Source organism: Sarcophilus harrisii, chromosome 5 (genome assembly GCF_902635505.1).
Source record: "Sarcophilus harrisii chromosome 5, mSarHar1.11, whole genome shotgun sequence".
NCBI classification, from domain to species: Eukaryota; Metazoa; Chordata; class Mammalia; order Dasyuromorphia; family Dasyuridae; genus Sarcophilus; species Sarcophilus harrisii.
Genome location: NC_045430.1, coordinates 249,557,683 through 249,701,861, shown reverse-complemented (window position 1 = coordinate 249,701,861; position 144,179 = coordinate 249,557,683). Strand labels below are relative to the sequence as shown.

The 144,179-nt window shown below is 37.3% G+C and overlaps 2 protein-coding genes across 2 annotated transcripts; one reads left to right on the top strand and one right to left on the bottom strand.

Moving 5' to 3' along the window:
* Positions 1–26,537: 26,537 nt before the first annotated feature.
* On the bottom strand, positions 26,538–100,517 carry LOC100916836 (C-C chemokine receptor type 3). Its single transcript, XM_003771991.4, has 6 exons — positions 100,307–100,517; positions 55,966–56,179; positions 49,067–49,099; positions 46,548–46,686; positions 45,942–45,999; positions 26,538–28,429 (listed from the first exon to the last, which is right to left on the bottom strand). The coding sequence occupies exon 6, from the start codon at positions 28,424–28,426 to the stop codon at positions 27,362–27,364; it is 1,065 nt and encodes a 354-aa protein (XP_003772039.1). The 5' UTR covers positions 28,427–28,429; positions 45,942–45,999; positions 46,548–46,686; positions 49,067–49,099; positions 55,966–56,179; positions 100,307–100,517; the 3' UTR covers positions 26,538–27,361.
* On the top strand, positions 92,005–96,688 carry LOC100918228 (C-C chemokine receptor type 1-like). The gene is made up of 2 exons (XM_031940086.1): positions 92,005–92,451; positions 95,309–96,688. The coding sequence occupies exon 2, from the start codon at positions 95,320–95,322 to the stop codon at positions 96,385–96,387; it is 1,068 nt and encodes a 355-aa protein (XP_031795946.1). The 5' UTR covers positions 92,005–92,451; positions 95,309–95,319; the 3' UTR covers positions 96,388–96,688.
* Positions 100,518–144,179: the final 43,662 nt, after the last annotated feature.

The following is a 144,179-nucleotide window of genomic DNA, read 5'->3' as shown; positions in this document are numbered from 1 at the left end:
ATAATAGGTCACTTTCCTTTACATACTATAGTTTATAAGCTAAAAGAAAGTAGTTCACTTAAGCCTGTGTCATTCTTGGTCCTCAAAGCTTCTGAATCACTGAATTTCAAGGGTAGGAGACATTTCAACAGCCTTCTGATCTCACTCATACCCGAAGAAGAATACTCTCTATAATATCTCTTAATAAGGTGGGGTGAAGGTAGGAATAAGCATTTATATAGCACCTACTATGTACCAGGTATTGTGCTGAGCACTTTACATATATTATCTCATTGTCTCTTTTTGAAGACTTCTAATGAGGAGGAACATATTGCCTCAAGAGGCAAACCTCTACTTTTAAATAGTTTTAAATGTTCAGGGAGATGAGCCAGAAAACTTCCAAGTGAGGGGGTCTCTATTTCTAGAGCCATAGATTGTTTTTATATACTTATAATTCTAAGTGTGATAGGAACCTATACAGGCCAGGCCAGTTTTATCATTTAAGTTATTGAAACTGTTATTCCAACATAATTAGCTCAGGGGATTAAAGTTATGGCCTGTATGGTTTCTTGATGCAAAAGCCATGGCCAGAGTCATCGCTTAGTTTAGAAGGAAGGCAGAAAATAGGGAAAAAAACTTTGTAAGAAACTCTCAGATTAAGATTTCATTTTTCAACTTATAAAAAGTTCTATTAAATTTATAAGAATACAAGTCATACTCACAATTGATAAATGATCAAAAATAAATCAGAATTACATATAGTCATATGAAAAATACTCTGAGTATTGATTGGAGAAATGCAAATTAAAAGAACCTTGAGATATCATCAAACACTTATTAGATTGGCTAAACGATAGATGCTCTTCAATTTTGGAATGGTCAAACAAGTTGTGGTATATGATTGTCATGAAATATTATTGTGAAAAATGATGAGCTGGTTGACTTTAGAAAAACATAGAAAGATTTGAGCTTATGAGAGAAAATGCAGTCTACCTCCAAAGAAAGAACTGACAAATAGAAATATGTATAGTATAATGTTACATATATGTGCATATATGCGTGTGTATAGGAATATGGATATATGTGGTGCGTATATATGTTTGTGGTTTTTTCTAGGACAGGGTATCAAAAAGGGGAAAAAGTGCACAGAGAGAGCAAAAAATACTTAGAAGGAAGCACAGAAAAACCAGGTAGCTTTGAAAACAGTGTTTAGTACTTATTATACAGGTTCAAAAAAAAATAAAGTTTGAAATAGAAATTTATTGTTTTACATTAAATCCTCTTATGTTTTACTATGTATGTGGAATTTTTTCCCATTGTATTTAATTTTAAAGTGAATTAAAAAAATAAAGTAACACCCTGTCTTCCTGTGGGCTTAAGGAAGGTAGATCACAAGTTGGTGTGAATGACTGACATGACACCTCAGGTGTCACATAGGATACCACCAAATGCATACACAGCCTTTACACCGTCCTATATATCAATCCTGTGAGTTAGGGGCTACTGGTATTTCAAATTCCCTTTTTACAGATGAATAAAATGAGTTTCTGGTCATATTGCTCATAAGTATTAGAAGATTCGAATGAAGGTCTTCATTCCCAGTACACCATTCAGCTCCTTGCTGATTCTTCAAATTCCTTGAAGGCTTTTATTGGGCTTAATATGTTCATTGTAATTCATACAGTCCAAAGCATAGTCCTGGGCACTTAGATAATCCAAAAATACTTATTAATCAATTGAGTCATAGCATTTAGAAAATGTACTTTGAGATCATGTAGATCCACCTCCTCATTTTATAGATGAGGAACTGAAGAGATGTGTGATGATTCCTCCTCCAAGGTCCCCCAGAGAAAAAATGGCAGAGGGGTAAGATTCAGAGACAACTCTCTTTTCTCGAAATCTGATGCTTTCTCCATTGCATCATGCAGGATGGCACCATATCTAAGACCTATTTTCCATGTTGATAAGGGTGAGGCAAGAAACTGAAACAAGAAAAACCACACAATGGGACTGTTTTGTACCCCACACCCAGACCTTGGCTTTGACCAAAATGGTAAGTATACTGTAACAGAGCCAGGACTCTAGGTCAGAAATGAAACAGAAGGGCTCTAAAAGGAGAGAAAGAAAAGCAGAGGGGAGGAGGAATCCTTCAGGCTGCCTTCTAGAGCCTGAGCAGCTTCTGGGCAGTTTCAGTTCCTATGCCTCTTTTGCCCCTAATGAACTGAAACTACCAGTCTGTGTTTTTGGTAATTCCCTCATCGGAGGGTTTCTATGGTTGATTCAGTATAGTTTTTGAAATTCAACTCATTCTAATAACCAGTTCCCATTTTAGCCTGATAATAACATTAGCTATGGGATTTTGGCAAACTGCATTGCCTAACTGGTCCTAAATTCTCTCTGTCTCTATCCCTCTACCTTTCTCTTTTTTTATTTACCTTTCTCTTTCCTTCTTTCTTTTTCTCTCTTTTTTCTTTTCTCTTCCTTCCTTCCCTCCTTCCTTTTTTCTTTGCTTGTTTCTTTGTTTCCTTCTTTTCTTCCTTTCTTTTTCCTTTCCTTCTTTTTCATTTCCTTCCTTCTTTCCTTCCTTCCTTCCTTTCTTCTTTCCTTCCTTCCTTCCTTTCTTCTTTCCTTCCTTCCTTCCTTCCTTTCTTCTTTCCTTCCTTCTTTCCTTCCTTCCTTCCTTCCTTCCTTCCTTCCTTCCTTCCTTCCTTCCTTTCTTCCTTCTTTCCTGTCATTAACTGGATGCGTATTCTAGGCTGGAAGTACAGAGGCTACTCACAAGCCTTATCACCTATAATGCCCCTTCCAGGGCCAATGAGATGTCAAAACTTCTGAAGATTACAAAGTCTGTGTATCCAGCTGCTGTTGATTCTAATTTTTGGACACTGAAGGCTAGAGAGTATGTGCACTCTCAGCTGTACTTATTTCAGTTCTTAGTGACTCTGAAGAGAGATGGTCTTCTATACCAGAAATCTTCATGGTACACACACACACACACACATACACACACACAACACATCTCTACCCAGCATGTGGTTCATAATATTCCCAGTGCAATCCAAACTTGATCGAAATATTATTTTATTTTTAATGTAATTTTTGATAATTTTATTTTTGTTTTATTATAAATATAATAATTATTAAATTAATGTTAAATATTTCCTAATTACATAAAATTATAAAAAATGAAGTTTCTACCTGATTTTAATGTGCAAGACAAACCACTTTACCCTGTTTGCCTCAGTTTCCTCTTCTGTAAAATGAGCTGGAGAAGGAAATAGCAATCCCCTTCACTATCTTTGCCAAGAAAACCCCAAATGGGGTCTCACAGAGAACAACTGAACAATGGGCAAACATTTTGTTGTTGTTGTTGAGGCAATTGGGGTTAAGTGACTTGCCCAGGGTAACACAGCTAGGTAGTGTTAAGTGTCTGAGGTCAGATTTGAATTCAAGTTCTCTTTACTTCAGGGCTGGTGCTCTATCCACTGCACCATGTAGCTGCTTCAACAACAAACATTTTTTAAAAGAAAGATATCAATATGTGATTTCTAAGTTAGCATTGTCCAGCATTCTGAGATGAGCCATCAGATTAACATGCAATTGGGAAATACTTAAGAAAATATATAAAATATAATAGAACACAGATAAGATGAATGTGTGGCTTTCTAAGTCATTGTATTGCCCACAAAGATCCTGATATATGGTTTAGTGGTCCCTGTTTCTATTTGCATTTAAGACCACTGTTTTACATAGAAACCAGTGTGGTCATGCTGAGTTGGGCCATATCTTGCCTGACCAAGTAAGGAACTGAGCCTTGGCAGATTATCAGTCATAAGTAGCCAAAGGCAGAAGACACAGCTATAGAAAGTAGGGAGGACCCAAGGTAAGGACTATCAGTGGACCAAGGACTGGCCAGAGACTGCTGAAATCCAATAGCATGGAAGTAGCAGGTAGGTCATAATGATGTCTGAGTTTGGGATTTACTTTCTCAGTGGGAACTTAGCCCGTGGAATCTGTCAATTCCCTAATTAACTACTTTTTCCCCAAGAGCTCAAGGAAGAACACAAAATGGGGAAATAAGATAAAACATTTTCTGCGATCTACAATTTAAAGCCTATTCCTTTTATATGCTTCTTAGACTTTCTATGTTATTTTCACACTTCTGGTCCTTATATCAGGAAGATATGTCTTCCTGATTTCAAATCTGGCCTCGGACACTTACCAGTCACGTGACACTTGAGTAAGTCACTTAACCTTGTTTACCTCAATTTCTCATCTGTAAAATGAGCTGGAGAAGGAAAATGGCAAAGCATTCCAGTATCTTTGCCAAGAAAAACCCAAATGGAGACGTGAAGAGTAGGACATGATTGAAAACTGTTGAATAACAACAAATATTGCTACAGACATTATTTAAACCATAGCTTTTCTTTGAGTTTTGTCCAAGCCTATGAGTGTGAGGCTTGAGAGTGAGAAAGGAGAATTTAACTCTAATAAAAACTAAAGGCATTTTTCTTAATCTTTGACTGAGCTGGAAGCTAGGACCTAAGAAAGAGAGAGTATTTGCTATTTTAAATACTTTTTCAGACTGTATATACATAAATATAAGTGCATGGATCCATTTCTTTGAAACTCTTTGTCTTTTCAGAATCTGGCAAGAAAAGGCAACCAAGCCAAAGAAAAGCCCCCATTTCAAGGAATTTGGTTCTGCTCTTGCTTGAGGATACTGAGGAAGAGGCCTTTATTGCTATTTTAGCATGAAGGTATACAGGATACAGACTGTAGAAGGAAAAGGAATGGAATAAACATTTATATTAACCATCTACTATTTGTGAGTCAGGGTTTTTCCCCAAAAAACACAATATTTATTTAACATTTTTAGATATTCTTTTCTTCTTGTGAGCCAATGGGTTTTTTAAAAATATTTTAATTATTGTTAAATATTTCCTAATTACATAAATTTTTTTAAAATTTTGAGTATTATGCAAAGGAAGTGCCATACCTAAAACTATATTATTAAGCAGCAGTAATCAAAACTATCTGGTAATAGCTAAGAAATAGAGTAGTGGATCAGTGGAATAGATTGGGTACATAAGACACAAAAGTCAATGACTATAGTAATCTAATATTTGATAAACTCAAAGATTACAGCTTCTGGGATAAGAATTTCCTGTTTGACAAAAACTGCTGGGAAAACTGGAAATTAGTATGGCAGAAACTAGGCATTGACCAACATCTAACATCCAATACTAAGATAATTGGTTCAATAATGGTTCAAATTGGATTCACGATTTAGATATAAAGGGTGATACTATAAGCAAGTTAGGAGAGTAAGAGAAAGTCTTTCAGATCTGTGAAGAAGGGAAGAATTTATGGCCAAAGAAGAACTAGAGAATATCATAAAATGCAAAATGGATAATTTTGATTACATTAAATTAAAAAATTTTGTAGAAACAAAACCAATGTAGCTAAGATTAGGAAGGAAGAAAAAAACTGGGAAATATTTTTTATGGCCAGTGTTTTTAATAAAGGCCTCATTTCAAAAATATTTAGAGAACTGACTCAAATTTATAAAAATGCAAGTAATTTCCTGATTGTTAAATGGTCAAGACATATGAGCAGACAATTTTCAAATAAAGAAATTAAAAACTTCTATAGTCATATGGAAAAAATGCTCTAAATCACTATTGATTAGAGAAATGCAAATTAAGACAACTCTGAGGTTCTACTTCACACCTCTAAGATTGGCTAAGATGATGGGAAAAGATAATGATAAATGTTGGAGGGGATGTGGAGCAATGTGGAACTATGCCCCAAAGTCTATAAAACTGTTCATACCCTTTGATCCAGTAGTCTGGGTCTATATATGCCAAAGAGATCATAAAAGAGGGAAAAGGACCCACATGAGCAAAAAATGCAAGATTATGTCGTGATCAACTGTGATGGACTTCACTCTTTTTAAAAATGCAGTGATTCAAGGCAATTCCAGTAGATTTGAGATGAAAAATGTCATTCACATCCAGAGAGAGAACTATAAAGACTGACTGTGGAGTGAAGCAGAGTATTTTTTTCTTTTTTGTTTGCTTGCTTTCTTTTTCTAGTCATTTTTCCCTTTTGGTCTGATGTTTCTTGTTCAATGTGACAAATATGGAAAAATGTTTAAAAGGACTGCACACCTGTAACCTATATCAGATTGCTTGCTGTCTTGAGGAGGTGGAAGGAAAGGGAAGGGAAGGAGAAAAATTTAGAACAAAAAGCCTTACAAAAATCAATGCTAAAAACTATCTTTACATGTATTTGGGGGGAAAAATACTATTGAAAAACATTTTTAAATATCAAATTCTCACCCTCCCTCTCTCCCCTCTACCCTCTTTGAGAAAGTAATTTGATCAATTATATGGTCACGTTAAAACATATTTTCATTTTAGTCATGTTGTAAAAGAAAACACAGACAACCCCCTTTCCCAAGAAAATAAAGTTGATTTTTCTTACGTATGTTTGTTCTCCACTCAAAGTACATCTGTTCTTTCTCTGGAGATGGATCATGTCAATGCTTTGGAATTGTCAGGAATGAATGTTTTGATCAGAATAGCTGTCTTTCCCAGTTGATCATTGTTACAATATTGCCATTATTGTTCTTCTGGTTCTGCTCATTTCTTTCTCCATCAGTTCATATGAGTCTTCCTAGGTTTTTTCTGAAACCACCTCTATTGTCATTTATTATAGCACAATAATATTCCAATACAATCATATGTAATTTGTTCAACCATCCTCCAAATGATAAGCATCCCCTTGAGTTCCAATTCTTTGCCACCACAAAAAGAACTGCTATGAATATTTTTGTACAAATAGGTTCTTTTCCCTTTTGGAAGACAGATGTAACAGTTGTATTGCTGAGGAAAAGGGTATGACTAATTTTATAGCCCTTTGGACATAGTTCCAAATTGTTGAATGGTTGGACCAATTCACAACTGTAACAGCAATGCATGATGTCCTTGGTTTTCCACACCTATTTTGGCATTCATTATTTCCTTTCTCTGTCATTTTAGTCAATCTGATTGCTGTGAGGTGGTACTTCAGAGTTATTTTCATTTGTAATTCTCTAATCAATAATTTTTCATGTGATTTTTCTTCTTTAAAACTGTCTGTTCTTACCCTTTGACTACTTATTAACTGGAAAATGCTTTTTAAAAAGAGGAATTTGGTTCAGTTCTTTATATATTTGAGAAACAAGAGTTTCAGGCACTATTGAATCCTCACAACCCTATGAGGTAGGTGCCATTATTATGCCCATTGTACAAAAGAGACACACAAAGGTTGAATCAAAAGGTTTTACGAAAGGTCCAGGATCATACATCTAGAGTGCATCTGAGATTGGATTTAAATTCAGATCTTTGTGAATATAGGTTTATCACTTAATAATGATAATAACAATAATAGCTAATACATAATTTTTCCTGTGCATTAGGTACTATGCTAAGTACTTATAATGTTCTCATTTGTTCCTCACAATAACCCCTGGAGGTAGATACTATTATTCCATTTTACATATGAAGAAACTGAGGCAGGCAGGTTAACTGAGGCTGGCTTTGAATTCCTAGAGTCTTCATGACTTCAAACTCATCATTCTGGGCATTGCAGCATCACCTCGCTGCCTAGCTAGAGCTCTGGCCAATTAACAAATTGTGGGGGTTCTATTATGTTCTTAGTTGAACAAAGATCCTTTTACATAGCAAGAAGCCCCTGGTTCTTGTGAGCCCTTTCCAACATATGTCTCAGCACTGAGGATATATTACAAATCTATGAAATGGATCATCATGCAATTGCCTAGTGCTATAACAAATATTAACATAACCACCCTGACTTGATTCTGCCAACTCTTCATGATTCCTTTTTGTATCCTGAATGACTGCATAAAGGAACCAATAGAGATATATCAAAATGACTGTTATTACTGCCATTTGGGGGGGGGGTCCAGATCTGTGACATAGAAAGATATACTTCATCAAATTTGCTCAACTCCAGGACTCCTTGCTTTTTCGTCTACCCAAAACACAACTTTGCAACACAACAACAACCAAGGAATCTCATATTTTAAAGTTATTGCTATTTATTATTTGATTAATAATAACAATGTTATCATGTTTGATTTCATAAACTTTCTTACTTATACCCCAGAATCCCTGACAACCACCCAAAGTTTGCATGGCAGGTATTTATTTTTGTAAGTAAAAATTAGTCTAAATTATTTTTGTGTGGAAAAAAATTGTGTGATCACTTGAGACAGGAGGAAACTATGAAGTATTTGTTACTTGTGAAAAAATGAGTAACTCATTTAGTCTTCCTGTGCCTCAGTTTCCTCATCTGTAAAAATGTAAAAAAATCAGGCTGTACTAATGTATTTTTAGATCCCTTTCAGTGCCAGCTTGAAGATCCAATGAGCCTATGCCTGATCCCCAAATGGGTTATAAATCCCTTGGTCAGCTCTTGAAAACATTTACCATTAGCCTTCTTTACAGAAAAGGATCAAGATCACCAATAACCCTACATCATATTGGGGTGTGGTGATTTTTTTTCTTTTAAAAGGTGGGAGGAAACATCAGGTACTTTCTTTTTCTTTCTTTCTTTTTCACAAATATTCTTTTGAAAACAACTTTAATCTCATTGTTGATCTAACATTATGCAAAAAATGATCCTTTTCAACTGATAATGAACACTGAAATGATACAGCTCTCATTTCCTTATCTCATCAAGGTGTGACCTTCAGATTCTAAGAGCTCAGCATCTTGAGTCCTGTTTGAAAAAAAAATTAAGAGGGGGAGGAAAGTGTTTCCTGATATAATCTTGGTGACTTTAACTTAGGACCCCATGCTTTTCACTCAGGAGAAGAAATACAATTCTTAAGCAGCCTGGGCTTTGCTTGATGCCTAAAAGCTGATTCATGTGTGCATTGACTTGCTCTGTCATTACCTTTGAATCTAACCTATAATCCAGTGTAGTTATAGAAGTAAATAGAGGTTGGACCTGGAACAGAGAATTTAGCTATATATTCATCTCAGATTATTAGCTTTGTGACCATGCCTATTCAGAACCCAAGTTTCTTATTTATAAAATGGAGAGCATAATTTTCTGGAGTTACCTCACAGGACTAATATGAGGGAAATTCTTGAAAAACCCTCAAGAGTTACATAAATGTGAATATTTTATTTTATTTGAGAGGCAATATAATGCCTTGGATGAAGGAATAGAAGTTTGAATAGACTTATTTAAGTTTGGTTATATAAAGAACAATAATATGGATAAAGACTAAAAAGATAGATTAAGGCATAAAAAGCCCTTGAATGATCAACACAAGAGTTTGAATTTTACTTGGCAGATGACAGAGAGTCACTGAAGATTTTTGAACATAATGAGTTATGGCCAGAGAAACTAGGCATTGATCAATATCTAACACCCTATAACAAGATAAGGTAGAAATGAATTCATAATTTAGACAGAAAAAGTGATACCAGAAGAAAATCAGGAGAACAAGGGATAGTCTACCTCTCAGATCTATGGAGAAGGGCCAAAGAACAAATAGATAACATTATGACATGCAAAATGGGTAATTTTGATTATATTAAATTAAAAAGGTTTTATACAAACAAAACTGATGTAACCAGAATTAGAATTAGAAGGGAAGCAGAAAACTGGGGAGGGGGGAGGGAATTCTATCTCTGCTGAGTCTGTATCCCAAAGAGATCATAAAAGTGGGAAGGACCCACATGTGCAAAAATGTTTGTGGCAGCCCTTTTTGTAGTGACAAGGAACTGGAAACTTAGTGGATGCCCATCAATTGGAGAATGGCTGAATAAGTTATGGTATATGAATGTTATGGGATATTATTGTTCTATAAGAAACAATCAACAGAATAATTTCAAAAAAAACCTGGAGAGACTTACATGAACTGATGCTAAGTGAAGGGAATAGAGCTAAAAGAACATTGTACACAGCAACAGCAAGATTATATGATGATCATTTCTGATGGATGTGGCTCTTTTCAGCAATTAAATGATTTAGGCCAATTCTAATAGATTTGTGATGGAAAGAGCCACTTGCTTCCAGAAAGAATTATGGGGACTGAATGTGGATCACAACATAGTATTTTCACCTTTTTTGTTGTTGTTTGCTTGCTTTTTTTTCTTTCTCATTTTTTCCCTTTTTGATCTGATTTTTCTTGTGCATCATGATAATTGTGGAAATAAGTATAAAAGAATTGAACATATTTAACATATATTGGATTATTTGCTGTCCAGGGGGAGAGGGATGAGGGGAAGGAAGGGATAAAAATTTTGAAACACAAGGTTTTGCCATGGTTAATGTTGAAAATTATCTTTGCATGTATTTTGAAAATTAAAAAAAACTATTATGAAGAGAGTTATGAACATGTCTATGCATTAGAGAAATGCTTTGGAAATGGTGGAAAAATTGGAAAGGATTGATTATTTTTTGTTCTTGAAGAGGACCAAAATGACATCACTATGTTAGAGTCAAGTTGCAGAATGTCCAACTATGGCTGATCGCACCAATGTGAGTTTGGAATGTTCTGCCACAGATTGGACACAAATAGCCCCTAAGAACATTTGGGGTGGCTTCTTTAACTTTGCACAGTTTGCATTTCTTAATCATCTAGATAGAGAGCAATGAGGTCTTGAGTTAGCATGGTGGTTAGTGGGAAAGGAGATGTGAGAGAAGCAAAGGATATAGGGATAGGATTTGGTAAGTGACTAGATATGAGTTATAAGGGAGGAAGGAGGACCCTTAGTCAATTCTCAGGTTATGAACATGGAACATCAGACGATGGTGTACTATAGACAAATATGGAAATGAAAAGGCAGAGAAGTTTTTCTAGGAAAGAGAATGAACTCTGCTTTGGATATTTTTTAGTTAGAAGAATCAGTGGGGGCATTCTGGCAGAGATGTATTACCTATGTAGTTAAAAGTGTGGGTCTGGAAATTAGAAGAGGCCAGTCTTATAGTTTTGAGGTTTATCTGCCCACAAATGGTTTTTAAAATCATAAGATAGAATGAGATTGGCTTAATGAGCACAGATGAAAAAGAGAAAAGAGTCAAGGCTTGTTCTTGGGACTTACTCACTTTCAGATGTGGTGAAGGGAATGAGGACACAGAAAAATGAAATCGAGGAATGGTAAGAGAGGGAGGAGGAGAATCAATAGGACAGACTTTCTTGAAAGATAACCAACAGCCCATTCTCCAATTGAAAAATGGTCAAATGATATGAACAGACAATTCTCAGATGAAGAAATTGAAACTATTTCTAGTCATATGAAAAGATGCTCCAAGTCATTATTAATCAGAGAAATGCAAATTAAGACAACTCTAAGATACCACTACACACCTGTCAGATTGGCTAAGATGACAGGAAAAAATAATGATGATTGTTGGAGGGGATGTGGGAAAACTGGGACATTGATGCATTGTTGGTGGACTTGTGAACAAATCCAACCATTCTGGAGAGTAGTTTGGAACTATGGTCAAAAAGTTATCAAACTGTACATACCTTTTGATCCAGCAGTGCTACCACTGGGCTTATATCCCAAAGAGATCATAAAGAAGGGAAAGGGACCTGTATGTGCACGAATGTTTGTGGCAGCCCTCTTTGTAGTGGCTAGAAACTAGAAACTGAGTGGATGCCCATCAGTTGGAGAATGGCTGAATAAATTGTGGTATATGAATGTTATGGAATATTATTGTTCTGTAAGAAATGACCAACAGGATGATTTCAGAAAGGCCTGGAGAGACTTACACGAACTGATGCTGAGTGAAATGAGCAGGACCAGGAGATCATTATATACTTCAACAACAATACTATATGATGACCAGTTCTGATGGACCTGGCCATCCTCAGCAACGAGATCAACCAAATCATTTCCAATGGAGCAGTAATGAACTGAACCAGCTACACCCAGAGAAAGAACTCTGGGTGATGACTAAAAACAATTACATTGAATTCCCAATCCCTATATTTATGACCACCTGCATTTTTGATTTCCTTCACATGCTAACTGTACAATATTTCAGAGTCTGATTCTTTTTGTACAGCAAAATAACGGTTTGGTCATGTATACTTATTGTGTATCTAATTTATATTTTAATATATTTAACATCTACTGGTCATCCTGCCATCTGGGGTAGGGGGTGGAGGGTAAGAGGGGAAAAATTGGAACAAGAGGTTTGGCAATTGTTAATGCTGTAAAGTTACCCATGTATATATCCTGTAAATAAAAGGCTATTAAATAAATTTTTAAAAAAAGAAAAAAAAAAGATAACCAACAGGAAAATAGCCAATACAAAGGAGTAGTTGAGAGTGTCCAAAACTGTAGATCAGAGAATGAGCTCTTTAAAAAATGATATTCGATTTTCTGATTAGCAGATGGCTTTCTAAGGAGTAACTAATATGCCTTTGAATACTACCAATTTCTCAGAGAGTTATGTTGCTTATCAATGATTTCTGAGACCCCCTGGATGTCATAGTACAGGTACCATCTCTTCCTGCTTACAAAGTCAGAAAATAGCATCATCTTTCATGTCTCCTGGTAATTAGAGCAAGCCTGAGGACAAGGGAAAGAAAATCCTCTCTAGGGAAGAAAGATAGGACCTGAATTTTGCTCCAAGTCAGTATAAACCAAAAAGTCCATCTGTATCAGAGATGGGGTTTCTTGGAACCAGAATATCCTGGAAGCAGGTCATTCATTTCAGGAGCTGAAATTCAAACCAAGATGGTAGAACAGGATAAAGGAAGTGAGATATGAGAAGTGGGAAGAAGTGGACAATTTGGATGATGCTACATGTCTTTCCAAAGCTTTGGCATCTGAGGCCAGTTGCATCTGTTCCCCACCCCCAGCCCTTCAGTGTGGGACACGGGCCAGATCTACCACAATCCTTCATGACTCAGATGTGCCAGTAAAACTTCTGGCTTGGATATTTAAATGTGAAATGTCACAATAGGGATTGCATAAGTCTGGTGCAATCAACCTCCTCTTCTTTGACATTTCTATCTCCCCTCTTGATGTGAGGACCCACTCTTAGGGTGTAAGGGGTCGCGTTTCCCTACTATCTTGAGCTGAGTATGTTCTGTTTTTCTCAGGTCAAGAGTGGCAGGCTCAGACTTTTTAGGACAGTTCCTCCATGTCACCTGTTGTCAAGGACAGAACCCTAAATACAGGAGGCCAAGTGACTGGCTGCTTTCTTGAAAGTGTGGTCCTTTCTATCGCTTAACTGATAGAGAGAAATCCTCACCCTTTTATATATTTCCTGAAAATCAGGTGACTTTTTTTAAACAGATAGTGCATATAAAACCAAGTAATAAAAACCACATCCACAAAACCCTTTTGTTTATGTAAAATTTTGCTTTAATTTATATACAATATATTATGCATTAAATTATAAATTACATATATACAATATGAAATAATTAAACTGTTTTTTTTATTTATTCTCATGGTTAATTGCTTGTTCCATAATGACATGAATTCCTTTAGTGAAAAGTTAAGGGTGAAGAGAAGGGGGATAAATGTTTATATAGAGCCCACTATGTGCTAGGCACTATGCTAATCACTTTACAATAACCTCACAATAACTTTTCGAAATAGGTACAGTTATTATCCCCATTTTACAGTTAAGGAAACTTAAGGTATAAGTTAAGTGACAAGACCGAGATCACACAGTAAATATCTGAGGCATGTTTTTAATGTAGTTTCCTCATTACAGGAAAAGTTGCAATTCATTGTTGTTGAATTAACACACCATAGTAGGAGTTGCCTATTATTATTGTAACCCTTGTGGCCAAGGTTCCCTCCTGATACAAAAGCATTGGATATATTTGGTATATCGGGAGAGAGATTTTGCTTTTTTAGATGGCTCCCCTCACAGAGGGGAGAATTTCAAGATCAGGAACCCTACAGGGAGGAATTTCCAAGCCGCACAAACCTTTTGCAAACCTACAGCCTCACAAAACTCAAAACATAGATTTGTTTCACAAGTGAGCAAGATCCAAAGATACAAAGAGAGTAACGTTAATCACTTGTAAGTAAATGTCTCTTCTGCCCCGTGCACCAGGATAGTGTCAAAGTATACCTTGGGGTTCTTGTTCAATCATAACTGATTCTCCATGATTCCATTTGGAGTTTTCTTGGCAATGATGCTGGAATGGTTTGCATTTTCTTCTCCAACTCATTTGAGGAAACTGAGACAAACAGGGTTAAGTGACTTGCCTAGGATCACACAGCTAGTAAGTGTCTGAGGCTGGATTTGAACTGTTGTTTCTTGACTCCAGGGCCTACTATGCCACCTAGTTGCCCCGGGTTCTAGGAGGAAATAATTGGGAATTGCTCTTCCATAAGGATTTTCCCCTTTGCTACCTTCTGCTGCTTTATTCAGTTTCCCCCAGTTCTCAGTAGATTGTGGTCATTCATTATAAGACATTCTCCCTTCCAGTTGTCTATTGCTCTGCATTTCCTCCAGTGTGCTCTTCAGCTTACAGTAGAGGACACATGTTCCCTTTCCTAGGGGACCAGCTCTATATCCACAAAGTCATATGAAAAGAACACTGTGGAGACAAATGTAAGTAGGACTCAAAAAAAATTAAAACAAGAACTCCTCCAGATCCAAGTACCTATTTTTTTCTCTATTAATCTTTTGTATGACAGTTCCCACAATCCCAAATTTCATACCATTTTCCACCTTATAAGTAGATTCCTTTCCTAAATTCCATGCATGCTCATGGTGACTTATTATGATTTGTATCTTATTTACTCTGGCACCTAGGGATCATGGCTCTTGTTTGCACTAAAAAGTTTAGAAGCTCAGGAAGAACAATCTGTTCTCTTCCTAAGCATTTTTCCATCTCTTCCACTTACCTCTGGGCTGCTCTGAAGTTATTCAAATTGCAGGAGGCTATTTCCTAAACTAGCAAGAAGAGAGAACAGGAAGGAGATGCACATTATCCTTGATACTCTCCATGTCTTAGAGAGAGAAAGACTTATAATCTCTGCTGCCCAATTACTGATACAGTAAAGATTAAACTAATTTTCATTATTTAGAGAGATAAATCTTAAAACTCTACTTTTATTGTATAATAATTGTTCTAAAACCTTTAGCTTAACAAATGAAATTCAAACTGGAGACCACAGATTGTATGTGATGCTTCTTTGCTGTTTTCACAGAGTCTTGCTCATCAGTCATTTCCTCTAAAGATGTGTTGATAGATGGGTTGATTGGAGAAATTATTCACTAATATTTTGAAATGTCTCTAAAGGGATTATGTGTCAGGGCAGAAGATCAGTGTTGGTATGGGCAAGGGATCTCTGAGGAATGAGTTAAGATGCAGAGAGGTGAAAGACAAGAGGTAAATCTCAATGTGTTCATTAATGGCACAATATGATGGCAAAAATGTTGGCCTTAGAGTCAGAAAGACCTGAGTTCAAATATAGGCTCTGACATATGCTGGTTATGTGAACCTGGTCTAGTTATTTACCTTTTAAGACTACAAATTACAGAAAAGGAACTTGTCTGCATTGGTAGAGAGAGTTCCTTATTCAGAGCTTCCTAAACCAATGAAATGACAGGTACAATGAAAAAAACTGAGCTAAATAGAGCATGGGACGATGAAAGAGTGCTGGATTTGGATGGAATTAGGGACCTGAGCACAAATTATGTCATTGCTTCTTAGCACTTGTGTTGTCTTAAACAGGTCATTTTAAGCATATGTAGAGGGCCACAGATAGTGGGGGAATTCTGGGTGAGGTATAAGACCCTTCAGCCCAGAGGGAACCTGCTAACAATATCTGATTTGGCTCCCTCTCTCCCTTAAGGGCTCTCGGCCTTCCTGAGAAGTCGGGGGCAGGGGGGGAGGGGGGGAGAGGGGGACAGTGACAACCTGTGTTGATATTAAAGCAGAATAATACCAGGTGGCAAAGAGTCATTTACATACAATAGCAAGTTGTTTATGTGGTCCAACATGCTCAGTATATTCTTAGTCCATGTCCAGTGTTGTTTTGGTTACATAAGGGTATTAGGTATAAAAAAGGGGGACCTTGGAATAAACAGACTCCATATTTCCACCATCCTCAGGAGTTCTACCTTATCACTTTTCCACTAAGATAGTATGTTTTAATCACCCTGATGTGGGGGCTCTAGAAAGCATGGTACGTTTTGTCACCCCCCAACTTGGGAGTTCTAGAAAGCAGGACACAACAAGTATACAAAGTTAGCTTGTTATAATAATAGTACAATTCCTATGTCCATAATTCTTTTTATTTTTTGGCTCTGTAAATGCCAGTCATCACGTATTTATTTATTTTTCCTTTAAAAAACAATAGCTTTTTATTTTGAAAACATATGCATGGATAATTTTCATCATTCACCCTTGCAAAATATTGTATTCCCTCCCTCCCATCTTCCTCCCTCCTTTACATAGCAAGTAATCTAATATAGGTTAAACATGTGCAATTCTACTATACATATTTCCACATTTATCATGCTGTACAAGAAAAATCAGATCAAAAGAAAAATGAGAAAAAAAACCAACCAAGCCAAAAACACCAACAAAAGGTATTCAGTCCCCATAGTCCTCTCTCTGGGTGCAGATGGCTCTCTCCATCACAAATTGGAATTGGCCTGAATCACCTCATTGTTGAAAAGAGCCACGTCCATCACACAATCTTCTTGTTGCTGGGTACGATGAACTCTTGGTTTTACTCACTTTACTTAGTATCATCAATTCATTTAAATATCTCCAGGAATTTCTAGAATCATCCTGCTGATTATTTCTTATAGACCAATAATATTCCATAATATTCATATATCAGAACTTATTCAGCCATTCTCCAACTGATGGATTTCTATTCAGTTTCTAGTTCCTTGCTACTACAGAAAGGGCTGCTATAAACATTGTTGCACGTGTTGGTCCTTTTCCCTTTTTATGATCTTTTTGGACATGTCCATTAATTCTTGAAGGCTTGCAAAACACATTTTCACAACAACTCTGAGACGTGCAGCATAAATTTATTCTCTCTTTTTTAGAGATGAGAAAGCTGATCATCAGAGAGAGGAAGTGACTTGACAGTAAGTGTCAGAGGCAGGATTTGTTCTTCTGACTCTATGTCTGAGTGGCCTTTATCTTGGGCAATGCCTTATGTGATTGCTATAGCCTACTTCATGTTCCACAAGTCTAAAGGCTAAGCGATGAACCAAATGTTTAATTGGATCCTTTCATTGTTTGTTGTACAATGAAACAAACAGTGCAGTCCCCATCTTGGGAAAATCCCTTCCTAAGTAGAAAAAGTACTTTTATGAAGTGAATTAGAATCATATCCTGAGGCATAGTCATTTGGGCTATAAGAATTCATATTTATAAGGAGCTTCGTGTAACACTCCTGCCTGGGCTTTTAAGGCATTTCTTTGAATTTTTAAGGACTAATTTGGGTTTTGTGTGCCTCTGGAGTGTCACAAAAGTTCTTCAAGCATTCAGTTTTCTTTATAATTCTAAAGTTGGCTGTGACTTGTATTATTTCTTATAATGAAAACTAAAAGAAAGAAAAAGCTTTATTATTGAGGATTGATAAATCCCAATTGTGATGATCTCTGTCCCCCTTCCACCAAACCCCTTTCTAGGAGGAAGCAGCAAATTAAAAAAAAAAAAAAAAAAGCATAAGCATTAGGTCTGGAGGAGTTTTTTCTGAGATCTAGACAATAGCCCACTTGAGTATCTCTGACAAAATTTCCCAAATGGCATCACAAAGAGTGGGACATGACTGAAATGACTCAACAACAACCCTTTCATTTAGTGCATAGAGCCAACTTGGGGTCTGACTTCTGGATCCCAGCAGAGGGAAAATTTCAAGGGTTCGTACATTTTTGTGATTGCTGCAAGATCCAGGTTTCCAGTGGGTAAGCAGAGTCCAATTGAAACATAACAAGAAAGAAAGAAAGAAACAGTCAAGTGGAAGCAGAAATCAATTCATTCTGAGTGGATAGAAAAGTGGAATGAGTTCATGGGCCTGAGGTCTCATGTTTATTTGTGTCCATTTAAATAGTTTTTTGTTTGTTTTTTAGTAAAAAAAAATGAGCATAAATTTGGAGGCTTAGTAATGCATGAAATATTTCCATAAAAATTAATAGTAATTACATGTTTGACTAATGATAATTAACCCTAGAAGGGTTTTCCCTCCAGGAATAAAACAGCTTTATAGAAAGACTGAAAAATACTTTATTCTTATATATTAATTAAGAATTTTCTTTGAAGTAGATCATAAATTCTTAGCTGGCTCATTAAAAAAAGCTCAATAATTATTTTTCTTTTTGAAACTTTTTCAGGAAGTTAAATTTGGCTTTACATGTCTTCTTGACTTATCCCATAGACACCCACCTCTTAAGAGAGTTGTTTCAAGAAATATCTTCTTCCAGGTCATTGTGGGACAGCATCTGCCCTGATCAAACTTCCCACCCAGAGCTAGCAGTTGTTTCTCAGAAACTACCTAATAGAGGCCTTCTATCCAAATAACAGCTACAGCTTTGAAGGCCACTAATTCTGAATTCATGAGGACAACCTTGTATAGACTGGCCAATTAGGGCTCCTCAAATCTTCAAGGTCAGATCAGAGAAAGCAAGAATTTGCTAAGTGGAAAAGAAGTGAGACTTATTTTTTCTATATAAGCAAGGGCAACCTAATCTCAAAAAAAAAAAAAAAATGCTGTTGAAAGTCCTCTTCAGCCCTTATCATTTGCCTTACATAGATTAGATGAAGATTCCTTCCTGGAAGCTGTTTTCTATTAGTAACTTTCTCCCTCCTCTTGGGACCCAAATGGCTACACCATGTCCTTCAAGAAACAACTCGCTGAATGGATGGATAAGTGAATTAAATGAAGGAAAAAACTTCTTATGTGCCTTATGTGTGCTTAACACTTGCTATGCAATGGAGATGCAAATGGAAAAGTGAGATAGCCCTGTTCTCAAGGAGCTCACATCCTAATTGCACAGGGAACTCACTTAGAAGAGTTCAGCTGTAAGACTGATGGAAAGACCAAAGGATCCTTAGGGCTGAGCTACAGTGTAAACAGTTAGTTCTGGTGTCCCAAGGGTCCAGATTAAATAGTGTCAAATTCAATTAGAAATGTATATATGCTCCTGCATATTGAATTAGAAAACCTCAAATTAACATTATCCATATTGTATTATGTTGCATTTTCATTTAATTTGTTAAATATGTGCCAATTATATTTTAATCTGACTCAGGTGGCACTCGTAAGTGTTGTGGCTACATGTAGACTGACTGGGGGTACAATAGTTCATACCACTTTTCCTGAAGGGGTAGTTCCAGCGCAGATGGTAAGATCCGGTGATCTGCTATCTTACGGGAACAATTGTAGATCAGTGACTTGCTGTTCATCAATGTGGTATAAACAACAATGCCCAACCCAAAATTATAAAAGGATATAGATAAAGGGACCCAGGCCCATAACTATTGGGTAAGGGGAAATGGATCCAAGGTTCATAATAGAGCAAGTACTCTAGATTCCCTGCCCAAGGGGAAGGATAAGAATTGGGAAAAGGAAAGAAAAAGGTGATAATCATAAGTTTGGAGGTTGGTGAGGGAAATTTAAGGATAGGGAAGGTGGAGTAATTGTAAAGGTTCCCATGACAATCTTCTCTGAAGATCCTTGTTCCTGATGGGATCTGAGCAGGAAGAAAGAGGTAGAATTCCTATGTCTTTCAAGGTCTGCTCCATGCTCCCAATACCCAGGAGAGTATAGAGAGAGGAGTGAGGGGAAGGTATCAGATTCTAAAGTTATCCTCTCAAATACAAGGCAACAGAGAAGTAAAAGTCAGGTAATCCTGCCTTAGTAGGCACTTATTAAATGATTTCATGGGTTTTTTCCCCTCAGTAGTCTTTTGTTTTTCCAAATATATAAAAAGACAGTTTCCAATATTCATTTTTGTAACTTTGGGTTCCAAATTTTTCTTCCTCCACCCCTTACCTTCCCCCTCTCTAAGACAGTAAGCAATCTGATATATTAAATATGGACAATCCTTTTAAATATATTCCCTATTTGTCATGTTGTATAAGAAAAGACCAAAAGGGAAAAAAAACTATGAGAAAGAGAAAGCAAAAACAAATAAATAAACAAACAAAACAGTGAAAATACTATGCTTCAATTCACATCCAGTCTTTATAGTTCTCTCTCTGGATATGTATAGTATTTTCTATGCCAAGTCTATTGGAATTATATTAAACCATTACATTGTTGAGAAGAGCCAAGTTCATCACAAAAGATCATCACATAATTTTGCCATTGCTGTCTACAATGTTCTCTTGGTTCTATTCACTTCACTCAGCATCAGTTCAGGTCAGTCTCTCCAGACCTTTCTTGAATCATCCTGCTGATCATTTCTTATGGAGCAATAATATTCCATAACATCTATATACCAAAACTTATTCAGCTATTCCCCAACTGATGGGCATCCATTCAGTTTTCAGTTTCTTGCCACTACAAAAGAAAAACTACTACCAATATTTTTGCACACGTGGGTCTTTTTATCTCTTTTATAGTTTTTGAAAATACAGACCCAGTAGTGACACTGCTGTATCAAAGCAGGGGATGTACAGTTTGATAACCATTTGGCCATAGTTCCAAATTGCTCTCCAGAATGAATGGATCAGTTCAAACTCCACCAGCAATAAATTAGCATCCCAGTTTTCCCACATGCCCTTTAACATTTATCATTTCCTATCATCTTAGCCCATCTGAGAGATGTGAAATAGTACCTTGTAGTTGTTTTAACTTGTATTTCTCTGATCGATAGTGATTTAGAGCACTTTTTCAGATGAGCATAAACTTTCACAGATGTAAAAGATGGTGGTTTCCTTTCCAGACTATGTAGGGAACAAATAGTAAATACCCATTTTCATAGCAGAGGTCTAGGGGAGAATGTGATGATTTGTTTTCTTTTCAACAAAATAAAGAATTTTTAAATGTTATATTTTTATTATTAACAGGCTATAAATCGCAGATAACTTAGCTCCTGGGTAGTATAGAAACAACCTAAAATGTCCCTAGTAATGTGAGGGTAAATTTTCTTTTCACAGATGACATGGATTTGAAGTCTCCTAGACATGATTCATCTATTTAAGTCATTCTTTGTTACAGAAATAAATAATTGTATGATATAGCTGTATTTGCTTATAGATGACATGTACAGATTGTTCCCATTATATCTATAACTAAAATTATTCTCTCCTTTTCTCCCTATAACTTAATAATTTTTACAAAAATGAATAATCAAGTAGTAAAATTGTACATTAAATCTTTAGCATTTATCCATAGAATTAAATGAAAAAACAAACAAAAGTAAAATAAATAATTTTGTCTCGTATCTGGTTAAATGATGTATATCTTATCTTCCTTCTTCCTTAGTTCCCTCCCTCCTTTCTTTTCTTCCTTACTTCTTTTTTTTATTTTTTTTTTATTATAATAACTTTTTATTGACAGAACCCATGCCAGGGTAATTTTTTTACAACATTATCCCTTGCACTCACTTCTGTTCCGATTTTTCCTCCCACCCTCCACCCCCTCCCCTAGATGGCAAGCAGTCCTATATATGTTGAATATGTCCTAGTATATCCTAGATACAATATATGTGTGCAGAACCAAACAGTTTTCTTGTTGCACAGGGAGAATTGGATTCAGAAGGTAAAAATAACCCGGGAAGAAAAACAAAAATGCAAACAGTTTACATTCATTTCCCAGTGTTTTTCTTTGGGTGTAGCTGCTTCTGTCCATCATTGATCAATTGAAACTGAATTAGGTCTCTTTGTCAAAGAAATCCACTTCCATCAGAGTACATCTTCATACAGTATTGTTGTTGATGTATATAATGATCTCTTGGTTCTGCTCATTTCACTTAGCATCAGTTCATGTAAGTCTCTCCAAGCCTCTCTGTATTCATCCTGCTGGTCATTTCTTACAGAACAATAATATTCCATAACATTCATATACCACAATTTACCCAACCATTCTCCAATTGATGGGCATCCATTCATTTTCCAGTTTCTAGCCACTACAAACAGGGCTGCCACAAACATTTTGGCACATACAGGTCCCTTTCCCTTCTTTAGTATCTCCTTGGGGTATAAGCCCAGTAGTAGCACTGCTGGGTCAAAGGGTATGCACAGTTTGATAACTTTTTGGGCATAATTCCAGATTGCTCTCCAGAATGGTTGGATTCGTTCACAACTCCACCAACAATGTATCAGTGTCCCAGTTTTCCCGCATCCCCTCCAACAATCATCATTATTTTTTCCTGTCATCTTAGCCAATCTGACAGGTGTGTAGTGGTATCTCAGAGTTGTCTTAATTTGCATTTCTCTGATTAATAATGATTTGGAACACTCTTTCATATGAGTGGTAATAGTTTCAATTTCATCATCTGAAAATTGTCTGTTCATATCCTTTGACCATTTATCAATTGGAGAATGGCTTGGTTTCTTATAAATTAGAGTCAGTTCTCTATATATTTTGGAAATGAGGCCTTTATCAGAACCTTTAACTGTGAAGATGTTTTCCCAGTTTGTTGCTTCCCTTCTAATCTTGTTTGCATTAGTTTTGTTTGTACAGAAGCTTTTTAATTTGATGTAATCAAAATTTTCTATTTTGTGATCAATAATGGTCTCTAGTTCATCTTTGGTCACAAATTTCTTCCTCCTCCACAAGTCTGAGAGATAAACTATCCTATGTTCCTCCAATTTATTTACAATCTTGTTCTTTATGCCTAAATCACGGACCCTTTTTGATCTTATCTTGGTATACAGTGTTAAGTGTGGGTCCATTCCTAATTTCTGCCCTACTAATTTCCAGTTATCCCAGCAGTTTTTGTCAAATAATGAATTCTTATACCAAAAGTTAGGATCTTTGTCTTCCTTACTTCTTAATATAGTTTTATTTCTTTTGATTTTGTTTTGAAACACTTCACCAAATTATTTCCATATTTTCTTTGATATTTCATATTTATTTATTTTTATTTTTAATTTATGGTCTAACACAAGCTTTTTCATAGAATAATATCATAAAAAAGATGATTGCATATAAAACTTCAAATTTATTATGTACAACTTGCTATTTTTTTCAAATATAGGATAAAGTTATCATGTAAATTTCTTTTTTTTTTCTTTCCTCTTCCTCCCCCCTCAGCTTAGAGATGACTAACATTGGACACAAATATGTTAATATATGTATAACTATATGTGTGCATGTATATATGTGTATATAGATATAAAGCCATTATATATACATTTATATTTTTCAATTCTTTCTGTCGATGCAGATAGTATATTTCTTCATATGTCCTTTGTAGTTAATTTGGGTGCTTATAATAGTCAAAATGACTTAAACACTCAAAGTTGTTCTTAAAACAATATTGTTGTTACTTTATACAACATTATCTTGGTTTTGAACATTTTGATCTTTATTTCATGCAAGTCTATTCATGTTTTTCTAAGATCATTGAGCTCATCATTTCTTTCTCTAAAATAAGTTTTTTTTTAAATTTTCAAAATATATGTAAAGATAGTTTTCAACATTCACCCTTGTAAAACCTTGAGTTTCAAATTTTTCTCCCTCCCTTCCAATAAAGAAGGAGAAAATACTATGTTGTGATCCACACTCAGTTCCCATAGTCTTCTCTCTGGATGCAGATGGCTCTCTCCATAACAAGTCTGTTGGAACTGGCCTGAATCACTTCATTGTTGAAAAGAACCAATCACATAATCAGATAATCTTTTTGTTGTTGTGTACAATGTTCTCTTGATTCTATTCACTTCACTTAGCATCAGTTCATGTAAGTCCCTGTAGCCCTTTTAAAAATCATCCTGCTGATCATTTCTTACAGAATAATAATATACCATTACATTCATATACCGTCATTTGTTCAGCCATTCCCCAATTGATAGGCATCCTTTCAATTTCCAGTTCTTTGTCATCACAAGATCTGCTATAAATATTTTAGAATGTATAGTTTCCTTTCTCCCCCCCCCCCCAAATCATCTTTGGAAATGGGTCTAGTAGTGATATTGCTGGGTCATATTTGTTTTTCACTGCATCATAATATCACATATTAATATATCATGATTTATCCAGATATTTTCAAGTTGTTAAGCATATATAGCTTGTTCCCGTTTTTCACTAGTAGAAATAAAACAATTATTGATATTTTTGTTAAGATAAGTTCCATTTTCTTTTTTATCATATCTTTTAGGGTAAAGGCCTACCAATTCAATTGTTAGGTCAAAATTTAGGATCAGTTTTATGCATCTCTTTGCAAATTATCATGCTCTCAAATTGTTTGTCCTGGTCTACATTCTCACCAATTATGTATCGGTGTTTATTTCTCCACAATCTCTCTTTTCAATCATTAATTTGACTATTTTTGCAATTGCAGTGGATTCAAGATGTTATATTTAGGTTGTTGTGTCTCTGAAATTAGCAAATTTGACCATGTTCTAAGACCATTTGTAGTTGTTATAACTTTCTTTCATGTCTTTTCACTATTGTTATGTTGAGAAATATTGTTTTAGATATTTCTCAATAAATTCTAGATGTCAGATTTTTATCTTATCTATTCAACTACTTTACTTAATATGTATTCTTACAAAATCCTTTTTTCTTTATTTAATCAAACCTGTTGATTTTAATCTCTATTTCTTCTTAGATCTCTTATTATTTTTAACATTGCCTCAATATTTCATATTAAAAATTGTTAATAATAGCTACTATTTATATAGCACTTTAAGATTTAAGATTTCCCTTATGACAGCCCTGTGAATTAATCATTATTAGAATCCTCAGTTTACAAAAGTGAAGAAACTGAGGCAGACAGTTTAAATGACTTGTACAGGATAACATAGTGAAGTATCTGAAGCTGGATTTAAACTCCAGTCTTGTTGTTTACAAACCCAATATTCTATCCATGATGTCATTTGGCTTATACTTTGGAAAGCTTAAGGAAGGAAGCATTTGGGTCATATGGATTGCTGTTGCTAGAGAGCCCCAAGAATCTCATGGAATATATACAAAACATTACCTACAGTTCACAAGTATCATAGATAAAAATGTAGTTTCTCCCCAGAGTTCATGAGAATGTTATTCCTTTGTCTTTCAGTATTTTAAAAATATATTTAAATCCAGAAAGAGTTAACTGTGCTGCTATATGGTCCAAATTCTGGATCTGAATCCATTTTTTTTTCTATATAGCTATCTCATTTCCAAGGAGGTTTTTTGTTTGTTTATTTGTTAAAGAGATTCTATTTTCTGATGTTTTGTACATAATAGTCTAAGTTCTTCAAATACAAAAGGACACCTTTTGGAAGCCTTTAAGAGGGCTGAAAATAGTGGAACTCCTGAAACTTTTGTTTCTCCAAGATTCTCTTAAGTTTCTCTCTAATATAGCTCTTGGACTATACCCTTCATTAGTACAAAGAAAGAGTCTTTCTCTTACTTGTGAACTCTAGGTATCTCTTCTAGAACATGACATGGGCAGAGATAATCTTAGAATTCACTGAAAGCTCAGAACTGTTGGAATGTATAGCTAGTTCAACAATTTTGACTTAATTGTCAGGTTAAGTCGATCTTGAAGCTGATTGGATTGATTTCCTTCCCCACTCCCAACCCCACTACAAATTACCTGTTTGGCCTTATGGATTTACAATCCAAGCTTGTTATTTTTCCTTTTTCTCTTTAATATAAACTAAGATGAGAAGACTTTCTTGACTTTCTCCTGGGACACACAAAATCCATGTATGACTTTTAGTTTCAAAGATGCCTGTGAATGATTCAGCCAGGGATATTGAGAATGGCAATAAATCTAACAATTTTTATCCATAGTTATTTAGTCCCCTTTTATAAATAGGTTCTTAGCTCAACTGAAACACAATCTGGCTTTAGCCCGTCCTATGTTGAGGTTAGAACTAAGCTGATAGGTTTTATGCTGAGACCACCAACTTGCTACTCATTTCCTGTAATTTCAATCAGAAGAATTCGCCTTGTCATTCAGAGTGTACGTAGAATGGGTGGCCTGTGGGGGGCCACAAACACTGTGGGGTTCTACAAAAACTAAAATAATGTCTGTGGCTTTTGGAAGCCATTTAGGGGGAAAGTCTTAGGACTACATTTGCCAGAAAGCTACACATGAGAATAGGTAGCAATGTCTGACAGCCTTCTGGGAAATATAGTTTTATGACTTTCCTGTTAAGGAGAGAGGCTTTCTCACTCTCCAAGGATTGTGGTATTCAAGTTCTCGAGTTGAATAATATGCATCAAATCCATTAACTATTAAGAAGGGTAATAACATCCAAATAGTTATGTTAGATAACTATATTGCTTCATGACAGGAAGGGCCAAATATTGAATATTCTTCAGAGGAAGAGAGATGCATATTTGAAATAAAATAATTGAGGACTCCACATACACAAGATTAATCTAATTAAAATTAACAAAAACACATTATGAAGATAGGAAAATTGAAAAAAAAATTTATTGAAAAAAATGATGCTGAAAAACAGGATTCTTTTTGCATGTTTACAAAGTTATAATTGACAATTGCTGAACAACAAACAAAATAAATTTTATGTCATTCTGTAAAGAATTGATTTAAAGTCTGCTTTCCACAAAGTAGGTAGACATCCATTGACTGAGGAATCACTGAAAAACTACAATATAGGAATATAATGGTATATTACCATGCATATAAAAGGACAGATGAGAAATTCAGAGAAACATTGGAAGATTTATGCAAATTAATACAAAGTAAAATAAGCAGAACCAAGGGTAAAGGATCCACAATTTCTACAATGATATAAATGAAGAAAAATCCCTAAAATGAAGTTGAACACTGAATAATTGAAAGTTGAAGAAGGACCTGTAGAACATATGTTGAAACCTACCTTTTCCTTTGTAACATAGGTGGAAGATTACTAGGACAGAATGCAATATATTCTTCCAGGTGTGGTAATTACCACCTGATTTGCTCACTTGTTTTATTTTGTTCCAAGGGGTAATGATTCTGGAGTAGAGAGACAATTTATAGGAAAATTATACAAAAAATAAAAGATATCAAAATAACTTTTCTTAAATTTTGTTTTCCAGGCTTAGGTTTTGATTAGTGGATTGGCACATTTCTTGTGTGAAAGTTCCATTTTCTGCTTATGTGTTTGACCTTATCCCAGAGCTAAGATTTTTTTGCCTGGAATGTGGAATTTTAGTCTGGACAGTCAAATGCCCAAAAAGGTATGGTCTCTACCATGTTTCTTTGGGGAAAAGGTTTATGTAATCTTGCCCTAAAATGCAGCAGAGAGCTCCTGCACTCCTGTGGATGGAGAAATCGAGCTGACTCGTTCCAGCTTCTCAGTAGGCAGGAAGGGGATATAGTTGCACAGATGGATCACGATGTGTCTGTGGAAGAAGTGACAGAGGTATTTCCGAAATCGTTCCCCAACGAAGGCATAAATCACGGGGTTGACACAACAATGAGTATAGGCAATCACTTCAGTTACTTGCATTGCCACATCCAGTTGTTTGCTTCTCTCACAGTCCCCCTTAAAAAAAGATGCTTGAAAAGCAGAGAGAAGAAGGGTAAGATTATAAGGGGTCCAGAAAAGAAAGAAGACAATCATGATGACAAAGATGAGCCTGACTGCCTTATACTTCTTGTCATTCCGACATCTGAGCAGTTTTTTAATGATTCCCGTGTAACAGATGATCATGATGGCCAATGGAATAGCAAGTCCCAAGATGTTCATTCTCAGAGCGTGGAAACGCTTCCATTTGTCTTCGTTGTTCTCAGGATAACGAGGGCTGCATATCTGATTGTCCATGTCCTTTTGGGACTCATAAAAGATAAACTCGGGAAAAGCTGCCAGTGCTGACAAGCCCCACGTGATAATGCTAGTGAAGATGCCAAAAGTGACTGTCCTGGCTTTCAGGGCAAATACGGCATAGACCACAGCTAGGTACCTGTCAATGGTCAACAGGACAATAAAGAAAATTTCACTGTATAAGCCCATATAATAAAAACCAGAGAGGAGCTTACACATAGTATGCCCAAAAACCCAGTCATTTTGCCTGGCATAGTGAATCCAGAAGGGAAGTGTGAGCAGGAAAAGCAGGTCTGAAATGGACAAGTTGAAGAGGTAGATGTTGGTCATACTCTTGAATCTCTTGTACTTAATAAGAATCAGCAACACCATGACATTACCCAGTAGGCCCACAATAAACACAAAGGAGTACAGAGGAGGCAGGAACTTGGCTCCTAGATTCTTAATGTTCATCTTTTCGCATGGAGACCCATAGTCATAGTCAAATGTGGTTGTTTCCTCCCTGGGCTCCATGAAAGTCGTTTCCATGTCCTGGGGAGAGAGACAGAGACAGAGGGAGACAGAAAAATAGAGACAGAAAGAGATAAAATAGAGACAAAGAGGGAGAAGGGAAGGAGAGAATCAAGGAGAGGGGAGAGGGGAGAGGGGAGAGAGGAAAGGGGAGAGGGAAGAGAGAAAGAGAGAGAGAGAGAGAGAGAGAGAGAGAGAGAGAGAGAGAGAGAGATTTTTCTTGTTTAAATGTGTGGTTGGATATAGAATGGTGTCAGAATTCCACTTTCCAATAGAAACACCAAGGGCAAATAGGCTTTATGCTTCTTAAAAGTAAAAATTCCTACAGATCACAAAGGAAGTTCAGAGGGAACTTCCCCTCTGTAAGGGGAGCAAAAGAACAGAAAATCAGAGCTGGAACTAGAATTATTAAAATTCAGTACTTGTGCACAAACTACAATGAGGAAAGAAACTGAGAATTTGAGGAAGTAAGAAGATGTAAGAATAAAAGTGGCCCTGGATGGGGGGAGAAGCAGAAAGGAGTGTGAATAGCCAAACATCAATCAGAACATAATGGTGATCTCATAATTAAGCTGGGGGAAGCCTGTAAACAGGTAGTAGCTTTAGGTTTGATTCCAAGAAAAACTTCCAAGCAATGAGAGCTATACCAAAGTCATATGAACTGCTTTGGACTGGGGTGGATTCCCAATTATTCTCATAATGAAATGTTATCACATTTCTGTGAGATATCACAAGGATTACTAGATCCCTTATTCTTTTTATTTTATTTTATTTTTTATTTTTATTTTTTTATATAGTAACTTTTTATTGACAGATAGATCCCTTATTCTTAAGGCAGAAATTGAGAACTAAACAAATTACTTGAGATCATCAGGAAGTTAATAGTAAAGTCTGTCTTCTGACTTTTGGTCCAGATGTTGATAACCAATATTTATAAAAATGGGCAAGGACATTAGAACTGATTTTCAAATAAATGGACAGAATACTGTAACTAATAACTGAACTATTGTTTTAACAACAATTATCATTCCTTTGTTAGAAATATTGAACTGGAAAACAGTCTAAATTTTTATTCTGGAGAAGTGAAGTGTTTTTTTTTTTTAATCAAACTTTTTACAGTGATATGGCAGTTAGGGGAGATGCTAAGTCCTTCTGGGGGGGGGCAATAATAGGAAAGTTTTGCAATCAATGACTAAGGCTGATGATGAAGTTAATATGAAAGATAAATAAAAATAGTGTAACCAGTAGTCTTTCAACTCTTCTCCCCATTGACCATTCCTCTCATCACTGGTAAACTTCTGGGGAAAGTTTTTTGCATCTAATACCCTGTCTTCACTGATCCCCTGACCTCATGCATTCTTAGTTCCACCCCTATCACTTTACTAAAATGACCATTTCAAAGATCACCACTGCTCAAATCCAATGGCCTTTTTCAGTCCTCATCCTCTAGTGAATTCTCTGTCGCATTTGAATCTGATTGACCACTCTGTCATATTGAATATTCTATTCTTTTGACTTTGGAGGTACCACATTCTGCTACTTCTCTTCCTTGTCTAATTAATCCTTCTATCTCTTGTTTTAGAGCTTCTTATTTTCTTAGCCCCTTAGGATGACCTTTCTTTTTAACTTGCTAAACTGAGTTTAATATTTTATCCCTATGTAAACTATCACATTTATTCAAGTTATAATATGCTTTTAGGACAGAAATTTTCAAATTTTGTGAGGAGTTTATTTTTCATTTCTCTAATCTTCCACTTCAGATACACTCCAGCATGGCCCCATCTTAAATCTCACATTTTCAGAGTTTCAATTTCCTAATCTGTAAAATGAGGGATCTGGATGTCATGTTCCTTAAGGTTACTTCTAACTCACCATCACAGCTAATATCTAGGATATTTCAAAGGATCCTGAATTTAAAATGTCATTTTCTTAAATATAATTATATATCCTTCCCCCTTTCTCAATGCTGTTTGTCAATCCTTCCCTATTCTTATCAGCACCCCATCTCATTCTCCACAGTCATTGTTACAAACCCTTTTCCCCCCTTCCAAAATCCCTCAACTACATGCCATTTCTCACATTCTCAGCTAATCACTTAGATTTACTTTACTGGAAAGAAAGTTCCTCTCTTTGGTTCAAAACTTCTCAACTAGATCATAAATTTATAGAAAGGGATCTTATATAACTATAAGTATAAATTTATGATTTTATATAACTATAACATCAGTTATGTCTGATTCTTTGTGACTCCATTGGGGGTTTTCTTGACAGAGATACTGGAGTGATTTTTGACTTCCTTCCCCAGTTTATTTTACAGATGAGGAAACTGAGGCAAATAGAGTTAAATGACTTAGATTTGTATTCATGAAGATGAATCTTCCTGACATCAGGTCCAGAGCTCTATACACTGTGGTGCCACCTAGCTGCCCCATCTGTCTTCCTCTTTTTATAGAAGAACAAAGGCAGAACCCAAAGTAAAATTATTTGTCTAAATAAAACAGGGGTCATGTGGCTGAGCTGGGATTTCCACCCAGATCCTTTTACTCCAAACTCAGTTCTGCTTCTGTTCTTCTCTTCTTGTTTGGTGCTACAACATTCAGTTGTTTCTCCTACTCCAAGACTTGGAGACTTGACACTAAGAATACACCACAGCAGCCAGAAGTGATAGTTCCAGTTTGTAAATATAATATAATATCCTGGAGTACAGTGACTCTGGATTCAGTAGGTCTGATTTCAGATCCTACCTGTCATGATTACTACAAATGAGACCTACGACAAATCAATTCAGCTACTTGGGCCTCTGTTTATTCATTTATTAAATCAGAATTTACTATGACTTCAGGGGTTCCTTCCAATTCTAGATATAGGATCCCATAATCCTCTCATTTTGGCTACATAAGAGTTGTCCTTTTTTTCCACCAAGGTTAAGCCCTTTATTTGTACCTATCATCTCATTCCATTTTACCATTTCCAGAATTTTGCCTCCATCATTCATCCCCTTCACTCTGATGTATCTGCAATTTCTATCTCCACAATTGGTTCATTTATATTTACCCACAAAGATATATAAACCTACTCAAACATAAATCCCAAAAAAACCCTTTTCCTGGATCCTCCTATTTCTAATGTTCATGCTGTCCCTTTCCTTTCCTCTGCTTCTGGGAAAAGTTATATACACCCAATGCCTTCCCTTCCTCAGCACTTCCTCTTGTCAGTCTCTTGTAAGCTAGTTTTCTTCTTTATTCTGCTCAACTGAAATTTCTCTTTCTGAAGTCATCAATTATTTCCTAATTGCCAAATCAGTGGCTTTTTTCCATTGCACATCCTTATCAACCTCTCTGAAGTATTTGACACCATCCACTCCACCCACTCTTGGCTTCAGAAATCTCACTTTCCTAGTTCTCCCTCTACTTTTCTACCTGTTATTCCTCTGTCTCTTTGTATCTTTTTATGCATGGAAGGTGGCCATTTCCCAAGAGTCTGTTCTTTGCATTCTCATTTTCTTTCTCTATACTCGCTCCTTTGTCAATATCATACACTCCCATGATTTCAACAATTGCTTTAGTTGAAAGATAACTTTTATCTGGGTATCCTACTGTTTTGTCAGTCATTGCACAAAATTTGTAACCAGCTTCATAATTTCTGAGTCATGAAAAGTAAGAACTCAAAGGGATCTGAGAGACCATTATATCTTATTCTCATACATTATAAATGAGGAAATTGACATTTTGCAAGTTTAAATAACTTGCCTAAAGTCTCTTAGCTGGAAAGTGTTAGAGTCAGGAATTTAAAGCAAGGAATTCCGTCTCCAAGTCCAGTGTCTTTTCAATTAGTGCAAAGCTCACTTCCCTTCATTATTACATGGCACGGATTATTCTAATCAAAAGCGAAGATGGGATATGGAACTTTTGAAGGTAACAAAGCTAAACTTCAATACTTATAGGGTGCATAATTTTGTTGCTGTAAGTCCTTCCTCCACTGACATGAATTGCAACTTGATAGACAATTTTTGAGAGTTTCTGTGGCAAATCCTGACTTCTGCTATTGTGCCTTCTTCATTCACAGTGACCTAAAAAACTTAGAGATTTCCTAGAACTAAAAGAAGGATATCCAACATCTTCTTAGATATAAACAGAGAGAAAAATGGGAAAAACTCACTGGATGAGATCTTATAAATGCAGTCTCTATTGAAGAATATTTGAGATGAGAAAAAATTTGAATTGGGATGTTTAAAACTATGGCCCAAGATTCTCTCCTAAAAACAAATGTTTCCTTCCTGGTTGGTTACTAAAAATGTGCCATGAGGCCTCTCTAAAAATCAACCTAACTACAAATGAAGTACAAAAACCAATGGGGAGATTACACTCTTCAGAACTTGAAACCACAAGTTGAAGTTTGATCTGATAAACTGCAGAGGAAGCCACACTCTAAAATTAAAAGAAAAGATATCAGAGGTATGAGTAGCCATTTGTCTTGACTCTTCCTCACAATCTTAGGAGAGGAATACAAGGGATTCATTCTGACTGCAGAAGAAAATAGACCTTTGACATCTTTCCAGAAGCTCTACTCCAACTGGGCTTCTAGCCTAGGCCTGGGGACTTGGCGGCTTTTCTGTGGTGATGATCCCTGCAGAGCGATTTTAGGCATCCAACGATGAACTAGGTTAAAAATACAGTAGCTTCGGAGAGTATGCCATGTGATTTGATATAAGATCACCTGTTCCCTGCCTTCAGAAGCCATTTAAAATCTTCTTAGCATTTTCAATGAGTATGACATTTGATACAGAGTTACCATAACCCCTGAATTTGTTTTTGGATTTGAAACCCAACTCGGGCTTATTACTTGTGTGACCTTGGGCAAATAACTTTACTGCCCCCGGTCCTCAGTGTCTTCAGCTGTTAAATTATAAATGAAAGTGTTGAACTTGGTGGTCTTTGAGTTCCCTTCTAATTCTTGATCTATATCCTTTTGAAATTAGGTGATCTGAAACAGGATTTTTAAAACTTTTTCCACTCACAACTCTTTTATCTGAGAAATTTTTACATGATCCAAGGTATATAAAATATGTATGCAAATCAATCATTTACTGATAATAAAATAATGAAAAAAATTTACTGATAATAAAAATGAAAATAATTTCATGACTCTCACATTGAGTCGCAACCCATATTTTAAGAAGGTGGGGTAGAATAAGCCTGAATAAGGGTCTATACAAAGTGCTTGCATATAGTTGGAAATAGGGGTAGAGAATGGTTTCTGTCATTGCTGAATATACCTTCAGAAGGATGTTTTGTTGTTGTTCAGTTGTGTATGAGTCTTTGTGACCCTATTTTGGGTTTTCTTGACAGAGATATTTTAGTGATTTTCTACTTACTTCTCCAGCTCATTTTACAGATGAGGAAATTGAGGCAATGTTAAGTGACTTGCCCAGGGTCATAAAGCTTGTAAGTGTCTGAGGCTGGATTTGAACTCAGATCTTCTGAACTTGGGGTCAGGGTCTCCATCCACTGAACCAACTAGCTGCCGTTATACATATAGTCATTTTACTCTGATGTAGTCAGTAGGTTTACAAGAGTTGAAACTGCCCTATTTCTTGAAGTATTAGAATACATTTCCATGCTATGTTTTCTTACCGAAGTATCTAATCAATTCGCAAAGTCTTCATTTTAAATATGACTAGACTGAAGTTTGCTTGCACAAATCATTGAAGTTTACAAAAGACCTTGAACCTCACTTGCTTGAACATTCTTATCTTTTAGGACAGGGTGGGGTTTGTTGTTGAGTTTTTTTGGTAAAGAGTATTTTGTTTTTTCTAATTACAAGTACAAATAGTTTTCAACATTGATTTTTATAAGATTTTGAGTTTCATATTTTTACTCCCTTCCATTTCTCTTTCTCAAGACTGCAAGCAACCTGATATTGGTTATACATGTGCAATCATGTAAATATATTTCCACATTAGTCATGTTGTGAAAGAAGAAACTGAACAAAAGAGAAAAGCTACACACACACACACACACAAAAGAAAAAGTGAAAATAATCTGCTTTGATCTGCATTCAGACTCCATAGTTCTTTCTCTGGATATGGACAGCCTTTTCCATCATGAGTCTTTTGGAATTGTCTTGAATCATTGTATTGCTGAGAAGAGCTCAGCAATCATAGTTGATCATTGCAGAATGCTGCTTTTAAGAACCGGGTTTTTTAAGCATTTTTAGTGTTATGGACTCTTCTGAGAGTCTGGCAAATCCTAAAAACACCTCAGAACATTGTTTTAAATGCATAAATAGAACATATAAGATTATAAAGCACATTAATTATATTGAAATAGTTATCAATTTTTTTTAAAAAATGAGTTCATGGATTCCGGTTAAGAACCCCTGTTATAGAGGTAGAATTGACAAGCCTTGGCTGCTGATTGGCTCTTGGTGTTGAGGCAGAGTTATGAGCAAAGAATTACATTAAAATTGTGAATCTGTAAAAGAATGGTGGTACTCTCACAAGATAATGGGAAGCTTGGGGCAGCTAGTTGGTACAAGTAGATAGAGCCCTGGAATCAAAAAGAACCTGAGTTCAAATCCTGCATCAGACACTTGCAGCTGTGTGACCTGGGTAAATCTAATTTCCTCCAATTGCCTTAAATATATGTCTGGAACTTTGAGGGAGGGAGTAATTTAATAAGTTCCATTTTGAGCTTCAAATGCCTATACATCATTAAAGTGGAAATATCTGGCAGATAATTGGAGATATAGAATGGTGCTGAAGAGAACTATTAGGGTTAAGTAATCCTGTACAGAATAATGATAATTAAACCTACAGGAGCTGATGATATTACTAAGTAAGAGTATAGGAAAGGAACAGAAGAGGACCTAAGTCACAGTCTTGATAGACACCTATACTTAGGGGAAGGACGTGGTTGATGATTCCCTACAGAATATCCTCCATAAAGAAGGAACAGTCAAATAGGTCAACTCATCTTCAGTTCAAATTCAGTCTCTGACTCTTACTACTTGTGTGACCTTGAGCAAGTCAATTAACCATTTGCCTCTTTTACTCTCCAGTGTCTAAAGATTGGGATTCTCTTGTGTTTCTTTAGAGCCTTTTTTTTTTTTTTGAAGTTTAGGTCCTTTTCCCTTTTGTTTAAAAAGAACATTTCATTCTCCCCAATAACCTGGAGAGTGGAGACATAATCCATGAGCTCTTTTGATGGCTCTTCTAGGGAGCAGCCGACCTGCATAGTTAGCACAGATAGAAGTCACTTGGTTCTAGCCAAAGCCAAATGTTGTACTTTCTATGTAGGCCACTGTGGATATCCCCCAGATCTCCATATTTGCTGTGAGATTCTCAGACCTTTTTTGGGGGGGCCGCTAGTAACTTCCCTTCTGTGGGAAACACTGTGGGTGGGATTTAATTCTGAAGGTGTCATTTTCCTTACCTCATGTTGTTTTCTGAGTTGTTCAGCACCTTGAGAGCCATGCCCAGCTTCCTTTCCCTAGATTTATCAACTTCCTTCTCTTCATGTTCTTCTTCTTTTGCTTCTGCTTTAGTCTTAAAACTTCTCTTTCATTTCAATTCCTTCTCCTCATTCATCTTTAATCCTTTCCTTCTCCTTGAGTTCCCCCAAATTTCTCCTCTTCAAAGCCCTTATCTGGGCTTCGAGTTTCTTCTTGAATCACTATCCTATCGTGTCTCCACAAAAGCAACTCCAGTCCTCAAAGCAGAATAGCAAAGAGAATTCAAAAACCCAAGAAGACTCAGCAGAGAGAATTAGAAGGAGAGAGAATGCCCAGAGATCTCCCTTGGATGAGCAGAGAGCTCAGTAGTTATCAGAAAGGACAACAGCTGACTGAGCTTGAGCCAGACATCATGGAATCATGGTATTCCACGTAAATTGGAATTAGACATCAATTTAATTCACTTCAACAACAACCATTACACAGCAGAGGCAGAGGGAGACGAAGGGTGTGGGAACAGCATGAGAGAAGTCTGGGAAGTTGGTTGTTGGGCTTTAAAAAGAACTAGTATCTAAACAAGTTCTTCAGCTGAGGCTATGGGCACTGATGCTCTGATTCCTGGAGGATTGGGTGAATTTAGCAGAATTTTAAACCCCTTGGGAAACTGCTTTGTTTTCCCTTTTTTGTTGTTGAAACCTGGCTATTTCTGCTACTCGTGACCACTGTGCTTGTAGGGTCAATGCAAAGATTTTCCTATGATTCCAATAGAACGCAAACTCCTTCAGGATAGACTTTGTCTAGTCGTATTTCTACATAGTAGACACTTAATAAGAAGGTACTTGTTGATTCTGGAGAAGACTGCTGAGCCAGCAAAATAGACAAAAATATCTCAGAAATGGGATTTAATCTATGATCTTGTGAATTTTCTCTCTGTTACATAAAATGCCATCTAGGATTTTAGCACTGAATTATTCATTGTGTAGTTAAGTCTCTATTATTATAAAATAATAATAATAATAATAACTGACATTCTTTTATATAATAATTTTAAGATCTCAAGGTACTTATACTCATTATTTCATTTGAACCTTATAACAGCCCTATAAGGTAGGTGGCACAATGAATAGAATTCCAGACCTGGAGTCAGGAAGATCTGAATTCAAATCCAGCCTTAGATACTTACTAATTGTATGACCCTGGGAAAATTACTTAACTTTGTTTACCTTAATTTCCTCATTTGTAAAATGGCAAACAACTCCAGTATTTTTGCCAAGAAGACTCCAAATGAGATCACAGAGTCGCACATAGCTGAAAGTGACCAAACATCAACAAGCATTATTTTCTCCATTTTACAGATAAGGAAACTGAGGTTCAGAGAGGCTGATTTGCCTAGGGTACCATTGCAGATAAATGCCAGAGACAGGATTTGAACTTGAGATTACCACTTTATCCTCTCCTCCGCGTTATCTCTTGGGGAAATCCATATAAGAATTATACCTCCAAAAATTCTGTTTTTCTCTTGAAATGGATAGCAGGGCTAACTGGCAAGAACATTAGGACCAGAGGACCCAGGGGACTTTTCCTAGAATCTGTCATTTACCACCTTTTTGACCTTGGACAAGTGGCCAGTTTTCCTATTTTTCTCATCTGTAAAATACGAGGGATGCCCTAAATGGGTTCTAAGAATCTTCCATCTGAAGGCAAGAAGTCTTTCCTGTTCCTCTTTAATATGTCTGCTCTCCCCTCCAAAGTGGTCTCTAGTTTATTCTGTATGTAGAGTATTTGTACATAGCCATTGGCACATTGTCTTCCCCATTAGATTGGGAGTTTCTTGAGGGAAGAAATTGGTTTTTACCTTTCTCTGTATCCCCAGAGCTTACCCCAAAACTACAAAGTAGTTCCATAGTAAATGTTGTTAACTTGAGTTGTCTTTAACTCTGAAAATCTATGATCTTGTGACTTCTGTGCTATCTTCTACATCTTCAACATTATTCTTGCAGATTTACACTTTATCAATGAATGATTATTTCAAATTACAACATGGCTTGAAGTTTGTGGCTTCCCATATATAAGAAGGTTCCCATATATAACCAGGTTAGGAAATGGGCAAAACATTCAAGTGGCACCTTGAGCTAATTTTCAACAATCTCTGTTTCACTCATCCTTTTCTCAAGGGTTCTTTAGGGGTTAAAATATTCATAAGCTGGGTTTTCCCTTTTGTTCTGACTCTTTTTTTCATAACATGACTAATGTGGAAATGTTTAATATGATTGTACATGTTTAACCTATATCAGTTGCTTGCTGATATTGGGGAAGAGGGGAAAGAAGGAAGGAGGGAGAAAAATTTGGAAATCAAAATCTTAACAAAGATGAATGTTGAAAACTATTTTTACATTTAGTTGGAAAAAAATAAAATAATATTAAGTGTAAGAACAAAAATAAATAAATATGTGAGGTTTTTTGTTTGTTTGTTTTTGCTGAGGCAATTGGGGTTAAGTGACTTGCCCAGGGTTACACAGCTAGGTGTTAAGTGTCTGAGGCCAGATTTGAACTCATATCCTCCTGACTTCAGGGCTGGTGCTCACTCCACTACACCACCTAGCTGCCCCTCGTAAGCTCTTTCTAGATGGCTAAAATGAGATCCTATTTATTGACTGTACTCCTAAGCATTGCATAAAGTATAGAGAAATATATTACATGTGATGAATTGTCTACTAAATGCATATGGTATGATTGTTGGTCAAGCCAATAGTATGTAATCATGACAATGATCAAGTTGAATAGAACATAGGCTGGAGACCTGAACGCCATTAACTTATGTGCTTTGGGCAGCTAACTGATGTTCTTTGATTCTGAGTTTCCTCTTATGTCCAACTAGGGGTTTAAGTTTAACGTGGTATAAATCTATGATCAATTCAATCCAACAAGCATTTATGAAGGACCAATACTTTACAAGGCTATTATGCAGCCCTGAATTTACAAAAACAAAAATAAATGAATTCGCCCTTAAAAGTCTAACAATTTAATGGAATTCTATCCATTTTAGGGAAGAAAAATGAATTTTCTTTTGTTAGTTAATAATCTAATTAAAATCATCTATGATCTTAGCTTCATAAAAGTAGCTATTAGTAAATTACATTTGATAATATATTTATTATACATATTTGAAGCCTCACCAATATATTTGATATTCTCACATTTTGTATTTCATAGCTGAGATAACAGATTCATAAATATATAGCTGGAAGGGATCAGAAATCCAACCTTTTCAAATTACAAAAATTACAGAAACTGAGGCTTAAAAGGGGGTAAGTGACTTGCTCAGTATCCCACAGCCTGTAAGGATCTGTGTCTGGTTTCAAATCCATGTCTTTAAGCCCTACACTCCACTCTGCATACTACATGACCTGTCAATTCACTGACATTATGATAAAGGCATATATTCTTACATAAGTCAATTAAAACTCATCTTTCTTTTAAAAAAAAAAAAAGGCATGAACATAAATGATCTCATTAGACCAATTCCTTTAGCACCGCCCCTCAGACCAGGCTAGATCACAGGGGCTGTTTGTACCTGTCTGGGCAAGCATTGCAGGTAGACTGGAACTTTAGAAGGAAGATATGTTTATCTTTCAAGACCAAAAACCTAGCCCATGGTACAGTTAGGAAAGTGATGCTAGACAAGAATAATCGGTGTTACTCAATGAGCTGTATAGGTAAAGGCAGACTCCATGTTTTAGGGAACTAAAGCAGTGAATCAGAAAGCTAGTACAGGGAGTCTGGGAGTTCGTATTAAAGCTAATTTTGACAGATGCAAAGACCTGAGCTATCATCTAATTAAATCAGAAAAAGTATGTTGGCCATACCTTTGACCTTTCCACTGGATGAGTAATAGTTGTGCTTCTCATGACCTTGACTGTTTTAACTTAATTCTGGTTAACCAAGAAAAAAGGATGGGGTTCAGTGAGTTGCCCCAGATTGCCCTTGTGCCGTTTTCACAGAGAACCTCAATCTCCCTTTGCTTCTACTTTGTACAGGGTAGATAGGGACTTCATGAGTGTTATAAGAAAGGAGATATGCCCTAGACTTTGTAATAGTCAAGAAGGCGAATGATAAATCTAGCCAAATGCACACCTCAAACTGAGGGATAACAAAAAAATTTAAATGACCCAAATCATATTGGTATGAACCTATGGGCAAAGACTCAAAAACAGTTAAACAGTGTTTATTAAGCTCTTACTGTGGTCCAGGCACTGTGCTAAACACTGGGGAGGAGTGAAAGGCAAAAGATAGTCCCCATCTCCAAGGAACTCACAATTTAATGGCAGAACCACAGATTCAAAAACGCTTTATGCACAAGATACATGAAGGGTAAACTGGAGATCATCTGAGAAAGTAGACACTAAGATTATGGAGGCCTGGGAAAGGCTCCTTTCAGAAGATGTGGTAACAAGTGTTCTTAATCTGGGGTCCATGACCTTGTTTTGATGGATGATAGATAGATAGATAAATAGATAAATGGACAGATGGATGTATGGAAGGATGAATGGATGGATGGATGGCTAGATGGATGGCTAGATAAATGATGTATAAATAAATAGATGGAAAGATACAGATAAATATAGATATATAGAAATATATATACTTCCATTTCATTATCATTGACTTTTTTTTGCAATCTTATATAGTTTATGCATTTAGAAACATTATACTATAAAGAGGCTTCAACCAGGATGCCAAGGGGATCATGAGACAAAAATAATAATAATAAAAATTTAAAATAAGAACTTCTACTCAAGAGAATAAGATTCTAAAAATGTTTGTTTGTTTATTTGTTTTTAAAGCTGCAATGACAAGTGATCCTGTTCTAGGAGAAAAGGGGAGAGGTAAGTGTTACTGATTCCTGCATCAGTGTCAGACAATTGTCATCCCCTGAGTTTTAGATTCCCTTGAACCTCTTTGTATTGCTATTTTTTCCATGCAGAAACTACTAGTGTATATGGTAAAAAGAGAACTAGATTTAGAGTTAGAGGACCTGGTTACAAAGTATGATTTTCCTATGTATGACCTATGTGGCCTTAAGAAAAAGTCACAATAGATTCTAGGCTTTAAGATGCTCTCAAATAAATTTGGGGCATAATCGGAAACATCAAGAAACTTGGATGCCTTCATGTTATTCTGCTTTCAAACACTATCAGACTGGAGGGGCAGTCTAGTGGTTGGTCAATGTTCCTGACAATTATCTCTTGATGAATAAATGGGGTGGGGGTCTGTGGCTAAATATTTAACAACAGCCTCACTGAAAAATGCATACATGACATACTTCTAAGTTTAATCTATGTTTAACTTTTTTCTCCATCACTTAAATCTAGACTATTGATAAAACAATAACTCACGTCCTGATTTGTAGTATTTTCTGAATGTAAATACTCACATGGAAAATTTAACAATCAGCTTTTAGGTATCTGTGGCAACTAGGTGGGACAGTAGAGAGGAAGCTGAGACTGGAGTCAGAAGCTTCAAATCTGGCCTCAGATACTTATTAGCTCTGTGTGACCTTGAGCAAGTCACTTGATCCCATTTGCCTCAGTTTTCTCATTTGTAAAATGAACTAGAAGGCAATGGCAAACCAGTCCAGTTTCTTTACCAAGAAAACCCCAGATAGGGTCCCAAACCCTCACACACAACTGAAATAATTGAACAACAATGAAACAAAGTTAGCTTCTCATGAACATATGCTTTTTGAGCACCTAAGAAGGCTTTCTAATCAAGTCTTCCAGATGGCGAAGTGTTCAGAAGGACAGCTCCTATGCTTCATGACAGAATCCAAATTCATAATAATTTTTGATATGAAGCAACAAAGAGCTGAATACAACAAAATGAAACATAAAGAGAATTAATATAAAATATTGCAATGGAATTTGAAAAGTCAAGTGTTCAAATAAAAGAGGGGGGAGACCCTCTCCCTTAATAGCAGTTCATCTGAAAAAGATCTGGGCTTTTGAAGGAATGCAGGCTGAAGATGAGTCAGCCTGCTGAAGATAAAGTCATATGGGGTTGTGTAAAACAGATTAAATGCTATTGCTAATACATGTACATACGATACATCCCAAATCTGATCATGTCGCCCCTTTACTCAGTAAACTCCAATGGCTTCCTTTTGCCTCCAGTATCAAAAGAAAATATTCTTCTTGGCATTCAAAGCCCTTTATAACCCAACCTTTTCTTACCTTTCCAGTTTTATTCCCTGATATATCCTCTTGGATATAATAACCATGGCCTCCTGTCTGTTACTCAAACAAAATTTTTCATCTCTTGGCTCCAGGCATTCTTTCTGGCTGATCCTTAAACCTGGAAAGTTCTTCCTTCTCCACTCCAGCTATTGACCTCCCTAGCTTCCTTTTAATCCACTTTCTAACAGGAAGCCTTTCCTAATCCCTCTTAATTCCAGTACTTTTCCTCTATTAATTATTTCCTATTTATCCGGTGTGTAGATGGCTTTGTATATATTTATTTGCACATTGCCTCACCCATAAGATTGTGAGCTCTTTGAAGGCAGGGATTGTCTTTTGCCTTTTAGCATATTATAGGTATTTAAAAATGTTTATTGAATGGCACATAACTTTATAGTTTGCAATGCTCTGTCTCATCCATGACCTCATTTGATTCTCAAAATAACCCAATAAATAAAGAAAGACAAGTTTTCTCATTCAGTGTGTAGATTGAGTAACTGAAATTCAGAGAGATTGTGTGATTTTTTGTTTTGACTTAAGATCTCAAGAATGACTAGCTTGTGGCAGAACTGGACCACAACATCAACAGAATAGTGAGGTGATTCTTTCCATAGACATACTTACATTATACTGGGTTTAACATATCTGGAGTATTAAGTTTACTTGTAGGTGCCCTCATTAGACTGTAACTTCCTTGAGGGTGAGGATTATCAGCATTTGGCAAATAGTGGGTAACTGATAAAGATTTACTCATTGATAATTGATTGATAGCCACATTTTAAGAGAGACATGGACAAACTGAGGCACGTTCAGAGAAGAACGATGAATGTTCTGAACTAGAGATGTTTAACCTGGAAAGGTCAAGACATAGCTGGGGGCTGGGGCCAAAAAGCTTATAACTTGAAAGTTTCAAGGGCCATGTGGTAGAGAAAATAAACATTACTATTTCTAGAGTGGGAATTATTAACCTTTATCAATCTAGTGAAATCTAGTGACCTCCTTCTCAGAAAAGCATTTTTAAATGCATTTAAAATACAGAGAATTACAAAGGAAACAAATTATATTGTAATATAGTTATTAACATATATTAAAAGATAAGTTTATGGAACTCAGTTTAAGAATGCCTTCTCCAGAAGCTAGAAGTATGACCAAGAAATATATCATTGGAAGGCAGATTGGGATTTAATGGAAAGAAAATCTTTCTAACATTCAGAGGTGACCAATAAATACTTGTAAAATAATGAATTCTGTCTCACTTTGGAGCAGAAGCTCAATGAATATCTGTCTTCAGAGTTTCCTGCATGGCATAAAAGGTTAAAATGGATGACCTTGAAAATCTCTTATATTGCTACAATTCTAATTGATGACAGCATTAGCATCTTTTTTTTTTTTTTTTTTTTTTTTTTTTTGCTAGTTGCCAGCATCAGTTAGCATTTGATCACTAGTGAATGAATCTGGGCAGTTTTTAGTAGCTTTCTATTGTTCTCAAGCATTAGATATTGAAATAAGAGACGTTACCCCATTTTCTTATATTTCATCCTACCCTGAGCAATAGCTTAGCACATGATACACTTTGAATTAGTCTGTTTCATGAACGTGCTAAAAAATTGTTGATATTTTAAACATTTATGACAGGAAGCTCAAAGATTGGATCTGGATCCAATTGCAAGTGTTGCCATTGAAACTGATTTTCAGTTCTTCAGTGGTATTAGAGTAAATGTTAGAGTATGATTTTTAGCAAGAAAGAAGTGATCGTGGTTGTTCTAGTAGCAATGACTTCTGGGATGAAATAAATGCATTGTGGCATGGTACACCCCAGGAGGGCTATTTGTGGACTTGTATTCATTCCATGTGAGCCAGAGGAGTAGAGATTTCAAGCTTGAAGGAGCACTGGTAGTCATCTATACTGGCCCCTGCATTTTACAGATGAGGTGACTTTACCCAAAGTCCCACAAATCTCAGGATTATTCAAGGGTCAGGATTCAAACTCAAGTCCTGTAATCTTTTCCTATTGAGTGAAGTAATGTTCCTGGATTTCCAAGTTAGTGGAATTGCAGATTTTCCTGGCAATTGTGCATGCTCTCTATCAGCTATGGTGTGTCGGGGGATGAGCATCATTGGGGTGGGGAATGTTAAATAGTGAATTCTAAATGAGATCTCTAAGAGCTCATTTTTCTGGCTCTTCAAAAAAGGACTTCCTCTATTGGTATCAAGACAGTTTAGTCACTAGATGCTAGGGTTAACTTCATAGTCAACACTGAGCTGTAAAATGGTTTAGACCTGTAAAATTAAAAAAAAAAAAAACCACTATCTATTTTCACCATCTGAAAGTTTATTTCAAAGAACTTCCCAACCTATTTCTAGATACCTCAGTTATAATCAAAACAACCAGTCATTTCAGACAACTCATTGGGAAAATCAATTAATTGAATTGGTTATCAAGGAATTGATTAAAAACTGTTGTTCAGATAAGGGATATTATCTTTAGATCCCTTCAGGGCACAGAAAACCAAAGTGATTCAGAGGATAATGTGTTGGAGGCTGAGTAAGGGAGATTTGAGTTCCAGTGGGGCTTCTAATGCTTACTAGTTGTGTCCCTTGGCAAATATTTACCTTTTTTTGGCCTCAGTATTCTAATTTGTAAAATGGGAATAAAGATAATACCTATCTCTTAGGTTATTGTGAGGATCAAATGAGGCAACTTTATGGAGATTGTCTTTACATGTATTTTGAAAATAGAAAGCTATTATTATGAGATAATGTTAAGTATTATATTGCTGTTAACTATTATTGGTGATGGTGGTATTATTGTTATCTTACTAGTTAGTTTTAATCAAAGGCAATTTCCCAAGTATGTGATTAAGAAAGAGGGGGTGAATAAGGTTATTTTTAGTCTGTAGCCAATGCTTCTATATAAAAAATTTTTAAATTTTTTAAAGTTTTAAAACTTTAAAAAATCTCTCTCTTGCTAATATAATTGTATTGTCTCTAGCATTTGTCCTTTTCCCCACTAAATGAAATAAACACAGGTCAAAGATCAGAAAAGTGGGGGGAAGGCTCTTCTAAGATATAGCTAGGTGGTACAGTGGATTGAGTGCTAGGTTTAAAAACAGAATGACTCATCTTCATGAATTCACCCTGGACAAGTCCCTTCACCCTGCTTGCCTTCATCTGTAAAATGAACTGGAGAAGGAAATGGCATTCCACTTCAATATCTTTGACAGATAGATCCCCGAATGAGGTCACAAAGTCAGACACAACTGAAAAAAAATGACTCAACAACAAATTCTAAGAACTAAAGATATACAGAAAGCTAAGTGAATTGCAAGGGAAGAGAACAAGTATTTATTAAATGTCTTCTATGTGCCAGGTACTGTGTTAAATGCATTACAAATATTGACTTCTCTGACAATTTGATGGAATATTGGAGGAATGAGCAAAAATAAAGGCAAAAATAAAGACATCAGAGATAGAAGGAAGAGTACTTCAAGCTACATATTACCCCTTCAGGGATTCCTGGGCACCAAAGCTTCTTTGTCATAATCCATGGATGGACATCTTCCTTCCACCACCACCACCTGAGACACCATTTCTGCTAATCCCTTCCATTTCCTACACTATGGATGTACAGAGACCTGGAAAGGATATATATCTCTGTGTGTGTGTGTGTGTGTGTGTGTGTGTGTGTATGTATACGTGTGTGTATATATGTATATGTATATGTATATGTATATGTATATATATATAGTTATATATATAGTTATATAGTCCCTTCCCACATAAATAGTCCCTGTTGACTCTGAACCTGTCTTAGCCCACAATAGGAAAAGAATGAGAAAAGCGGATACCTGACACTGCCGGAAAGTCCTTTAAGCGTCTCGTCCCAATGGACCTTGGACCTTGTACCTAGTCACCAATGAAGAGAAGATAACTTTTGATTCAGAGTAAAGTAGGAAACACTTAGCTTCCTGTTTTAAAGATGATTAGTTTAAGAAGCTTTTGCAAACTTTCAAGAGTACATGAAGTATGAGGAAGTCCTTTTCTGATATTTGAGGATAGTATTTTCTTGGTGGGGCAATCTGCCAGATGAAGCAGATAAGAGTTCACCCTTGTATGTTTTGCAGGACCCTATGATGTTTCTCTATCTTGTGTGGAAGGCACACAAGAGAAAATACCCTACTAAAAATTCTTATCCTAGTGTCTAAGAACTTTTTATTATTATTAATTTATTAACTGTAAAGTACTTCAATGGAATGGTTTCTTTTATAATGCTTTGTATTTTATTTTATACATCTAAAAACATGAGAAAGGATCCATAACTTCACCAAATTGCCTCAAAGAGGTTCACAATGCAAAAAAGAGGTTTAGAATCACTAGGGAATAGTCAAAGGTAGAGGACAGATGCTCCATTCTTAGCCTGAGAATCAGCTCCCAAATTCTGGGTTGCTGTTTACCTTCTAAGCATTAAGCATGTGCTTCAGGTCTTGAACTCTGATTTTATGCTTCCATTTCCTCTTGTTGCTGGGCTTCTGAGATAAGGCAGTAGCGTTTTCCTGCCTCCTGCTCCTGTTTTGTCACTCCTTCCTAGAAATGCTCAAAAAAAAAAATGCAAACCAACTCTTAGACAGAAGTCACTTAATTTAGTTTATGGGGCACAGTTATTGGCTCCCATGACAGATCTTGGGGTGGCCAGTGGGCCCCTCTGTGGGTCATAGACATTGCTCCTTTTTCTGCCCTCATATTCTGTTAATTAGTAATACCAATATTTCTTGACACTTTGACCCTTAGGGAAGTTCAAGATACAGGAATAAGAACACACTTTTCATGGTCTGTGTTAAATATAGGTCTAAGTTGGAGTCAACATTAGTCATTTAAGACTAGATTAGAGGTTTCTCGATGACTTATCAATGATCACTCTGTCAAGAGATCAGCTCTAGCTGACGCTACCCTTGTGAACATTGCGTACTCCGGTGATACAATTAGAGGGTGGGCGATTAAAGTAAAAAGGGTTGACTTAGTACATCATATGCTCATGTGATGTCAGTGTAGCTTATACCTTATCTCAGAAATCAGGAAGCTGAGGTTAATTCTGCTGACATGATTTATAATTATCTACCTGTAAATATATAACCCTTTACTGACATGAAAAGCCCAATTATTGTTTGGAAATCTAGTCCATATTTATCTGGCTTGTTTACCCCCATCCCAGGTAGGATCTGGGAATATCCTTATCTGGCAGATCTCCTAAGGGTAGTTATTAGTCTGGATTCTGATATGATACATTTGGCCTTATGTATATGGAAGCCAGAAACTTCATTGTATTACCCTCTGCCAAAGATGGCCATCACTTCCCCTTATAAGCACTCAGGTTCACAAGGCATGCAACAAGTTTATTCATACAACATAAAACCAGAAAGTTCTTGGAAATGAATCCACGGCAAGTCCACAATTTTTTTCCAATAGGTTATTGCTTCTCCCCAAGGACTTGTTAAATTCTTCTGACTTTCAGTACTGGGTGTGATCCCAAGAGAGGCAAAAAAAAAAAAGCCAGAGAATCCTTAGAGAAGCAAAAGCAAAAGATACAAGTGACCTTCCAGTTAACCTTGTAGGAACCTTCATCATCCTTCTTGTATATAGTATTATTCTGACTTGGAACTTAGTAAAAAGTAAGGATGAGATGTTCCCTTTGTGGCAGGTCTTTGTAGCTCCCCTCCCATACTTTTGAAGACTTTTCCTTTGGTCACTGCTTCCTGAGAGTCACTTTTTTCTGATCTCTTTTTCATACTAACTCTTTACCCTTCTTCATTGATTAGCCCCCTTTTCTGCCATTCTCACCTAAATCTGGTGGGTTTTATTAGTTCTTCTTTGTGCTTTTTGACTTTTGCTCTGCCTTTCATTGATGTTCTAGTCACCAAGGATCCATGTGATCATGTTCTCAGTCAACATCGCAGTCTACTTTCCTACCATAGCTATTGCTCCACTTTCTACTGAATGACATTTTCCTCCCAGGAGATCCTAAGGGTCATAGTTTCAGAGGTGTGATTGCTGTGCATCTAGAAAGTCATCAGGAGAAAATATTAATGAAGGGACTAACAGGTTTTCAAGTTACAAAATATACTTCTGCACTTTTTTGAACTTTATTACATATGGCAAGGTGATTATGAAAGTTACCTAAAATTTCCCCTTTACACTAAGAATGGGAACTTGACTTTCATTCTTTATGAAAAGACATATCTGATCATTCATAGAGGTTAATTGACTTACCCAGAATCACACAGCTGCCTTAGATTATAAAAGGAGAACATATTCTATATCACCTACTCTGTGCCAGCAATATACTGAACACTGAGGTTACAATAGAAGACCACAAATGTTTCTTGCCTTCAAAGACTTTATAATCTAAGGCAATTAAACCCAAGTCTTCCTGAATCAAAGTGCATTGCTTTATCCCACTGAACTACCTACTTGCCTTTTAATTATCTATTAATCAGTTCTTTTTCTAGTGAAGATAGACAATTTAAAAATTAGATTGTATGAGCAGAACCAGAAGATCATTATATAGTATATAGAACTCTGGGAGATGACTAAGAACCACTACATAGAATTCCCAATCCCTCTATTTTTGCCCGCCTGCATTTTTTATTTCCTTCACAGGCTAATAGTACACTATTTCAGAGTCTCATTCTTTTTGTATCACAAAATAACGGTTTGGACATGTATACATATATTGTATTTAACTTATACTTTAATGTATTTAACATGTATTGGTCATCCTGCCATCTAGGAGAGGGGGTGGGGGGAAGGAGGGGAAAAATTGGAACGAAAAGTTTGGCAATTGTCGATGCTGTAAAATTACCCATACATATAACTTGTAAATAAAAAAGCTATTTAAAAAATAATTATATTGTAAAGACCACTCCTTTGGAAGCCTGGGTTAGATTAAATGTCCACTGAAATCTCTTCTGACCCTTACCTTCTGTTCTTGTCTCAGTCTAAAGATGATTATCTGTAGTAGGGAAAACAGAAGCAAAATAAGTCAGTGATTTTTCAAGTCAGTCAATAAACATAAATGTTGTTAGACTAAGGGAAATCATTTCTAGGTTCAAGTTGCTATGCTGATTATTATCCTTTAATGTGGAAAGAGTCCCCCAAATTTTATATTCAACTTTCTTTCCACCAAAGTTTATTGGGATTGTCTTGAATGATTGAACCACTGAGAAAAACCAAGTCTTTCATAGTTGATCATTCCACAATCTTGTTATTACTGTGTACACTTTATTCCTGATTCTACTTATTTCACTCAGCGTCAGTTCATGTCAATCTTTCCAGGTCTTTCTAAAATCAGCTTGGTCATCTTTTTTTTTTTTAAACTGAGGCAATTGGGATTAAGTGACTTGTCCAGGGTCACACAGCTAGGAAGTGTTAAGTGTCTGAGATCAGATTTAAACTCAGATCCTCCTGGTTTCAGGACTGGTGCTCTATCCACTGTACCACCTAGATGCCCCTCATTTTTTAATAGAACAATAATATCCCATTACTTTTACATACCATAACTTATTCCCCAATTGATGGGCATCTACTAATTTTCCAATTCTTTGCACCACAAAAAGAGATATGATCACTTTTGCACATGTGAGTCCTTTTCATTTGGAAAATTGTTCAGCGCTCCTAGTGGTCCCCAAATGCTTCCAAACACACACAAAAAAACAAAGACTCTGTGTTTTTTTTTAAATAGAAATTCTTCCAGTGATTTCTCTGATAATGCTTATGATTCATAGTACACCACAATCTCTAAAGAATCTGGTTGTGGGGGACCCACCTAGTAATGGAGAGATGCATAGTGGGTGTAAGTGATTTGTAGCATTTGACTAAGAGTCAGGAGAAAAGATGCCATCCAGGAAATATTAAGATTGGAAAGGGAGAAGAGTTAATTGTATAATAGCCACTCATCACCCACAGATTAGTGAAAGATCCAGAGAAAGGCCTCCAACACCTACCTGAGTTTGATCTTTCTGATACAATTCATGGGAGGACTTTGACAAGAATTAGACCGGATGAGAAACCAGAAAGAAGAGGTCACAGAATCTTTAAAATGAGAAACGCTATATGCAAAGTACAGTTGTCCTTCTCTTTGAAAACAGCAAGTGCTTAATAAATGCTTGTGGATTGATTGAGTGCATGACAGGAGATAGGGCTAAAAAATAGATTGCTACCCTAATATAAAGAGTCTGAGATTCCAGGATGGGAAGTGTAAATGTAATTCAGCAGGCACTAGAGATCCACTGAAAGTTTGAGCGAGAAAATGAGCAGCAGTGAAGTATCATGAAATTCACATGGATAAAATAATTGTCATTAAGAAGGATTCTCCATCATACCATTGAATCTGAAACTCAAAGTTTGGGCATCATAGTTCCAATTCCTTCTCATTAATTCCTTTGTTTTCAAATGAAAAGTTGAAGTTTCAGGGAATAATAGCCAGTGAAAATATGATGAAGGGCCAGAGAGATGAGATGAATGTGGGAGGGCTTTGGCCCATTCTGTTGGGTCACAGAAAGTGAATGAGGAACAATGGGTGGGAATTGCAGAGAGGCTGATTTGGGCTTATATAAGAGAAAACTGCCAAACTCTTAGAATGGAGTGTTGGAGACTGGACATGTGGCCTGTGCCCAAAGTAGAGTGACTGTGGAAATGTCTGTTTGTGGACGTCACTCTTAAGGGACGGAGGGATCCTTCTATGTCACTCAAAAACAGTAATACAAGGAATCTCTTCTAATTACTTGACTAGAGGATCATTTTATAACAAACAAAGTAAGTCAGACAAGGACAAGTGTCAGGAAGTTGAGTATTCCCTGTGCCTGGAGGTCTCCTAGCAGAGCAAGATGACCACTTGATAGTCAAGTTGTAAAGGAGATTTTGTTCAGGAAGGCATTGGAATAATTGGTTTCTGCAGTCCCTTCTGTCTTGCCCAAGAACTCACACAACTAGAAGGAAAGCCAAGACTCACACCCAGCTCTCTGCTTCTTCATTCAGTGTGATCAATGAGCTACAGCAGAAGGGAGCCCCGGATGCCATTTAAGTCTAACCTCCTCAGTATCTAGCTGAGAAAACTGACTCCTTAATGATACAAAAGTAGCAGACCCAGCTCTGGACCCCAAGTCCTCTGAGTCCAACCAGAGCTTCTCTGCTTCGCCACAGTGGCTTCTGGGCATGAGCTGGGCAGGCTTTGCCTCATACCCTCAGCTCCAAGCTTCAGATCAAGGGAAAGCACTGGAAAAACACAGCAGTGCCCTTTAACACCCAAACATCCTACTTTCACCTTCAAAAAAATCCAAGAAATCTCTGAGCAAGAGAAGATGATAGACTGCCACAGTAGCATGTGAGAGAGAAGAGCTCTGGGAGAAAATGAAGGATTCAGAAATCAACGGACAATCCAATAATTTCTCAGAAAAAGAAAGAACAGATCAGACCAAGGACACGACTGTGGGAAAGGAAAGCTTGCTAGAATCAAGGACGGATGTGCAACACTCCCTCATTGCATCTTTTTCACCAAGATCATCATCAGGGGATGGGGAAGTCATTTAGCAAATGAAGCCATCTCTGCAGAGAGCATATGTATGGTCTGAATTGGGAAATCTTTAGTGAGCATCACCTCAAGGGGTGTTGGAGACTGGTCACCTGGTCTGTGCCCAAAGCAGAGTGGCTGTGGAAGTGTCTGTTTGTGGATATCACTCTTAAGGGATGGAGGGATCCTTGTGTGTCACTCAAAAATAGTAGTAATGAGGAATCTCTTCTAATTACTTGACTAGAGGATCATGTTGTAACAAAAGGAATAAGTCAGACATCTGTGAAGGTTGTAGGTCAATGACTTATAAAGATTCTAGGACAGAGGAAGATTGACTTTATGGCAGCATTTATTGTCACCTCTTCAATATATCTGTGATCTCATTGGTTAGGGAATTGGAATAAGGGAGATTTTCTTGCTCTGTAGAATTTTTCTTAAAATGAAAACGAGAATGAATCAAGCCTTACTCATTTTATTTCCTACATTTAGTAGCAAATGCCTCTCTAAACAAGCAATTTTGTGATAAGAAATAACATCCATTCTAGGAAAGAAAAAGGGATCAATCCACACCCAAAATGTATGTATTCACATGAGATTTATTAATTATCTTCTTTACAACTGTTCAAGGTCTTGAGGAGTCTGGAAGCTCTTGGTTTTGTGTTTTGAGTTGGGATTTCAGTAGTTGGCTGCTCAATTGTAATTTCAGATCAGCTTAGGACAGCAGTAGTAATGACTTAGACACAATATGTATTATGTATGTGTACATATATATATATATATATATACAGACACAAATGTATATATTTGAATATGAAAGTAATCATCTTTGATGTATGTCAGTGAGGTTTAACCAGTTTCTCTCACTTTCTAGGAAGTGATTACCTCATTCTGGAGTGTGCTAGAGTCAATTTCTAAGGAGAGCTAATTGATGTTTTCATTGTGAAATTTCTACCTTGGAAAACGACAAACTACAAATCACATATTGATTGATTTTAGTGAATGTCTGAAGTTAGGAAAGTTATGGAGAAAACGTTAGTAATGAAAATTAAACTTATAAGTGTGTCAAGCATACTTTTTCCCCGTCACCGAGTCAGTTGTTAAACACCCTGCTTTCATTGGTTGGTTTTCCAGAGTGGTCTTTTTATTGTATAAGTTAAAATATCATGTTAACTCTGAGATACCACTACACACCTATCAGACTGGCTAGAATGACAGGGAAAGATAATGCGGAATGTTGGAGAGGATGTGGGAAAACTGGGACACTGATACATTGTTGGTGGAACTGTGAATGGATCCAACCATTCTGGAGAACAATTTGGAACTATGCCCAAAAAGTTATCAAACTGTGCATACCCTTTGATCCAGCAGTGTTTCTACTGGGCTTATATCCCAAAGAGATACTCAAGAAGGGAAAGGGACCTGTATGTGCACGAATGTTTGTGGCAGGTCTTTTAGTGGTGGCCAGAAACTGGAAACTGAGTGGATGCCCATCAATTGGAGAATGGCTGAATAAATTGTGGTATATGAAATATTATGGAATATTATTGTTCGGTAACCAAATGACCAACAGAATGATTTCAGAAAGGCCTGGAGAGACTTATATGAACTGATGCTGAGTAAAATGAGCAGGACCAGGAGATCATTCTACACTTCAACAATAATACTATATGATGATCAATTCTGTTGGACCTGGCCATCCTCAACAATGAGATGAACCAAATCAGTTCCAATGGAGCAGTAATAAACTGAACCAGCTACACCCAGGGAAAGAACTCTGGGAGATGACTATAAACCATTACATAGAATTCCCAATTCCTCTATTTTTGTCTGCCTGCATTTTTCATTTCCTTCACAGGCTAATTGTACACTATTTCAAAGTCCGACTCCTTTTGTACAGCAAAATAACTGTTTGGACATGCATACATATATTGTATTTAACTTATACTTTAACATACTTAATATGTATTGGTCAGCCTGCCATAGTGGGGGGAGGGGAGGAGGGGAAGAAGGAGAAAAATTACAACAAAAGGTTTGGCAGTTGTCAATGCTGCAAAATTACCCATGCATATAACTTGTAAATGAAAAGCTATAATAAAAAAATATCACGTTAAACTTTGTTTACAGTACTCAAAAGATGTACACATCATTGGTGATAGCATTATGCAAGTCTGTTCCTGTTTCTGCTGAGATATGAGATCTATGTGTCTACATTTTCAGGTTGCAAGAGGTGAGCTTCCTATGTCCCACACTGAAGCACTTAGATGCCACTTAACATTTCTAAACCAAAATTCTTTAGGACCATAATTCTTTGCCATTACCATATTGATTTAGAGAGTCAAAAAATCTACTTGACTGGGTAAAAATGCTCAGAATAAATTGACAAAGTAATACATATATAAATTCTCCATAAATATAACCTAAAGACTTCAAGGATCTCTGAGCAACATGACGGTAGAGTGGAAACAATAATGGCTTAAGAGCCAAGAAACATGAATTCAGGGTCTGCCACTAATTCTATATGACCTTGATCTAGAACTGAAAGGTGACCCTATAGGTTCAATGACAAAGGTTCTATGCCAAGCCCAGTTTGGGATTTGGAGTAACAGAAACAAAGCCTTTAATATAACCACAGGGTTTATTACTAATATTAGCAAAAAAACAAGAGCAAAGGTGGTTTAATGGATAGAGAGGCAGCCCTGCAGTCAGAAAGACCTAAATTCAGGTCCTGCTTCTTACTACACTGACTGAGCAAATTACTAGATTTCCCAGTGCTTCAGTCTCTCTCTCTTTGTCTCTTTGTCTCTGTGTCTCTATATTTCTCTTTGTCTCTCTATCTCTGTCTCTGTCTCTCTGTTTCTGTCTCTCTGTCGGTTTCTTTCTTTCTTTCTTTCTTTCTCTCTTTCTCTTTCTTCCTTCCTTCCTTCCTTCCTTCCTTCCTTCCTTCCTTCCTTCCTTCCTTCCTTCCTTTCTTCCTCCTTCCTTCCTCCTTCCTTCCTCCTTCCCTCCCTCCCTTTCTTCCTTCCTCTCTTCCTTCCTTCCTCTCTTCCTTCCTTCCTTCCTTCCTTCCTTCCTTCCTTCCTTCCTTCCTTCCTTCCTTTCTTCCTTCCTCCTTCTTTCTTTCTTTCTTTCTTTCTTTCTTTCTTTCTTTCTTTCTTTCTTTCTTTCTTTCTTTCTTTTTTCTTTCTTTCTTTCTTTCTGTGTCTCTGTCTCTGTCTTGTGTCTCTCCTTATTCTCTTTCCCCCTGGAAACACAAAAAAGGGGCATTATATATACATATGCAAAAGTATTCTTTATTATTTAAAAAACCTGTGAAAAGTTTCATAAGAAAAAAATAATTTTCTATCTGTACCTGTTGGATAATATGACTCATTTAGGGGCTTTGCATTCACCTATGAATAGAATAAGATCGAGAAAGCTCCATGAGTCATGTTCCTGGTACCACTAAGGTCTGATTTAATCTCACACTATCAAACTTTTTAAAGTTGAGGGTTTTGTTGCAAGGCTATGTAGTTACTTCGTGGTGATTAATGAAGACCAATTTATCCTTCACTAAAAGTTACAATGGATTTCTCATCGGCAAGGGTCAGAATCACCCTGTTTCCTTCTCCTTTCTGACTTTTTACTTTCCATAGTTAAAAACAAAGCCAACCTAAGGCAAATTTGCTTTCAGTGCTATCCCCTGCTATCTGGAACTCCCCATTATAGAACTGCATCCAGATGAGGACATGCTAGGTGTCTGGGATCTCACAGTCTCTACCCCAACCTATGTTTCTGTTGTCTGTCTGTCTGTCTTTCTCTTGACTTTCTTTTATTCAAATGCCTATTTTTAAGAGTTGTTGGGTAACTGATTAATTAATGTAATGAATAGTGGAAATGAAAATATACTAAAAATTAAGTAGCAGAATAGTCCAATGGAAAGAGCATCAAATTCCAAGATTCTAATCCTGGGGCTCTTACTGCTGCTTGTGGAGCATTAGGCAAGTCCGTCACCTCTGTGGGCCCAGTTTCTTCATTTGTAAGATGAAGGGAGTAGAGTACATGATCTTCTAAAGATCCCTTCAAACTCTAAAAAAAGATGCTATGCTATACACACTACCGAAGCAGTAGTATGTATCAGCCTTCCTATCATCTGCCTTCCTTTGTATCTTAAATAGTTAATATGATTCTTGGAGCATAGTAAGTCTTTAATAAATGTTTGTTGACTGAATAACTGGTGCAATCATCAGTTAATCAACAAGTGTTATCCAAATGTAAGTTATCATACTGAGGAGAAAAGAAACAGCAGGCTGGCCTTTTATATTGTTATTTACCATGTCCTTTTGTTGGTAGTCTTGTCTCATTTCCCACTGTTCTTGTTTGTTCTTCACTTTTGAAAAGGACCACCGTCATCACAGAGTAGATTTAAGTGAGGTGGAGTTGCACAAAGTTGTCAATCTCACTTTCTCTTCCAAAGTCATCAAAGTCCAGTGACAGAACAAAAATCGGGTAACTGGCAATGACCAGGGATGAAACACTCTATAGCACCTGTTGGAACGATACCCAAGATAAGGTCATGCTAGATGTCTGGGATCTCACTACCTCTGTCCCCAACCCATGTCTCTGTGGTCTGTCTTTCTGTTTCTTGACTTCCTTTAAATCAACTGCCTATTTTGTTTAAATTAAAGCTTTTTATTTTCAAAACATATATATGGATATTTTTTCAACATCGGCCCTTTCAAAACCTTGTGTTAAAAATTTTCCCCTCCTTTCCCCCTACCTCCTCCCCCAAGATGGCAAATAATCCAATATATGTTAAACATGTTAAAACATATGTTTTATATACACATATTTGTACAATTATCTTGCTGCAAAAGAAAAATCAGATCAAAAAGGAAAACAAATGAGAAAGAAAAGAATGCAAGCAAACAACAACAAGAAGAGTGAGAATATTATGTTGTGATCCATACTCAGTTTTCATAATCCTCTCTCTGGGTGCAGATGGCTGTCTTCATCACAAGACCATTAGTACTGACCTTAGTCATCTCATTGTTGGAAAGAGTCAAATACATCAGAATTGATCATTATATCTTATAATACATATTATATTATGATGTATATATATTATTACTATATTGTAATTGTTTTGCTATTGCCATGTACACTGATCTCCTGGTCCTGCTCATTTCACTCAGCATCAGTTCCTGTAAGTCTCTCCAGGCTTCTCTGAAACCTGTTGATAATTTCTTCCTTATTATTATTTTGCTGAGGCAATTAGGGTCAAGTGACTTGCCGAGGGTCATACAGCTAGGAAGTGTTAAGTGTCTGAGGTCAGATTTGAACTCAGGTCCTCCTGACTTCAGGGTTAGTGCTCTAATCACTGCACCACCTAGCTGCCCCTCTTGATCATTTCTTACAGAACAATAATATTCCATAACATTCATATATCAGAACTTATTCGGCCATTCTCCAACTGATGGGCATCCACTTATCAACTGCCTATTTCTAAGAGTTATTGGGTAACTGATTAAACTGACTGATAAAATGAATATGAAAATATAATAAACAAAAAGTAGCAGTGTTGTCCATTGGAAAGAGCATTGGGCTGAAAGTTAAAGTCCAAGAACCTGGTGGCTGTTGGAACAAATTGTCATTTGCTGACTGCCAGGGGAAGTCTTCACATGTGTGAGGTGGATAGTTCACCAGTGGCTTTGAGGTCTGTTGGCTCCTCTCCACCTGGGGTAGCCCATCACTGAGACGGTTTTACTGGAGTGTGGCTGCTGCACATACTATAGCTGCTTGGAGTCACAGGTGAGAATTGGGTGGCAGGTGCACACTAAAGGTGGATGAGCAGCCCTCCTACCGGAGGTGCTAGTCCTCCTGAACACTCTATATGCCCCTGCTACTAGATAGCAATAATAATAACAACAGTAGTAGCAATTGTAAAATAGTAGCCAACGTTTATATTGTACCAAAAGCTTACGGATACATTTATATTGTACAAAGAGGCTCAATAAGGTTAAGTCACTTATTCATGGACACAGATAGTAAGCCCCTTAGGGGCAAAGAGTTTACTTTATTCCTTTTTTAATCCCTCCATAGCACTTAATACAGTGTCTTGCACAGATAAAGATCTGTCCTGTTCAGCAAATACTTGTTAAATGGATAAACCTGAGACGGAATGACATACAGCAGAATTTAAATGTGACGTGCCCCTTGGTAACAGGTAACCATGAAGGCGAGAGACTGGCTTCAGATCCCTTTAGATCCTCCATAAGAGTGTGAATCCAGCTATTTGGGAGAAAGCAAGGCTTAACAGCACACAGGTAACTCTTTGGCCAGAGATCCCAAAGGACACTGTAGGGGATTTTTTTCACTTCTCTTATCTTATTGGCGTGTAGTGGTGGGGTGGTGTAGTGGATAGGGAGCCATCCTTGAAGCCAGGAAGACCCGGTTAAATCACACTTATTAGCCATGTCAACCCAAGAAAGCCACTGAAGCTCTTGGTGTTTCTGGCCTCTTTTTAAGACTGCAAGTAGCAAAGAAGATGCCAGTCTAGGTTACTCGCTCATTCGGAAGTTCCCCAAGCCACTGAAATCACAGGTTCCCTATGTGTCCTCTCTTCCCAATATGCCTGGAAAAATGTATTCTCTCCACATGTCCTCTCTACATAAATACACACACACACACACACACACACACACACACAGGACACTTAGTCTGGTTCCTCTTTAGCAAATGAGTAAGTTCATAATGTTACAGAGAAAAAATGCTTCAAAAGGAAAAAATTGAAGAGAGTAACAACCAATCTCAATTTGTTGTTTTAATTAAGTCATTTTTCAGTCATGTCCAAGTGTTCGTGACCCCATTTGGGTTTTGTTTGTTGCTGCTGCTGTTGTTGTTGTTTTGTGACAAAGATACTGGAGTCGTTTGCTTTTCCTTCTCCAAATGATTTCACAGATGAGGAGACTAAGGCTAACAGGATTAAATGACTTGTCCAGGGTCACACAGCTAGTAAGTGTCTGGGGCCGGATTTGAACTCAGGAAAAGAATTCTTCCTAACTCCAGGGCCAGCAATCTGTGTACTATGGTGTACACCCAGACAGTCTGAAAGATGCACATACAGTCCAGCATCACTTATGGACCTAACTAGAAGTGGTCTTCTGGCAGCCTCTTGCACAAGTCCTCTCTCTGACACATTGCTCTCTATAGACCGAAGTTGGGATGGGTTAAGGAAGGCATGAGTAGACTACTCAATAGTAAATTTCTAGATTCTCTGATCTCCCACAGGGGAAAAGACCGCCACTGATTTTTTCTTCCATTTGGACACCATCTCCCCTTTTCCTTTGCCTCTTTTCCCGAACTTCAGTTGGGAACTCTCAGTTCTATTCTCTTTCAAGCTTATTTTAGGATAGGAAACTACTTCTACTCAACAGACATTCAAACAAGAGATGGAGAGAAAAGGAAGAAAGATCTTGCCTCTTGATATTTCCAAAAGGAGCTTAACATAGGGGCTAGCACATTGTAGGAACATAACAAATGCTATTTCCTCTCCCCCTTCCTGCCATGTGGCAGGTGTTGTTGACTACAGGAGAAGGAACGGAAGATGACATTTTTTTTTCCATCTCTGCAGCTAAGGAGTGATAATTACATTCCACATCAGGGAAACTATTGTCACCCTGATTTGAGACTGTGTGGAAGAGGCCATTCAGCTTCTATGGTGGCCTGCTGAGTAATGGCAATATACTTTAATTCTGAGTTCTGCCACTTCTTTGAGCCTTCACATTGACTCTTGACTTGGACACCCACCTAACAAGCAAAACAGGATTCTTAATTTTTTTTTTTTTTGGTTCTGGGTCCTACAGACTCCTTCTTAGAATAATGTCTTTAAATAAAGAAAATAAAATACATAGAATTACAAAGGAAACTAATTATATTGAAACACAGCTGTCAAAAATTGTAACCAAATTCATGAACCCCAGAGAAAGAGGAAGGTAGAGGGTGGGGGGAGAAGTGAGGAGAGAGAGAGAAGAAGAGAGACAAAGAGACAGACAGAGATAGAGAGACAAAAAGAGAGACAGGCAGACAGAGACAGAGAGAGAAACTGAGAGACTGAAAGAGAGCCAGAGAAAGAGTGAAAGAGAGACAGAGTGAGAGGGAGCATCATAACAGAAATAGTTTGTGACTCCATGGTGTGTGTGTGTGTGTGTGTGTGTGTGTGTGTGTTTAATAGTTCATATCCTAAAATATAGTAAAGAGTATAAATATCTTGTGAATATATATATACATATGTGTGTATTCATATATAACCATGAATATGTATTTTGAGTGTGTTTATACACACAATTAAGATACACCCTTATTCTTCCTACTACAACTTAAGACATGGACCATCACTGCTGACTTCCCTAGCACCTAGCATAGTATTTTTCATCCAATAGATGTTTCATAAACACTTACTGAATTCTGACCCACATGCACATGTGTAGCGTGCGTGTGTACCTCCAGTCAGACAAAAGATTTCAAAAACTAGTGACAGCCTTAATCACATTAAGCAACCAAGAGCAATAATAAGGAAATATCAAGAGCAATAACATAAGGCTTATTGACAGCATACAGAACAGCTACCCAGATGAGAGGGACACAAAGAAACACGTGTCTCTGATTCATTCTTCTCTCAGATCCCAGTCTCCTGCTTTGGGGAAGTGAAGTTGTGTGTATAAACTGCCCCCGTTAACCTGGTGCTGTCCAGTCTTAGGCTGATTCTGGATGACCCTGGGATTTCAGTGTCTGTGTAGTTTTTTTATACTGAGGTAGTTAAAGTGAACTGGAGTTCTGAAAATGAGCCCATCTTGGTCAAGAAGACCCCACATCTCTTTGAATATATCAGTCATTGGAAGTCTCACATAAGTTCCTAGCATTCTTTGGATGTCAGGAGTTGCATCTATGGATTCATCCATCATTCTAGCTGCTACATGTTCTCCTGTCTCCCTCTAGGGGTAGATGCAGCTGGGTCTAGCCAGTCCGTATCTCAGCTTTTGTATGCTTCTAGTAAGAAAAGAAGAGCTCACAAATAACTTTAGAAAGACTAGAAATTGGGGACTACAGAACAGTTCTACTTGGACCTTTGAAAGGGAGGGTTCTGCCCTGCCTGGTATAGTAAAACAGCATCACATTTGAAGTGAGAGGATCTGTGTGTGAACCCCAACTCTTTGGTGGATATCAGTTTATAACACATGACACTGAAACAATGGGCTGAAAAGGGGTTGTATCAAGTCTGACCAACAATTTAGTGATAGAAACAAAATGAACTTTGTACAATCAAATTCATTGATGTGGGGAAAATTTCAGAGTCAATTAAACCTACTGAGGTTATTCTGGGGTTGTTCAATTTGATGCACTTCAGGAAATCAGCTGATTAATCTTTATTACCCTCTTCCTTTCCCCCGTCTGAAGATGATCAGGTGAAGGTTTTTGACATTTTTTAAGTGATAGAAGGGATCAAAGCATATATACTTGGAGAATAGTAGCAAACAAAGCAAAACAAAAACAGGAGGGGCAATGGAAAAGGAATAAAAAATAGTGAGACTTAGAAGGGCCCAAAAAGAGAAGTGTGAGTTGAATACAAAAATATTTCAGCCAAAGACAAACATGTGGTTAGAGCTTCTGTTTGTATGTATATATGGGGTCAGACTCATCCTTGATGTTTGTCAAGGAGGATGAGTTCCTCAAATCTATAAAGAGGAACCAAGACTATCTGACACTAAGAAAGTCTTTGTGCCCTAAGTCCGTATGCCTGGGATGGAAAATCAGGCATCTCCCAATAGATTACTGATAGACTCGATGCAGATTGAGGCATGGGCATTTTTGTTTTGTGGTTAATGTGGGAATTTGTTTTGTCTGACTAAATGCATTTCTGGAGTTTGCTTTCATAATGCAAGTAGGAAAAGGTAGGAGAGAAAGAATTCAGAGTTGAAAATAAAATGAAATTGAATTATAAAAAAAAAGGAAATGCTATTTTCAAAATCGTAGTGAGATTTTCCTCCTTTGCAGAAGTAGGAGGTCCACAGGTGTGGTCTATTACATAGATTTTCGGACTGTTCGATGTTTTGATTGATTTGCTGATTTTTTTCTCTTATTCTTTAAAAATATCATTTGTTATATGGGACTACTCTCTGAGAGGGGGAAGGATACAAATACTGAGAGAAATCTTGGTAATATAGAAAAAATTCAAATCAATAAAAATGTATTTAAATGTGTTTAAAAATAAAAATAAATCAGGGTTTTAGTTCTTGGTTCAGAGAATTAGATTTGCACATGATCCTTGGCAATTCTTTCCTTGTGTGAAGGTTCCAAATTTAAAGTAAAAGCCAGTCTTACTTAAAACCTAACTTAGCTATCAGGAAATCTTTACACTGAGAAATGGAAGGGGCATTAGAAGGTTATATAAAATTAACCCTTTCATTTTACAGATAAGGAAACTGAGGCCCAGAAAAGTTAAATGACTTGCTTAAAATCTAAGAAACGTCAGAGCCAAAACTCCAACACAAGACTCATGACCACAAATTCAATAACAAAGGGGCCCCAGCCAATTGGCATAGAGCTGGAGCACAGGATGGGGCTTAAGCCAATGGTAGTTATGGCAACAGAGGTTAGCAGAGTCTAGCTAAGAGTTAAGATGTAGGAAGGGTGACAGGGACCTTTCCTGATCAGTAGGAAGCACAGCCAAATTTTCTAGCTCCATCACTCCCTCTTTCAGTGTTTCTGATGTATTTTGGGACTCCCTAGAACTTTAGAGCCTTGAATGCCTGAGCACTAGTTGCCAAAGACATGATGAGAATTGCAGGAACAAAAACAAGGCTGTCTATATTTGTCCCCAGTCTCAGGAAGATTAAATGGAAGTTACGGACTATGTGCTGGGCAGGTGGGTTGCAGTTTAAGGCAGGGAAGAGGCAAAAGGAATTCACTAGTTCAATGGTTAGAGCACTGGGTCTGAATTCAACTCCCTAAGATCATAGCAAGGACTCGGGGCAGGGGTATAGCTTGTAAAAGATGAGAGTCAGAAAAATTTCATTGTGGTTTTTTGTGTTCCACTGGGTAGAGGCTGTGGGGCCATTTAACAAGAGAACTGATTAAGCTCAAGTTGGTGGTAACCAGCTTGAGTTGCCATATTATGAAGGAAGCATTTTTCTGCGTCATTGTGGCAAAAAAACAGAAACAAGATAGAGCCTGGGTGGATGGTATCTAAGAAATAAAGTTGCCAGAGCAACAATAGCACAGGGTAAACCTACTATTGGTCACAGAGCTTCAGCAGAACTCCTGTGAAAGTGGAATAGAATAGTCGAGTGGTGAATTTCCCAGCATTGGTGGAAATGGAGGGACTTTGTTCAAGTTCTGGGTGAGGCAAAATCATGTAGATTCAAAAGGAAGGAATTTCCCAGTCTTCATCCGAGGACAAAACCCTTCTGTTTAAAACATTAATTTTCCAGGAAGTTATTCCTTTTCCAGTAGCCTTATGAATTAGTGGGAAATAGTACTCATTTGCAGAGAATGATTCAATTGCTTAATTTTCTGTTATTTTTTATCTCCTCCCCCCCGAAAAAAAATACTTTGCTATTTGATTTGTTGTTCTTTCTTGGTCCATTGAGAGAGGATGCCTAGATGGGGGTGTAAGATGATTTTCCTCCCTATATTAAAACCGAGTGACAATGTTCCAGAATTGAGGGATACAGCTGTTAAATGCTTTTAATCTGTAACCTTAAAGATGATCAGGTATAGATGATATTTCTTCAGCATTTACTGGAACCATAAGGGCACAGGACCTCAGCTCTCTTCAAAGTTGAAATGATATTTAATAATGGTATCTGAGAATGAATTATGGCAATGGCCCCCATAATTGTTTTGGAACGAGTCACTCGCCCAAACAATTTGGTCTCTTTTTTTCTGTCGTACCCATTACTCTTCAGGGCAAAGTTCAGGGACCCTTGAGAAGTCCTCCCTGACCATTCAGCAGCTTTATCTGTTATTTGGTTAACCAAGAAGATTCAAGCAGGGCAGGAAGGATGGGTGGAAGTCAAAGGAGTAGGTAGGCAAGGAGCTATAGGAGAAAATTAGAAAGACATCTTATTAATAAGAATTATTTTGATGTTGTGGTCTAGGTCAGAGGTATACAATGCAAACCTGCTGCCACATTGCAGCACTTGGACTAGATTAAGCTTTAATTTTAACAAGTTCAATGAAACAACAATACATTAGAATACAGATAATGTTATTATGTAGTTTTCTAAACCAAAGTGTGGTCCATGGGAGTTTAATATATTCAGGATAACTTGGAGTTCATCTCAGAGGGAAGGCACAAACATTAAGGAGGCCATGAAAATCTTCCTGTAAGTGGGATTTTAGCTGAGACTTGAAGGAAGTCAGGAGGAGGATGAGAAAGGGGCCCATTCAGCCCTTTTTGTAGTGGCAAAACTGGAAAATGAATGGATGCCCATCAATTGGAGAATGGCTAAATAATTTGTAGTATATGAATGTTATGGAATATTATTGTCCTATAAGAAACAACCAGCGGAATGATTTCAGAAAGGCCTGGAGAGACTTACACGAACTGATGCTGAGGGAAGTGAGCAGGACCAGGAAATCATTGTACACGGACGGCAAGAATACTGTATGAGGATCAATTCTGATGGACGTGGATATCTTTGACAATGAGAGGATCCAATTCAGTTCCAATTGATCAGTGATGAACACAACCAGCTACACCCAGGAAAGAATACTGGGAAATGAGTGTGGACCACAATATAGCATTTCCACTCTTTCTGTTGTTGTTTGCTTGCATTTTTGTTTTCTCTTCTCAGGTTATTTTTACCTTCTTTCTAAATCCGATCTTTCTTGTGCAGGAAGATAACAGTATAAATATGTATACATATATCGTGTTTAACATAAACTTAAACACATTTAACATGTATAGAACTACCTGCCTTTTAGGGGACAGGGTGAGGTGAGGGAGGGGAAAAATTGGAACAGAAGGTTTTGCAAGGGTCAGTGTTGAAAAGTTACCCATGCATATGTTTTGTCAATAAAAAGCTATAATAATAATAATAAAATAAAAAAGAGAAAGGGTCCCATTCCAGGCAGCAGTCACATCCCGTGGAAATGTCCAGTGTTGGAGATGAATCATCTTTTTCAAGGAATAGCAAAGGAGTCAATGCCATTGGATCTCAGAGGACGTAGAAGGGAGGAAAGAAGATTCAAAAGCTAGGAATTGGCCAGGTTGGGGAAGGACTTTAGAAGCCAAGCTCCCGAGGAGGAATTTGCCTCTACTGCGCCTGCAGCTGCTGGGCATGTGACCTGCAACTTAAGTGTTTTAGAGATGCCAGGGGCATCAAGACTAAGTCACCTGCTCATAGCAGCACAACCAGTATGTGTCAGGACTAAGACTTGAACTTGGGTCACTGTGACTCTGAGACAATCTCTCTGTCCCTGTCTCTCTCTCTCTCTCTGTTTCTCTCTGTATCTGTCTCTCTGTGTCTTTCTCTTTTAATCTTTGTTCCTCTCTGACTCTCTGTCTTTGTTTCTGTCTCACTGTCCTTTTCTCTGCCTCTCTATCTCTCTTTTTCCTTCCTGTCTCTGCCTCTCTCTGTCTCTCCCTCTGTCTCTGTCTGTCCTTCTCTATGTCTTTCTTTGTCTTTGTTTCTGTGTGTGTATGTTTTTCTCTCAGTCTTACTCTGTTTCTGTAATTTTTTTCTCTCTGTCTCTAGTTCTCTGTTTCCCTTTGTCTCTTTCTCCCTGTTTCTAATTCTTTCTCTGTGTGTGTGTCTCCCCCTCCCCCCTCCCCTTCTCCCTCTTCCTCTCCTTCTCCCTCTTCCCCTTCCTTTCTCCTTCCCCTCCCCCTCCCTCTCCCCTTCTCTCTCTCTCTCTTTCTGTCTTTCTGTGTCTTTCTCTGACTCTCAGTATCTCTGTGTCTCTTGTCTTTCTCTTTGCTCCTGTCTCACTCTGTCTTTCTCTGTGTGTCTCTTTATGTTTCTGTCTTTGTCACTCTCTATCTCTCTCTGATTCTCTTTGTTTTGTCTGTCTCTGTCTCTCCATGTCTCTCTGTCTCTCTCTGTCTCTTTCTGTGTCTCTGTATCTCTGTCTCTATGTCTCTCCCTATCTCTCTGCCTCCTTGCATCTCTCTGTATCTGTCTCTTTCTCTATGTCTCTGTTTTGGTTTCTGTCTCTCTCTGTGTCTGTTTCTGTTTTTCTTTCTGTTTTAGACTCTTTACTTTCTTTCTCTGTCTCTTTATGTCTCTCTATCTTTGCATCTGTCTGTCTCTCTATCTCTCTTTCTCTCTGTCTCTGTGTGTCTGTGACTGTGTCTCTCTGTCTCTATGTCTCAGTCTCTGTGTCTGTTTCTCTATGTCTTTCTCTCTGTGTGTGTCTCTGTCTCTATTGCTCAGTTCTCTGCATCTCTGTCTCTCTATGTCTCTTTCTTTCTTTCTCTGTCTCTCTCTCTCTGTATCTCTGTCTTCTTGGACTCTTTGTCTCTGTCTCTCTGTCCTTTTCTCTCTGTTTCAATGTCTGTCTATCTCTCTCTATCTTTCTCTATCTCTATCTCTGTTCCTGTGTAATTCTATTTCTCTTTGCTCTCTCTCTCTTTGTGTGTCGCTCTCTCTGTCTCTATTTCTCACTGTGTGTCTCACTCTTTGTCTTTGTCTCTTTCCCAGTTTCTCTGACTCTTTGTGTGTCTGTCTCTGTATATCTCACTCTCTGTCTCTGTCCCTCCCTCTTTCTGTCTCTGTCTCCATCCCTTTCTCCCAGTCTCGCTTTGCCTCTCTCTGTGTATGTGTGTCTCTGTCTCTCTCTATATATCTGGGGAGTCAGGAAGAACTGAGTTAAAAATTTGACCTCAGGCAATTTAGATGTGTGACTCTGGAGAAGTCAACCCTGTTTGCCTTATCCACTGGAGAAGGAAATGGCACCACTCCAGTATCTTTGCCCCCCAAAAGCCCCATGAATGTTATGGTCCATGGGGTTATGAAGAGTCAGACATGACTAAACAACAAAATCGATGCACACAAATACATGTGCATAAATATACTAACGTAAACTAAGAACCTGAACATAAAGAAAATAGAGTGTGTTCTGCAATCCACTCTTAGGTTAGGAAAGTTCATAAGTCATAAGACTTACGAGTCATTTCGATGAGGTGGCCACATGTGACAAATGAAGGAGAAGGTGGGAAGGAGGGGAAGATGCTTCAGTTTGAAACTTCTTGTAGATTGAAAACTGAAAGGGAGCTCAGAGGCCATCTTAGCCACCCCCTCCATTCTGCAGAGGATGAAGTTCTGAGAAGGGAACTGCCTTAGAGCAGATCACAGAAGTAAAGGAGACTGTTTTCATTTTCCAAAAGCCCTTTTCGATGGCAGAAAGAGAGAGACAGACAGACAGACATAGAGAGAGACAGAGACTGAGAGACAAAGACACAGAGAGACAGAAACAGAGACAGAGAGAGAGGAAGAGACAGAAAGGAGAATAGCTGGAGGCCTCCAAGCCATGGGAGAAAAATAGTTTTTGCTTTTCCACTGTTGCCATGGCAATCTTATAGAATGCAGTTTTAAGTCCAACCTTTGTTCAGTAACTATTAAAAATAGCATTCTATGAAAATAAATCTGAAATGTATAACGGAGCATGCCCAAGGATTGAAGAGCTGACCCTAGAGTCAGGAATAATAATAACAACACCTAACTTTTATGTAGCACCTACTGTGTGCCTGGCACTGCGCTATAAGCACTTTACAAATATTATCTCATTTAACTTCACAGCAGTACTGGGAGGTAGGTGTTCTTATCAAGCCAATTTTCCAGATGAGGAAGACCTAGGTTTGAGTTCTAATACATAAGGGTTATGTGAACCCGGGCAATTAATCTCACAATGTTATAAGCAATTCATGAAGAATATATTACTAGGTAGTACAGTGGATAGAGTAGTGGCCCCAGAGTCAGGAGGACCTGAGTTCACGTCCAGCCTCAAATGCTAACTGTGTGACCCTAGGCAAGTCACTTAACCCAGATTGCCTCCAAGAAAGAATACATTACAAAGAAGGTGCTGGGGTGTGTGTGTGTGTGTGTGTGTGTGTGTGTGTGTGTGTGTGTGTGTGTGTGTAACAGTGCCCATTGTAAATACAGTGGATGTTTGATGAGCCTGTTTCTGAGCACAAAGGGCCTCATCTCCAGAGCATGCATAAGCATTCTATGACTGCTGTTCATCCATTTACTAAGTCAAAAAAATAAAAGGCCTTTTCACTGAATGCTGAGTGGGGCTGATTGTGCATCCAAAATAATCCCTCTTCCCTCCTGGCTTTGTTTGAGTGAGGAACACAAACTGCTGCGGGCCCCCAGGAGGGAGAGGCACCCCAGATCCTCTCTTATCTGATGGGCAGGAAAGCAAGAGCAGACATCTTGCCTGTGGATTCTTTTCTCCTCTTAGATGAAAGTATATTGGAGCCACCTGTGACCTCAAAAGCTTTGAAAGATCACAAGAGTTAATCACTAGAAGTCCCGGAACTGGAGACCATACCAGCGTTAGCGTACTGAGGAGTGTAGTTTTAAAGAATGACTTATGGAAGCCAGCCCAGCAGGAGATGAAATAGCTGTCACTGGTCCAGGGGCTCTTTGCTAGGGTGAATTCTTTGTAGATGGCCAGTGATCTAGGAATATATATATATATATATATATATATATATATATATATATATATAGTTTTGTTTATTTGCTTTGTTGTTATATTATAAACATTTCCAGATTACTCCTACTCTGTGAAAACTCTCTTGCAACAAAGACAAACAATTAAGCAAAGCAAGTGATATAGTGGCAGCGAGATGGAGTTGTGGATGAAGTGCTGGTCTGAAGTCAAGAAAGACCGGAATTCCAATCAAATCTTAGTCTCTAGCTGTGTGACCCTGGGCAGGTCACTTTATCCTGTTTGCCTTTGTGAGGGATAGAAATCCTGTCCAAAAATGATTACTCAGAGACCTCTCGAAGTAAAAAGCAGAAAAGTTGTTTATTTAATTAATTCTCATGAGAATGAGCAATTCCACACCGAGGAGGGAAAGAGAGCTCATGGTAGAAGGGCTAAAGAAGGGGATAAGGTAGACAGTTTTTATAGCGTTTAGATACAAAGGATTACATCATGAGTTGGAGAACATTAAGAGATAAGTGCCCCCCCACCCCTTAATTGGATGTTATTCGTACCCAAAACAGCAGATTCCTAGTTCTGGGAGGAATCATACATCAGGCAACTAATTAGCCAGATGTTGGTAACTTGAACAGTGATAAATGTCATCATTCGAGGTTAAATACATATGTCTAAAATCTAAGTACATATTGGCTACCACTCAACATAGTCATGCAGGTCACAGAGACCTAGAGAAACTAAAAATACAGAAGAGGAAGTTAAATGTCCTTGGAAGTTCAGCTGCTGGAAGTTCTTCACCTTATCTTTACTACATACAGCTGCTGGAAGTTCTTCAACTACATACACACACCTTGGTTTTTTCATCTGTAAAATGAGCTGGAGAAGATAATGGCAAACCACCTCAATATCTTTGCCAAGAAAACCCCTAGAGAGATCGTGAAGAGAGATACAACTGGAAATGACTGAACAACTATTACAGCAACATAGTGATCTTATCTGTAAATTCAGCTACCTCTCATCTGTAGAACCCTCCTGCCAATTCAATTTTAGATAATAGATCTAGATTTTAGATAGATAGATGTCCGACAATCGTTGGATGGAAATAGAAAAGTATACATATTTAATCGTTGTATCTGGCACTTTTATAAAATTCGTCTTGACTTAGGAAATACAAACTCACTAAAAATGTGTAAATGCATAAATATTATAAACATATTCTTTATTGACTACAATGCAATAAAAGTAAATTAATGAAGGACTCATAAAATGCATAAAAATCAACTGAAGGACCATCTCACACATCTCTTTTGACTAAGATGACAGGAAAAAATAATAATAAATGTTGGAATGTGGGAAAACTAGGACACTAATGCATTGCTGGTAGAGTTGTGAACCGATCCAACCATTCTGGAGAACAGTTTGGAGCTATGCCCAAAGGACAATAAAACTGTGCATACTCTTTGATCCAGCAGTGCTCCTACTGGGTCTGTATCCCAAAGAAATCATAAGAGAGGGAAAAGACCCATATGTGCAAATATTTGTAGCAGCTTTTTTGTGTGTGGTGGCTAGGAATTGAAAAATAAGTAGGTGGCCATCCATCAAGGAATGGCTAAACAAGTTATGGTATATTAAAGTAATGGATATCATTCTACAAAAAAATGATGAACAGACTGATTTTAGAAAGACCTAGAAAGATTTACATGAACCAAGAAAACATTGTGCACAGCAACAACAGGACTGTGTGACGACCAATAATGACAGACTTGCTTCTTCTCAGCAGTTCAGTGATCCAAAGCAATCCCGATAAACTTTGGATGGAAAACACCATCCACATCCAAAGAAAGAATTATGGAGACTGAATGTAGATCAATGCATACTATTTTCATCTTTTTTTCTTTTCATGGTTTTCTTTTTTTGTTCTGATTTTTCTTTCCCAAGGTGATTCATATGGAAATATGTAAAAAATGAAAATAAGTGTATAACAAAAAAAAGTTTTTACATGTAACTGGAGAAATTTAAAATAATAATTAAAATTAAATATAAAATAAAAGTGGCAAAAAATCAATTGGAAACTAATTTCGTCCTGAGGAATTGGTGGATCAGAGAATGAATCACAGAAATTATAGAAAATATATATCTCTAAACACTTTTTTTTAACATAAAGGAGAAAGAACTGAAAATTGATAGTAGGGTTAACTAATTGGAATTAAGTGATGAACTCAATATTATTATAAGAAAAATATCTTAACACCTAAAGGTTGTTTCCTAGAACCATGATAAGGAAATATAGTCATCTGCATTCTGGGGATGCAATTTACCAGTGTGAATAATAATTTGGGCTCTCAGAATCTATGTTATATGTGTGTAGGTAGATGATAGATAGATAGACAGTAAGAGATGAATGGGTACATAAGAAAACTCATCAGAAACCAGAAAATTAAAACCGATTATTTTAGCAGTCAACATGTTGCTATTTTAACAGTTAACTTCCAAAGAATTTTTCTTTCTAATCTTAATCTATGTAATTTTTGTAGCACAATAAGCAGCCATTTTAAAGACATAAAAATATGACAAAAGAAATATTTCTCCAATAAGAATCTATCTCAAGGCTTCAGGTATCATGAAAGTGACCTTAGCTTGTCATATTTTATATCTTTATATATTTTACATGTATATTATATATATTTTAATATTTTATATAGTAATAAAATGGCTAGTTATTCTAGGTGAATATAAATCCAAAGTTCCTCTTTCTTGACCTGTATCCCAAGGGGTAGAAAATAGAGTTTCCGTATATCATAAAATGTTTATAACATCACTCTTCGTGGTAACAAAGAACAAAAATAAAATTGTCATTGATTGGAAAATTGAGGAACAAATTATGACACATGAATGCAAAGGAATATTATTGAAGCACAGAAAACAATATAAGGAATTTGGTGAAATATGAAAAAATTTACTTGGGCTAAGGCAGAGCAAAGTGATAAGATATATACACAGCATCAAATAAATACACAATGACCATGATAATATAAACCAAAAGAACTTAAAATTAAGAAAAGTGCTCTATAATTACAATGACTAAGCTTCAGGAAGAGATGAGGAAATATACTAGCCACCTTTTTATAGAAGAGATGGAAGACTAAGGGCATGGAAGATGCTAGTAAATCTGCTTGATGTATTGATTGATTTTTGCTTCTATACATATACACACACATTTTGTTACAAGGAAATAATTATTATGGAGAATATGGAAAGAGGAATATCTCCAAAAATAACTGTGAAGATGAATATCCAGAAAAATTTTAAACAGGATAATGAAGCAAGATCCAGTTATTGGAATTAAGGAACATTGTAGGAGTTGGATTATAAGAAACAAAGCAAGAATCTTAGAATCAATTACCAGGTCAGACTGTGTGTTAGACCAGGTTTAAGGTTAACAATAATAAAAATTATAGTAAGGTTGAGTCTCTAATCACTGGATCGAAGCTTTTCATAATTCTCTGGACTGGACCAGTTGGACTTCAGGTTGTAGCAGCAGGGATGAACTTGCGGGTTAGGTTTCTTGAGGGATAGAGCCACGTATAAACAAGAAAGTCATTATAGGATGAACGTGGGGAGTATCATGGTCGTGGTGGCTGTGGTAGAGGTACGAATAGAAGTCCCTTGTTACTCAGAAACCACCACTTGGTTCCTGTCTACAGCAAAAATTAAAGCCTCATTAAGCCAAAATTAGCATAGCAGGGATGGTTTATTTTGTTTCTTCCTTTCCCAGTTTGCTTAGCTTTCTCTGCCCATTAACTTCAACCTTAGATGTAGTGGGATGCTGCCTCAAATAATCTGAAGAAAGTTTTTATAGTCTTGGAGAATGGCAAAGACTGTTTGGGTCAGAGAGAGAAAGAAAGAGAGAGAGAGAGAAAGGGAGAGACAGACAGACAGGCAGAGACAGACAGACAGAGAGACAGAGACAGACACAGAGAGAAAGAGACAGACACACAGAGACAGACAGAGAAAAAGCCACACACAGAGAAAGAGCCAGACAAGGAGACATAGAAACAGAGGTAGATGAATAGTGAGGAGAATGGTATTTTCAAGAGTATATGCTGTTAACTATTATTATTCTACTTAAAATCATCAGTGAACATGATCATTTGCAACATGGTATTCATAAGCATTATGTGCCACATGGCATGTCAAATATGTACAGTCTTACCGTGTTTGGATATCATGACATATTTTGGTATAAATGTATTAATACAATTCCCCTCAAACTAAATAATGCAGAATCAAATGCTGTTTCTTTCATGAGTCAAGACAGATGCTTGCCTTTTATGTGTTCTGTTCAGTGTCACTAGGAAACAAAACACAAATAAATCCATCAGATTGTGGAGATAAAAAAAAAAGAGTATATGCTGGCCATGAAAAATGTGGAAATATGTTTAGAAGAATTGCACTTTTTAAACCTATGTTGGCTTACTTGCTATCTAGGGGAAGTGAGTGGAGGGAAGGGAGGGAGAAAAATTTGGAACACAAGGTTTTGCAAAGATAAATATTGAGAGCTATCTTTGCATGTATTTTGAAAATTTAAAAAAAACTAATATTTTCTTTAAAAGAGTATATACTGGCAAACTTGTCTTGAGCACAGCAGCATGATATTGTGGGATAGAGAAATGTAATTAAAGTTAGGAAGGATATGTGACTCTGGCCAAGCCAATTTATCTTTATCAAACCCAATTTCCTCTCCAATAGGACTGAATTGTAAGTGCCAAGATAAGAAAAAATGTGTAAGAAGAATGGAAGCCAAGAGTCTTAAAGGTCAAGAAGATTTGATACTGGAGAAGTGACTTTTTCTGACAAAAAAGGAATCAAATGGTATATATACTGCATAGACTGGCCAGAAAACTGCCCCAGAGAACAACCAGAAGGATGCAGTGTTGGATGCCAACTGCAGGAACCATAATAGGAAGCAAATCTAATGCCACCTGCTGGGAACTATGGAAATTATAGAAAGAATCAAGGGAAAGAATTGTCCTCTTTGCAGCCCAGCCTAGTACTTTGTCCCAGATTTTTGATGCCAGATCTCTCTCCAATTTTCTCTGAGAAATCCAGGCAGGATTAGTCAAATAATCCCCATGATGATGAAGCATGTAGGGAATATTGTGGATAACCGAGACAGCTGGGAAGAGAGTGAGATGCTTTCCTGAGCAGCTAGATTCATGGGAAGTAGTTATGCATTTGGAAAGTGTACTAAGAAAGCAGGAGAAGAGCTATCAAACTGTGGCAACTGACCAAGAACCAAAATGAATTTGGGGAAATAGAACTATTTGTGAAGTTCAAGGAGATTTTATTCTTCAAGCTTCTGGGAGATCTTTAGCTGGCGGGGCATAGGAACAAGAGAAGGCTGTAAATCAGAACTATGTTTTTAAGCTGCACTACAGGAAGGTCAGATAGTTTGCAGGCAGAGAGCTGATCCCCTGGGAAAGGAAATAGCTGCCTTCTACTGAGAGTTTGGGGAACTACAGGCAGCAAGGGCTATCAGCAGGATAGCCGAAGAACTATAACTCCCAACTACTAACTGCTGGAAACCTAAAAAAGATTGTAGGAAAGTAAGGCTACAGAAGATACAGGCTATAGGGGGGATTGTGTGATCACAAAAACACTGGCCAAAAAAGTAGACAAAAACAAAGGAAGAAACAATCTTGTTCAGAGAGCCAAGGGAGCCATGGAGGTGTGTACCAATGAGAAGTGGCAACCTACCAAGAATGGCTTGGTAGTGCCATAGTGCATAGAACACCTGGCCTTGAATCAAGAAAATCTGAATTCAAATCTGACCTCAGACACTAACTGTGTGATCCTGGATAAGTCGTTACTTTACTTGTGTTTGCCTCAGTTTCTTCAACTGTAAAATGGGGATAATATAGCATCTACTTCCCAGGGTTTTTGTGAGATTCAAATGTGATAATATTTGTAAAGTGCTTAGCTCAGTGCCTGATTAGAGCAGATGCTGTGTAAATGCATATTCCCTTCCTCTTCCCCTATAGTTCCTTTATCAAGTTTTCAGTTGGTCAGTGGTAAACATTTATTCTTTGTCTACTAGGTTCTAGGTACTGTGCTAAGTGCTTAGGATACAAGGAAAATCAAAGACAATCCCTGCCCTCTTTGAGCTCACAATCTAATGGAAGAGATAACATGCAAATAACTATGTACAACTGATTTGTTTATAAAATAAATAGGAAATAATCAACAGAGGGATTCCAAGTTTATCACTTTCAATATTATCTTTTAGAATCACCTTGAAACATAATAAATATTGTTTCAGACCTTCAAATAATAGTAAGAATAAAGGAGGCTCCAAAGCCTTTGGATCTGGAGGGGACCTCTCACCTGAGGGTTATCACTATATGCAAATGAGGCATTAGAGGTCCCTGGAAGGATTGTTCAGTTAGTATGCTTTGTTATTTTCTACAGGCTCTGTTACGAGATCTATTGGCTTGTTTGTATGTTTTTAACCTACACATGAAACTTTCCTCCTTTGAATTCTATTCCTCAGATTTTCTGAGTAGAGAAAAGGAGCCAGTGAACTGAGGCATTCCTTGGAAATGTACCCAGATTTGTCATGCTGCAGGAGAACCTCTGACACAAAGGATACACTAGTTGATTATAAACAGCATATAACTCATGAGAGTGATGAGACATAGTAGACTGATGGCCCACCTCAGGGTCTAAAGGACCTGGAATTAAGTCTTGCTCCTGATATATATGAGGTGTGACAGAGCAAGTCCCTTAACCTCCCCGTGGTCTAGGTATCTCTATGACTACAAGTTGTCCCTTTATTTCAGTGAAAAGATTTTTTTTCCATATCAAGAATTCCCTATATCAATAAAATTACAGGTCTGAATTTTTTAAAAAAGTAATAAAAAATAACTGCTATTTCCTATGCAAATAGAAATTGTTTACTACCCATGATTTTATTTTTGCAGTACCCTTTCCATACTCTGTTATCCTGAGCAATTCTTATCCCTTTTTTGTGTGTGAATCTTCCATGAAGGCCATCCTCTGATGTTTTTTTTTAAAAAAGAATCTCAGAGATTTTTAATATTATACTAGGCTAGCTGTTTCATTCTCACCACATAACCAGTCCACATCCATTTTCTGGTCATAAATGCCCTTCTATACTATTTACTTCTCATGGCTAAATCATTATTGGCAATAAGTGAGGAGTCTTCTTATGTTCTTACGTCCAGTGACTATCTTTCCTTTGCTTTTTAGACTCTTTGCCCTTTGTGTTCTATCAAGATTATTTCCCCCATGATTATGGCTACAGCTTTAGCATTATTAGAACAATATTAGAACTGAAAAGGTAGGCATAGTTCAGAATTATTGTAAGCATTCAACAATTTCCCAAATATAATACAATGCAGCAGCATCATTATCCCAATTTTATGTTTAGCCCCTCTGTTAACCTAGAGTGTCGGTCCAAGAGATAGAGATAAGTGGAAAGAGAAATAGAGACAGACAAAGATAGAGATAAAGAGTCTGAGATAGAAACAAAGACAGGGAGACAGAAAGACTAAATATATCAAATGGTAAATGCCATGAAGAACTGGTAGCATTGAGTCTTTCCAGGATGTATTGAGGCTAGAAGTGAAGGAGCTGAAGAATGCCCTTTATATCTCCCTGGGCTATGAAAACATTTCAATCTCTGAGTGTCTAAATTTCAAGTGATTCAATGGAGAGATGGATATAGAAGCCTTAGTATATTCCAATGACGAATTTCATAAGGGATTTCATCCAAGAAATGGAAATCAGAAAAGGAGGTGGGCTGCTGGGTTATCAGGGTGGAGAGTAGAGATGATCACTCCCACTACTGCGTAAGTATCCAGAAAATGTGGAAAACTGACAGGTTCCTACTAAATTAGTTGGATATATTATGGCTGATTTCTAGGCTATCAGAAGGCTTGAATAGTGAGGCTTGACTGATATGCAGTATCAGAGCAAGATGAGATTATATAATCTATTGAAATATTTAAAAAGGAGTCCATTGAAATTACTGTTGCCATCATGATCTAAAAATTAATCGTTACATTTGGTTTGCATGTGGTTTTGTCTACATAAGCAGAAATATTAGGAATCCATGTATGTGTTTACAGGCACACGTCCAAATAAAGCACACATTCTTCTGTTTTAAAGTTGGAAGTGAAAAATCTCCAAGTTGACCCAAAAAATCTATCAACGAGCAGAGACAGAGTATGCTCACACTTCTAGAATGCATTTAATGAACCCTTTAATCACAGTGTTATGACAAGATAGAGAAACTGGGACTGAATGATGGTATAGTTAAGGGGATTCAGACATATACAAACCATTCAACTTAGTAAGTATTAATCAATGGATTTATCACAATCTGGATCGACATATACAAATGTTTTCAGGTGCATATATTTTTCTAGTGGATAGAAATCTATCCTTGGCCTTCCATTATGTCTAGCAATTCAAAAAATAAATTGTTGGATGAAAGTATTGATATCATGCTTATCAGATTGGTGGGCTGGAACAAGATACAAGAAAGAGGTCACATGATGGACGGTTAAGTCATGACCCAAAAAACTTTCAATAGCAAGAATGATGGGTTAAATATCATAGATAAATTCAATAAGTCTAAACATAAAATCACACCCTTGAGTTACAAAAAATTAGCTTTACATATGCAGGATGGGAAAAATATAGCTAGACATCTTAGCTCAATATACCATGAGAAGAAAGACCTACTGGTTTTAGTGGACTATAAATTCAATATAAGTCAACAGTGTGATGTGGTAGCCAAAGGCTTAATTTAATTTTATACATCAATTAATATAAACATTGTTTTCAGCATGAGGGAGACTAGAAATAATTCCTATACTTCGTCACAATCAGAAAACATGTGGATTGGATAGTGTTCTGGGTGGGGCATTTTAAGGACACTGCCAAATTGAAGTATATCAAGGAAGGATGAAGGAACCTGGCTTTGTGACATATAAGGAGAGACTGGAGAAAGCTTAGCTTAGGGAAAGATAGAATAGGCAGGAGGGAAGACACGATGGCATCTTCAAGATTTTGAAGAGTTGTTGTGTAATGGAGATTTATTTTGTCTAGTCCAACAGGAAGCAATGAATGCAAATTTCCAAGAAGCATATTTCAATTTTCTATATGGAAACTGGAGATGTCCCAAATGGAATGGGGTTCATATGAAAGCAGGGAATTCCATATCTTTAAACATTTTCAGAAGGAGAATAAAATACATTTGTTAGGAATGTTATGGAGAGGATTCCTACTTAGCTATGACTCAGACAACTCTCTTCCTCATCTGAGATGACAAGAGTGTGTCATGACTTATGTGGAAATGGGTTTTGCATGACCTCACCTTTATAATATATAAATTGTTCACCATCTCAGTGGGAGGAAAGGAAGGGAGGAAGAGAATTTGAAACTTAAAATTTATAAAAGAAAATTTTTTAAAATTGTTTTTACATGTAATTGGGGGAAAATAAAATTTTAAAATTTTAAACAAACAAAACAAACAAAAAACAAAAAGAGCACATCAGCTCATATGAGTCTTCAAGTAAAAGGGTGGATAGCATGCTTTATTAAATAGGTAAACAGGGTGGACAGCATGCTTTATTACTCTTCTATAGTTTGGTTTTGTTTTTCCTTCTTTATCAGTTGGAAACGAGAGGGAGAAAAGATTGATTTTTGCTGCCTGGGGAAGAATATACATTTATATATTAGATATATGTGTGTGTGTGTGATTAAGAAAAATATAGGAACTTCTGCTTGTTGTTCCTTTTTACATAGAAAAGGAGGGTTAAAGAGACAAGACCCTTTTGAGATTCTGAGAATTATCTTTCAATTCTGCCTATGACTTTCATTCTAGTTTGGAAATATGTTAATAGCCAAGTTCTTGAACATGTAGGTCTAGGCTTCCTCAGCTGTTCCCTGATAAGAATTGGGAGCAGATCTTCTGTATTATGCCATCTGAATCTCAGATTAAGAGTATCTTTTCCAAAAGATGAGGTTGTTTTGAATCAAGGAAGTCCTACTCTTTTCTCAACAGAAAGCTGCCCCTCAATACCATCCAATTTTTCTCTTTGGGGAACCTCTCTTTCTAGAAGGACTAGTTGCTGGGGGTGTTGTTCTTTTCTGAAATCAATTTCAATTCAAGGAAGGTTTATTTAAAATCTGCCTTCTTAAGCCAATCAATGACTTTTTGAATCCACTTTCTCAAGATCTCTTATTCTGGTAGGAATGATTTTTTTTTTTTAGTAAATATTTTATTTTTTCCAGTTATATTTTCAACATTCTTTTTTATAGGACTTTGAGTTTCAAAATTTCCCCCACTTCCCCAAAATGACAAGCAATCTCATATAGATTATATATGTACAATCATGTAAACATGTTTCCACATTAGTCATGTTGTAAAAGAAAGGACAAGACAAAATAGAAAAGCCAGAAAAACAAAACAAAACAAAACAAAAAAACAACAACAAAAGTGAAAATAGTATGCTTCAATCTCCATTCATATTTTACAGTTCTTTTTCTATACGTGGATAGCATTTTCTGTTGAGTCATTTAGAATTGCCTTGGATCATTGTACTGTTGATAAGAGCTAAATCTGTCATAGCTGAGCATACCACAATGTTGCTCTTTCTGTTATACAGTGTTCTCCTGGTTCTTCTCACTTCACACAACATCAGTTCATGTATGTCTTTCCAGGTTTCTCTGAAATCTGCCTGCTCATCATTTCTCATAGTACAATGCTATTTTGTTACATTCACATACCACAACGTGTTTAGCCATTTTTCAATGGCATTCCCTCAATTTCCAATTCTTTGCCAACACAAAAAGAACTGCTATAAATATTTTGGTATTTGTAGTCCCTTTCTCTTTTTGGTGATCTCTTTGGAGTACAGACCTGCTAGAGCTGTTACTGAATCAAAGGGTATCCCCAGTTTGATTGCCTTTCAGACATAGCTCCAAATTGCTCTCCCAAATGGTTGGATCAGTTCACAACTCTACCAGCAATGCCTTAGTGTCCTAATTTTCCCACATCTCCAACATTTATCATTTTTCTCTTCTGTCATATTAGCCAATCTGATAAGTGTAAAGTGGTGTCTCAGAGTTGTTTTAATTTACATTAGTGACTTAGAGCATTATTTCATGTGATTATAAATAGTTTTAATGTCTTCATCTGAAAACTGCCTGTTCACATCCTTTGACCATTTATCAATCGGGGAATGGTCTGTAATCTGATAAATTTGATTTAGTTCTCTTTATATTTGAGGTATAAGGTCTTCATCAGAAATACTGACTATAAAAATTATTTTCCAGCTTTCTGCTTTCCTTTTAACCTTATTTGCATTGGTTTTGTTTGTGGAAACACCTTTTAATTTAATGTAATCAAAATTATCCATTTTGCATTTTATAATGGTCTCTAAATCTTGTTTGGTCATAAATTCTTCCCTTCTCCTTGGATCTGACAGGTAAACTATCCCATGCTTTCCTAAATTTTTTATGATATCACCTTTTAGGTCTAAATCTTGTACCCATTTTGACCTTATCTTAGGATATGGTATGAGATGTTAGTCTATGCCTAAATTCTACCATACTATTTTTCAATTTTCCCAGCAGTTTTTGTTAAATAGTGAGTTCTTATCCCAAAACTGGGAATTGTGGGGATTATCAAACAATAGATTAGTATAATCATTTACTACTGTGCCTTATGTAACAAAACTATTCCACTGATCTTCCACTCTGTTTCTTACTCAGTTGCTTTATAATATAGTTTTAGATCTGGTAGGAATAGGTCATTTTCGTTTGCATTATTTCATAAATTGCCTTGATATTTGTGATTTTTTTGCTCTTCCAGATGAATTTTGTTTTTTTTTTCTAGCTCTATAAATTATTTTTTGGTAGCTGGGTTGATATAGCATTGAATGAATAAATTAATTTAGGTAGAATTGTTATTTTTATTATATTAGCTTGACCTACCTATGAGCAATTGATATTTTCCCAGTTGTTTAGACCTAACTTTATTTGTGTGAAAAGCATTTTGTAATTATAGTAGGGGATTCTGGTAGGAACTAAGAAGAGGAAGGAGAAATTATTTTGCCTACCACTTCCACTTCCAAACAGCTGCAAAGTAGCTTGGTGTCAATATTACCACTGATATTGCAAGGATAGCCACACAGACAGGATATGAAAGACAAAGAAAATATATCAATCTGTCGACTTTTTTTTTTAACAAAAGCATTTATTAAGCTCCTATTACATTACAGGTATTGTTTTATGTATCAAAGATATCATTTTAGATGTTCTTTTACCTTCTTTGATCAATGAATGTTACATTCAAGAAAAAGATTGACTAAGCTGTGGCAATACAAGCACTTTTGCTACAGCTGTGAATTGGTCCATTTTGGCAGAAAATAGTTTGAGACTATGCAAAGAAAGCCACTAGGCTGTTCATAGTCTTTAACCCTATGATCCCACTATTGAACACATATTCCTAAGAGGACAGTAACCAAAAGAATGGTCCTTGTTTACCAAAATATTCATAGATGTACTCTTTGTGGTTGTAAAGAATAAAATAAAAAATAAAATTAAAAACAAACTACTTGTTTGATTATTGAGAAATCTCTTTGTGAAGTATGCTATATGAATGCTCTAGTACTATTATAACATATGAAATGACATGTCTAAGAAATTAGGAGAATTTTAGGATGAAGTTTAAAAACAGAAGTCAAAAATCATAAAAAGATAAACATAGGGAACATTCTAGGAAGATGGTGGAGTAGGTTAGAAAATCCCAAGCTGTTCAGATCTCCCCCACAAACAATTCAAAACAGGGCCAAAACAGAACTGTGGTGCTTCTGGGACAACCCAGATCTGAAAAAAGATCCCAGAACAGATGCTTGGCCTTTGTAAAGTGTAAACATTTTCAGAGTAGTTTCTGTGAAACAATCAGCAGCAAGTCCTGGGCCTAACTGGGTTGTGAAGTAGCCCCAGGCCAGCTACAGATATTTTCACCTCCTGCATAGTGTGGGAAGTTAGGTATCTGAGCAAGGGAAGATTGAGGGAACCTCTATATAAGAGACACTAGACCCATCTGTGCTAACAAAACATGGCAAGAAAGAACCAGCATATGCTTGAGGAATGCAAAAATGGTGGAAAAGGGAACCTGCAGCTGTGGGCTCTTACAGGAGAGCAGAGTTCTTGGTTTGGGGTTTTAGGCCAGAGGGGAAAATTAAAGGAGGACCTGAGACCAGAAGTACCATCCCTGATACACCAGGACTTAAAGTAATTGCACAAAAAAATTGCTATAATTTTTTTAAAGCAGGCAAAGGAGAAAGAACCCAATCATAGAAAATAAATATGATTATATGCTCATCTTCAGAAGAAGACACTGAAGTAAAAACAAAGTTTCTCTTACTCTAAAGAGTAACGTAAAATGGTCATCTGCCCAAAAAGAATTCATAGAACTAAAAAAAAAAAAAAAACTTTAAAAATCAAATAAGAGAGACTGAGGGGAAAACACATTCAACACAATCCAAGAAAAACAAGAAGGTTATGAAAAGAAAGTCAATCCACTAGAAAAGGAGATCTAGAATATTAAGGAAGAAAATGATTCCTCAAAAACTAGAATTGGACAAGGGTGAAGCAGGTTGTGGTCCCTTTAAGAAACTGCATTTCCTATTGATTTGTGATTCTTTTCAGATTCCTTTCAGATTCCCAGCCCCTCCTGGCTGAGACATATCAGTCCAGGATGCCAAGGCCTTCGATTCACAAATCCTAGTCAAAGGCATCCCTTGAATTCCAATAGGAGATCTGGGCTTGTCCCAGCTCCCACTGGATCTGAGCCAACTTGAGCTCTCCCAGCCCCCACTGGTCCTGATCTGCTCCAGTTGTCCCAGCTTCCATTCTGATGATTTGCTTAGGTTTCGCAACCCCCACCAACACAAGCAATATAATGAGCTTCCATCAACTAAGTTCTTTGCAGATGGACCTCGGTAGTTTACTTAGCTACCAGGACTTTCTGCCCACTGAGAACTGTGTTCTCAGTACAAAACTCCATTTTCCATAGATCTGCCTGCTGGAATAATATTCTTTTCCAGTGCCATCCTCTCTTTATCCTCACCTATTTCCCTAACCAGACTTTATGCCTCAGTGTCAGGATTTCTAACCTTACTTCAAATCCCCATAATAAACCTCTTTTATCAATCTAGGTTTTTGGGTCTATAAATTACTTTACAAAGACCCTCTGCGCCACCAGAAGGGAGTCCCAAAACTTCCTACTCTTGCGCTGAATCCCAAGGGATTACAGAAGAGCCAAACCTCTCCATTTGGTTCCCTAAACCCCGAACCTGTCACTAGACTTTATCATTTAACTCCCTGACCACCAGAAACCCTAATTTTATTTTTGTTCCCTAAATCTAAACCTCATTGAGGGGAAGACAGCAAAGTTATAAAAGATCAAGAAATAATAAAACAAAAAAATGAGAATGAAAAAATAGAAAAGGATGTGAGACATTCCATAAGAAAAATTATAGATCTGAAGAACACAACAGTAAGAGAATACTACCTGAAATTTATGATTAAAAAAAGAATCTTGATACAATAATACAAATAAAGAAAATTATCCTGAATTGTTAGGAGAAAAGAGAAAGTAGAAACAGAAAAAAAAATCCACTAATCACCACTTGAAAATATGAGGAAAACCAACAGAAATATCATGGCCAAATTTCAAAAACCCCAAGTCAAGGAGAAAAAATTATGAGCAACAAGGAAAAAAAATACAATACAATTGTGGTGGAGCCACAATTAGAAACACTCAAGATCTAGTACTGGCTACATTTTTTTTTAAAAACCTGCTAATTTCAGAACACTATATATCAAAGAGCAAAAAACAAAAAACAAAACTGTGGTTGTGACTGAAAATATCATACACAAAAAGTTAAGCATAACCATGAATTTTTAAAAAGGATATTCAATAAATTGCCAGAGTTTCAGGATTTTATTGCAAAAGACCTGAACTTAGTAGAAAATTTGCCATATAAGATCCATGAGAAATGGAAGGTAATCATCAAAGACAAATTACAAGGAGCTCAATAAGGACAAACTTTATGTTTCATATGTGGAAATATAAACCATATGTTTAAAATTATCATTAGTAATTGTGTAATTCAAAAGAAAGATTGGGGTAGAGCTGAGAATGATGTGATTTTAAAAAGCAAAAGTATGTAAGAAAATGTAAACAAAATGATTATACAAATGAGCTGTGAGAGGAAGAATTGACACAGAGGAATCAGGTGAGGGAGGAGGGTTGGTAGTTCTGGAATGTTACATTGGGAATGGATTAAAGAGGAAATATCTAGAAAAGCACAAAAGTCTTCTAAATTTATAAAGAAATAAGAGGGGGAAGGAATAAGACCAAGGTGGGGCATATGAAAGTATGTAGATTAACAGGAATGTGATAAGATATGTAGATAAATGGAAAATAAAAAGAAATGTAGATAAATGGATAAAGAGGGAGAGAAGGAATGGGGAAGGAGGACAAGTGGTAGGCTAATAACATCCAGGCAATGGGTAGAAGTAAAGCAGAAAGTCAGGAGGGATGGAAAATAAGACATAGACACAAGCATAATAGTAATGATCAGAAGTATAATTTATTAGAAAAGAGCAGGGGTAGTAATCATTGATCTCTGACAAAATTAAATTAAAATAGATTTAATCAAAAAGGAAAAAATAGAGAAACTGTATTATATATCATCTGTATTAATCAATATTATTTTAGACTATCTAAATGACTAGGCAGTATAAAGTTGGAATATTGATGTGGCATAGGAAATGATGAGTTGGAAAAGTAAGGAATGACTTGGATTTATGAACAATGATATTATCTATCTTCAGAGAAACAGAAGACAAACAAACATAGTACGACCTTACATAGATCATAGATGTATATGAATGTATAGGCATATACATATATATGTGTATATATGTATAAATGTGTATGAATATATGTGTATATGATTATAGAAATCTCTGTATATTTATGTATATCGTGTGCATATATACAGATATAAATATATCCTACTTAATTTTAGTTTTTTGTGGGGATGAGGGAGGAGAAAGGAAAGAAAAAGAATAAAGTAAAAACCACACCACAGAGAACAAAAGAAAATCTACAAGGAAGCAAAGACAAAATGGGTATCTCTGAACACAATGCGCAGAGATTATCATTTAGGCTTTCCTGAAATGGACTTATTGTTTCATATTTTGAATCCTCTTATGTTCTGCAATACATAACAATATTTTTTTTCTATTTTGTATTTAAGTTTTAGATAAATATTTTTAAATAATAACTTTTTATTTTAAAAATATATGGAAAAATAATTTTCAACATTTACTCTTGCAAAACCTTGTATTCCAATTTTTTTCTTTCCTTCCCCCATCCCCTCTCTTAGACAGCAAGTAATACAATATATGTTAACCACGTGCAATAATTCTATACATAAAATATATATTTTTAAAAAGATAAACATGAATGAAGAATCATGAGGTACTAAACAAAAATAAGATACTTACTTTTGTTTTTCTTCTCTGAATCCTATTATTATTATGAATCCCAGAGGAAACCTAATTAGACAGAATCTGGAATTGGTTCTGTATAGTTTTTGATCTTTAAAAAATGGAAATGAAATGGGAAAAGAATACAATGGAGGTAAGGAAGAGGAAAGTTAGGGGAAAATATCTCACGAAATTGGGATATACAAATAGAAATTTAGATAAACAAGGAAGAAGAGGTGGGGAGAGTGGCTGATATAAAAGGGAAAACAGAAGAAGGAGAAGACAGAATTAGAGGGATAAGGACTAACTTTAAACAAAAACTTTAAGAATATAAATATATATATATAATTGTAATTCTTTTTTTGAGGAAACAAAGATTTCGAAATTGAAGAGATGCTCATCAATTGCATAATGACTGAATAAATAATGGCTCATCACTGTGATGTAATACTATTATACTGTCATAAATGATGAAGGAAATGGTTCCAAAGAAAACCTAAGGAGACTTACATACTTAAACAAACTAACACAAAATCAGGAGAATAATTTAAAAAGCAATATTTTAAAGTCAAAGAAGCTTGAAAGACTTAGGGACTCTCATAGCCAAAATAACCAACCATGGATTTTCATTATGATGCTCCTGGGAGTTTTTGCTTGGGAATTTCTTCCAGAAGTAACCAGTAGATTCTTTTATTTCCACTTTATCTCCTGGCTCTAAGAGGTCTGGGAATTTTTCTTTTATGATTTCTTGAAATATAATGGCTAGAAAAGAACTTTCTCTGAAGATGATGGAGTAGGTTAGAAAAATTTTGGCTCTTCAAATTTCCTCCACAAATGAAGACAGAACATTGTGTCAGAGAGAATGTAGAGTAACAGGAATAAATGAAAGTCAGAATAAAACAGTTGTTCTCCCAAGACAATCTAACAAGACCCAAGAAAGCCTTGACTTCTAAGGGCAGAAAATGGGCAAACTTTTCAAAGCCAAATCTGCAAAATCAACAAACAACAAACCTTGGGGGTATCTGGGATAATGAGGCAGCCTCAGCCTTAGAAACTTTCATCTCATAGTGTGGAGGTCTGACAGCAGAGTAGAAGATCAAAGGAACTTCCACTGTAGAAGAATACCAAACACAGCAGTGGGCACCAGACATGTTCTAGGCTAGGCTGATGCAGAGGAGAAAGAGCTAACTTTCTTGGTAAATGCAGTAGCAGAGGGGTGGGAACCCTACTGGTTGTGAGTGCCTGGTTTCAGTTCCAAGGAAGAGAGGACAGCAATAGTTTGCAGCCCCCAGAGAGACTACAGGGAGTAAGATCATATGAGGGACAGAATGACTGGGGCTCTAGCTGTGGCTTAAAAGAGGAAAGAAACGCCCAAGATTGAGTCCCATGAAAGACCTCAGAAAATAACATTAAGGAGTCCTTGAGACTAGGGGCTTAATTCCCCATGACTTCAAATTACAACTTGCTCATACTAATAGCCTCTAAAAATGAAATAAAACAAACAAAAAATAAGAATGAGCAAGCAAAGGAGCCTAATGATATATAGCTACTATGGGCATAGAGAAGAAATAGGTTCATAATCAGGAGAAGATAATGGAGCTTAACAAACCACACCTTTTTCAATGGGAATGGTCAAATGGTCCCAAGCAAAAATGTATTTCTTTTCTTTTTTTTAATGAATATTTTTATTAAAGCTTTTTATTTACAAAACATCTGCATGAGTAATTTTTCAACACTAACCCTTGCAAAACCTTCTGTTCCAAATTTTCCCCTCCTTCCCTCCACCCCCTCCCCTAGATGGCAGATAGTCCAAAATATGTTAAATATGCTAAAATATGTATTAGATCGAATATATGAATACATATTTATACAGTTATTTTGCTGCATAAGAAAAATCAGATTAAGAAGGAAGAAAAAAACCTGAGAAAGAAAAAAAAAATGCAAACAAACAACAACAGAGAGAATAAGGATGCTATGTTGTGTTCCACAATCAATTCCCACAGTCCACTCTCAGGATGTAGATGGCTCTCTTCATCACTGCACAAGTGGCACTTTTTTAAATCATCTCATTGTTGAGGAAAGCCATGTCCATCAGAATTGATCATTGTATAGTCTTCTTGTTGTCATGTATAATGATCTCCTGGTTCTGCTTATTTCAATTAGTGTCAGTTCATGTGAGTCTCTCCAGGCCTCTCTGTGGTCGACAAAAGTATGTCTTAAAAGAATTTTCAAAGGTCTTTAAAAATCAGAGATTGAGGAAAAATTAGGAGAAAAAAGTAATCCAAGAAAACCAAGACAATTATGAAAAGAAAGTAAACCAACTTGAAATAGAGAAACAAAAATTTAAGACAGAAAGTAATTCCTCGAAAACTGGAATTTGGTAAAGGAAAACAAATAATGTTCTAAGACAAAGAAATAACAAAAAAAATCAAAAGAATGAAAAAATAGAAAAGAATGTAAAACATCTTATCAGAAAAATAACTTATCAGAAGAACATATCAAAGAGAAATAATATAAGAATAGGAAATCTGAAAATTATGATAAAAAAGAATCTCCATACAATATTATAAAAAATTATCAAGGAAAATTTCCCTCAAGTTATAGAAGAAGAAAACAAAGCAGAAATAGAATAAATACACTGATCACCACCTAAAAGAGATCCCAGGAGGAAAACTGACAATATAATGGCTATCATCTTTTTTGGTCATAGCCTTCAGGCACCAACAATGTGGAGCTGTGTAATGCTATAACCTATTTTTGAGGAGATACCATATATTTTTTTTCCATTTTTCTGTCTTTTGACTTTATCTCTGAAGTTAAGGAGAAAATATTGGAAGCAATGAGAAAAAAATTAAATATGGAGCTAAAATTAGGATTACACAAGACCTAGTAGCTACTATGTTGAAGGACTGAAGGTCTTGGAATAATATATTTTGTAAAATAAAGGAGCTGGGGTTATGACAAAGAGTAATTTGCCCAACAACGTTAATAATAAAAAGGATATTTAACAAACTGAAAGACTTTTGGATATTTATGACAAAAACAGCAGAAATTAAGGGGAAAATTGACATGTAAAACCCAGGAGAAATATGATCATTAAAGAACAATTATAAGGAACTCAATAAAGGACCTCATCTCATATAAATGGACAAAAAAGGAAAATTTGATAGAGAGAAAGTAGGTAGGAGAAGGATGGGTAGTGCTGAAAACTTACTTTCATTGGGAAGAATTAAAGAAGGAACAACACACACACACACACACACACACACACACACACACACACACATATATATATATATATATATATATATATATATATATAAATTCATAAAGAAATAAGAGTGCAAGGGTATAGGGTGAGGGGAGGGGTAGGTAAAGGATTAGGAGGGCAATGCAGTAAGTAGAAAGAAATTAGAGGAGAGATGGGCAGAAATGAAGATAGTGAGGAAAAATAGTTAGGAAGCAAATATACAACAAATAATTATGATTTAGAATGTAAATGGGATGAATTTACCCATAAAATGTCAACTGAGAGCAGATAAAAATTTGAATTCAACAATATTTTGTTTTTAGGAAATGCTATAAAAATAAGAGATACATACAAACATAAAAGCCATGAGTAGAATTTATTGTGTTAAAAATCAGGGTTGGTATTCATGATGTCAGCCAAAGTTAAAACTAAAACAGATTTATTCCAAAAAGATAAATAGGGAAACTACATTTTGTTTTGTGTCAGTGATATTATTCTCATTTCTTTCTTGCCTGGCCTTAATCACTGAAAGGGTGGTTGCCTCAGTTAAAATAAGACCTGTTAAAGACCTTAGCTTAAAAAAGCCAAGTTCTTACACTGCATTCAAGGCTATATACAGTCATCTTGATCCATATCTTGCCAATAGACCCAGATGACTCTGGAGAAGAAAGTGAGGTTGATGTCTTTGCACATACCTCCCTGATATGGTACTCTTCAAGAACAAAGGACAACAATCTCTGTGTGTAGGAACTGCCCCACTGAATACTGGGCAAAACAACTAGCTTCATTCCTCCTTCCATCCCTCCCTTCCTCCTTTCTTTTCTTCCTTAATTCCTTGCTAACCTACCAAGATTTCTTTCATAATGACGGTGCTTCAAAAATCAAATCACTCTGGCTCTCATTGATTGGCTAATAAAAGGTCTTAGGCCAAACCCACCCTGGTCTTTGTCTTGGCCCTGATTGCCTCAGAGTAAACTTAAAAAGCAATTGTTTCTGTTTTGACCAGAAACCCTGAAAGTCTTCCCCTCCAAGTTGATTCTTTTTTTTTTCTTTTTGACTGGGTTTTAAAAAAACCATTCTTTTGTAAACTACTTGCATTTTTGTTCTTCTTCCCAGGTTATTTATACCTTCTAAATCCAATTCTCCCTGAGCAACAAGAAAACTGTTCGGTTCTGCACACATATATTGTATCCAAGATCTACTGTAATCTATTTAACATGTATAGGACTGCTTGCCATCTTGGGAGACGGTGGAGGAAGGGAGGGGAAAAATCAGAACAGAAGTGAGTTCAAGGGATGATGTAAAAAATTACCCTGGCATGGGTTCTGTCAATAAAAAGTTATTTAAAAAAATAAAAATAAATAAATAAATAAAATTTTTTTAAAAAGCCATTCTTTGACTTTTTTTTTTCTCTTCAAGAATTTAAAAAAAAGAAATATAATGGCTAGCATCTGTTTTGGTCATGGCCTTCAGGTAGCCAACAATGTGGAGCTATGTAATGGTATATTTTTTGCTAGGAGATACCATATATTTTCTTCTATTTTTCTGTCTTTTAACATTGTCTAATATTTCTTATCTCATAAAATCATTGGCTCATTCCAATTTTCAGAGAATTTGTTACTTGGGCAAGATTTTGTGCCTTTTTTTTTTTTTTTTTTTTTTTTTTTTTTTTTTTTTTTTTTTTTTTTTTTTGCTAAGCTGTTAATTTCCTTTCCAATTCTGTATTCCATAGTTATCATTTCTTTTCCATTTTTCCCTTCTAGCACTCTCATTTATAAAAATATTTTAAATCTTGTTTCATCTCTTCCAAGACACAGAGAACATGAGACACATGTTTACATATATATGACATATATTTACACGTAAACTGTACTATGTTCCTCTTGTCATCTATTTCTCTGAAGGTGGATAGCATTTTATTTGTTTTTTAGAATTTTAATTGATTTTGTGTCCACAGTGTGTTTTTCTTTGAGGCTTTGATTATAGATATTTAAGTCTTCTTCTGAGTTTGTGTCTTTAGCATCCCTCTCATCATGGTAGGTTTTTATGGTGGAATTCATTTTTTGTTTGCTCATTCTTCCTGTCTACTTCCTGACTTTGAAATTAATATTAAGTGTTGTAAGAAACAGAAAACATTAATGAAAAAATTTAAATTCAATTGAGAACTGTTTAGCAAAATGAGTAAAAATATAATAAAACATAGTTATTGTGAATTTGTGGTTCTCCAAGTCAAAATATGGTCAGCAGGGATCTGGTTCTATTTCAGTTTGACAGCATTGCTGTCTAACAGAGAACTAGATAGATAGGTTCAGCTTGGCCCTAAGGGGCAGAACATAAACTATTGGGTGGAAATTACAGTGGCACATTTAGTCCTCATTATAAGAAAAAAACTCCCACTTAAATTATTTAAAAGTAGAGAAAGCTCCCTCGGGTTGTAAAGGATTCCTATTACTACAGATCTGTAGCATGGCCTGGATGGTCACTTGTTGGGGAAGCAGTAGTGAATCATTATTCATGGGCAAGTTAGTCTACAAAACTTCTAAGGAACTTCTTAGATACTCTGAGTCAGTGAGGGATGTCTTGTAAGACATGAGGTACCCATCTTTGGGAACGTTCAACCAGAGGTAGGATGACCATTTGTTCAAGCTGTTATAGAAAATAGGTGGCATGACAAGTAGACCACAATTAGGGGTCAGAAAAACCTGAGTTGGAATTCTGCCTCAGACATTCCCTAATTGTGTGACCCTGGGTAAATAACTTCATTGCTCTGTGCCTCAGTTTCCTTATCTGTAAGAATAAGATAATCATAGCAACTACTTCACAGGACTTTTGTGATACTCAAATGACATGTATAAACTACTTTGCACACTTTTAGGTGTTATTTATGCTAGGTATTAATTATTATTATCATCATAGATTCAAGCATTGGAATAGGGTTATACCATATGATCTTCAAGGTCCATTTATTTCTCTTATTCTAGGATTTTGCGATTCAATGATACAATGGCTTTATGGTCTTATGGTTCTCTTTATTCTATGATACTGTGCTGTAAGTCTAAGATTCTGTGATACTATAATTCAGTGAAAGTCCATAATAATAGTGAAGAAAGAAAGAAAAAGAAAGAGAGAGAGAGGGAAGAAAGGAGGGAGGAAGGAAGGAAGGAAGGAAGGAAGGAAGGAAAAAAGGAAGGAAGAAAGGAAAAAAGGAAGGAAGGAAGGAAACTAGAAAGATAAAGAAAGAAGAAAAATGAGAGAGAAAAGGAAAAGGAAGAAAGGAAGGAAGAAAAGAAGGACGGAGGGAAGGAAGACAAAGAGGAAGAAGGGAAGAAGGGGGAAAAGGAATGAATGAAAAAGGAAAGAAAAGAATGAAAAGGAAATGGAGGAGAAAGAGGAGAAAAAAGGAAGAGGAGAAGGAGAAGAAAGAAGTCACATTCATTTATGGAACACTTTGCAAAGAACCTTGCATATGTGATCTCATTTGATCCTTACAACAGTGCTGAGAGAGAGGAAAGAAAGAAAGAAAGATTTACAGAGGACATACTATGTGCTAGACACTGGGCTAAGCACATCACAAAATATTATCTCATTTGCTCTTCACGACAACCCTGAGAGGTAGAGACTATTATGATCCCCATTTTACAGTTTAGGAAACTGAAGCAGGTAGAGAGGTTGAGTGACTATCCTAACATCATTCATCTAGAAAGTATCTGAGATTGAATTTGAATTTAGTTCTTTAGGATTCCAGGGCCTTCACTCTATCTGTTGTACTATCTAATAGCTGCTTGTAAAAGAGGCAAAAGAAAAAAAAAAATCTATCTACTTCCCAATTTGGCTTGAGGAAATCTTTCCAGATACATATCTGAAAATAACTGCTTGTGCTAGTAACTCTTCTGTCCTGTCCAATCCCATGTTCACTGGCTAATATGATTTATGCTCATTTCCTAGAACCCTAGAACCCTTTGATCTCCCCACTATCCCACAACTACAGCTGCCACCATAGACTTTTTTTTTTTTTTTGCTAGATAAGGAAAATTAAGACATGTTCAAAAGAATTATCTGGGCATTTCTGCTCTGTAAACCCTTCAGAGTGTTGGTGTTCACTGTGTGCCTGTGACGAGGGAGCTCCTGAAGAGATGAAGTAAAGGGCAGCACCCAGTTATTTCTTATTCTGAAAACTTATCAGATCCCCTAAAGCCCAATTTCTCTTGCTCAAGAACTGGGTGTTTCCTTCTCAGACAGAATCTTCAGACTAGGAAGAAGACTTAATTGGCCGGGAGAAGAGCCCGGTGAACCAGTAAGTAACTTTTTTTCTTTTTTTATGATTTACTGGTCAGAACTGTGTTAAGGGGACAGAATTAACAGTGGAAAGAGAACTGGACTTGGATTCAGGAGATTTGAGTATGATACAACTCAATTAGGTTGAGAAAATCACTTTAATTCATTTTCCTCATTTGAAAAATGAAGCATTGAATTCTATGAGTTCTAAGGGCACTTGTTGCTTAAGCCCTATGAGAAATGGGGATCGAAGGAAAGTAGACTTCCAAATAAGTTTGGAGCTCCTCATCCTTGGAAATTGCTAAAAATAAGGATAGACTGAGTTTTGAATTGCCAGAAGAAGGTGGATGGACTAGATGACCTTTAGAGGTAATTTCTATTTAATAATTAAACAAAGAATCCTAGAGCAAGAGAGTGCTTTTCAAATCCAGTGGAAATCTTCCTTATAGCATCATTAGATCGTAATGTATGTGAGTCATAAGAATGTAGCCCCTATCTTTCTCACAGTTTATGGAGGACAGAATTCCCAACCATACATATCTGGTTTTTTCCCTCAGTGGATTCCCAAATCCTTTAGGTCATTTACTTTCTGAGAATTAAAAAGGTTCAGATCTCCCAACATAATTCATAAAGAAATGTATATTTTTAATTAACATACATGTATAACCAGAAAAAAGAAAACAATAAACAAATTTTAAAAATAAAGAAAGTCAGAAAGAGCCTGGTATATGATAAATCAAAAATAAATAAAGGAAAATGTCTTATGAAAAAAAGGGGGGGGGGAGGTACAGAGTAGCTAGCTAGACAGTGGCGTATACAACAAGAACTTGTTAATCTACTTTGTTCAAGGTGCAGTAGTGTGAGGGAAATGGATAGAGAATGGGTCTTGGCGTCAGAATCAAGTTTGATATATCCTGGCTGAGTGACCTTGGGCAGGTCACGACTTCAGTCCTCCACACAAATATCTAAGATTACAAATGCAGAGTAATATATAGATCTGTATTCCTGGATGGAATTTGCACAATGAATGCTCCCAACTTGAAATCATCTTATAGAGAAAATCGTACCAGACCCCTTGTCTTTATTGGGACTACAAAGACAAAAGGAAAAATAATCTCTGCTCTTGAAGAGATTATATTCTCATAAGAGATACAATCATTGTGTACGCTCACGATGCAGTCTGGCATCTGTTCATTGTGATTATACAGGGAAGAGACAATGAGAGCCCAAATTTCTTTACTTGCGAATAAGATAGTGATGGTGGTGGTGACATCAGGGACTGCGTCTCCCCTTGGAAAATGAATATCTTTCCATGGGCTTTTACATTGCTCCCTAGAGCATAGAGTACTAGACTATGGGACAGCAGCTCTGGCCATAGTCTGTAGTTTGCCATTAGTCACTGCCTGACTTTTTTGTTTACCAGCCCACCTGGCTCCCTATAGAAACTGGATCTTCCCCTTCTCTAGGTGCTACATGGTACACTAAGTTCTACTGCTTCCTCTACAGGTGTAGAGTACCATCCTCCATGCTTCTGTAGGGGGTTTCAGGAGTTTCCATGGCCCAGAAATGCCATTGCCTCCCTAGATGATGAGCTACTCCCTCCTAGGCATGAGCCAGGCCAGTTCTTGTAACAATCAATACCCAGCTATTTCCAGTCTTCTGAGTTGAGCCAATCCAACAAGCATTTATTAAATGCTTGCTATGGAACTGATTCAGGCCAGTTCCTGGTTTTGTGGTGGAGAGAACCATCTGCACCCAGAGAGCAGTCTCTGGGGACTGAGTGTGAATCACAGTGTGGTATTTTCACTCTTTTTGTTATTTGCTTGCATTTTGTTTCCTTTCTCTTTAATTTTTCTTGTGCAGCATGATAATTGTGAAAATGTATATGGAAGAATTGCACATGTTTAAAATATGTTGAATTACCTGCTGTCTAGAGGAGAGAGAAAAAAATTGAACACAAAGTTTTGCGAGGGTGAATGTTGAAAATTATCTATGCATATATTTTGAAAATAAAAAGCTTTAATAAAAAAAAGTATTTGCTATTTATCAGGGACTGTACCCTGTAGCCCAATTCTATTAGCGGAAGTACCTAGAATCTTTTCAGTTTGGTATGACTTTTCAGGGCTTGTGATCCCTTGGCAAAGCCTTTAAGAAGCCAGGGTCATCACCGTGTTCTGAAGATACATCAGAAGAAAACTGTATTGGAAATTAATCAATCAATAATTAATCAGCAAAGTTTATCAAGTTCCAGGTATTATGTTAGGTGTTGGGGATACTAAGATAGCAAAAAAAAAACAATCACAACAGTCCCTGTCCTCAAGGAACTTATGTTCTATTCAGAATTGCAAAATTATGTATGGTACATATTAGAAAACAGGGATTAATGACCAATCAGTCAATAGGTATTAATTAAGCACTAATATTCCAGGCATTGTGCTAGGTACAATGGATAAACAAACAAAAGATTTCTTTTGTTTGCCTACTTGATGTTATTTATATTTTAGTGTATTTTCACTTACTATGTTAATTATTTTCCAGGTGTCTGTGTGTGTGTGTGTATTTTTGCTAAGGCAATTAGGGTTAAGTGACTTGACCAGGGTCACACAACAGATAGAATTGTTAAGTGTCTGAGACTGGATTTGAACTCAGGTCCTCATGACTTCAGGGCTGGTGCTCTATCCACTGCACCACCTAGCTGCCCCCAGAGCTTATATTCTATTGCTATCTGATCACTTGGTAGGGACATAGCAGAGGAGATTCTTGTTCAGATATGGGTTAGGCTAGGAGGTCACTGAGGTCCTCTCCCAGATTCAGGGAACTATTCCATGAACTTTTACCAAAACAAACAAACAATCAACTTTTTTCTATTCTCACAGGGCAGTCCAGGATGAGCACGACTACATGGCCACTGGATCTCACTACACTTGAATTTAACTATGACTATGCCGCCTCTCCATGTTACAAACATGACATCAAAAACCTGACCGCCAAGTTTGTGCCTTTTCTGTACTTGATGGTGTTCATCATCGGCCTGCTGGGCAATTCCACAGTAGTGCTGATCCTCACGAAGTACAAGAGACTCAAAACCATGACCAACATCTACCTTCTCAACCTGGCCATCTCGGATCTGCTTTTCCTCATTACGCTTCCATTCTGGATTCACTACGATTTGCAAAAGCATTGGGTCTTGGGAGATGCCATGTGTAAACTCCTTTCGGGGTTGTATTATGTGGGCTTATACAGTGAAATCTTCTTCATCGTCCTGTTGACTATTGATAGATATCTGGCCATCGTCCATGCAGTGTTTGCCATAAGGATCAGGAAGGTGGTCCCCAGCATCCTGACCAGCATCTTTACCTGGGTCCTGGCTTTCTTGTTCTCTCTTCCTGAAATTGTCTTCACTAGATCTCAGAATGAGAACAATGATCATACCTGCAGTCTTCATTTCCCACATGACACTATGGGAAAATGGAAACAGTTCCACGCTTTGAAACTGAACTTCCTGGGATTCATTTTGCCCCTGCTGACCATGATCATCTGCTACACGGGAATTATAAAAATACTGCTTAGACGGAAGAGTGAGAGGAAATGGAGAGTGGTCAAACTGATTTTTATCATCATGATCATCTTCTTCCTCTTTTGGATACCCTATAATCTCACAATGCTCGTTGCTGCTTTCCAGAATTTCTTTTTCAATCCGGATTGTGAAAATAGCAAACAGTTGGATGTGGCCATAAAAGTGACCGAAGTCATTGCCTTCACACACTGTTGTGTCAACCCTGTGATCTATGCCTTTGCTGGAGAGCGGTTTCAGAAATACCTCTCTCATTTTGTCCGCAATCACATTGCAGTGCACCTGTGCAAGTATGTCCCATCCTTCTTGAGGGACAGGCAAGAGAGAGTTAGTTCTATCTCTCCATCTACTGGGGAACATGAACTCATGATTGAGTTTTAGATCATTTCCTAGGAGGGTGCTCATGGGCATTAATATTTACTTAGCTGGAATGGGAAATTAAGAGTCAATTCACTGATCCTCAGGTTAAACTTCTCAGATGGAACAGAAAGTTAATACTCCAGTGGGAAGTGAGATGGTTGGGAAATTAGGACCCTGGGCCCTCCCCAAACTCAAGTATTCAGACCATAAGGGCAGATCTCTTTGCAAAGTTGCTCAGTAGTCACAGAGCATTGTAGTAATAAATAGAAGTGAATGTAATTTATTTTCTTTTGAGATTTACTAATAAAAGTTTGTGCATCTTCAGACTTGAGAATCATGATTTTCTAATTTGGAAAACATAATAGAAGAATATATATAATATATATACACATCTATTTATATACACATCCATACATGCAAATATGTACATATATATGTCTCTGTCTCTATCTGTGTTGTTTAGTTATTTTCAATCCTGTCTAACTCTGCACATCCCCATTTGGGATTTTCTAGGCAAAGATAATGGAGTAGTTTGCCATTTCCTTATCCAGCTCATTTTACATATGAGGAAACTAAGACAAACAAGGTTAAATGTGCAGAGTCACAGCTAGTAAATGCTGTATTTGAACAAACAGGACAAACATTCCATGAGGTCCCGGGGCTTTGGGGTCAGGGCTGACTAGTAAGGGACAGATGACCGACCAAAGCCAGGGGATAAGATGAGGAAAGAGGTCTAGCCCACACAGGGCCTATTTAACTAGAAGGCTAGGAATTATTTGGACAGTACATAGTGGAGGTGAAATGTAAAATGCCTCATCAGCAATGCCAGAAACAGCTCTATGCTCTGACAGGATTTTAAGGATCAGTTTCCTAAGAGATTGTGGTGATATAGTTGTAAGTTGTTCCTGAATTCTCTTTTTGGGTTATTCCATCACTGTGAGTCTCATGTGCTTAGGAAAAAAATGCCTGGCTCCTATTTGATTATTATTGTCATTTTTTACTTCCTTTTCTCCCTACTTTGGGGAAACTTAAACATGAACCAAAATCTGGCTGGAAAGAAATTAATTTAGGGGCTAATTAGGAATTGATTAATTGATTAGGGATAGGGATTTAACAAGCCAAGGATTAAGAAGATAAGAAAAGAAGTCTAGCACTACTCTCAATAGAAGCTAACCTCTGCCAAGATTGAATCTAATCTGGAGCAGAGCAGGGGGAATTCCTTAGTTGAAGGAAATGAGTACAATATACCAACCACCTTGAGCCAGAAGCGGTTCCCTACCCTCCCAGCAATGGAAATTTATATCTAAACAGACTAGAGTCCCAAGGATCCATGCAGGTTGGTTCTGAAAACCTTTTCTCTCTGCCTATAGAATATGTCTTATGATAATAATTAAGAGATAGCATTTATATAGATAGATATAGTATAAAATATATAGGATGTAGAATAAATAATATAATGTGTAATAGAAAATATTACATATATATGTATATATATGTAATATATAATGTATATAATATAGCATTATGCATAATATAAAATATCTTATAAAATGTGTAATGTATTACAAAATGTTATTGTTTTATTTTATTGCACAATTTTAAGGTTAGCAAAGTGATTTATAAATATTGTCTCTTTTAATCTTCATAAAAGCCCTATGGAATAGGTGCTTTTATTATCTCCATTTTACAATTAAAGAAATTGGAGCAAATAGAGGTTCAGTGATTTGTCAAGGAAGAGTCACTGGAATTTGCCAAGGAAGAGCTAATAAGTGCCTGAGGCTGGATTTGAATTTGGGTTTTCCTGATTTCACTGCATCCCATTGCACCCATTGCATCCCACTGTACCCATTGCATCACCAAGTTATCCCTAATCCTGATTACATTAGAAAGAAACTCTGGATAGATTCAGTGACTCCCTCCAACTTTATCAGTAAAACCATTTTGGATCATCTCTGAGAAAGTTCCTAAGAATTTTCTAGTCCATTTTCAAAATATTGTCACTTGCTATTTTGCATCAAAACATGAAAGGATCAATGGCCTTGAAATTAGGAGAACTTTCTTGCAACAAACTGGCTGAGGATAAGGAAAAGAAAAATATTTAAGTCATTTTTGGGTGCTGGAAAAAAAAAAACAGTTGAACTAGCGGATGCCTGCCTCAAAGGGTTCACATTCTAATTAGGGGAGGCCCCAACACAGAGCAGATGGCAGGGTCCTGTGGTCCTTAGGTCTTTGTCACAGGAAAGATGACAAAATTCAATAATCCAGGTGCGATGACAAGGCAGATGGTCATGCCCTGATGGGCCACAGTGGCAGAGCAAGGATAGTGGTCTATCATTTTACTACCTACCTGTTAACTCTTGGACATTCCAAGTCCTCCTATTGGAGATCATGACTCTCATCAACAACTGTTGGGAAAGTGGTAAAGGTCCCCAGAATTTCAGTGTAAGGGAGGAGAAAGGGAGAAGGAACAAGCATTTATTGGGCCCCTACTGTGTGCCTGGCACCATGCTAAGTACTTTATAAATAGTGTCTCATTTGATTCTTACAACAATTCTGTGAGATAGGTGCTATGATTATTCTCATTTTACAGTTGACCCTGAGGCAGACAGAATCATACAGTCAGTCAGTATCTGTCTGAGGCTAGATTTGAATTTTGTTTGAATTTATTTGAATCAGGTCTTCCTGATTCCAGGTCCAGTGCTTTACCTGTTATATTAGCTAGCTATCTCGCCTACTGGAAAACAAAAGGCCACAGATATGGGAGGAAGCCCAGTGATTTGTCAGGTAACTTTGCTGGAAGTAAACTGCTCTAGTTATTCCTGGTTTTCCTCCTTGCCTCATTCTCTCCCATGCCCAGCCCCATTCCTCCCATAGCCTCTTAAAGGAGGGCAGTTCCTCCCCATCAGTCAGCATGGATTTTACTAAGACGCATGGAAAACTGTAAAATCGATCTTGTCTATCTTTCTTCATTGACAAGAGGCAGCTGGTGAGCCTTTGGGCAACCATGACACCTGAAACTTCTTTTCTTGGCCTTTTTCTGGGAAATCCAGAGAGGGAGGGAAGAGAGTCCACTATGGCATCAATTTGGAAAGAGGAAGGTTTGACAGAGAAAGCCCTCTTTTGACAAGATCCAGGACCATTAAGGATGGTCATTGCTCTCCGATTTTATTTAAAGTATTCCCAAAGGGGAACTAGACTGGCGGTTACTGATATAGGGAATTTTCATCTGAAGAAACTCACTCTATCAATACAGGTTGACACTCTCTCTGTCTGTTGTTGTTCAGTCATGTCCTACTTTTCATGATCTCATGAACAACAGATAGCACTCCAGACTCTTTACATGAGGATCAAATGAAATAATAATTGTAAAGGATTTAGGATTACTAAAGCAGAAACTCCTGGTATTTAAATGAGTGCTTCAAAGAGCCATCTAGCATCTTGCCCCAAACATACTGTAAAGGAGGAAAATACTTAAGGGTTAATTTCTGGCTTATACATATTCAGGGTCTCTCCAGAGATTAGAGTAGAAAGGTATTCAATGTGCAATATGAATCAGATATGGGACAGATATTTATTTCCTACACATAAAAGAAATGTTAAATATGAAACTCTCAATAGAACAGTGGCAGAAAGATATAAATAAGATTCAATAACTTCAATTATAGCCATTTTACACTTTCCTATGAGGTTAATGCTTAAATATTAACAGAACATAAAAAAATTTGTGACACCACTGAAAAGTTGTTAGATTTCACCTCAGCTCTATGCTGTTCCCTCAGAATCCATGTCTATTGACCAGCTGGAACAATGCTTAACCTTCTCCCCTTCTACATTACACTAGCTGTGGAATCCTACGTAAGTCAACTCAGTTTCCTCAATTGTAAAATAGGGATAATAATGAAGATCAAATGAAATGTTTGTAAAATGCTTAATGCAGTACCTGATTCATAATAGACACCTCTTCTCCCGTCATCTTGTCCAGTGCAATAAGCCAATTTAAACCAATGGATCTAGGACCTCTGAATCTTCTGAATCCAAGATTTGATGACAAGATTGATGACAAATCTGGACAGGTCTATCTCAAAAAGAGAAAACGTCAGAAGGGGTTTGAAGGCCACTTCCTCACTTTAAAGATCCATTGAGTCATAAAATTGCTTTGCATAGTGGCTGCCCATAATGAGATGACTTCCTCATCTTTCAGGTCTGATTTTTACATGGCCGGAAGCAGCTTTGTCATCTTCAAAATGCTTAAGTGCTGAGCCAGCACTCAGGGCTGGCTCAATTCGGGAAGAACACTTTTGTACTTAACCCTGTTCAATGCAGGGCTATGGCAGACACATTCATTTTAGCAGTAATGTAAGAGAACCCTGTGCTAATGACAACTCTTGTTGCTGGTGGAGGAGAGGGAATGGGGGAGGAGGGAGAGAGGGGGAAAGGAGAAAGAGGGGAGAGGCAGAGAGAGAGAGACAGAGAGAGAGGGAAGGAGAGAGGAAGAGAGAGAAAGAGGCAGGAGCAGGAGGAAGAAGAGGAGGAGAAGAAGAAGAAGAGAAGAAGGAAGAAGAGAAGGAGGAGGAAGTGGAGAAGGAGAAAGAGGAGAAAAAGGAGAGAGGAAGTGGAGAAGGAAGAGAGAGAAAGAAAAAAGCCACTTCAGTAAATATGACTTTGACAATTTATGTATAAAATAGTAGGAGTCAGGACTTTGTTTTTCAGACTTCATTGGAGACTTTTTTCCAACTGCTTCAGAAAACACAACGTTGACATTTTATCCTGTCTCTGAGCTTATGTGCCAGCTTTACATTGGCACAAAGTAGGTGTCACCCACAAGGTACAAATTGGAGGGAGCCAAAAGTCCATTTGTCCAAAACTTCCTTTTCCTTAAGTGTTAGACATTCCTTTCAGTTAAAACGGTGGCTACAGAAATCTATCCCTACAATGCAAAAAAAAAAAAAAAAAAAAAAATCATTTAAAAAGGGTAATGCATTGATGTAATAATCGACATGACTATCACATTACTGACCCTGTCCTAATTAACATTTTTATCAGTGACATGGATAATAGCATGTGGCGATAGTATCACAGCTAACATTTATGTAACACTTCCCATTTGCCAAGCACCATTCAAATCCTTCATTTTATGAATAGATTGAGGTTTAAAGAACTTAAGTGAGCCCAAGGTCATCCAGGAATCGAGGTCTACTGAACCAGATCTAGTACTTTGTCCATTAGACCAAGGATACTGTAATAATCCAGGGGGGCTGGAAACATAGGGGGTTAATAGTTTGGGGACAGTGGGACTACAGAAGAGTAGGGCAATGGGAAATCCAGGAAAATCAAGGAGCAGCATGGAGGTAATGATTGCTTAGAAGGAAGAAGGGATAGAAAAACATTGGGCCCCACAGTAGAGTCAAGCTACTTTGATAAGTCATGTCGACCAGCATTTCTTAAGCACTTATTCATTGTGCTAAACACTAAAGCAAAAAGTCTCTTCTCTCCACCTGCTCTCATTCCAGTGGGGGAGAGCATGCAAACCACAGTGCCAAAGAGCTCTTGACTCAAAGGTTCATTTAAATCACATTCTCTTCCTTGGTGGAGATTGTGCTCTCCTTGGAGGAGAGCACACAATACTCCTCACTTGTGTGAGGGGGGAAGTGGGTGAAAGCTGGATGAGAAGCAGACACTTTGTTCCAGAATCTCTTCAGGTCCCTAAAGGGAGAGAAAGACTCTGGGAAGAAGCCACCACAGAAAAGCCAGCTCTCCTCCCGTGTCCTTATTCCTAACTTGTTACGCTCATGACTTCAGGAAATTTCCCCTTGCCTAAGAACTGAGTTTCCCCTCTTGGATGAGCTGAGTTAGCTCACCCACAATGGGAGACCTCATTTATTCTGAGGATTGTCTGGTATATATTCTCATATTCTTGAGGGAAGAGATTGTCTTTTGCCTCTTTTTGTATTCTCTCTCTCTCTTTTTCTCTCTCTCTCTTTCTCTCTCTCTATCTCTTTCCCTCTCTCTCTCTCTCTCTCTTTCTCTCTCTCTGTCTCTCTGTCTCTCTCTATATATTATATATAGTTGATAATAAAACAAAAATAAAATATAGATAGATGAGAGAGAGAGAGAGAAGGAGGGAGGGAGATCAAGAAGTTGGCTTATCAATTTGGAACTATGCCCAAAAAGTTATCAAACTTTGCATACCCTTTGATCCAGCAATGTTTCTACTGGGCTTATACCCCAAAGAGATATACTAAAGAAGGGAAAGGGACCTGTATGTGCCAAAATGTTTGTAGCAGCCCTGTTTATAATGGCTAGAAGCTGGAAAATGAATGGTTGCCCATCAATTGGAGAATGGTTGGGTAAATTGTGGTATATGAATGTTATGGAATATTATTGTTCTGTAAGAAATGCCCAGCAAGATGAATACAGAGCGGATTGGCGAGACTTACATGAACTGATGCTGAGTGAAATGAGCAGAACCACGAGATCATTATATACCTCAACAACGATACTGTATGAGGATGTATTCTGATGGAAGTGGATTTCTTTGACAAAGAGAAGATCTGGTTCAATTTCAATTGATCAAGGATGGACAGAAGCAGCTACACCCAAAGAAAGAACACTAGGAAATGAATGTAAACTGCTTGCATTTTTGTTCTTCTTCCCGGGTTATTTATACCTTCTGAATCCAATTCTCCCTGTGCAACAAGAGAACTGCTCGGTTCTGCACACATAGATTGTATCTAGAATACAATGTGACCTATTTAACATATATAGGACTGCTTGCCATCTAGGGGAGGGGGTGGAGAGAGGGAGGGGAAAAATTGGAACAGAAGTGAGTGCAAGGGATAATGTAAAAAATTACCCTGTCATGGGTTCTGTCAATAAAAAGTTATTAAAATAAATAAATTAAATAAAATAAAATAAAGAAGAAGTTGGCTTATTTGCCTACTGCTACATATAGTCACATATTTGCATTTTAGCAGTGGATTTCTATAGTTAATGCTTTAACTGAAAGGAGTGACTGGAATACATTTAAGACATTGAGCAAAATAATGGGACAGAAAGTTTTAAACAAGTGGGTCTTTTGCTTCCCTTCAATCTGTATCCTTTTTGTGATCACTTAGAAGTAGGTACACATATAGAATTAGCATTTGGGGGAAAGTGAATTAAGCTCTGGATATATACTTTGGAGGACTTTCCATATTAAGGAAAGTGATCAAGCTAATATCCTAAACAAAAAAAAAAATGATTTAATGGAACAGATAAGTAAAACTCTAGTCCAACACCTCTCTCTGAGGAGAGAATAACCTCTGACCCCAACTTCTGCTTCTGTCCCTGATAAGAATCAGTCTCCTTTTAAGAAGAGCCGGAGGAAAACACTATAGACATTTATTCTTGCCTGCCTGCAGGCTACATCTAGGCAGATTCATGAATACACTCAACCCACCCATGCAAAATGACTCCACACCATGCATCTTACACATACAAGATATATAGAGTGAAACACAATAGAATGTAATCTTAAATGGAAGACACTAGTATTTGGGTAGGGAAAAGGAGACCATGAAGGCCATATGCAAAGGCAAGATTTTAGCTGAGTTTTGAAAGAAGCTAGGGAAATCAGGAGACTGAATTGGGGAAGAAAAGCATTCTACGTGTGGGAATTGGCCAATGACTAGACATATAGAGACTGACCAGAATGCCAGTGATGATATGACGGTTTTGAAGGCTAACCTCCCTCCCCAGCCCTCCAATGAGGAGATCTGTGTCTCTAGCCCTGCTGGTTCCAGTCTGTGAGCCTGGGCTGTGTCATTTGTTTTATCCCTCTTCCATTTTGACCTCTGTCACAGCAGATCTTACCTCTCTTCTTCTCATTTCTGGATCTCCTAATATGGGGCCCTTTGAGGGCAACTCTGGCAAATACTCTGAGTCCTATCTAATCTCTGTGTCTGACCATTCCTTGATCATGTGACCTCTAGCTAGAGAACCCTGCCCTAGGGTCTCAGTAAAGTCCTGAAAGTCTTCCCTTAGAATCATGGGAAAATCTTTTCCAAAAGAAATAAGCAGGGAAAGATGCTGAAAAGTGAAAGGTGTGTCTTGTAGACATACATCACCAATTTGAAAAATTTTCATATCATGTATCATATTTCATTTAATTTATAGATGAACCTACTCACCCCAAAATGAAACAAAAACCTCCAAACCCAAACACTTATTTATTTCATCTGAAAAATGAACCCATAAATCAACTTAGATCAGTTAAACTAAAACCAAAACTCAGCTCAGAAGGCAATTTGACCTTTAGATACTTTTGTTAAACCACAAACTTTGGCGAATAATAACAAGGCATGTTTTTGAGGGTTAGGTCTCTTAATAATGGGTATTTGGGGTCAAAAGAATGGCTAATATCTACCACAAGAAGAACAATTAATACTATTACACTTTGTCATTTAGGATAATTATCTATGGTTTTTAGTTGACACTAAGATCAGTACTCATATGTAAATGATTCAATGTCCAAATTTTTCACAATTGCATTGAAATTGGCAGTCTCTACTAGTAGATGGAAATCTTGATTCATTCAGTACTTTCCTGTAATTAAACACAATTAATTCACAGGGATCTTGCATATTTTCTATTTTAACTAGGAAGAGGCCCCTGAAGTAAGCAAAGGGAAATTGGGACTAGAACCAATGCACCCTGGAGGATAAGCAGACTCCCCACTCACATTTGAAGATACTAATCACGAATTGGTTAGACAAAAATAAACACACAGAAGGGTAGAATCCTTCTGATGCTAGGGACTGAACTTGATGAATTAATAGTTAATAAGTATTTATTAAGCACATACTATATGACAAGCATCATGTTTTTATAACTGGGGTTACAAAAAGAGGGAAAAGACACTGCCCGCACCTTAATGGGGGAGATAATATGCAAAAAACTCTTTACAATCAAGATACATAGAAGGTAAATAGGAAATAATTAAAATAGGGAAGGCACTAGAATTAAGGGGGATTGAGAAAGACTTCCTATAGAAGATAGGATTATAATTTGGGTTTAGAATAATTTAGAAGTTATTCTAGTTGGTTTTGCCTATAGTTCTTCCTCCTCCCTGGAGGTAAAGATGGTGGTGATGGTGGAAACCAGTCCAACCAAACTATATCAGATCATCACGCAACTCTCCATTGCATCTCATGATTTGCAGATTCTCAGTTGTGAGAAGTTGGGATTATTGAAAACACATGTACCCCTCCCTTCATGAAAAAGAACACAATATAGGATTCTGTTGCCTCCCCTTTCATTGTGTTCCTCAGTAGGCATGGACTCAGATAAATATGATCATTTCCTGATGGACAGTCAATAACTTCATGGCCTCATAACAGATAGGTAAGAGAGACAGTAGATCTTGGGTTGATTAAATGGGATGAAATGGTTTCATTGCTGAACTTTGTGTTTGAAGAGGACCAAAAGGACATCACTAGGTTGGGATCAAGATACAGTGTGCCCAACTGTGGCTGATCAGGCTAAGATGAGCAAAGAAGGCCCTACCACAGGTTAGACACAAACAGTCCATATGAACATTTGGAGTGGAGATGTCTCTAAATTTGTGCATCTAACGTTTCTTTTGAGCTACTGCATGGTACAAATGATAACTCAGCTATTTGGGGGAGGGAGAATCTTGAGAGTTTTTGAACATTCTTTTACAGGGGATGAGTGTGTGCATGCGTGTGTGTGTGTGCACACGTGCGCATGAACATACAACAGCTTAATTTTTGTTCTAGATTGGTCTCAGAATCTGGTCTTTTCACACTTTCTGCCCTATAATGGTCTAATAAGATCCTTAACAGAAGATCCTGAAAACAATGTTTAACACAAATTAATGGATGAGTAATAGAATTACAGGCATCAATAAGGAGGTACAACAAAAGAATTGATTGAAATGAGCAAGGAAACAAAGATTTGACCTCCTGAGCATGTAGATTTATTAATTAATGTATGTCAGTTGCATAATAAATCAGGACCAGCCTCCTCAGCTTTGACACTGAACCCCAAATACAAGGGAAGACAGATTTTTATACATTAAAAGCAAACAATTAACAGGATATAAACAAGTATGCATGATTAAGTCATTTGATTTCTTATTGGAAAAAAGATTGGGAGCTTTCCAAATGGGGAGGGAAAGAGCAAACAAGTATAATTCCCTGAAATTAGAAAAAGAGGTATCCTACTCCCCTCAAGTCTCTGTATTCAATCCAACGAACAACGAAACAGTGACCGATTCATCAGAACAGGGCCAGTTTCCAAGTAAGGTAGATGGGTTGCATGAGACGTGTAACTAAGAAAACCCCACCATTGGTCTTCAAATCAGACTGGATTTCTGGTCAGCAGAAGCTATTTTCAATTAAGGGTCTCCAAGCAACAGGTGGAGGTGGTCCGGTTTTCCAGGCATGCAAGGCTAAGTTCTGAAAAAAGTTTTTTTTTTTCATAATTTCCATAAACTGGATAGAAAGGGAACTGAGATAAATCCAGAATTGAGTCCCAAGACTGAGTCAGTAGGGTTCACTCAATTCCTACAGGGTGAAGGAGGGGGATTTTTTGAGAAATAGGAAGGCCTTCTCAGCCTCATATCACCCTACTCAAGTTGACTTCAATGTTTTAGTAAGGTTTTAAACATTGATAATTTTAATGAACTGCATTAAGACTTTATAATCATCCTATACTAATGCCTGAAAACTCTACCTTGGTCAGAATCTATTTGGTCTCGATACCCATTTTAGAAAAATGCAAAAAAAAAAAAATTAATATGATTCAAAGACCACTGGGCAAGCAAATACCTGCTCACCATTTCATGAACTCCAACGATGTCAGGTTATTTAGGCAAACTAATGTTAACTGTTGCCAAAATGTAGATAGAATCTGAAAAGAGAGACAGAAACAGAGAGATGAACAGAGACAGAGATGGGAGTAGGATTGGGGGAAAGAGGTATTTTTAAGCACTTACTGTTGTTCCAGGCACTGTACTAAACACTGAGGTTGCAAATACAAGCTAGAAAGTTCTTGCTTTCAAAGATCCTACAGCCTAATTATGGAAGGCAATGCATCAAGGGGAACTGAAGTCTGGGGATGGGGGCAGGTATGAGTATATATCCACATAACACTAGAGAAGCCTGGAAGTGAAATGGAGACCTGTTGAGATTCTATAACCAATAGTCCTTTGGATTTGGTTGTGAATAGCATGAATTGTGAATAGGAAGGAGGAAATTAATCCCACCATAATATACACACAAAATACATTTTATGTTATACCATGGCTCTTTAAAAAAAAAAATGCAAAGGTTGGCAAATTCACCTGGAAGCTGCAATTAAATATGGGGCAGCTCAACAGGAACAAAGGTATTTGGCAAATTGAGGCTAGAGAGGCAATGTGGTTTACAAATGGGAGAAAACCAAAGGGCCATCTAGACTTGGGGAATGGGAGAAAGTCTGTCGGGTACCAATTTAATCTTTCTTTGTAGTCATGCCTGAAAAATCCCCTTCTGCACCTTCTCATCCTGTTACAGAGATTATTACTAACTCAATACAAAAAAAAAAAAAAAAAAAAACATAGAAAGATCCACATTTCAAAAAGAGGAACTGATTTTTGACCAAAAAAGATTTCTTTGTCACTAATGCTAATCATTCAGTTCCTACTGCCTGATTTCCTTCCTACTCTGAAGTCAATTGCAAAATAAATTAATTCTTGAAAGTCACAATTCATCCCTTAATCTTTGATTGACCAACTGTGTTAATCTCTTCTCTCCCCCAGTAGCACCATTGCCTTTTTGATTTTAAATCTAATTATTCCTTCTTCTTTCCCACATACTGCAGAGATTATTACCTTCTTGTGAAAATTCTAATAAGCAAAGAAAAATCCCAAGAGTAATGAGCTGAAGGGAAAAGGAAACAGACAAAATTATATATCTACTGTTTATCAGGCACTGTGCTAAGCATTTACAAACATCACCTCATCTGATTCTCAAACAACCCTATGAGGTGGGTGCTTTTATGGTTCCCACTTTACAATGGAAGAAACTGAGGTGAATAGGGGTTAAGTAACTTGCCCAGGATCACACAGTAAGTTCCTGTAGCTAGATTTCAACTCAGATCTTCCTAACTATAAGCATAATACTCAGTCCACTGTATGATGGCGTAAAAAGATCTTAGACTGAGACTCATGGGACTTGCTTTCTTTTCCCAATTCCACTATTAAAAGATATGTAAATTCAATTTAATTCAATAAATTAACAATAATCAATAAATAAAATACAAAATAAAATGTAATAACATGCACCTACCATATGCCAGGCCCTGTGCTATGTTCTATAACCACAAATCCCAAAATGAAATCATTCCTGCCTTCAGGGAGCTTATGCTCTAAAGGGATGGAAGATGCAAAAAAAAAAAAAAAAAAAAAAGTAAATAACTTGAAATTTTACAATCATGAATTAGGAAACTGATGAGTGAGTTTCGGTATTGCAAAGTTGCTCTGGTAGCATCACTACATATGCAGGTGAAGCCCTTCAGCCAGGCATTGAGTCTGTTGGGCATCCCCTCCACCCTCCTCTCTAGACTTTAGCTCCTGAAAGGCATGCCAGAAAGCTTTTAGTCTCTCTCTCTAAGCTACAGAAAATTTTATTTCCTGCTACATTTATTTCTGCGCTCACTATTTTCTTAACAAAAGTTAGAGAGTTATTTTACGAGGGTTAGTAAAGATAGCATCCCAGCCCTCGCACTGTTCTTCTATAGCCCTAGTCCTTCATCCAGACTCTCTGGGAAAATTGTCTCTCTGTCTCTGAAAAGGGACTTTTTATCTGTCCCTTTATCTATATCTGTGAATAATTAATTCAACACATAGTCTGGAATTTTTTTTAACCAACCAAATCATATAATATTTTAAAATCTTAGAAATGAAAGTGCACATTTCAGAAAGGAGCTAAACATTTCTTTTCAAAGCCAATGTTGGAGGAATTATGGGGAAAGCACATTAATATATTATTGGTAGAGCGGTGAATTAGTACAAACATTCTGGAAAACAATTTGAAATTATACAAATCAAACACTAAAATGTTCAAAACTTGGGCATGTACCCCACTGACAAAATAGCCAAGTGTCCATATACACCAAAAATGTTTGCAGCTGTTAGCAAAGAACTGGAAATAAAGTGGATGCTCATTAATTGGGAAGTGGCAAATTGTGGTACAAGTAAAAAGAAATGAGGAAAGACTTATGTGACGATATAAACTGCAGCAAGCAGCGTTGATACATAGAATGACTAGAGCAAATGGAAAGAATAACAACCACAAAACAATTGAAGCAGAATTTGGAGAAATTATATGACTAAGTTTAGCTCCAAAGAAGAGGCATGTAATGAAATCCCCTACCGCCCAGTTTATTGCAGAGATCAAAGGGGTGGAACATAATATCAGAGAAGCTGATCAGATCTGTTGCCTCTTCTTCCCCCTTTCTCCTATTTATTTAAAAAAAATTATGCTACAAGATGGCCTTCTAGGAAGATGGGTTGGGGGGGGGGATGCAAAAACAAAGGATGGCAACAAAAACCTCTTTTAAATTCTTACATTATTTCACTTATTAAAATAAGCAAAATACATTCAACATTGGAAATGTGGGTTTGGCAATAGGCTTTCATATTTTGTTAGAGACAAGGGTTGGATTGGTGATTTAATTGGTATAGAGATCTCCTTGATGAGGAGAGTCTCCCTATAAGTATGGTTCATAACTTTAAAAAATAGCCTTGTAACAAACATCCAAACAAGTCAAACAAGTTCTCATGTTAGTCATTTCTCATGCTTTTTTCAGTGGGGAGGGGAATTGGGGCAAGAGAGAATAAATGCATATCAATTACACCACATGTCTTTTCAACTTTAAAACGATACCTAATTATATGGTTTCAATAGAGTCAGTCAGTCACTCAGGAGAGAAAACTATAGGACAAACACTGGGGTCATGGAAAGCAGAATGGACTATATATCAAAAAATATGATCCAAGGGCTAGTTTGACTTTGGACTCTGTGTGGCCTTGGGAGAAGGCAAAGGACTTTGGAGACCAATGAAATGATTAAACACATTTCCAGAGAATGAGGAAAAATATTACCCATCCCCTCAAAGTTTTAGGAGATATATTCAAGATGTGGAAAGCAACATACATTTTTAAACAGGATCAATGTGAGAATAGATTTTTTTTTACTAGTACAAATTTGTTATATGTACATAGAAATATGTATCATGTATAATGTCACATAATCTATGTTATATATTCATATTTGTGTATTTGGGTTTTGCTGTTTTTCATGGGGGAAAGTAGAAAGGAACAGGGATAGGGCTGAAAGAGAAAGAGACGGAGGCAGAAACAGAGACAATGAGAGAGGATAATATGCTGAGCATCAGGGGTAGCTGGTAAGGAAGTTGTCAGTAATGTTCATAAGCATTCTGAGCTAAGCGCTGCCATAAGCTAAACTTGTAGTCTCTTATTTATATCCATGTTTCCAAGGGTAAAATAGGTCCCATCCAGAACTGGCTATTAGGCTCTTCCCCTTTCTCAGTTTCCTGATAGATTTGAGTAGCCATAAGAGGCTGTGTCTTTTTTCCTTACCCTTGGCTATGACTGTAATTTTCATGTATTCTACTCTTCCTATACACCTTGGTCATACAGAGGAGAAATTGAGGGAGACAACTGGACTCTGAAGCCCCAAATTACCTGGTTTTGCCCACAAACAGGGCACTTACTTTTTCTTGACCTGGTTCAAAGTAACTCTCAACTTCCTGAGTCCCTCTCCCCCAAGTGATGCAAATGATGAAGTGGTAGCTCAGGTGAGGAGCCCAGCTGATGATAGCATTGAGAACTGTGGATAGATACAGAAGGACTTGTCACGCAGCCTTCTGGGAGGAAGGGGATGAGATAACTGGCAAACCTGGAGAGATTTGCCTGGTTGAAACCAAGGGCCCTGCAAAGATCCCTTAATTCATGGGGTACAGATCCTGGTCTGAGAACATAGATCAAGTTGCAGATTTGAACCAAGATTTAGTTATGACTTACTCCTCTAGAACAGAGTTCTTAATTAGGGGTCTATGAATTTGTTCTAAAAATGTTTGTAACTACATTTCAGCATAATTAATTTTCTTTGTAGCCCTTTGCTTTTTGTCTTCTGCATTTAAAACATTATTCTGAGAAAGGGTCCATAGTATTCATCAGGCTGTCAAAGGGTCCATGATACAAAAGCTTTAAGAACAAACACTATGTTCTTAGTGAAGACAATTTACCATACTATTCCTTTAAGCTACCCTTTTCTTCTCTTTTCGTTGCTAAACTCCTAGAAAAAAAGCAATCTATACTTCCTCTCCTCTCCCACACTACTCAGCCCCCACTTTTTCACTGAAATGATAATCTCCAAGGTCATCAAAGATCGCAATTGCTCAATCCCATGTTTTTTTTCCTCAGTTCCTATTTTTCCTGACCTTTCTGTATCATTTGGTAAGATGGCCATGGCCTTCTCTCCTGTATTCTCTCTTTTACCTTAGACACTACTCTTTTTCTGGCTGCTCCTTCTCTATAAGTTTATTCATCTCCCATTTCCAAACTCTACGTATTCCCTAAGACTCTATCCTGAGCCTTCTTTTTCTTTTTTTTTACATCTTTTTTCTTAGTAATCTTGTCAACTCCCACTAATTCAATCATCTCTATGAGAATTGCTCTCAGATTTACATACCTAGTTCTCATTTTCCCATGTCATTAACTAATTGCTAGATATTTCCAATTGGATATCTAATAGACAAAGTCAACATCAATGGGCAATATGATGCAGTAGAGAAAGCTCTGACTTTGTCATCAAGGGACTTTGATCTAAATCTTGACTATAATATCTAACATATGTCACTTAACCTTTCTGGGCTTCAGTTTCCTCATTCGTAAAATGAAGAATTTAGAATGGATGATCTCTTAGGAACTCCAGCTGTATGGATCTCTGAATGAATGTGACTTTATATCCATGTCTCTAAGGGTAAAATAGCTCCCATCCAGAACTGGCTAGTGGGTTCTTCAGCCTCTTCCTGTTTCCTGGTAGATTTGAGTAGTCATAAGAAGCTGTGTCTTGTGAAACATTACCCTTGGCTGTGACTATAATTTTCATGTATTCTCCTCTTCCTATACACCTTGGTCATACAGAGGAGAAATTGAGGGAGACAACTGGACTCTGGAGCCCCAAATTCCCTAGTTTTGCCCACAAATAGGCCACTTGCTTTTTCTTGACCTGCTTGCAAACCCTTGTTAGAAAGATTTAACTATTCAGACAGTAAAGCGGAGATGACATAATAAGTTACTAGTCCCTATCTTGCCTGATTTTGAAGTTGATCTAGGATATGGAATGCTCTAAATGATTTCACATAAGAAAACTGTATAACAGTTTTCTTAACTGTTATACAATCAGATCTCTGGGAGAAGAAAATTTTATCTTAAACTAGTCACTAGAAGAATGAACTGTGCCATAGAATTTTAGATTGTTCTTCTTGATAGCCTATGGTTTTCACAAAGGCATAACCACCTTGTGGAAAACCTTTAAAAACAGTTAATCTCTTATCTCTTGTCTTACTGTTCATCATCCTTCCTCCCTGCCTTCCTGTTTGCTTTTTTCTTTCCTCTCTACCTCCTCTCCAAAGATCTCAGGACTTGAGTTTCTACTGTATCAGGCAAACCTGATCATCCATCACATGAGATGGCTGGGGCCTGGTGGTCAACATAGTTTGATTACACTGGAGGACCCAACTGTACTTCTGATGACCCAGGTTTACAAGCTCACAGTCCGAGTCTTCCTGACTTTTCACTCTCTCCACCTCTGACCTATCCAATCAAGTTACCAGATCTCATTGATTCCACCTCCATGATATCACTCATATTTATCCTTTCTCTATTTATACTTCCACCACTATAGAGCAAACCCTTCTCATTTCTTGCCTCCACCATTGCAACAGAGTCCTAATCTGTCTTCCTACTTCAGATCTCTCTCTTCTCATCTTCCATGTGATGGAAAAATTAATATTTTGAATGAACAGATCTGACCATGGAAGTATCCTGATTAAACAAATAAACCAATGGCTCCCTTTTATCGCTGAATATAATGCAAATTCTTCTAGTTGGCACTAAAAGCCTTTTGCAATCTTACTACATTCTACCTTTACAGGCTTATTGTGACCTTCTCAGTCACTTTCTTTTCCAGCCAGACTGGTTTACTTTGCTATTTCCCATAGATCATGCCTCATTTTTCATCTCCTTTACATAGGCTGACCTTGTACACATGCCTGAAATGCTCTCTCTCTTTCTTACTTCTCCTTCTTTAAAGCTTTATTTTCTCTCAAGTCTCAGCTCAGGTACCACCTCCTACATGAGACTTCTCCTATTATCTCCAGATGTGAGTAGTCTTGCTCTAAGTTATTATCTGTCTGTACTTTCTATCCAATCTATCTATCTATCTATCTATCCATCCATCCATCCATCTAACCATCCCTCTATCTAGATATCTATAAATATATGCATATGTATACATACATAAATAGACAAATTGCACATATGGACATGTACACACGTACATATTATGCTTATACACAGAATCATGTATAGACATATATACATGTATGTTTCTACAGCATTGTTTTATATCTGCAGGACCAGGAAATTCCCTCATAGAGAAAGAGAAATGGCTTAGCCAAAAGTTAAACTGCCCCCATCCTTTCTAATTCAGAAAAAGAGATCTCTCTCCACCTCTACCCCATAAAAAACTACTGTCCCAAGCACTCTGGAGGAGGAAATTGCATAATAAGGTTGAGGAATATAAGGGATCTATTCACTGGCATCCTGGATTGGTTCCCTTTCTTTTCCTTCTGCTGTCTTTGAAATGCAATTTCTGGGTCCCCATAAGAGATGGGAGACAAGGAGCCACCACTATCATACTGAGGTCCGTAAGCTTCCTCGAGCTACACTGGAGCAATGGGACCTTGGATTACAGCTGTTTCGTTTGCCTAAAGTTTTTATAGTTAGTAACTCTGTACATCAGAGACCACCTTGCACAAGTGATCCAAACCCTGGTCCAGAAAAATAAACTGGAAAGTGAGTAGGAGAGGGGACTCCAAATCTCCACATAGGCATCTGTGGAGAATATTATTGTTTAGTGGGCAAAGTGAAATGGAATGTTTTCTCATCATTCTCGCTCTGAGTTTTCCTTATATATAATCTGTAGCATAGAACATAGATCCTAGACACTCTCTCTCTCTCTCTCTCTCTCTCTCTCTCTCTCTCTCTCTCTCTCTCTCTCTCTCTTTTCCTCTCCCTCCCCCTCTCTTTCTCCCTTTCTCTCTCTCTCCCTTTCCCTCTTCCTCTCCCTTTCCTTATTCTTCTCCCTTCCCCTCTCTCTCCCTCTCTCATTTCCTCCCTCTCTCCCTTCTTCTCTCCCTTCCTTCCTCCTCCTCCTCCTCCTCCTCCTCCTCCTCCTCCTCCTCCTCCTCCTCCTCCTCCTCCTCCTCCTCCTTCTTCTTCTTCTTCTTCTTCTTCTTCTTCTTCTTCTTCTTCCTTCTCTCTCTCTCTCTTCTCTACTCTCTCTCTCTCTCTCTCTCTCTCTTTTTCCTCTCCCTCCCCTCTCTTTCTCCTTTCTCTCTCTCTCACTTTTCCTCTTCCTCTCCCTTCCTTATTCTTCTCCCTTCCCTCTCTCTCACCTCTCTCATTTCCTCCCTCTCCCTTCTTCTCTCCCTCCTCCTCCTCCTCCTCCTCCCTCCTCCCTCCTCCTCCTCCTCCTCCTCCTCCTCCTCCTCTCTCCTCCCCTCCTCCTCCTCCTCCTCCTCCCTCCTCCTCCTCCTCCCCTCACCCTCCTCCTCCTCTCCTCCTCCCTCCTCCTCCTCCTCCCCTCCTCCTCCTCCTCCCTCCTCCTCCTCCTCCTCCTCTTCCTTCTCCTCCTCCTCCTCCTTCCTCCTCCTTCTCCTCCTCCTCCTCCTTCTTCTTCTTCTTCTTCTCTCTCTCTCTCTCTCTCTCCCTCATATCTCCCTCATCCCATTCTCTTTCCATGATCCATAGATGTGGGTGATATGGGAACTTTCTCCCAAGCCCCAGTAAGCTCTGGGAAGTAGAGGTTTGGAGACTCACATCTCCATGTTAGATGTCTTCACTGCTATTTTTGCTAGGTACAATTTAATACAATACATTCGCTATCTGAGTCCTGAATGCAAAGGGTAGAAAAGAAAGAGTAGAAGAAATCCTCGACATAGGATGCAGACTTCAAAACTATAGATTTCCTAAGTGTGACATCCATTTTGAGTAGTATTCTATCTCTCTGAACATTTGAAAGCCAGCCAGTGTGGATTTAAAATCCCTTAGTGTTGCCATTTGAGGCCATATCACAGAGGGTAAGGGGAATCGCAGAGGTGTTCTAGGCCGAGTGCTGTTTAGCGGCCACCAGGGATGCCTTTTAGGAATGCTGTGCAATGCATCAATGCTAGAAAGGAACTGAGATGTTTAGTGGGTCCGTGGCTCCAGAAGGTGACACCTAGTGGACACCAGAAGAACACTTCCACCCAGGATCATTAATACAGTGACATGTTGTCAATCTGATGGTTTAAGAAAGGCGTGATACAAATCGGTTTTAGTTGCCACTGCTGCGATGTCCCATGTCCCATGGAGGTTAGTTAGATGTCCATTTAAAATTTTATTTCAGAGAGGCAGCTAGATGACACAGTGTCTAAAGCACTCAGCTTGAAGTCAGGAAGATCTATATTCAAATTCAGCATCCTACACTTAATAGCTGGGCAAAGTCACTTAACCTCTGCCTCAGATTTCCCAACTGTAAAATGAGAAAAATAACAGCAGCTGTTATGATGGGCCATGAGATGGTACAGTGGATAGCGCTCCGGGACTGGAATCAGGAAGATTTCAGTTCAAATCCCACCTCAGACACCAGTTTGGGATCCTGGGCAAGTCACTTAATCTTATTTGCCTCAGTTTCCCCATTTGTAGTTTGAGCTAGAGATGGCAAATTCATCCAATATCTGTTTCCACAAAACCTCAATTGGGGTCACAAAGATTCGGACATGACCAAAAAATGACTCAACAACCCGGAGTTATTGTGAGGATCAAGTGAGATTATGTTTATAAGTGTTTAGCACAGTGTCTGGCACAGAAGAGGTACTTTATAGATGCTTCTTTCTTCTCTCCCACTCACTTACTTCTCCATGCGCATGTTGTTCATTCTCAGTAGAATATAAACTCTTTGAAGGCAGTAGCTGCTTTAGCTTTGTTTTATCTTGTACACAAACACTATAACTCTTTGGTAAAGAAATGAAGGTTAAACATCTATTATGGGCAAGTTATTTTGCAAGACAAGTGCTAAGTGTCAGAGATACACAGTAACTCATATCAGGAACTGTGCTCTCCAGGAGATCATAATCTGATGAATGGATCTGGGGATAGACTGAAATAACCGTGGCCACAAGTCAGAATATGTGAAGTCCGAACTGTGATGTATGATTTGAGGGAGGAGAAATCAGGGAGGCTTCAGGGAGGAAGGGGCACCTAAGTTAGATCTTGAAGAAGTGAGAATCTTCAAATGAATAAGATGAGGGACAAAGGGTGTCCGTTTCAAACACACAGGATAATATAAGCATGCATATGAAGCTAGGCAGGGTTAGGAGAAGGATTAGTTAAGTAGGTAGTGCAATTTGAAAAGCATATAGAATATAGGAAGTGGTGGTGGAAGGCGATCAGTAAAAAAAAAAAATACTTATTAAGTGCTTAATAGCATAAGAAACTATCTTAATATAAGCTCTGGGGGATGCATAAATAGTTAAAGCTATTGACAAACATTTATTAAACTCTTACTGTTTGCCAGGCATTTTGCTAAGTCATGGGGATACAAGGAGCTCACATTCTAATAAGGGAAAAAATAAGTAAATAATGGTACAGGCAAGGGTAGACGGGAAGAACTGAAAGGCAGTGGAGGAGCCAGGAAAGCCTTTCTACGGAAGGTTGGGTTTGACTGAGTCTTTGAAGGAAGCCAGAAAAACCAAGAAGGGGAGGTAAGGCAAGAGAGCATTCTAGGCATGAGGCACCACCAGGGCAAAGGCACAGAGGGTCGAGAAACTCTCAAGTAGGCTAGTGTGGCTATAATTTAGAGTGTGTGGAAGGGAATAAGGTGTAAGAAGACTGCTAGAAAGGGACCAGATTGTGAAAAGTCCTTAATGCTGAAGAAAGGACTTTATATTTGATTGTGTAGGAAATAGGGCCTACAGGAGATCACTGGGCAACAGGGTGACATGATTAGACTCAAGATCTGGAAAAATCATCTTGTGGCCAAGTGAAGGAGAGATTCAAATGGGAGAATCTTGAAGAAGGGGGGGCCAAGTGAAGGCCATTATAGTAGTCCAGGCAAAAGTGCAAGAATCAAACAATTCCTAGAGAGTAGTTTCAGTCACATGACTAGACCAGATGCTAGATTTTGTAAGGAGCTGAGGTGGTGGTTTCGATGTGGAGACAATAACCTACATCAGATTTCTTGCCATTTCAGGGAGTGGGGAGGAGATAGAAGGAAGCACAGAATTTGAAACTCAAATGTACATGTATAACCTAAAAAAAATTAATAAAAAATGTTTTAAAAGATTTGAAATTCAAAACTTAAAAAAAACCCACGAATTGTAAAAAAAAAAAAAAAAGCTTTTTAAATGCAATTGGGAAGTAAATAATTATTATTTAAAAGATAAAAAAGAAGTGAGAGCAATGGATATACACTATTTGTAGGTTCTATTTATGTGTGCCAACGTATGTCTACATGGGTTGTCCAAATATGGTTCACAGGAACATGACTTGAATAGATATATCTGGAATCTGGCCCACTTTCATCCAAGGGACCCTGGCTTCTATTCAAAGAGAAGCTGGGGAAGGTCATAAGTGGGTTCTTGATCTTTCCAACTCCTATCTCCAAGGGAGTATCAGACTAGAGTTATATTTATCTGCCTCCCTAAATATTTATGGTCCAAGAGCATGAGTCTGGTGTGGAACAAAAGTTTCTTCTGTGCTTGCTAGCCCTTAGCTTACATCTGTTGGGCTGCCCCCTTCCCATGAAATATCAGTCATACAAAAGCATCATAAAGAGTGAAGAGAAAGTAAAATCTTTATCTAAGACAGCAAGCAGATAGATAGACTCTGCCAGAAAATACACAATATTGAGCCTTTTGCTGGGAAGGAGATGAGATCTCAGAGAAAGACTCTGATCTAATCAAGGGGAAATCCCCAAAGTGTCTGTGGAGATAAACTACAAATCAGGTGTGTGTTGAGGAACCGGCATCACCTACATTTCAATAACTTTCAAATATTTCCCCTTTGTCTTCTCTGGAGTCCATGTTGTCTTTTGTTGATACTTGTCTCTCTTGAAAGTTCTCACACCAATTTCACCCCTTACTCAGGTACTTGGACTGAAATTGCACTTAGCATTCCCCCCACCAAACCAGAATCATGTCTCCTTTTGCATACTAAGCAACATGTAAAATGTCCAGGTTTGGCTGAAAACCAAGATTCATAGTCTTTCAAGAAATTCAGTGAACAAAAGAAATGTAGGACAGAAGTTTAAAAAGACATCAGGATTAGTCAAAAGACTACATAGTTTAGACATAATCCCTCTGGGGCTAATGATGAATTTCACATAATCCCAAATAAACAACTTTTGATTTTCTCATCTATGAGGATTAGCTATTGGACACAGTGGAAACTAAGTAGTTGCCATGGTCACAACCAACAGAGATCGACCTTATTTGTACATTCATCCAATTACAACACACTGAGCTGAATCTGCACTTCTGGATTCTAGTAGCTGCCACAAACAAACCTGGCCATTTCTGGTTTTCAAGTAAGTTCCCGGAATACTCCTTTGACTCATTTTTTTTCCTCATTCTCTCTGACTTGCTCTTGTGAAAGATTTCACATTAGAAAACTCTTTTCTTTTGAGAGCTCATCTGACTGGGTGACTGTAACTGATGGGAATGCAGGAGAGTGTCCAAATAATTCAGGTTCTGACCACTACTTTTAGTTTTGATTCTCTAGAGCAGGGGTCCTCAAACTACACCCACAGGCGAGATGCAGCAGCTGAGGACGTTTATCCCCTCACCCAGGGCTATGAAGTTTCTTTATTTAAAGGCCCACAAAACAAAGTTTTTTGTTTTTACCATACTCCGGCCCTCCAACAGTCTGAGGGACAGGGAACTGGCCCCCTATTTAAAAAGTTTGGGGTTCCCTGCTGAGTCTAGATAATCAATCCAAGGAGGGATGCAGAACCGCCACCACAAGCTAAAATTTATACCCCAAGCTGTGCACATTCAGCTCTGGAACCATCGAATGCACCATTTAGAGATCTGTCTCCTGTCTCAGGAAACCATAAAACTGCATGCTGAAAAGACTTAGGTGAAGTCTTTTTATGTGGTCATATTTAATATGACTATTTTCCTTTTGTGGTGAGACAATTAAGACAAAAAATAACATTAACTAATGCTAAGTTGTTTACATGTGGGCACAGCATTTACCTCAATGCAATAAACATTTATTAAATGTCTCTAAGCCGGGCACTGAGCTGGGTACTGGGGGGAAGGGCGTCAGCTGCTTGTTGGACATTTTGAAGTGGATATTCAGAAAGTATATGAAACTAAACACTCTTGGAAACAGAACCCTGTTTTTCTCCCCTCACAAACCCACTCCTCCTTGAAACTTCCTTATTTCTATTAAGGCAACTACAATCCTCCTGATCAAATAGTTTTGCAACCTCAGAGTCATCACTAACTATTCTTCATGATTTTCTATCTAGTCCTTGGCTAAGTCTTGTCGATTCTGTCTCCAAAATATCACTTACATTTATCCTCTTTTTTCCACTCAACCTGGCCACCAACCCTCCTCATCTCTCACTGAATTACTATGATAACAGCCTCCTAAATGACCTCCTCATCTCAAGTCTGTCTCTTCAATCCATGCTCCACAGCCTGGCCACATCACTCTGCTACTTAATAAATTCCTCTTTGGGGGGATTAGTTATTTTTCAGTCATGTCTGACTCTTTGTAACCTCTTCAGGGGTTTTTTCAATAAAGATACAAGAATGGTTTGCCATCTTCTTCTCCAGCTCATCTTACAGATGAGAAAACTGAGGCTGACAGATTTAAGTGATTTGCCTGGGATCATACAGCTAGTGTCTGAGGCTGTATTTAAACTCAAATCTTCCTAACTCCAGGCCTGGTACTCTATCCACTGTGCTGCCTAATTGCTCCAACAAACTCTAATAGTTCACTATTATCTCTAGCACCAAATACAGATTCCTCTATTTGGGATCCTCTATATATAACCTGAATTGCTAAAGTGATTCCAAGCAAAATTGATTCCTCAAATCTCATCTTCATGAAAGCTACCATCCATTCAAATTAGCTCTCTTACTGTTAAATACAAATGATCTCTTTTCTCTCTCTGGTTTTGCAAAAGGTATTCCTCCTGTCCCTAGAATGCATTCACTCCTTTTAGAAAACCTAATTTTTAAAGATTTTTCTCTTTTTTTGAAAAAATATGTGATCTTTGTTTTGATAAATACAGTTTTACAAAATGGAATAGTACAATTTCCACATAGTGGTCATTAATACTACGAAACAATTATTTTTATTTAGATTTTAACATTTAAAAGAGAGATGAAAAGATGCTATTGGAACCTTCTGCCTAAAGAGACAGGTATCCATTTAAAAACTGAAATGTGAAGCCATCCAGTTTAAATTTTGTTTTTATTATGAACTTAATACACAAAAGAAACGAGCATTCCTGTATCCAAAGTAGAACCGAGAAAGCGAATTGTACCATGAAACCACAAAGTTCTATTATGTATGTCTTGCTTTACCTTTGGGCAATAAATTCAATGGATAACTCTCAAAGCTGTCTGCTTATGTTTTTTTTTCTTATCTTCCATGTATTAAAAAAATGCTTCAATGACCTACTTTGTTTTTATTTTTTGGAGGTAACTCTATTAGTCACACTTTCTCTTATAACTGTCAAATGAAAAGGAAATAAACATAATTAGACAAACCAAAATAATAACTATAAGATAAAATTTCATTTGGTAAGGCTGTTGATAGCTTCTATTTCTTACTTTGAGAACTTCCTCTTCATAGCCTTTGACTGTTTTTCTTTGGGAGAAAGACTTTCATTCCTATAACTCATATAAGCGCCTTATATATCTCGGATATCTGACCTTTGTTACAGAAATGATGTGAAAAAAATTTTCCTACCTAATTTTCCCTTTGAATTTTAACTGGATTGGTTTTGTCTATGCAAAGACTTTGATGTTATATAATTTTAAAGTGTTGATTTTATTTTCTGTAATCTCTCTCACTAGATTGGCTATAAATTCTTTACCTGTTCATAGTTGTGAACAGAATTTCTTTCTTTTCCTAATTTGTCCATGCTGTGACTTTTAATATCAAAGTCATGTATCCATTTGGAGATTGTCTAGATGTGAGATATTGGTCCAACCCTAATTTCTGGCAGTCTGCCCATCAGTTTTCTCAGAAGTTTTTATCAAATATTGTCCCAGGAATTGGGAGTTTGGGGTTTCTCCAATGTTGTGCTACATAGCACATTCTATATGTTGTATTCCCCATTTCTTCTGCTGAGCAATTTCTTCATTTTTAAACCAGTATGAAATAGTTTCAATTGTTATGGCTTTGCAATATGGCTTGAAATCAGCAACTGCAAAGCCCCTTCCCACTTTTTTTGTGGGGACCTCAATTTCTACATCTGTAAAAATGGGAGACTTAGATCTCCTCCAAGGTCCTATTCAGTTCTCAATCTATGATCTTCTAAATAAACTTTAACTATTTTTATAATGTCTTAATCTAATCTTGAACCTAAATAGAAATTTCAGTCTGACTTCTTTTAAAAAAAAAGACAACTAGTATGGTTTTTTCCAATTAATAAACATTTGCTTTCTCTCCCTCCTACCTTCCCTTCCCCATTTAATGTTAGAAAGACACACAACAAAGAAACACAACAAATATGTGTGATTGAGCCAAACAAATTCCCACACTGATAATTTGGACGTCTTCCCCACAGAAGCCAGTCAAATTCTACTCATCCATCAGTGACTGTAACTGTGGAGGACTCAATTTTAAATTCCTTCCCCCCTCCCCCAAGTTGCTTCTTCCTGTTTTTTCCTATTAATGTCACTCTACTAGTTAGGCTTTCTTTATCCTCTCTTTTTGACACACACACACACACACTATGGAGTCACAAACTGTATTTCTGTTATGATGTTCTCTGTCTGTCTGTCTGTCTCTGTGTGTGTATGTGTCTGTCCTTTGCTCTCTCTGTCTTTCTGTGTCTCTGAATTCTCTATCTCTGTCTCTCTTTCTGGCTGTCTCCTCTCTTCTTCTCTGTCTCTCTATCTGTGTCTCTGTCTTTTTTCTCTCTTTTTCTCTCCATCTACCTTATTCCCCTTTCCCCCTTCAAAACCGTTTAACATCTCCCTTCTTTCTTTTATCAGTGCTTTACTAACAAAGAGGATGAGTGCTTTTTGTCATAAAATCACAAAGAATTTTGATTTTTAGGCCAATCCCCTCATTTTACTGATAAGGAAACTGAGGCCCAGAGGCCAAATTATTCACCCAAGATCACACAGTAAGTATCGGAACTTGAACCCAGGTCATTTTGACTCCAAACCCAGTATTTTGCCCAATACACTCTGATGCCATGCCCTACTCAAATCAAGCCCTTATAATGCTCTGTGCTTCTTGCAGGGTGAGATCTGTTTTCATATGTCATATTGTCAAGTGCATTTAAATCATGAGAAAAGAATTATAAATTGGGATCAAATGCTCTGGCCATTGCTCTGACCATTGGGATTTCTCTGATTTTAGCAGAACTAAAGCAAACACTTTATTTTATTTTGGTTAACCCAATGCACTTATTCTCGTCCTGGCAGCCAGGTGGTAAAGTGGATAGGGAACAGATTTGAAGTCAGGAGGACCTGAGATCAAATTCATCCTTAGACGTTGACTATCTGTGAGATACTTCTCACTCTGTTAGCATCAGTTTCCTCATCTGAAAAATGCACTGAAGAAGGAAATGACCAACCCCTTCAATATCTTTGCCAAGAAAACCCCAAATGGAACATGAAGAGCTGGACATGATTAAAACAAATGAACTGCAACAAGACTTGTTCTGATGGGGCTGTTGAAATCTACTAGTTCTTATAGTCCCCAACCTCTTGGTCAGGTTAGGTGGTCAGCCTGAACTACAAGGTGTCTATTTATGTATTTGTCCAGTGAAGGCAAATGTGTCCTGGATATTGGGGATGACCTGACACAATGGAACTATACCTTGTATATTATGGGAAAATGAGGTCCTGAAAGGCAATGTGATCTAGTAAGAAGAGAACTGAACCCAGAATTAGGAGAAAACTGGTTATGTTTGCTTGCTTATCTCACCTGGGGATACAGAGCTTTGCATGTCCCATACATTTTCCCAGAATTCCTCTCGTCTTCACATTGGCTACACTGATATATCTCTTTTTATGGGGTAAGTCAACTTCTTCTGACATGTAAAAACACAATTATGGAAATAACAGATTCTGAGAAAGGCTTTCGCCAAAAGATTGCACTAAGACTTTTGGGACATCCTATCTATTTCTTCAGAGATGTTATCTAAGTTATATAAGATCTTTTTTTCATCATTTTCACCATGGTTTTTAGGAAGTCCAGTAATTTTTAGATTGTCTCTCCTGGATCTACTTTTCAGGTAAGTTGTTTTTCCAGTGAGGCATTTTACATTTTCTTCGATTTTTTGTTCAATTTTTTTGTTTTGTTTTGTTTGACTTAATTCTTGATGTCTCATTGAGTCATTCACTTCCATTTGTTCAATTTTAACTTTTAGTAAATTATTTTCTTTAGTTAGCTTTTTTACCTCCTTTTGAATTTGGCCAAATGAATTTTTTAAATGAATTGTTTTGTTCACTGAATTTTTTTCCATTTCATCAGTTCTATTTTTTGGGAGTTGTTCTCTTTTTCCACTTCACCAATTCTGTTTTTCAAGGAATGGTTTTCTTCAGTATTTCTTTTTTTCATTTCACACATTGTATTTTTTAAGGAGTTGTTTTTCTTCCAACAATTTCTGTTTCCTTTTCCAAAGCTCTCATTTCCTTTTCCCATTTTTCTTCTAACTCTCTTTTAAATTTTTTTTTGAATTCTTCCAAGAGAGCCTCTTGAGAAGGAAACCAAGTCATATCACCCTTTGGGGCTTCATCTGGAGATGTTTTGCTTTTAGTATCCTCAGGGTTTGAGGTCTACTCTTCCCTTACTCCATAATAGATATCCATAGTCAAAGTTTTTGTTTTTTTTTTTTGCTTTTTTGCTCATTTTTAAAGGTTGTGGTCTGCTTTTAGGATAAAGGGAAGATTGTCCTGAGCTTCCTCTATAAGCAACAGGAATGTTATGCTGCCCACTTCCTTCCCATGCTGGTGGGTATGGCCAAATCCCACTAGTTATGCTGGGGTTCAGGGGTTCACTATTTGCCTTCTCTAGATATATTGAAGGTCTCACAGCTAGTCTTCTGATCCATTGGTTTTGATCCGTTGGCTTCTGAACCAGGACAAAGTAATCAACTGCTGTTTTGCTGTTTTTTTGGTTAAGAGGCTCCCCACTAGAATCCCCACACAAGGCCTCTCTGCCTGGGCTTTCCTGTGCTACACCTATACTGGGCTGTGTACCCCCCTGCCCAATTGAGACAGCCCTTTCCTTAAGTTCTTCCAAAATATTTTCTGCTGGAAATTTGTTGCACTCCAAATATTTGTAGGTTCAGTCTCACCAAAGCCCACTCAGAAGCTTGATGTAGTGCTGATTCTGAGGGAAGCCAGGAAGAACTCAGATAAAGTCCTGTATAGTCTCTTGGATCTGCCCCCCTTGTTTCAACATCCTGTCTATTACACCAGAGGTGTCAAATTCAAGGAAGGGAAGAGGGAGGGATAGGGCAGCAAAATTCTGGAGCCCTAAACAATTAAAATGCAACTGGGAAACATTTCACAAAATAAATTTTAAAATGAACTACTATAAAAAGCTACAATCAGTTATATTGATTTGTGGTTTTAAAAATCAATTTGTGACCCATGAAGATCTGTTTCTATTTGAGTTTGAAACCACTGATTACCCTACTATCTATGCTTTATTCTATTTAAGGCTAAGTACTACTGTGAGATTGTTAGTTCTCTCTGTATTCTCACACTTAGTAAATGTCTGGAGGCAAGATCTGATTCCAGCTCTTTCAGATCCCAAATCTAGTGCTTTTATTTCTTATTTTCAGTCTTTGTGACCTCATTTGGAGTTTTCTTGGCAGAGAAACTGGACTGGTTTGCTGGCAGAGAAACTGGACTGGTTTGCCATTTCCTTCTCTAGTGAATTTTATGGATGGGGAAACTGAGGCAAACTGGATAAAGAGACTTGTCCAGGGACACACAGATAGTATGTGTCTGAGAATAGATTTGATCTCAGTCTTCCTGACTCCATACTTCATTATCTACCCATTGTACGACCTAGCTTCCCTTTACACATATACAAGTGATTATGATAATAGAGAGAATAAAATGGGGATAGGCAAAGAGAAATTTGAGAAGTGGGGAGACCAATTTCCATAGTGACTGGGGAAAGGGATCAAGGGATATTTGGTGGGTGAGAAGGAACCCAAGCTGAGCCATAAGGGAGGGACTTCAAATCATGGAATGTTGATCAATTCTAGGCAATGGGGACAATGAGTTCAAGCATGGAAGTGGAAGAGGATAGATCAGCCTTGGAAGGGTGAATGATGAATAGGCCAGTTTGTGCAAAGGGAATAGCTTGGAGGGAGTAGTAACTGACCAAACACATCAGCTAGACAAGGACGGTAGAGGGCCTTGGCTGATGGGATCAGGATAAAGCTTTGTTTTGATTGAGGTGACCATGATAAATCCCTAATGCTTCTTTAGTAATGAAGTAACATGATCAAAGCAGTGACTGGGTGAGGTTTTTTAGGCAGTGGAGTAAACCAGGAAATGGATTGGGGAGGGAACCATAAATTAGAGAAAGGAAGATTGATTAGAAAATTTAGACCGAAAGAGAAAAAGAATGAGTGCATGGGGCAGAAAGGGCATAGTTTGCAGTGGGAGTAGAGAGGAGGAGCCAGACACAAGAATTAAATAATATTCACAGGATTCTGAGTGTTTAAATGGATATAGCCGGGACTTTTACTAGTCAAAGGCAGGATTTAAACACAGGATCCCAGTATCCCATCATACCTGGATGAATAAATCTCATATACAAAAAAGTAAGCTTTTAAAATAGATAACACAAGGGAAATTATCTACAACATATAAAAATGTTCACTTAAAATGACTCATTGGATTCCCAAAGTCTGTCCAGTACCCATAAAATTAGATTCAATGGATAGAAATTCTGTATCATAGTTTATGTAAAATTGACTAACCAGATTCCAAATGCAAGACAAGAAATTGTAAACTAGAGTGATCTTACTCTACTTAATACCTAACCACCAAAACGATTTAAATTCTCTAGAGAAGCAACTTATGGGGAATTGATGCCCTCTATCTGCAACATGTGGTGGCGTTTGAATTCATTGTTGGGAGTAAACAGGTTTCACAGAAGAACTAGAGGTGTTGGGTAATTCTGAAAGTAAAGGGGCCTTTTCTTTGTTGTGTTTAAGGAAAGGGCATTGGGCCTAAAGAGAAATACTTAAGGAAGCCAAATGCAAGGACCCTGAGGAAGGTTACTCTCCTCCTCTTACACACACACACACACACACACACACACACACACACAATGTGTTTGAGGTTTAGCACCAAATAATGAGATTGAGGTTCAGGCACTGAATGATAAGATTTTGGAGAGAAATTGCCATCAAATTTTGGGGTTTCGTCATATGACGAATTCACAACAGCCAATCTCTTTGGCAAAAGGTAGGTTTGTTTAGAAGAATCACAGACAAAATGAAGAGGTAAAATAGACACCAGAGGTGGTAAATATGAAATAGAGTTGGGGAGAACATAGTGTTAAATACCATGAGGCATGGGAGGTGGGGGTGGGGGAGAGAAAGACACCAAGAGGGAGAATGCTATAGTGGGCTAACCCAAAAGGGATTCAGCAAAGATGGTCTGAACCATAGATAGATTTTAGAGGGGAAATTTAACCTTAGGGGTCTGACATAACTTGGATTTCTGACTAGACACAACAAGTGGAGCTACCCATGACCTCCAGAGAGGGTGGAACAATAAGATTAAATTAATCCACATTAGTGCCCTTCCCTGCTTGCTTTAGGATTAATTTTATCAGCACTTCAGGCTCTCTCTCTCTATATCCCACCTAGTAACCCAGGACCTCATCTCACACACACACACACGAGAATGTAGCCATTGGAAAAACTAACACTTCAAAAGCAGAAGCAGGATTGAGAAACATCAGGGAAAGGATAAAATCTACTACCAGGGAGACTGGCATAATGTCCTAGAAACTCTGGAATTGAGGCACTCAGCTGTTTAATACAGAGAGCAGGGATCTGATTGGCGTCTCATTTCTAAAGTCACAGTCAGGGAAGCACTAATCAGATAATAAAGTTTCAGGTTTCAATTCTGGAATCTTTCAAATATACTGGTATCCAGAAAGTGGGACAGAGGTTCCAGAAAAAGTTCATGACAGGATTAGGGTACTACATAGCTAGGATAATCAAAGTTCTGTTTGTCAAAGAAAGATTGGTCAGAAAAACCTTTATTTTTTCTTGAGTATAGCATGTGGGGAATGGGAAGAAAGAAGTAATGTAAGAAACCTGGAAAAGTTATTTGATCTTGACTTTGCCTTTGGTTTCCAGTGCTAAGAATGGTTGGCACATCAGGAACACATGTATTCCCATTAAAATATGGAAACACATTTAGAGGGGATGGAAAGCATGGACTTTTAGGTTTATAGAAATGCAGGATGAAGGTAGTCGGCTCAATTCAAACCCTCAAGTCTTTCTAAAGTGAATCTCTAAAGTAATAACACTAATTGCCAAAGGGCATAATGCAAATTGAAAATTTTCCCAATTCTGCTCAAGTTGCAAGCAGGACTGGGGAATTGGTTTAAGTAAAAGCAAATTAGTTTAAAATGACAGATCTGACAAGAGGGTGTTTGATAAGTTCATTTGTGTATTTGACTCACAAAAAAGATAGCTCACTGAGGGGCTCTCATCACTTTTCTGCTAGGAAAGATTAGGACAAATGCTAATACTCTGAAAAAAAACAGCTCAATACGGAAACTGAGTGGATGCCCATCAATTGGAGAATGGTTGGGTAAATTGTGGTATATGAATATTATGGAATATTATTGTTCTGTAAGAAATGACCAGCAGGGTGAAATGAGCAGAACCAAGAGATCATTATATACGTCAACAACGATACTGTATGAGGATATATTCTGATGGAAGTGGATTTCTTTGACAAAAAGACCTAATTCAGTTTCAATTGATCAATGATGGACAGAAGCAGCTACACCCAAAGAAAAAACACTGGGAAATGAATGTAAACTGTTTGCATTTTTGTTTTTCTTCCCGGGTTATTTTTACCTTCTGAATCCAATTCTCCCTGAGCAACAAGAGAATTGTTTGGATCTGCACACATATATTGTATCTAGGATATACTAGGACATATTCAACATGTATAGGACTGCTTGCCATCTAGGGGAGAGGGTGGAGGGTGGGAGGGAAAAATCGGAACAGAAGTGAGTGCAAGGGATAATGTTGTAAAAAAAATTACCCTGGCATGGGTTCTGTCAATAAAAAGTTACTATAATAAAAAAAAAGAAAAAGAAAAAAAAAGAAAACAGCTCAGTACATGACACCAGCAAGTCTCAGCTCAGCAGAGAAATCAATTCGAAATTCACTAGAGAAATAATCCAAGCAGATGGAAAGGACAGCTTTTCTGAGAAGTAGAAGTTTTAGAGGCAGATTTTCCAGATATGATCAAGCTTTAGGAGTTTTTTTTTTTTAGGAGTTATTGAGATTATAAATGGTCCCTTTTTAATTTTTTTTTTACTAATGACATGGAAATCTGAAGAAGGGTGTACCCCTGTATCTATGTAGGATCTTCCTTTTTTTTTTTTTAAGTTTAATAGCCTTTTATTTACAGGTTATATGCATGGGTAACTTTACAGCATTAACAATTGCCAAACCTCTTGTTCCAATTTTTCATCTCTTACCCCCCCCTCCCCTAGATGGCAGGATGACCAGTAGATGTTAAATACATTAAAATATAAATTAGATACACAATAAGTATACATGACCAAAACGTTATTTTGCTGTACAAAAAGAATCAGACTCTGAAATATTGTACAATTAGCTTGTGAAGGAAATCAAAAATGCAGGTGGGCATAAATATAGGGATTGGGAATTCAATGTAATGGTTTTTAGTCATCTCCCAGAGTTCTTTCTCTGGGCATAGCTGGTTCAGTTCATTACTGCTCCATTGGAAATGATTTAGTTGATCTCGTTGCTGAGGATGGCCAGGCCCATCAGAACTGGTCATCATATAGTATTGTTGTTGAAGTATATAATGATCTCCTGGTCCTGCTCATTTCACTCAGCATCAGTTCGTGTAAGTCTCTCCAGGCCTTTCTGAAATCATCCTGTTGGTCATTTCTTACAGAACAGTAATATTCCATAATATCATATACCACAATTTATTCAGCCATTCTCCAACTGATGGGCATCCATTTAGTTTCCAGTTTCTAGCCACTAAAAAAAGGGCTGCCACAAACATTCGTGCACATACAGGTCCCTTTCCCTTCTTTGTAATCTCTTTGGGATATAAGCCCAGTAGAAACACTGCTGGATCAAAGGGTATGCACAGTTTGATAACTTTTTGAGCATAGTTCCAAACTACTCTTCAAAATGGCTGGATTCGTTCACAACTCCACCAACAATGCATCACTGTCCCAGTTTTCCCACATCCCCTCCAACAATCATCATTATATTTTCCTGTCATCTTAGCCAATCTGACAGGTGTGTAGTGGTATCTCAGAGTTGTCTTAATTTGCATTTCTCTGATTAATAATGATTTGGAACACTCTTTCATATGAGTGGTAATAGTTTCAATTTCATCATCTGAAAATTGTCTGTTCATATCCTTTGACCATTTTTCAATTGGAGAATGGCTTGATTTTTTTATAAATTAGAGTTAATTCTCTATATATTTTGGAAATGAGGCCTTTATCAGAACCTTTGACTGTAAAAATATTTTCCCAGTTTATTGCTTCCCTTCTAATCTTGTCTGCATTAGTTTTGTTTGTACAGAAACTTTTCATTTGGTATAATCAAAATTTTCTATTTTGTGATCAGTAATGATCTCTAGTTCTGCTTTGGTAGGATCTTCCTTTGTGTTTGTTAAGACAGCTGAAATAGTTCTAGGCTGTCTCACAAAAGAATTCACCCCACACTCTACCAAGAAGAGAGAGAGGAATTCAATTTTAATTCAGTAAAAGGAAAATGTTACTATATATGGCAATGAAGTTCAGAAAGCAGCCCAATAGATGACCCCACAACTGTAGCTCAACAGAGAAGACAGCATGGCATAAACACTAGAAACTTGATTTTAGAGCTAGAAAGATTTGAGTTCAAGATCCCACTTTTGGCACACATTGGCCCTATATCATAGACAGGTAGGTAATTAATTTCTCCAAGTCCTAAATGGCAGAGTAGATAGGAGTCTTTATAAGAAAAGTTTAAGTCCTTCACCAAGAGCTCCCTGCTCTGATAAAATCAAACATTTAGTTTATTTGTATTCACAATTATGTCCAGATGTAAATAAGACCAGGATCACACAGTTAAGTACCTGAAGTCAGATTCAGGTCTTCCTAAGACCGGACTTAATACTCTATTCTCTGTGCTTCCCAGCTACTTAGGGACAGAAAGAAAGCTAAGTTAACTGAATTAAAGAATATGGAAGGACAAATAACATACATGGAGGCTGGAAAGATATAGTTAGGTTGAAGGCTGTAAAGGTCTCTGAAAGCTAAAACAAGAGTTTTTATTTCATTCTAGAGGCAACAAGAAAACCGTGGAGCTGATTTTGCATTTGCATGTCTAGTTTGGATTGGTAAATGAGGGGTGTCACGGGGGACTTGTGAGCTGCGGTTTCAGACAAATTCTGACAACCCCCTGACTTGAAGGTAAGTGTAGCTTCCAGGAATCACATTTGAGGGAACACGAGCTACCAATAGAGTCAACAGCGAATGCTTTGGGGGATTTTCTATTGTTCTGAATTTTCTATACTCATGTTTTCCTCCATTTCTTTATATATCAATGAATTGACCCTATTTCTCCCAAAAATTTTCTTATGCTGGTTTTCTGCAGAGGAAGGGATAAATGTAGGTGGTGATCATAGTATAAATGAAAACTCTCATCTATGACAAAATAAAGTCCTATCTTTACCAATAGCCTCCCCTCAACGTCATCCAGAGGTATTATTGGCCATCAAAATGCAGTCAAGGCCCATGACACTTCCCTAGTCCCTCCTTACCCCTCACAAGATGATATCCTGGAAAGAGGTGTCTTTCTGATCAGAGACACTTGTGCAACCAAGCACTAACTTCATCGCCTTTTTGATTTGAAAGGGTCACATCATCTGAGAAGCCGGTGTGTAAGGAGTGGTTTAGAGGTTTTCTCCAAGACTCTGCACACATGCACATGTGCTTCCTGCCCAGCAAAGGTGTGAAGAAGGGGCCCCTGTGGGATATGTGTGCCCAGTCATCTCTGTAATGGGGTCCGGATGCTGCTTTCAGCAAATTTGTGCACCAGGACTATGCTTGTATACATTAACAAGAGAGCTGGTGGGGAATAAGTTACAGTCAGTTCTCCTGGCCCTCAAAGAAGTTCAATTCTAGGATAGCCAATAAATGAAACATGGAGCCTGTGCATCAGATAGGACCAAAATAAGAACACATAAAGAATGACAGAAATCCCTTTGATTTGTTTGGAGAGAAGGGGAGCTTGTTAGCCATCTGAGGTCCCTTTCCAAAGGGTATAGAGGAGAAAGTGCTGGATCTGGAGTCAGGAAGACCGAGTTCAAATTTGGTGAAAGCCTCTTGCTAGCTATGTGAACCTGGACAGTCACAATCTCTGCCTCCCTCAGGTTCTTCATCTGTAAAATGGGGATCATATCTGCCTCCCTTAGTTTCTTCATCTATAAAATGGGAAGCATTAAAACACCTATCTTCTAGGGTTGTTGTGAAGATCAAATGAGATATTTATAAAGTACATTGCAAATTTTATAAATAATAAATCAGTCATTTTATCTATATCAAATTTTAACATGAGTTGTTTAAGAAAAGGGACAATGTTTTTATTTCCTTTGTATTCTCTTACTACATTCTAGGATGTAGTAATCATTTAATAAATTTTTTTGACTGACTCTGATGACTGAAGTCATTCCCCGTAGTAGAAATTATCAAAAAAAAAAAAAAAAAGCAACCAAAGTCATATTTAGAAATAAAGGTAGGAACTGAGAGTATCCACAGAATGATGGATATAGAGGCAGCAGGATTATGATTAAAAGAGATGGCCAAAATCATAGTCAAAGAGAAAAACTCCTGCTTGGGAAGGAATCAGAGTGGAAGCCCTACTTTCTGGATAAAATCTTAGAGCTCTTACCACTAAATCCAGGGGAAAAGGGAAGTCACCAAATTAACCAGATCAAAGAGGAGTGGCAATGGCAAAGGGAACAACAACTCCAAACTCAGCAACCAGCAACCAACAGTGATACTCCTTGATTCATGCGAAAAGAAGGTAAGTAGACATTTATGGATCTGGAGCAAGAAGAAAAATGACTTTAGGAAATGTGTCTTTCCATGATGAAACCATGCATAGTTTTATTTAAAAACTGGACATATAACTTTCTGATAAAGCATTTAATTAAAAAATTAATTAATTTTAAAAAATAAAAACTGAATTTTATTTAATTTAAATGTGAATTTCTTAACCAGACATTCTTTACCTTTCTTATGTCATGGGCCCCTTTGGAAGTCAGTTTAATAAAACCTATGACTCCCTTTTGAGAAGGATGTTTGTAAATGAATGAAATAAAATATATAGGATTGCAAAGAAAACTAAATATATTGAAATTTTGTTGTTGTGTTGTTTCAGTTTCAGCTGACACTTCATGACCCTATTTGGGGTTTTCTTGGCAAAGATAGTGGAGTATTCTTCCATTTCCTTTTCTAGTTCATTTTACCTGGTTAACTTGTCCAAGATCATATAGCTAACAAGTATTTGAAGCCAAATTTGAGTTCATGAACTTCTCTTCCTGAATCCAGCTGGGCACTTTAACCAATGTGCCACCCAGAACTTTTACATCAGTCTTCAGACTTCAGGAGCAGGGTTTCCTTGGTCTGTTGTCAAACCACTCTTGCAACCTAGAATATCTTGTGGGTTATACAACAGAGCTGAGCATAAAAATTGGAGTTGAGAGGTCTGGCTGTATACACAGATTTTTTTCAATGTACTGACCAAATCTTTTTTTCTGAGAATTTCAGTGAACTGAGAAAAACATCTTTTCTCATTCATTTTTGAATATAACCCTCTGGCCTTCTCTGTTCAGCTCATATTCCTTCACAGCAAAGAATCAGTTCAGATCAGTTCATCCTCTGAATCTGCAAACAAATAAAATAAAAACAAAAGCAAACCAAAAAGGTAACAACAGATTTTTGCAAGCTAATCAGACAATTTAGTAGAAATAAGAGCCAGGAACAGTCACATCAAAACTAAGGAGCAACCACCCACAGAAGTAGCAAAATCCTCCCTCTGAGAGACTAGGGAGATCATTGGTTTAGGGATAGAAGGAACCTCAGAAGACATAGAGTCTGCTACATGAGAAGGCAGCTCATTCCCTTTATTAGGCTCTAAATGTTAGGAATTTGCCCTTTCCGTGAGCCTAAATCCACCACTGTAATTTGCACCAGTTGCTTCTAGTTTGGCTTTCTGGGGCCAAGCAGAGCAAGTGTAAAATGGCACAATGTTGGTGCTCTACATGGACATCTGTTCTCTGAGTCATTGGATGTTTAAAACAAAACAGATACCAAGCATTGACTTGATAAAATGAAACTACTTATGGTAGAATCATGATTTGGGGGGGAGGGAATTACTGATTAAACTTATCTATATATCTATATTTATTGTGATTTAGTCATTTTTTGAGTCATGTCCAAATCTTTGTGACCCTTTTTTTTTCTTGAGAAAGATCGGAGAGTGATTTGCCATCTCCTTTTCCAGGTCATTTTAAAAATGAGGAAACTGAGACAAACAGGATGAAGTGCCTTGCCCAGAATCACCCATCTAATGAGTCTTTGAAACTGGATTTGAATTCATTTTTTAATTTGAATTCATTGAATTTGAATTTTTCCTCTCCCCAGGTCCAGCATTCTATTCCTTGCACCACCTAGTTGCCACCTAGCTGCAACTGGGGGAGCCTAAATGCAAATCCTGCCCTAGATACTAAGAAAGCTCTGTGCTCTTAGGCAAGTCACCTAACATCTGTTAATCTGTAAAATGGGGATAATCATCCCCATTTTAATTTACATCTACCTCATGGGGTGGTGGAAGGAACAAATGAGATATCTAAAGCACTTTGCAAGCCTTAAATGTATAAAGACTAGATAAGGCATTGCTATAATTACAATTATAATTATTTTTATTATTGTTAAACTTGGAATACTGGGTGTCTCAGAGACTCTTTCTACTCCCATCCCCAAGAGAGACTTGTGTTTAGAGGGCTAAAGTCTGTCTCTTCCCCTCATCCCATTGCCCCTGGAATGTGTTGGAATGTTCTGTTCAAGTATGTACTTGATCCAGGAATCAGAATTAAGGAACCAGCTTAGGCTTGGCTGTGCCCTTGGAAAGATGTGATAAAAAATATTTTACAGTTGGAATAAATGAACTCTAAAGACATTATGCCCTTGATAAATGTGGAAATATATTTAGAAGAATTACACATGTTTAACCTATATTGGGTTGCTTACTGTCTAGGGGAATGGGGAACGTGGTGAGGGAGGAAGAAAAATTTGGAACACAAGGTTTTGCTGGGGGTGAATCTTGAAAACATTTCTGTCCGTATTAAGAAAAACAAAAAGCTATTATTGTTTTTAAAATAAAATTAATTAACAAATAATTTTTTAAAAAGCATTTATATCCTTAACCACAAGACCACAAGGAGTAAGGTGGTCAATGAGAAACAATGAAGTTTAGTACTTCTCAGGAAAGAAAATAAGTTTTAGAAATAAGAGAGTTTGAGGTCATAGTTACCGGGATGAGTCATAACATATTATTTTCACCTTAGAAACCATATTGGCCCCATAAGGGCCCATACTCTCTCTATACTCTGGCATGAAATTTGGACTAGGTAGAGCACTGGGGGAAATGGAGAACTAGACTTTCTTTTCCCATTTTCTTCAATTCAATAGCTCCCTACCCCAAGGACAAATTTATATATATATATCTTAAGTTATGATTCAAGTGTAGGATTTTCCCCAAACAAGAGGGGTGTGTATGTGTGTATGGGGAGGGGGGGTACAGTGGGGCATTAAGTAAAAACATACTAAGATGGACAATATAAATGAGATGAGGGTAATTTGTTTCATCATAGACCAAAAAAAATGCTTGACTTTAAAAAGTCCAAAATTATTTCTTAAAATAGGATTTAGTAACTTAATTTATAACTACTATTATAATCTGCTGGGAAGTGGATAACTTAAACCTCATTCTAGACCCAATTTGCAGAAATGCTAATTATATCTTTTACATTTCACTTTGGCTCTGTATTGTCAAAACAAATTATGTCTTTGTTGTTGGAAAAATGGTAAGACTTAGCCCATTCCTCTTGTTGATGTCTGCCCTCTCCAAGAGCACCAGAATAGGTTCTGGGAGGAACTCCTTTCCTGGCACCATTTAGTTCTGACCTGATGTAGCTCTCAAAAATAAAAGATGTAAGGGAGTAACCAGATGGCACAGTGGATAGAGCACTGACTCTGGAGGAAGGAGAATCTGAGTTGAAATCCAATCTCAGGGACTAGCTGCTTGTCAAGCCAGAAATACTAGAGAAGCCTGGATTAAGGATTAAGGCCTGATCCTATTGGAATCTTGAGACTCAGTGAAGATGTTTGAGCAAATTCAAAGAGGAGGAATAAAAATTAATAATGATATCTAATATCTAAAACTGTAGGACAAAGCACATTGGACTTGACTAGAGAACATATGGAGTTTCTTAGCGCTTGACTGGTTTTCACTAGCTATGTTACTTTAGAAGAGTCACTTAAATTCTTTGAACTCCAGTTTTTTAATCTGTGATATAGGGATAATCATTTCTATTCTCTCTAGCTCATGGGGTTCTCATGATGATCGAGAGATAAATAGATGTGAAAGGGTTTTATAACTTACAATATGGTTATGTGTTATTATATAGGCATTATATAGTGATTTTGATTACATGGCTTTTCCCCCTACTTAACAAAAGACTTCGAAATTATGTCTTAAGACAATAATGATTTTTTTTTTTAATCTACAGGGATTACAGTGAAAATTCGGGACTGACCTAATAATAATATTCAAACGTGAGATAGGAGAAAACAGGAAGTAGGCCTGATTTTCCAGAGGAATAATTTTAGTAAGACAATGAAAAAAGAAAATCTCTTACATTTGGAAATTTGAGAACCTAGCCTGACTCTTTCTGTGGTTGGTTGCTTGCATTTTTGTTTTTCTTCACAGGTCATTTTTACCTTCCTTCTAAATCCAATTTTTCTTGTGCAACAAGGTAACTGTATAAATTTGTATACATATATTGTATACATACATATACTTTATACATAAAGTATAACATATATATACTTTAACATGTTTAACATGTATGGGACTACCTGCCATCTAGGGGAGGGAGTGGGGAGGAGGAGGGGAAAAATTGGAACAGAAGTGAGTACAAGGGACAATGTTGCAAAAATTACACATGCGTATGTTTTGTCAATAAAAAGCTATAATAAGAGAAAAAAAAACTTAGCCTGGATTTTAGGAAGGTTGTGGAATTGTCTTGTTTGCACACAGTTATCTCGGAGCTTTTGAGAGAGAGACAGTCTCTTACATTAGAGCTTTATAGTTTCAAGAACATGTTTTACACATACATCATCTGATCTTCCTAATAGTCCTGTGTAGGTGGCAGGAGAGATACTACTGATCTCAGTTTCCAGATGAGAAAAGAGAGGCTTGTAGAGGTTAAGAGACCATCTAAATTGACAGTGGAACTAATACCAGAGCTTAATTAAGACTTTGGGCTCTAATTGAGTCTAGAAACATTTATTTAGCTCCTATACCAAATATTGTGCTAAGGGCTAGAAATACAAAGAAAAACAAACAATAACAAAATTAGCCCCTGCCCTCAAGGAGCTACAGGTTAATGTATGAGAGTGTTTTTTTTTTCCCCCATTACCACACAAATCCTTTATATTTCTATAATCTACTGATCTTTCCCTACCCTCTTGGATGCATCTATTTATATACATGTTTGTCTCCCCTATTAGACTGTAAGCTCTTTGGGATCAAGGGCTGTTTGTTTCTGCCTATCTTTGTGTCTCTGAGATTTAGCAAAGAGCTCAGCACATAGTAGGTCCTTCAATAAATGCTTGCTGGGTGCTGGACAATACCGTTTATTAGGTATGGTGATGAGGATCCCAGATTTAGGACTCCCATCACTTCAGCGGCCTTTGCATTATTTTCAGGGTTCTGCCATGAGGAGGCTCTCCAGGATTTAGGGCTATACTAGTCAGGTATGGAACATAGGTAAAACCTGAGCACAACATACAAACTGAGTTTGTGTGTCATGGAGGAGAGGGTTGGGGATGAAATGTTCTGGAAAGGCATGAGGAGAGGTAATAGGAGTGTCTAGGAAAGATCTGGAGCACATGCGAACCTTCTGTAATTGGTTGAAGTCTGATAGCCACCTAAGGAAGAATAGACTGATCTGTGTAATCAGAACTAGAGTGAATTCAAAAGACACTAGCCAATCAGGGTCAGTCTCCTTTTGATCTGCCTGACTGCTTTCCAATAAGAGATGATGATCTTGTTGTTGGTGGTGGTGGTCCTTGTTCTTCAGGGAGGACAAAAGATGTCACGGGTGCAGTCTTGACTCCAATTACCACCGTGTATGAATTGGATTTAAATGAGATAGAGTTGTACAAAGTCATCAACCTCGCTGATAGAGTGATTGAATTCCAGTGGCAGAACAAAAGTCAAAACAACTGGTGATAGTCTGAAATGTGGTGGATAACATTGGTTCTTCCATGTGTGATCAAGCTCTAAGACCTCCATGGCACCTGCTGCGAGTGCCTTCATGGCCATTGGGAGAAATTGTTCTCAATCAGCCATTCTCTGGGGGAAAATCTTCATGTGCTTGGGATGGTCATGCCCGGAACTCACCAACAGGTTTGAGGCTGGTGAATTACTCTCAATCTGATATCTCAACCAATGAGAGATAATGATGATGTAAGGGAAGAGATCTTGAGCTCTCAAATATGGACCCCTTTCTGTTCTTTGCTGGGAACACATAGGCAAAAGCTCCCTCAGAGAGCTCAGACAAAAAGACTTGCTCACTCTCCCCTTTACTTCCATATCCTTGATTTGACCTGGTGTGTGGGGAAAAATATCAGAGACTGATAGCCAAATGCCTGGAAACCAGTTCAGTCTAAGCAGTTGGCAGGTTCCAAAACCTGTAGGATTTCAGAGAACTGTAAGATTTTTTTTTTGTCCAGGTAAACAAAGGAGATGGAAATCTATTACAAATTCACCAATATTGTAGTAGGTAGATAAAGCTAAGCCAGGAGATATACTCATGAATATTCATCAGTCACTCTAATTATGTCTATATTTGTGTCCTCTCCATGCTATGGGTCTGATAATTGGCCGCAGCCCTAGAGCCAAAGTGTTTCTGAAGGTCATGGATTGGTGCTGGGTGGGGGAGTAACTGAGAGATTCTTCTATAACAAAACCTGTATGCTCAAGAGCAAGAGTTACTGGCTACCAACCATATGAATATGAGCTTGCCAGCTACTTTTTACAGATGAAGAATTTGTGCATAAATAAGTATGTGCAGAATGAATGCCAAATAAAGACAGGCTGGCTGGGGATGAAGGGCCCTTGCAGTTCAGAGAAACAGCTGTGTTGGATAGAAACCAGATATGACAATGGTGTTATCATGGAGAAAATGCAATTTAATCCAACGACATTAATCAAACATTTATTGAATTCAAAGCTCTGCAAATTCCTTTGTTCTTTCTCAATTCACCAAATATGACTGATTTTTCTATTAATGGACTGGGTAGGAGTATGAATGAAAAAGGGTGTGGTCTTTAATAAGAAAGGAGAGATAAGGCAGGGTTAGGAGGAAGTGTGCTTGTAATGAGTCTCTCCCCTTCCCTTTCATCTCTGTGTAGGAGATCTGATTTGAATGGGACTCTGAAGGCTAAGCAAAGATTGGACTGAAAGCTAGAGCGTCAGGGAGTGCATTGCCCGAGAGAGATGAACTTGGGCTGTGTGAAGGATTGGAGAAAGAATTTCCTCACTTGAGGAGGGGACTTCTATGGTCAGTGCTGAGATATGGGACCAGTTGACAGAGACCTTGAATGATGGGTGGATTTTGAGCCAGAAGGCCATAGAGATCCTTGATGAAACTTGAGTTTAAGGAGGAGTAAACGGGCATCTGTGGAAGGAAGGCTAAAAAATGGGACACTTCAAATGATTGAGGAAGATTAGCTCCTTGGAGAAGGCAACAGGGAGAATGGAATTGAGAAGGGCAGAGCAAAAGGTCCATTCTCTCTGCTGCCCACCTTTAAAATGTAGTTAGGTAGCCTGGGCTATAGCTGCCTACCTTTTACCAGATATATTCATCATTTCAGGTGGTGGAATTTCCCTTCTCCTCCCCTCAAAGTGCCAAACCAGCCCCAGTTACCTAGAGAATGTGTGATTTGTATGAGGCTTTGAAGGTTAGGGCAAAGGTTCAATTGAGAGTAAGAAGGCAAGGAGGGGAAACATCCTGGGCCAAGGATGGGTGAGTATGAGCCAGTCTAATCTAACAAGTTTTTTGAAAGAATTTATGCTTTCTTATTTGCTTATGACTTTTTAGAATCATAGAATTTTAAATGTATGTGAAATTTAGTGATCACAGAGACCAATATAATCAATATATGGTTGATGAACCAATTCATTAATGGCCAAGTTGTAACCAGAACCCACGTGTCTGGAATCAACTTTGGACCTGCTTTGGACCTGATTCTGACCTCGGAGGAAAAGCTGATTGCAGAGTTAGAAAGGAGAGAGCCCAGATGGAGATTCGCCCCTCCTCAGGCAGTCTGGTGGCCCCTTTGTTCCCAGAAGCTCACATACTCATGCCAGCCTGGGTAAGGACATTGGACCGTTATATCCCACTGGAGCTTAGAACTCCCAAGCTCATTCTCCAGAACTGGCATCAGAACTATAGGTGTGTGCCAACACGTCTCTAAAATCTGTCTTTCCTTGTTCCTACCCTGATATATTTTCTTTCCACCCTCTGGTTTATCTGGGTGACATCTGATCAGGGTGACACTTGGCCAAGAACCTCAAATAAAAGCCAGGCAGTCAATAGTGATGCCCATGTTCAGGTTCTGATGATCTGGAAGTGAAAGAAGAATGTGGGTTAGGGTTACTGCACAAATGTGGGAAGAAAGGGGAAACTCAGAATTCAAAACTTTGCCTAAAAAAGGAAAAAACCCAACTTTCGAAAGTTTCACATGAACTGGGGCAACAACTTTGAGTTTCATTAGGAGGAACTTGTTGCTCTGCCTAGTGACCTAACTACTGAATCAAAGGATCATTAACGTAAAGGCAGAAAGGTAATGGTGAAATCATTTTAGTATGATGACTCAGAGCCATGATGTATATCTATCAAAGTTAACCAACAAGGAAGGAATGGAACTGGGTCTTTTTCCCAAAGTCCCCAACTCCCATCCAATTCTCTTTCCACCATGTCACCACTGCAAGACAACTAAAAGAAAAAAGCCCAATTGTTTGAATCTGATGCCTTACTTGATGCCCTGGTAAACCTTATCTTGGGCCTGGAGAGAGAGCTCAGCAGACACACTCAGATTTGTAGCTTTGGGTTGAGTCTCAAACCCAATTTAATATTATTTCCAAAGATATGATTTGTGTCTGGACTCGGATACTACACAATAACATACTTTGAGTTAATATAAAATTGATACCTCAGTTAATTAAGAGACTATAGTGACCACAAATCCCTTTAATCTCAACTTTCTATGCTACCAATCCCCAAATTTGGATCATACAATGATTCACTATTTTATGCCTGAAGGCCATTATGTTATTCCCAGAAAATTATAGAACTGTGCTAATTTAACCAATCAGGAATTCATGATATCTAATTCCTATTGGGCACTGATTGCTTCCAGACAATCCCTTCTTGACTTCCTGACATAGTGGCCATGATGGCTGCTTCATGTCTTCTCCCCTTTATTCAAGCCTCTAATCCTGCTAAAGTCCCCAACTCTCAGAATATTATATCACCCCATGCTAATAACATACTATTGTAAAACTGCAAATTCGTCCAACTGTTCTGGAAAATAATTTGGAATTATGCTAGAAAAGTTACAAAACTGTACACACCTTCTGACCCAGTAATTCCATACTACTACTAGGCACATACTCCAAGGAGTCCAACATCCTGGGTTCAAGGGGCTAATTCCAAAATGTGGAGAGTTGAGCACAACTCAAATTTCCAACATTTAGTAGCAAATGCTCTCTAAAAAAAGTTATATGAGAAATATTATCATTGTGATTCTAAAAATTAAAAGAAAACTCATAGTACAGTACAATTCTTATATGTTCTAGTGGGTTAGTTTTTTCGGTTTGGGGGTTTTGGGGTTTGGGAGGTTTTGTTTTTGGAGGGTATGATATAGCCAGTTAATTCTCGAATGGATACCAAGAACAAAGATCGTGAATCTTGCATTGACCAACTCTCCTCCCCCTTGTGGTTTTACATGACAGATGTGTTCATCCAGGCCTGAAAAATTCTGGGTCCTGTGTTTGTTTTTGACCCACTAAAACCAATGCCTGAGTGTGAGTATTTCATGATGAATCTTTAGGCTGGATTGCTTTTATTTATATAAAGAGGAAAATCTCTTCTTCTAAGATAACTTTTCAGCAAAATATAATAATTCACACTCTGAAAGTTTGGAACTTTGTCCAGCCTACATTTGACTTATTTATTAAAAGGAGGAAATCTCTTCTTCTAATATAACTTTTCAGCAAAATATAACACTTTACATCTATCTTTGAAAGTTTGGTACTTTGGTCAGAATACATTTGACTAAGTTTATGGACAGTATTTTCTGAACTTATAAGAATCTGGCACATAGGAGATTCTTAATTTGATTGCTAGATTGATTTGGACAATTCAGTCTTGATATACATTTAATATCCTCAGCTATCCCAGGTGCCAGTTACTACCACTTGGACAGAAGAGTCTATATTGGACAGCTTTTTATAACAGCCTGAAAGTGACATATTCAATGATCTCGGGGAGGTGGCTGATACCTCATGTCCCCCAAATCTGCCCAATTCAAGTACTAGGAGGTCAGCCTTGAAGAAGCTACAATCTCTTGTAGTAGAGTTGGGGAGGCAAATAAGTCTGCTTAGTAAGGTTTCTTGCAAAAAAAAAAATGTACAAATGGGTAAGAAAAAAATGCCTGCATATAAACTATAAGGCTACAGTTGACTATTTTTATAAGAAAACTTTTATTCTTGAGATGCAAGCAAAAAATGTTTTTGCTAAACTATGTGTATTGCCATTTTTTTTTTCTCCTTAGGAAAGGAACTTCCTAAAATGGGAGTTTTGCTTGTGGTTTCAGAACAGTATAATATTCTGGCTCCAGGCCTGTTACATCTCCCCACATCCCGTACACCAAGAGGGTTGGAGGTATCTGTTTTTTTCTCCCATTGCCTTGAGTCCCCACTGATTATGTTTTTCCTTTTAGGGGCCTACATCCGATAGTTTTTTACAAAAAAGTGTTTAGTTCAAAGATTTATCAAGAACAAATGTATCAACATTTTCCCCAACATTTTGGGTGAAGGGCATATTCCCCCCTACACCATCTCAGTCTCTGGGGAAGTGTTAAGCTTGAAACTTAGCTCACTTCCTATTTAGTGCTGGTTACATAGTGCTCAGGACATCCCCATGACATAGAGTAAGCGATCAACAGATCCACTTCCATGAAGCGTTTTGTTCTATTCCTTATCCTTTCCTCCAAGTAACCATTCATGTATTTTGAGGTAGGTCACAGCACTCCAATAAAGTACTAGATAATTTTTAAAAAGCCACCTAGGATAGTCACATGCTTACAAAAATATTTATAATAGTATTTTTTTTTGGTCATGGCAAAAAAAAAAAAGTAGAACCAAAGTGAGTGCCCATCAATTGGGGCTGGCTACACAGATTGTGCTATGGAGATTTAACATTTCACCACAAGAAATGATAAGTAGGAAAAATTCAGAGAAACTTGGGAAAACTTGCATAAACTTTATATAAATGGCATAATACCAATGACTGCAAGAATGTCATTGAAAATACTGAAAAACCTCAGAATTCTGATCAACGTAAAGACTAAACTTGACTTTAGGAAGTATTTTTTT

Coding starts and splice junctions, on each gene's coding strand:
- LOC100916836 (XM_003771991.4), bottom strand. CDS start 28,426: ATGGAAACGACTTTCATGGAGCCCAGGGAGGAAACAACCACATTTGAC.
- LOC100918228 (XM_031940086.1), top strand. CDS start 95,320: ATGAGCACGACTACATGGCCACTGGATCTCACTACACTTGAATTTAAC.